The sequence below is a fragment of the Amblyomma mixtum genome, chromosome 4 (assembly GCF_055824585.1).
Source record: "Amblyomma mixtum isolate Tamu chromosome 4, ASM5582458v1, whole genome shotgun sequence".
Taxonomy (NCBI): domain Eukaryota; kingdom Metazoa; phylum Arthropoda; class Arachnida; order Ixodida; family Ixodidae; genus Amblyomma; species Amblyomma mixtum.
The window spans coordinates 120857426-121000987 of record NC_143015.1 but is presented as its reverse complement, the minus strand read 5'-3'; the positions used below and the strand labels follow the sequence as shown (position 1 = coordinate 121000987).

Genomic DNA, 143562 nt, shown 5'->3' with positions numbered 1-143562 from the left:
AGAAACTTCGATTTACTGCCCTGTGTGGCCAATTTCCCTAATTAAATCGAATTAACGTCCTGCTCCCGCCTTTTTTTTTTCGAATTCTCCCCCGTACGGTGGGCAGAGTCAACCAACGCGTGGAGTGCCTTTCAGCGAGCTCCGTAAAGGCTTTGCTTTCGCTTTTTGTTTTTCTAGGTTCCCATGAATAAATAGTTTCATTCGCAGATAACATAGCCGCAAAATAAGCCCGCAGAAATAAAAATATGCACGGACTATTTCCTTCTACGGACTACTACGTATTACTCCGCCGAAGGCAGAGCGGCAAGCCGCCACGGGACTGGGTGAAAGGCACTCCACGCGTTGGTCGACTCCGCCCACCGTACGGGGGAGAATTAAAAAAAAAAGGCGGGAGCCGGACGTTAATTCGATTTAATTACGGAAATCGGCCACACAGGGCAATAAATCGACATTTCTAAGAATGCTCGGAACGTGCAGATCGAGTTCCCGCGGCAAAAAGACGAGTTGAGATTCCTCTTCACTGCACCTTTAAGGCAGACGATTGCGTGTTTGCATCTTGCGCGGCTGAACCAGGCAAGTACTGTTCACAAACTTACCGAGACAAAAGTTACCGCAATATTCAAGTTCTGTGTGCCGTTTCAGCATAGACGAGCCAGCAGTTGAGAGAGAGAGAGATAAAGTGAGGGGGAAAGGCAGGGATGTTAACCAGAAAGGTTTCCGGTTGACTACCCTGCACTGGGGAAGGGAATGAGGGGATAAAAGGGAAGAGAGAAGGAACGAGAAGACAAAGTCACAATCTAGCAAGCAAGGCAGACTCTCGGAAAGACAAAACAGTGCCTTGTGAGCCTTGGAAGGTAGTTGGCTGTTGTGGCCACGGCCGAGGTTGGGCCACGGGCCCTCTGTGAAAGGGAGGGGATAATCGCTAAATGTTGAGCAGATTCGGTTCACAGATCACTAGAATGGGAAGCGGTTGTGTCTGAAATCCGGGACTGGAGCCCACGGGCATTCCACTGAAAAATAAAAACTTGCCTGACTTTCTTCCGAAAAAATAGTTCCGGGGGAGCCATGGTGTCTTCTATTGTAGAGCTGCAAGAACTGGCTGTAGCGCGTCCAGTACTTGCAAAGCGTTGTGTGCTACTGGTGTGCGTAAGCTGGACAGCAGAGCACGCATGACATTCATCAGTGACGTGAGGATTGGAATCACTTGCATAACTTGGCCATGGTCGGAATCATGCCTTTTGCCCAGATCAGTCGTAGGTGTCGCAGACATGGGGTGCGGCAAAGTACCTGACGCAGTGCGCGCTCTAGGCTTTGGTAGTGGTGGCCACGTGGTATCAGACGCAGCAGGTCGTGAGTCACCAGTCGCCGGGCTTTCCTGATCTGTTGTCGGTGAAGGCAGACAAACTGCAGTGCCGCTTGGGGTCTTGAGGCGAAAAAATTTTTAAAAGTCTTCACGATAAAGATGCACAATACTGTATATAACATTGGCGACATCAACAAGCAGCCAATACAATTCCTTGATACTTGTGGTAGCTTTCGTCTTACAGTTGAGGGTTTCCAAAATAAACTCGCCTTGACTTGTGATGAAGTATACAACAGCTATGTCTTGCCGGTACTCACCTATGGGGGAGAAACATAGGGGCTAATGAAAAGGGTTGAGCGGAAGTTAAGGACAACGCAGCGAGCTATGGAAAGAAGAATGATAGGTGTAACGTTAAGAGATCGGAAGCGGATGGAGTGGGTGATTAACCTAGTCGAAATCAAGAGTAAATAAGCTTGGGCAGGGCATGTAATGTGAAGGCAAGATAACCGCTGGGTTACAGAGTGGATTCCAAGAGAAGGAAAGATAGCAGGGGGCAGCAAAAAGTTAGGTGGGCAGATGAGGCTAAGTCTTAGTTTCTGAGGATAAGGTGGTTGCAGCTGGCTTTTTTCGACACAAACCCCCAAAGGCTGTGTGAAATACTTTCTCTGGGGAGCACGTAGTCTGCATGCAAGCTTCCGAAAACCAATCAGTAGTTTTACGAGCTCCTGGCTCGGGTAGAAGAGCACATCCCAATCTAGGCGGGTAATCAGTCCAAGGAAAGGTGCCTGCAGTAGTATTGAGACACCCTTCGAGCAGGCAATGTTTTCACTTGCAGTCCTCACAGTGAAACCTTCAACCATAGCGACGCTGGCTTCATCCGGAACTGTTGTGTGCGATGTCGTTGTTGCACAGTGATTCTTTAAGTCGTTTACTGCCTGGCCAGAAACTTGTTACCAGTGGCAGGCATGGCGGGGCTCTGTGGAGCTGGAAGTAGCTGCCTTGCGACGAATGATGTCGAGCTCTGAATGTTGCTCTGGTCGGAGGCAGCAACGATGCCAGTCTTTAGCTTCTTTTAGCATTTAGAAACTTCAACGCAAGATGCCAAACATCGGGTCACTAGACATTTTTCGTGTGAGCACGAATCGGAACTTCTTCACAGTTGGTAAGTGATGAATGCACCTCACATCTGGTTGGTTTGGTTTGGTTTATGGGGTTTAACGTCCCAAAGCGACTAAGGCTATGAGAGACGCCGTAGTGGAGGGCTCCGGAAATTTCGACCACCTGGGGTTCTTTAACGTGCACTGACATGGCACAGTACACGGGCCTCGAATTTCTCCTCCAAAGAAATTCAACCGCCGCGGCCGGGATCGAACCCGCGTCTTTCGGGACAGCAGCCGAGCACCATAGCCACTGAGCCACCACGGCGGCGCACCTCACATCTGACGTGGTCGCAAAGGCGTGGTAAGCTTCCTTGCTTAAAAATTTGCTTCCAGCCGGGCTTTCGTTCCTCAGGTATTCGATATGAGCAAGGGAAGAAACTTCAAGCCATTCTAATCTGGGGTTGTCTGCGTCCGTGAACTGACGGGCGTCAGCGTTATTGCAGTGGATGTGTTGTTGGCCATTGCTGACGTCCATTATTGTGAACCACTTCTATATCATTTTGAATCTAATTGTGGGCCCTGCTGAAGCGAAGTCCACATGTGTGGCTGGCCTGACCTTTGAGGTAGCTAAGCACGGCAGTTACAAGAACTAGAAACAACTGAACCGCTGACCTGACGTTCACTTTTCTATATGTTAGATGGATGCACGTGCTTTCGGGTCAAGAACCTTACTGGCTTCACTATCGAGTTTTTCTGCATTCTGTATAGACTTCTGACATCTCCTTATGGGATCTGCTTTACTTAGCCGAAGTCCTTAGCCAGGAACTGTGACCTCATATTTTTTATGATGTGACTTTGGTCGAAAGAAAGCTCCGTAGGGGGATTGGCATCGTGCGATGTCTGTATGTTCGCCTTGCCTCCGCACAGAATACCATTGCCGCGACATTCTTATGGTTGTCGGTCATCAGCCAGATGATGTCGAATCCTACTTCGGCCGTCATCTTGAGCACGTGGCATACAATTACAGCCAGTTGTTCTCCTGTACAGCCTCTGATAAAAAAAATACGCCTCGGGTATCTTAAACCTTTCGTGAAGATCACACAGCAAAAACAAAAAGCACAAAAGGTAGTTCGATAGGACCTCGCCTTCTGAACTGGGACCGATACCTTGAAAGTTCGGGGCTCACGTCAACGTCATCCACAAATGCATCTCTTTGCTTGTTGTAGATCAGCTTATCCCGAATCCTCATCTCGTCTCCTACAAGACCGCACACTTTCAACTAAGGCGTGTCCAGATTTTATAGTTCTGCTTCCAGGCGTCTACGGACTACACATTAACTCCAACTTCTCCGGCGACTGTTCCAGTATACTTCTGTAGAATGCTTTGACATGGTAGTCGGAGGAGTCCCTTGGACCTCGTATGTCCAGATTTTCTAGTTCTGCTTTCAGGTGGCTACGGACCTGGCCATTAAACCCAACTTCTCTGGCGACTGTTCCAGTATATTTCTGTAGAGTGCTTTGACATGGTAGTCGGAGGAGTCCCTCGGACCTCATACGCTCGTAGGTCTTTGCGGACAGGTGTCAAAAAATGATATAGTGTCTGATTTTTGTTTCAGACCACTGTGGTTTCTTTTCTTTATAATTCTTCACTTGGTCTCGAAGTAGCACTACTTTTGCACTTCCGTCTTCTGCATCGGCGCCAACTTCAAAAAATGCACTGACCAAGCAGCTTTCCTTCAGTTTCTGAAGCTCTTGCTTGTACGCCTCCACTGTTCTGTTCAGTCTGTCACTTTTCGCTCTCAGGGTGCGTTCTTTTTGTCGCCAACGTTTGTGCTGGACGTGAAAACTTAGAGAAGAGGGTGTTGGCACTGTTTGTGTTTGAAGCGACCCAAGCAACCACAGATATCCGTCGGACGTACGAGCTAGATCCGAACGTCCTTTGCCGAGATCGGACGTCCATAGGACGTACGAACACAATCCGATTTCGGATATCCGTATTCGTACATCCGCCGGACGTACGGACAGTGTCCACTTTTGTATATCCGCATGAGAGACGAGGTGGACGTCCGAAGGATGTAAGGTCGAGTATTTTCCCAGGCCATGAGTATGAACGTTTTTTATTTCACAGAAAATTCGAGTCTTCCGTGTATGTATACTGTTTTATTTGCATCAGTTGGAAGGTTTGACGCGAAGACGTTTGTAAATTGGTACAATTCCACACCATAATTCCACTCCTACCTGCAGTGCAAGAGCCGCCAACGAGCTAAATTTATCTAAGAGGAGAAGCAGGTGTTACAGAATTTTGCAAGAATTCAATGACTAGTTTTATATTTATAAAAGTTCTCCAAATTAGAGGAGTTGCGCGACATGTCCACTGTTTTGCTAGCTAAACTTGCCATTGAAGCCATTCGTAAGCATCAAAACTCCCGTGCATTCTGCTATCACCATCATCATAGATGTCAGTTCGCGGTCAGACCAATTCAATCCATCAGTACGGCTCCGTAGCGCTGTTGTTGATATGTCGCGTAGTGTTATAAAATGTGGCTTTGTTCGGTCTGTGGACGAAAGTTGTATGTAACTTAAGCAATTCGAAAGATACGGGAAGCGCCTGAAGCTCTTCTGGAACACCGGAATCCCGTACTGCGTCGACCTTGGTGTAAAGAAGGCTTAGTGCACATATGATTGCCTACGAAGGTATGTATCCAGTACACTTCTTGGAACTTCGCTTCTAGGACAATGCAGCATGCTCATATAACATTCGTTCACAGGACAATGGGAGCAGTAAGCGCGAGGAGATGGCTTCCCCAAGTGTGTGCTGTTCTCACAGTTTCGGGAGCCTACATCACACAGCTGCGGGAGCCCTCAACTCGCGCGACTAATTCCCACTCCTCTTCAAAGTTGCGGGACGGAGTGTTTTCGCATCTTGTTAATTTTTAAGGCATCGCTATGTTCACTGTGCCTATATAAAGAGTGACAACGCGCGAAAGGCAGACCATAGGAAGCACGTGTAGTTCGCAGTGGTTCGCAACGGAAGCTTTGCGGCTTTCTGTGCACAGTCGCGTACAGTGCTGCGCAGGTTAGTGCCCTAAGGCCCATGAAAATAAATAAAGAACAGATACATTGTCAAATATGGTGTGGAAAAGTGAGAGCTGTTATTGCCTTATACTCATTGAGGTGTTTGTTAAAGTGCATTGTCTGTTATACTTGCAGCATTAAACACTTCTATTAATTGGTTCCAATGTTTTTACTTGGGCTACTGCATTGTGCTATTTGTTTCACATGACTGATGTTTGCCGCGTTCTTTTTTATTTCAGAAATCCTGTGGGTGGGAAGATTACGGATGTGTGTCCCAAGCTTGCCACATTTCAAGAGTCACATTTAAGAAATTTTCCGAATGTAACCAATTGTTCTGCTGATGTATCATCAACCACAATAAAATATGCGTGCTATGCATCAAATTGTTTTTGGTTTTATTGCATTGCGCGGAGTGAAAAAAGCACGCATGCACCATATATGCGAATATTCGAGAAAGATCCGCCAATGGACGTACTCAACTGGACGTCCGTCGGCGGGCGAACCGTATACCTTTGGCCACCTTTCGGACGGCCGACGGACGTCTATCGGCTGTTTGCGGATGTTCAGCGGACGTACAGAACATCCGAAATAGACCTCTGTCGGCCGTCCGAAGGATATCGGTGGTTGCTTGGGGACCTTTTAGCATGGACTTTAGTTTTTCGTTTCTTGTGTCCCACAGCTGTGACCGGTTTTCCGCCATGTAGCACAGATTCATGCAATGCGCCACTCGGTGCAACTATGTCATGTTCAATGTGGAGTGTGCTGCTTCTACCATCTGTAAATTTCCAGTTGGTTGGCCCCGCAGCATTTGATGATGTTGGTAGTTCACCGGGCAGTCGAACTGAAGGGGCTGCCTTGGGTTCTGCAATCACATCATCATCTTGCTCATCTTCACACATGCCTAACACGTACGCAAGGCACACTTGGCGAAGGCTCGCGCTTGCGTTTTTCTGCTCCACCTGGTCTCGCCGGACTTCTCCGTGCGCGGCGTTCTGGCAATGAACACACTAGGCACTGCACCTGGCTTCAGTTGACAGACTGTTTGAAGTGCAGGCTGCACACAACAGTGTAATCGGATGTTCCCACCCAATCCTTCCGCGCTATTGCTCCTATCCACCGCTCATGCGTAGCGCTGTCGGATGGTAGCTCATGTAATGAGACCCTGGGCCCCTTTCTTCGTTTGCTTGAGGTGCAGTTTGGGACGCAACAATAGCGCATTGCAGTTTACAAAACCGAATTTTTCTCAATACGCACAATGAACAAGTAAAACTGCCGCTCAAGTGCCAAAAGACCAAAACAATTGCAAGCAGCGAAAGGTAGCAATCGGCAAACGTGATAAACAGTGCTGCTAATAGGTCTGCCGACATAGTTTCACAAAAGATTTGAACTTCATTTAAAGAGGGTTTAAGTAGCCTATGAGAGAGCAAGTTAAATTTATTTGCGACTTTTTACCTTCACCTCTGCGTGCTTGGAGTTTCGGCTACTTTAACAGTCGAAAACACGCGGAAGGCGTCGTCTGCCACGGCGTGCGCGCGCGCGCACCACGACCGCGCGCAGAGTGCGCATGTGTTGCAAGTGGCAGCCACGTGGATCGCTAGCTATCGCCTTAAGTGGAAAGGAGAACAAAGGGAAGAGCAGCAAGTTTTTGGCACACCGGCAGGCATCTTTGCATAGAGTTAATATCATCATCAGCCTGACTACGCCCATTGCAGGGCAAAGGCATGGGCAAAGACCTCTCCCATGTCTCTCCAATTAACCCTGTTCTTTGCCAGTTGTGGCCACCGTAACTGTAACCGTATACCCGCAAACTTCTTAAACTCAAACTCATCCGCCCACCTAACTTTCTGCCGCCCCCTGCTACGGGAAGCGGCAGAAGTCGTTATTATGGCTTTTTTTATAGCTGATGTTTAGATTATCATAAAAACAAAACAAACATATTAAATAGCATGGAGGAATAAAGAAAAAACACATTAAATAGCGTGCTCGAACTGGCAAACGATGATGATGACCATAGCAGACGAACAGAGCAAACGAGCGCCCTTAACGGCCAAAAAGCTAACGAACGTTGGGGCACGCTGCCACGCTGCTCCATAGGTTAATGTGCAGGTCTGTATTTCAGTAGGTCTCGGAGGCAAGAAACTCTATGCTCGGAGGTGTGTGTCGTCGGCTGCTACCCTTTTACATCGGATCTGATAAAAATTCATGAGGTAAGCTGCGCGCAGCTGCGCCTTTTCAACGAGTTTCAGCTGCGGAATATCTTCAGAGTGCGCCCATCTGCAAGGAAGGAGGGGCGATCAAGTCGGCGCGCTTGACTTGCGGCGTGTTGTTAATAGTGTTATTCCCTTTCTTGCACACGGTGAGTAAAATATTCAGTTTTGCAAACCTGAATTCTCTGATCGCCGAAAATTCGGGCATGTTAAGGTCAGATAGAGGCTTTTTGACTACTTCTCCAACTTGTGTCGACAGAAACTCCACCCTCGGGAAGTGATCGAGCATTTTTCGGAAATGTGTGGCGCAGTTTATGGTGACATGCATATTTAGCACAACGACCGACGACGTCGGACAGCTCATACAGCTTTGTCAAAGTTAGCGGTCTTCGGCTCAGTACCGGTTTAGCAGGCAGTGGTCTCGGCGGATAGCGTAGGTGTCACTTCTAAAACACTGTGGCGTCGACATTTCTGACGCAGGTACGAAAGAGCACAGCCCTACCGCGCTCGCCACCGGAGCGATGACAACGGAACGCAAGTCCGGCGAGCAGAACCATGCGCCCGTGAGCGGCGGCCCACCTCCAGACTCTGACGGCATCGTCTCGCGCGAAGTTCAAACTTTCTTCTCCGTCATGAAATCCAGCTTCGTCCAGCTGAAGGAGCCGTCCGAGTCCAACATCGAGACGGCCGCTTTCTTGGACTGCTGCCGTTCCGTGCTGCCCGTGTTCAACGTCCTCGGGGCCACTGTATTCGCTCCTATCAAGGCCGACATCCAGGGAAACATTGACAAGCTAAGTGAAAAGTACAGCACAGACTCAACTGGCTTCGCCAAGTTGCTGGCCATGCTGCAGCAGGAAGTTGAGGAGGGCAGGAACGCCACCACCGGCCGAGCCATCGAATCTCTGCTGTGGCTCAAGAGGGCACTTGAGTTCATACTGCAGTTCCTCTCAGAGATCCACAGTGGAAACGAGAACCTGGCTGACTGTGCGAGCAAGGCATATGGCAGGACGCTGAAGCAGTACCACAACTGGCTTGTCCAGAAGCTGTTTTCTGTCGCCGTCCGGGCGATGCCTTCCATGAGGACCTTCAGACATGACCTGGCACCCAGTCCGAACGACGCATCACACCCTGACTACTCGAAACAGCTTCATGCCGACTGTGGGGAGTACGTGATTGCCCTTCGTTCGGTCCTGGAGACAATCAACCAATTTTACAAGGAACGAAATCTGGAACCAGCTTCTTAATATCTGCCTTCAAGTGCCTGCGTACTGTGCCTTGAAACAAAATTCTGCAGCCCACAATTGCTTTTATAGTTTCGATGCATGAATCTATACTTATCTTAATTTACATTGAATGCGATACCCGTATTGTTGTTAGGCTGTGATTGTTCAGATGTCTTTCAAGAGCACTAAGGATATCCGGGCGATGCCTTCCATGAGGACCTTCAGACATGACCTGGCACCCAGTCCGAACGACGCATCACACCTTGACTACTCGAAACAGCTTCATGCCAACTGTGGGGAGTACGTGATTGCCCTTCATGCGGTCCTGGAGACAATCAACCAATTTTACAAGGAACGAAATTTGGAACCAACTTCTTAATATCTGCCTTCAAGTGCCTGCGTACTGTGCCTTGAAACAAAATTCTGCAGCCCACGATTGCTTTTATAGTTTCGATACATGAATCTATACTTATCTTAATTTACATCGAATGCGATACCCGTATTGTTGTTAGGCTGTGGTTGTTCAGGTGTCTTTCAAGAGCACTAAGGATATCCGGGCGATGCCTTCCATGAGGACCTTCAGACATGACTTGGCACCCAGTCCGAACGACGCATCACACCCTGACTACTCGAAACAGCTTCATGCCAACTGTGGGGAGTACGTGATTGCCCTTCGTTCGATCTTGGAGACAATCAACCAATTTTACAAGGAACGAAATCTGGAACCAACTTCTTAATATCTGCCCTCAAGTGCCTGCGTACGGTGCCTTGAAACAAAATTCTGCAGCCCATGATTGCTTTTATAGTTTCGATACATGAATCCGTACATATCTTAATTTATATCGAATGCGATACCCTTATTGTTGTTAGGCTGTGGTTGTTCAGGTGTCTTTCAAGAGCACTAAGGATATTTTTCGACGATTTTAATCCAATGCGTGGCATATACTTCAGACGGTGACCCTGTTTCAGATAGTTTCAGGGATCAGATCTATTATCTTATAGTGCTTTCAAGATCATTTTATTATTGTTTGATTGTGCATGCCTTCGCATTTTTCAGCACTTGACAACACGCGCTTTCAGGGTAGCTTTTTATGGGTTACAAATGAAGCGAGGCATTCTGCTGCATTGAAGTTCATGTACTGAAAGCTGACTCATTTGTTTAATTTTATATTTAAAGCATGGAGAAGCCTGCAGAGAGCTTTTATGGACCCGGTGTGCAATATGGCTTATTTTCTATGTTTGTTAGAGATCGGTGTTGCACATAGCTACATCCCTCAAGTGCTATCGCAGATTTTTAAGGTCAGTTACTTATGGAAATATTTTAAGACCAAATTGCTGTTTATGCTCTTTTTGTGCAATAAACATATTTTTACCACGTTGCTTGCTTTCTCTCCGTTAATACTTCCATGGCATATGAGAACTGAGAGAAGATCTGGTTTATTACCATGAGTTTAGTCTAACTGGCAAAGTGCACCATCAATTAAAAAGGCTCTGTGGTATGAGTGCATGGTGCCTGTATTGCTAAAAAATTCTGTAATTCCATGAAAGTTTTACATCATCAACAAGCATCATTAGTACCACCCTGGGAGCAGATACTGGTGTAAATTTTTGACAAGGCCTTATAACTAATTCCAGCTATGATGGAGCTCTCAGCTCGCGCGAGCAAAATACTGAGTTCCGCAGCTCGGAACATTACTTTGAACAAGCTTGTCATATTTTTGAGCGATAAGCGGATGTTACTGTAGCTCCAAGTCGCTCCTTCAGGCCATTGATAACAGCGCCGAGCGTCGAAACTTCTATCGTCTTTTCACCTTTGCTCAGGATATCAGTTCCCTTTATTCACGGCATCACACAGGGAACATATCCGAGTCATTTCTCAGGCCACTGAACCCTTGCACTGACCGGCGACTCCTCCACGTGCCTGAAGCGCCAACCTGTCCCTGGAGCAGGCCAAGCAGGCTTCGGAAGCGGCACTGCCAAGAACGTGCACTTACTCAATAAAAGCTTCTCTCTTCGGTTCTTTCCACGACGCATGACAGTCGCCTAAATTACGTTTTAACCATGGTATGAAATGGCACGAAACCCGTGGCATCAACAAAAATTACCGGGCAGCCAAAAACAAAGCAACGAAACCAAAACCAACGTTAAGAAAAACTTTCTAAATAACTGCATAATTGTGTGCAGTTTCTGTAAAAACAAAAAGTAACGAGCTGTAAAAAGCCTTAACAAATGTTCTTTTTTTATTTTTTGCAAACGTAATTTTCATTATCACCATTATCGTAATCTCAAGCCCGTCATGGCGACGTCAACAATTTTTTTTGTTCTCCTTTCAGCGATGCGGCAGCGTGGTCGCGGTCACCGGTAATTCATTCTTTTACTACCGTGTGAAATGTGCGATCCCGCGCGCATAAGTGTCAGGCAGTGCACATCGGTGCTTTGTTTCACGTTTGCACGTCTGTTTCACAGAGCCTTACCGTGACGCTGGATCGCCGCAATATTCGGCGCATCGGTGGTCTGCTGCACACAGATATGCTTGTGACAATTCATCGATTGCTCTTGAACCCGATATCAGTCGCATAGTTTTGTCAGGGCGTAACTGTTCGACGTGACACGACCGCTGTTGGTTCGTTCACTTTTGTTGTGTGTGTTCGGCGTATGCGCACCGATGCGCTAGTTCTGACCTTGCTAGCTGACCTTTGCCCGGTTTAAAGGGTCACCGTGTCAAAAAATCCCACTTTTACTAAGACGGACGCACCTTATGCCATCGTATTGCTCTGTTTACTAAGCATGCTTTCGCTTGTCGCAGCATACGCACTCGATTGCTGAATGGCTTACCATATATGACATCACTTCACGCGGTGACTACCGATCAGCCAGTGCCGGCTGGATTGTAGCCATTGCGAAATTTGCGGAAAACATTCATTGTGGACCCTGTCGGTACAATCATTCATTAAGCCCGCAACCGCTTGCAACAACCGTACTCCAAGAGTTGCCTGCGGGGGGAGGCGGGGGCGGTTATTCATAAACCAACAAGTCGGCTGGGACCAGCTGGAAGCAGTTTGAAAAAGTCCCGCTTATTCATATCTTGCCTTGCATGTACCGAGTCAACAAAAGCGCTTGTTCGAGTTTGTTAGCCTAGCCTTAATTCTATACTGATTGATTATAATTCTTGAATCTTGGAGCAGAACAAAGCATGTTTCCAACCGAGCTGCATTTTGCAAACTTTAATGGTTATGCGAGCAATTTTCTGGTAGATTTGCATTGCATGTACGGCTGAAACTTATCAACATTTACGTTGTATGCAATTTTCTCAAGAAAATATGCAGTCTCTTCAACTTAGTTCAGCTTTCTTCATGTGGGTCGATGAAAAAAAAAAAGAGCAGGATGCCGTAATGAAGGGCTCCGGAAATTTCAACCCCAGGTGGTCGAAATTTCCGGAGCCCTCCACTACGGCGTCCCTCATAGCCCGAGTTGCTTTGGGACGTTAAACCCCAATAAACTAAACTGTGTTTGTACATACATGGGCCCACCCATCTCTGGGGAGGTGTGCATATATGTGCATTGTGTACTCAGTTGAGGAGTCGAGTGTCCAATGAAAACTGCTTGCAGGTGACAGCTGGGCATGTTGTGCCTAGCCATGCTGGCCCTGCCTAGCCTGGCACGAACCCAGCTCAAGACCAGGGGCAGTGTGCGGTACCTGCGCAGTGTCTACCGGTCGCACCATGTAAGCTTAATAACAGCTACTTTCAAAGTTTTCAATATATGCTCTAATAAGCAGGTGCCAGAAATATATGCTGCCCAGTAGTAGTGGCGCCATCTAGCCATCAATAACTGCACTAAGAAGCTCTTGGTGCCATCTACAGCATTCTACCACAAAAGTCAAGTTGTTCCTGTGTATACACTGCTCAATTTTATTCGCTTGAACAGCACCACAGCACAAGCATAATCAATGACGCCGTATGTTCTGACCATCACGTGCACCCTCTATTAGCATTGTTCAATTGGCTGGCTGGCTTTTGACATGCATTGTGGGCTTTATTCTCGAATGATTGCCTCTGGACTGACTGTTTGTGACTGCAGAGCAAAAGTGGTCAGCGGGTGGGAACAGACTTTCTGCTGACGTCACAAGGTGCATGAATGACTGTGTTTTCCTTTGCATCCTTGCAATATTGCACTCAAATGTAGTGCAGTGTGTGTTTGAGGGCCCGTTTGCTCACAAGGAAATGCACATATACACGGCGTATTGCTTAAAGGTGCACTGAAGAGGATTCTGAACTTGTCTTTTTGCCGCGGGAACTCGATCTACACGTTCCTAGCATTCTTAGAAACTGCAACTTATTGCCCTGTATGGCCGATTTCCCTAATTAAATCGAATTAACGCCCGGCTCCCGCCCTTTTTTTTGAATTCTGCCTCGTACGATGGGCGGAGTCGACCAACGCGTGAAGTTCCTTTCAGCCAGCTCCGTGGAGGCTTTGCTTTCGCTTTATTTTGTTTTTTAGGTTTCCATGAATAAATAGTTTCATTCGCAGATAATATAGCCGCAAAATAAGCCCGCAGAAATAAAAATACGCGCGGACTATTTGCTACTACGGACTACTACGTATTACTCCGCCGATGGCAGAGCGGCAAGCCGCCACCGGACTGGGTGAAAGGCACTCCACGCGTTGGTCGACTCCGCCCACCGTACGAGGCAGAATTCAAAAAAAAGGGCGGGAGCCGGCCGTTAATTCGATTTAATTAGGGAAATCGGCCATACAGGGCAATAAGTCGCAGTTACTAAGAATGCTAGGAACGTGTAGATCGAGTTCCCGCGGCAAAAAGACAAGTTCAGATTCCTCTTCAGTGCACCTTTAAAGGATGATCCCTTAGCTGAACAGATTGGATTGCAAGAGAAGGCAAGTGTAGGAGGGCGCGAAGGAGGTTAAGAAGTTTGCAGGGTTAAGGTGACCACAGATATGGGAGGAGAAGCCTTTCATTTGGTGGGGATAAGGCTGGACTGATGATGATGACAGTCGTGGTGTTTGAGGGCAATGACTCGCACTGCTGTCTGATTGCAAACGGGCTTTGTTGGTGCAGGTTCGACAGGCGAGCACAACGGTGTCACCTAAGGTTGCCATGGAAGAGGTCAAGGCTGGGGAAGAGCTGACTCCCGTCGCTTGTGCTGAGCCCCCGGTGCTGTTTGTAGCCAGGGCAGGCCGGCTGATGAGCGTCCCAGAAGCTGCAATCAGCCATGGCACAGACATCATCCTGTCTCCTCCTCCGCCGCCTGTTCAGCCAGCCCCTGCTGCTGCAGAGCCCATGGAAGAATGGCACCGGCGGCAGCTAGACGTTGCTCGGCTACCCCACTACTACATGGCGCTGAGCAAGATCCGGCTCACAGGTAAGCGGAGGGCACAAAGGCTAACGAAAAGACCTGCCACGGAGTAAAGATTATAAGGAAGAATTAACCGTCTTTCTTGAAAGTTGTGACCCTACAACTGAACACTGTAAAATGCTATAGTGTGCAGTATAATGACAGCAAATTTTGCAGCTTGTTAAGTAGATTATTTTGCAGAAGCGAGTGCAGCCTAGAATCTCAGTGCTGCTGGGAGCTTGGTGCATATTTGTGTAAAAGTGTATGAGTGCTGTCAAAGCATGTTTGCAAATGAAAGGTTGTTAACCGTCGGTTGAAGCTGCTTCAAAAAAAGATAAGAAAAAAATTCCTTCTCGTCATATAGTTTATCATAATGATGGTACATCAGGCTAGTTGGTGCTCAAATATTATTTTGGGAATGCTTGTCCTTGTCTATCGCCCTGTGACATTGTTATATTTTACCATCCAGAAATGACATTCAGGTCACCATTTTGGTGGGTTGGCTGTTTTCAATTGTACAAAAACTATTGGGGCTGACAGCGGCACCGCAAGTGTAAGGTATTAGATGGTCAGATGGCCATAAAGTTTTCTGCATAGCTACAATGCGCGTCCTTTTGGTTTCACACAGTTTGATAATCCTGGAGGCTCTAGACTCAGCGGCCAAATGGCAGTGTTCACGTGGCTGCTGTGCAGGAATTATTGAGGCGGAAGCCTTTAATGCCTCATCGTTGTAAGCAGAAGTTGTCGACAGAAATGTCACGCTTTTCAGTTGGTCAAAATGGTCGTGACGTAACAGTGCGCGAATTTCAAACGGGCCAATTGTACTTTGGCTAGTAATCATGCAACCAATTAAAAGGATCGTATAGTGATGCTCCAACTAAGTGGAACTGAGTTTAGTTCATTGCTTAATTAACCAATTAGCCTAATTAAGCTTTCTAGACAGACCAGATAAATAAATAAAACCGAAAAGGAATTTGGTACAGTTCGGGAATCGAACCAGGGTCTCCGGAATGCGAAGCGAGCACCGTAACCACTCCGCCATGCCAGCTGGATGGTTTGGAATGAACAAAGGCGCCTCTAGTGAATACGCTGTCTTCATTCACTCCCATCTTCCTCCCTTCCCTTACTGCGAGGTTCAGGTGTCCACCAAGATATGCCAGACAGATACATTTCCTTTCCTCAAAAACTAATTTACTGACAAGCAAGACTTAGAGCCGAATGGGCGATGGTGTTCTGTGGACTCCCTGGCAGCGTTGCAAGATGCTATCATGTTCCACACTCAGAGGCGAACCTAACCTTAACATCGTAACCACACATCAGTGACACAAGCAGCAACACTGTGCTTGAGGCTCAAGCCTCTCCTCACTTTAGGTCAACAAAGCGCCCCCCTGAATTTTTACTCTCCTCTTGAAATTGGTTCCTGTTGAGCACATTCCTCGGATGCCTTCAGAGGTCCTCTGCTGCCCGTGTGCAGGCCTGGTGGTGACAACTACCCTGGCAGGCTATGCCATGGCTCCCAGTGCCTTTGATCCCTGGGTGGTACTATTCACCGTAGCGGGAACTGCGTTTACCTCGTGTGCTGCCAACGCCATCAACCAGGTATGTGTGTGTGTGAGCAACGCAGAGCTTTTGAGCAAAAACTCATTTTGGAGTTATCATACGTGTGTTTGAATAAAGGCTGAACTCCATGTACGCGAAGCGAAATGCCCGTGTCACTTGTCGTGTCGCTCGGATCTGCACTCACAGAAAATTTCGCTCGTCGCCCGGAAGTTGCTAATGCGATTAGCCAATAGCAGCTGATCCGGCAGCGTACGTCACTACCGAGCCTCTTGCTTCACCATCGATTCGTCGTTGTCGCTACGCTGTGCCCCACGTTCACGGCAAACTAAATGCGCACGAAGCTTTCGCTTTGTCTGAACTTGCCTCAACCACAAAATTTTAGTGATAAAACACCCCAGATTTTCAGATTGCTTGTGTTTACTGTGCTGCTAGGCTTTGCGAGTACCGTATTTACTCGCATATAGGTTGACCTTTTTTTTTCAGAAATGTTGCCCATATTTGGTTATCGACCTATATTCGTGACGCAGGTCTTCATTATCATCATGCGGGAGCATACAGTGAATCGGTGTGTGTACCCGCATTGCTCTTTCGCTCATTTCTGTGGTCTTATCGTGGTGGACAGCTTAGGAAGCAGTATATTTTGGCGTTCTGGGCAGGAGCGGTGATTGTAAAGCACGGGAAGTTTTGGAGGCGTACCACATAAGAAAAAGAGGAAAAAGTTGTGTCAGCGATACATCTGTGAACCTTTTTAAAGCTGAGATTTCATATCTTGAACGGTTCTCTTTATTGCACATCAGGTTTTTTTCTGCGCATGCCTAGGTTTCTGTATATTTGCTCGCTTTTCAGAGATTAGTCAGATGAAATGTGTGCTTGTCCTACGTCGTATATGCATGTTTTTCAAAAGGTATGGGTCGACTTATATTCGAATAATTTTTTTTTATTTCTCGGCGAGCCCAATGTATAGGGGTCAACCTATATTCGTGGTCGACCTATATGCGAGTAAATACGGTATGCGTCGTTTGACGTCAGAACGCGCGCGAGGTTCAAACAGGTGTGCGCTCCGCGTTCAGGCAACATGGCAGCACCCGTGACAATGACATGCAATGACAAAGCTGTGAACACATTTTATTTGGCATTTTTCTGCCCAAAATTTTAATCCTTGCAAATAATGTGACTCTTGCTATAGGCGCAAACAGCTTTGTGGTGTATTATGCCAGCAGCACTGATCGTCGTCTCCATTTCGTGTTCGCGTTGTCGCAACGCATGGAGCTTGGCCGGTGCACGACGGAGCGACAGCCAGCCGTCGTTGCTGTGTCGCCTTGTCGTGTCGCTTGCTTTTTCGCGTACATGGAGCTCAGTCTTAAATGAGTAAGCTTTGTTCACTTCTGTCAGAAATGACAGAGAGCCGTGTTTACAAGGGCTGAATTTTGAAAACATTAGAAAACCATGCTGAAGCCCCCCCCCCCCCCCCCCCTTTTTTTTTGACAAATAAAAGGGAGAAGAAATGCATGGTTTACATGGGACCGCCCTCCCCACCCCCAAGAGTGACCCATAAGTCTGCCCCTGCAAGTTTTGTGCTATTTTTCTGCCTCTGGCGCAGTTCCTAGAGGTGCCGTACGACTCCCAGATGAACCGGACTAAGAACCGAGTCCTGGTGCGGGGTTTCCTCAGGTGAGTGCTGCCCCACTTGCCTGTCGAGCTTGTGTGACGATGAGCGATCAGCCAGGAAGAAGAGGAGGAAAGCCGCAGGGTCTCTGAGAGAAAGGAGGAAAGGGCTCAAACTGTGCGATGAACTGCACGATAGCCTCGTACTTGTTTGCATGCTGCTGTGGAATTGTCACTGTTGGTCTGAATCCTTGCCTTCGCCTTCGGTGACGTTTGATCAACAAGAACAGAATTAGTGAGAAAAAATGACCTTAGGTGAGTTACATGCTCTGAATCTGCAGATAGTGGTGCCACCTGCATGTTGACATGCGTTCTCAAATCTGCACTGGCTAGCCCAACAGAGCAGTGTTGTCTTGTGTTCAAGCCCTGTTGGAGAAGTTGAGAGGGAGCGCATTGCCAGCATCATTTCCTGGCCAGTGCGAGGAGGATGATTCGACTTTAATGTTGCTCGGGCCCTGTGGCTAGGTCTGCAAGAGGTGTTGTCACAGGAACCTGTTGCAAAATCGTGGTTTGAGCTAGTTGGTACATCTTCACAACTTCACCAGCACTGCGACGAGGAACAAAGACAGAGAAGGAAGGACAGGGACAAGCGCTACTAAAAACTGAAAGTTTATTTGAAAAAACACAAATTATATGCTCACAACTGCTGCGCTACTAACAACTGAAAGTTTATTTGAAAAAACACAGGTTATATGCTCACAACTCAGTTGTAGCATATAATCTGTGTTTTTTCAAATAATCTTTCAGTTGTTAGTAGCGCTTGTCCCTGTCCTTCCTCCTCTGTCTTTGTTCCTCGTCGCAGCGCTGGTGAAGTTGTGAGGAACCTGTTGGAGTCCTTGAGTGGGATCGGGGACTGAAGCTGAAGCCTCCCACCACCAGGCCATCTGCTTCCAGAATGTGTGATCGTGCTGTAACGTTTCTCTTTTGAATGGCAGCAGCCTATGCAGGGTCCTGGGAAAAGCTGTGAACTGCCTGTCCCCATCTTTTTTTTTACCACAGCCCTCTGCACGCGGTGGGCTTTGCAGCTGGCACGGCTGGCCTGGGCCTCTGGCTCCTGGCAGCGGGGGCCAACGGGCTGACGGCGCTTCTAGGCGGTGCCAACCTGGCACTGTACACGTGCGCCTACACCCCACTCAAACGCTGCTCCATTGCCAACACCTGGCTGGGATCGGTGGTGGGCGCCATCCCGCCACTCATGGGATGGGCTGCCTGCACGGGCACCTTGGATGCTGGTACGGACATCGTGCTTATGTGCCCTCATTCAGTGTACTGCCCATAGAGTTTCTTACTATTACCTAGAGGGAAAGCTGGCAGCCCATCTATGGGAGTTTGCATGGAGACCCCTCGAGACCACTTCAGCCACCATGGGCGCTTAAAGCATCACGGGGCGGTGAGCTACTTGTTGCGGAACTGCAACTTTTGGCCAAAAAAAAATAGAAAAATAAAGCTTTGATAAATACAAACGTCCTAACATTCAATATCTTGTCTAATGATTGCAACAAACGAGCAGCAAAGCGTTTAAGTGCAAAGTCTGCCCAAAATAAGAGACGACCCGCTCTCCTATTGGCCTAGTAATGAAAACTATAAAAACTAATCTTTCGTAATTAACAGGTGCACTTTTAAAAGTAAATATGTTTTCAAAAAAAATGTTGTTGCTTAAACCCTATAAGAGGTTTTTAATGGCATTTCAGAAAAGTGAAACCTTTTATTGGCGTCGTGTGTTGTCGCGTTTTCACTGCTATGGGTTTTGCACACTGCGTTCGCGCGAAAGTCATCTGCGCACACACGAACAGAGTTTTCGGAATGAAACGTCTTAGTAGTGCCACTCCATGTTTCCGAAAAATTACGACTGTTCCGCAACAAGTAGCTCACCGCCCCATGATGCTTTGGGCGTCCATGGTGGCTGAAGTGCAGCGCCGCCAGCTTTCCCTCTAGGTAATAGTAAGAAACTCTATGGTACTGCCGATGACCCCAAGTCAAAAATGTTGTACTTATTTAATTTGGTAGCTACGGGGTACCTGATTATGTGGGCACCCTACCTACACACTTCAAGTAATGCAGAAAGTTGGGCGAGTTGTTAATACATGTTGAACTTAGCAAAGCGCAATTAAAAGACAGGCACAAGAAGAAGAAGCACACAGGACAAACGCTTGGTCACCAAGCGTTTGTCCTGTGTGCTTCTTCTTCTTCTTGTCCCTGTCCTTTAATTGCGCTTTGCGAAGTTCAACTACCTACGTACCCCATATGCACATTGTTGTAGGGGGACGGGAGCAAGTGGAAAGGGGTGATGATGATAGGTGACTCCTCGTTAAAGATAAAACAGTGCATTCGTGCAGGCAAAGTATAAATAAAGTTTTAATGACTATAAAGAAGTGTGAGAGAGCCCTCACTAGATGAAAAAATTATCACAGAATATGATTAAATTAAAATGTCATTGTTGATGCTACATCTTCTATAAATGAGTCCCATCATGTTTATACTTTGGAAAAAAAAAATAGTAGGGGTTTTAACGTAGTTAAACCGAGTAGACATGTGAAAGTATGCATTCATTCTTCAGTTGGAGGGGGCACACTTAAGCTCTGCTTTAATCCTTTGTGGGACAAAAGGTGGTGAGCAATGCACACTGCCTATTAAGGGTGGAATAGGCATGCCATTTAGGTAATTATGAAATGGAGAAAATTTGACATCTCTAGTACTAACGGTTCTCGGGGAAAAAGTGGGACATATGCGTCCCGTCACCCTGTAATTCTGAAATTGTGGGTCATATGTGTCCCCATGATTACTGAGAGACAGCCACTTCAGAAAAAAAAATTTATTTTTGTCATATGATGTGAACTTCGTGTAAGCTTACAAACAACAGATGAGAGAAAGTAAAAAAACCTTTCTTTGAAAAAAATAGTCAAGAAATGTTCATGCTACATCCACTCGCCGTTGACACTCGTACAACAGACATGGGCATGCCTGCAGCAGGCTACTTTCCGTTTTGAAAACGCAGGAAGCAAATTGGACAAAGAGGCTTCTACGGATTTTGCATGTGGATCGTGTTCCCACTTTTCTTGCTTTTGTCAAGCACAAAACATAAAAATAATATAAAACATGGACAAAATATATTGCTAAACAGTTGCGCATTACATGTTGCACAAATTTTTGACGAACAAGTAAGGGCAGGACCGAAAAACACAATGTATAAGACATTTAGAGACCCTTGTGTAAGAAATAAACTTTTGACACTTATTACTCCTCATTTACCAGCTAGAGAGCGCTCCAAAATCCTTTTTAAGACACATGCGCTGCTACGGTCCTACAGCACGTTGTTCTAACATCACCGTCCAGTGAAATCCTGCACTGCGCAAACTACAGCACCACGGCATTGCGTCGAGCAGCTGTTTCAGTTTCAGCTGCGGTCAGGTTGTGGTGACACCACAAGGTTACGTGGTGTGACGCCCTCCTCCCATTGGCTGCAGCTTACCGAGTTAATCCGAAAGCAGAAGACAAGATAAGTTTACAAGATTCTTGTTCGGGGTTGCACTAAAAAATGTTTCTGTACTCTGCTGCAACACCAGTGTTCTGCGACATTTAAGGAGTGGCCTAAGTGAGAGGATTCATTGTACAAAGCAGTTACACACTTAGCTCTTCTCAAGCCAGTCACAGCGGTGAAAGTATTACGAAAAAGCAGCAATCTTTAATTGGCTTCAGCCACAACCGTTTAGCACTGATCACTGTCTGAAAGCACTAACACGGAGCTGATAATGTCCGCAGGTGCCTGTGTCCTGGGAGCGATGCTCTACTCGTGGCAGTTCCCGCACTTCAACGCCCTCTCGTGGAACCTGCGACCTGACTACTCGCGCGCGGGCTACCGCATGATGTCCGTGACCCACCCCGAGTTGTGCCGGCGCACCGCGCTTCGGCACAGCGTGCTTCTCGCGCTGCTGTGTGGCGTGGCTGCGCCGCTTAGCGGACTGACTGCGTGGTCCTTCGCCGCCACCTCACTGCCTCTGAACGCGTACCTGCTTCACCGTGCGTGGCAGTTCTACAGTGAACCTGACAGTGCGACGTCGCGTGCCCTGTTTCGGCTGAGCCTGGTCTACCTGCCAGTCTTAATAGTGCTTATGCTAATCAGCAAACGGCGGGACGGTGGAAATGTGAAACCTGTAGCGAGCACTGGTGGGCCACGACTGCCAGCTGCCAGCAGTTCATGAGATCCGCAGTTTGATTTGTTAATTGACTTGGCTAAACTCGACTTCTGTGAGAAGACGTTGGACTCGCCTCAGGGCCCAACTGAAGCAGTGCAACTGCTGTAATGCATGGCGCCAAGAGTGGAAGAGAACAAGTTCGCTGGCCCCTAGGGCGATGCACCGCAGACGCTGGGCCTGCTAGCTGTTTGTCATCACAAGGAAGAAGAAGGCTGTCTCTAAGCAACGGACAAGTCGTAGAGCATTAAGTGCTCTGCGTGGCCTGCGTGGAGCTGACAAGGAGTCCGTACAGAGATTAGTGTCGCTCCAAGAGTGCCAGTAATGAAGCTGTGTGGCTCATGGTTCAGTGCAGGCCTGCAATACTGACTCTCTCTGCAGTGGCTTGGCCACTTTTGGAGCATTGACGAGTCAGGTACGGTTTCATGTTGTGTGTCCTGTGACACGAAATCACTGCTGTGTCTTCAGGGCCACAGTCTTGCCTCCGTTGACTTACAGATAGGAGTCACACCCGAACTGCATGTCTTGCTCACTAGTCTGGACGCACAAGTACTTAGCATTTCACAGGTGCAGTGATGGGTGTATTGACTGTCTGTTGGGCTTTTTGTTTACATGATCGATTGCTCTTTTGATCCGGTGAAAGCTTGCATGGTCGTGTCTGTGTAAGCGTGTAAGTAACTGTACATAGCGCCTAGGGCTGTACAGAAGAAAAAAAAACATTAATTTTAATGCTTTCTGCAAATCTGTCAGATTTCTTTCTGCTTCTTACACAGGGCGTCCGTCCATGCTGGAGGAAGTTGTTCTGCTCGCTGTAAGGCATAGCAGTGGTGTATGAATTGTGCTATCTTTTCCTGTGTGGAAAGTGCTTCTTGTTTTCATTTTCCTGTGATAGTTTGATAGGATCTTGCCCCAGAATCTTGTGTGCCATGCGTAGTTTAACGACGCCCGGCTTTTTCGTGGATTCTGTTGCGTTGTCATAGTGGCCTAAGGCCTTCTCTTTAACTAAACCGGAGTTTGCACTTTCGCAGGTAATCGAATATTGAGGTATTTATTGGGGAAATCTGGGGAAAGATGCAATGGAAAATAGGTTGGTCAGAAAAGCTATCTCAGTGGTCAAGCATTTCAGCTTGAAAACACTGCAGTTGCGTTTACTCTAACTGAAGAAACAAAAAAAGACACCGTGATGAAACTGGCACCGTGAGTCTTGATTCTGTGCAGCACAAGAAAATATGGTGCACTGCTTGCTTGCTAGCTGTTGGTGGCTTGCATTTGGGTGTTGTGTTCAAGAATTCAGTAAACAGTAATTGAACGAAAACCTGCTGGCTTAGCAAACTGGTGCACTTTCTGCTTTGCATTTGCAAGGCAGCAAGCACCTCTCTTGAACCTGGTCTGGATGTGTTATGTGAAGCAGTCAAAAGAGTGCAGAATAAAATTGAATGTTGCTCCTTACTTTGTGTGGTCTTGAAAAGTGTGTGACGCCTGACTAGCAAGCGTTGTATTTGTTTGTGTAAAGGTGGACGAACTGTCTCTCACTGGTGGTACTAGCTGGGAAGGGGAAACTGCCTCCACTGTCAGCTGACTCGTGAAAAGCATTCCTTGGGAGCTTTCTATAGATGGTGTCTCATCCGAATTGATGGCATTCGTTGTCATATGTTTTTGTGAGTACCTTTCCATCGCCTTTCCTTTTTCGGTACCACATGTACTTGTTGCCAAGCCTGCCTTTCTCTTGGCAACACACAAGTCCAAGATTCTTGGACATTAATTTTAATTGTGACCAAACTGTAGAATATTTTAAGCAACTGCTAGGGAAGTATTGAAGGTAATGGTTCATTTTTCTGATGCGTAGCAAAATCTTTCCTTTAAAGTTTGCCATTTACTCGTATTGAGTAACTAATATATAACCAGTGGGAAGCATTTTTTACGGTAGCAAAATTTTTATGGCAAAAAATTCAAGCCTGCCAAGGGGAGATCTGCAGATATATTGATTGTTATTGTGGAATCTTACGATATATTAAAAAAATTGCATTCATAAGCAATTTCTGTGAAAAATACGCCTGTCCAGGATTTCTAGGTATGGGACCAAGAGCCAAATGTGGACAGGCCGCGGTGCATACTTTGGGAAATGGATCTGTACTTGTGGCGAGCTAGTTGGACACACAGCTATGTCTGCTGTGTGCATAAATAGGAGCTTCCTGAGATGCCCTCGTACAATGCCCTCGACATGCCTATGTACCTACGGGCTGAATGCGGGAACAATTGGTATTGATAGGAATGGTCCTTTCTTCAAGGTTCACTTTAGTTCTAGTACCTAAAGATTAAAACTGCTTAAAGAGCGGTGAACATTATTCAGGCTGTGATCTGTGGTGAGTCTTGAAGCAGGCTGGCTTTAGTGTTGTAATGAATTAGAACGACCAAGTAGCAACAGGTGAGAGAAAAAAAAAAAATTCAGTTATCAGTTATTTAGAAGAAGAAGAAAACGCAAAGTGCTTGCATTTCCCGAAGCCAGTCTTGCAGTGTTCTATTATTGAGCTCGTGCTCCACCCTGCATATAGCAATGCGCATTATCAGGAATGATCTTTTCTGTTCTGACTTCTCTTACAACTCTTTCAGCCTGCTTAAAAACGAATACTTTTGTGCTCCATGTGAAGCGCTTGAAGCAAGTGTCTTCGTAACGGACGAATGGTACAATTACAGCTACGACTTGTTGCTTCGAGGCTTTTGCTATCAAGACTAAAAGGGCAAAATGGCTGCCCATCACAGCACACGAGAGCGAAACCTTGAAGGCTTAGCAATCATAAAACTGTGCGAAAAGACGGGACGAGATGACACGCAGACGCACACACAATGTGCAAAACCTCCCACTGGATTCATTTCCTGAGAGCAAGAAGCGTCTTCATAGCAAAACTAGGTACGAACGATAAAAGATCATGCACAAGGCGGAAACAGAAAATAACAAGGTCGTGTGTGCGTTAAGCCCTGTCGAGAGTCTGGATGTGTGCATCTAAAAATTCTCTTTCCTTGATAGTGATAAAGATGGTGAGCTGATGCGGTTGTCACCTCTTTTAGGGATGTAGAAATGCCTCGATAACTTCTCTTTCTGTTTTCTTTTTGCCTCTGACTGTTTTTTATAGGTAAGGTGAACAGCTTTTGCTGCCGCAGCTCTTCCAGTGTAGGGGGGGTTTGCTGTCCGTACCGGTGTTCACGGATCGCTTACGTTCCAGAGCGCTCATTAAAACTGCGGCCAGTTTGTCCTATGTAGGAAGTGCTTAAAGCCTGGCTCCATTGAAGGGGGTCTGTAGTGTTTCAAGCACATATGGAGAGGGAAATAAGAGGGAGAGAGCTAGACAAAGCAGCTGGTGGCCTGTTGTACATATCGTTTTATACAAAGGAGAGAAATCATTTTTAAAGCTGGTTCTTTGCTCAGTTTATGAAACACGTGATCTCCACACCCTACCAGTGTGCTCGACGGTGCCTGATGTGAAACAGCTTACAACGAAACGAAGCATTGCACCACTGACAAGAAGACTAAAAAATGGTTGCCTGCTTCAGATTCATGCAGCCTCTGCAATCTAGCGCGAGGGGTCTCAGATCCCTTGTCAATACTGACTTCAAACACGTAGGACAGGCCGCACTACAGACGTATCTCGTAGAACTTCGGAGGTGCATTTAGTGAATTTGCTGCGATCGTTTTTCTTGCTTGATCTGGATTGCTTTTTGCTTCATCATTAGTGGACACATTTTCTTCACTTTGCAGGGCGCTGAAAAATTGACTTGAATCTCATACCTTTTTTGCAACCTTCGTAATGTTCTGCGATAGACAATGCAAATATATGGCAAGTAGAGTTTTTTTATTTCTCTTTTCTTTCTGAAGTTTTCAGTTTTGCAAGTGCACTTTCACATGTGCTGCGAATTAAGTGATGTGGGTAGCCAGCTTACAGAAGATGCTTGATCTGACATTTAAAACAAGATGATACTGTGTGTGCACAGTATTTCTGTTAGGCAGAGAGGCAACTAGGCATGATAATGCCTTGTTTCATTAGTGCTGAATGTGTAATCTTGTATGGTAAAAGACGTTTGTTTGACCTCGGATTATACAACCAACAAACGTGGGCACCGGGGAACTCAGATTTCGGGTCTAAAAACTAGATGTGGTTGTCCCTTGTCATTTCATCTTCTGCCTGGCTGGGTCCTTAGAACGTGTTAGAGAGAGAGAGAAAAACTAATGCGTAGAATGGCTGCGTGGGCGCTCATTCTAGGAGCTCGTTGGCATTTGCCGCCGCTCTTGCCCAGTTCACCAGTGAAAGCTAGTCTTCCGAATATGAGCTGGACAGCACCACCTCCCAGTCCTCAGTTGTTGGGTTATTGAGTCCTGTTATAGCTGGGTTTTTCTGGCGTGCCCATACCTTATGGTGTAAGTCAGCCACTTTGTGCAATGCGGATCGTACGAATTTGGAAACATATAGCTGAATTTGACAAGATCTATATTAGTATTTGATTGCAGTTTCCTTAAAATGTCCCCTCGCTCCCTGTTTAGATTTCTGTGCGGTTCGGCGTATACTTTCCTCGTTAATCTCAAATGTTGGAGTAAATCCCTATAGCTTAATAGTGGTTCAGAATAATTATGTTCCTGCGAATGTTGGGGGACCCGGGGTAATAGCGCGCGGGCAGCTGCATGAGTGCCTTCATTTCCAGCATCCGCAGAGTGCCCTGGTGTCCATATGACTGGATTTAAAGTCTGTATCTTCTTTAGTTCTGAGTATTCTGTTTGCGTGTTTACCAATCCTTCCTCTTGTATAGTCACGACATGCAGTCTGGGAGTCCGAATTACACACGAGACCTTTCTGGAAACCATCGCCAAAGCTATCGCTGCTTCCTCAGCCTGGGTGATTACCTGGCATCGATTTGATGCCCCATTCTCTAATTTCCCTTGCGCATCCGTGCATACTATCGTTGATATCCCGTTGACCAATCCTGCCGTGTCCACGTAGATTGCCTCCTCCATTGCGCCCCATGTTGTTGTTGTTGTTGTCCTCAAGAAGATAATGGCGCATATCTACACGGGGATTGGCGCCCCATGTTCTCCTGATGGCATTCGCCCTAGCCTTTCTTCTTTTCTTATGATATTCGGGGTGCATATTTCTCGCAGTGGGCTGCACCTCGATCTTGCTTCTAAGCTGATCTCCCAAGTCCTCTGTGTCCTCCGTAGACCAAAGGCATGGGAGCCCTAGCCTATCGAGTATATCCCTTCTTGTCCTGCTTCCTGATTGCTGTATCCTCTGCGATATCGAATGGCCTTCAGTAAAATGGTAAAGCCATCATCATCCATCCACCCGCCACCATCATCATCGTCATCATAGCACGTGACCTTGTTATTTTCTTCGTCGCTGCCTTGTGCACGATTTCTTTGTATTCATACCTTGTTTTGTTATATTGAAGACCCTCATAAGTCCCCTGCTTTCATTAAATAAATCCAGTTGAAAGTTCTGCGCTTTGTGTGTGCATTTGTGTGCCTTTTCTCATCCTGTCTTCTTTGTGCAGTTTTATAATTGCTGAATCTATGAATCGACTATAGCCCATGATGTCTTACACCGAAGGCCCAAAGGAAACGGGCTGCAAAATCTTGTGGCCGAAGGATGAGAAAACATAACAGACAGTACAAGGTGCGTAGACAGAACAGGAGTAAACGCTGGCATTTTAAGTTACAACATCATGCGACATCATTCACCGCTGGGAAAGTAGCGAGCAAAACTTAATATTTTGTGAGTGTAGCTGAAACGAAACTCACAGTGGGAGAAATCGAAACTCTAGCAGCATCACCATAAATTTAAGCATTTTAAAAGGGAAAAGAGACAAAAATTTAACAGAAAGGGGGTGGGAGGGAAATCATAGGCTAGGTGGCGTAAGCTGCCGCCTGATAAAAAGCCTTTTATCACTCATCCACATGCCACTATCATCATCGTCATTACTGTCATTGGGACAAAAAGGCATGATAAAAACTGCAGTGTTGCGATCTGGTAAAATTCGACACCAGATTTCAAAAAGTTGATGAAATTTTAGACCTCCTGATGTACAAATAGGCGAACTACTACACAAAACAAAAACTGGTTATATATGGGGAAAACCACTCAATGTGCTGAAATCGCCAACTACCGGCACTGCTCGTCTGCGGAAAGCGCAGGCAGCGCAGGCTTCGCAAGCCAAAAAGGCGTGTGCACACTGCCGCCTGAGTATGGTAGCTGCAGTCTGCTATGCTTACAGCGAACTACCCTCGAGCTCCAGGAATTTGCTGACAGTTTCACTTACTTTCTCATTTTTTGTGTGATTCAATCAGTGTGGCTGGTGAGCTTCCATCGCCTGCCCATTTCCTTTGGGCTGGTACGGTTTTAAGGTGCAGCACTTGCCTCGCTCTTGAGACGGAACTGCGCGGACAGTGGAAAACAGCGAGAGGGCGACAGCGCGGGAGGGTGGTGGTGAAAAACATTTATCATCCATTAAATATCTACAGAGAGGTGATTGGGGTAGGGCCCTATTGGCCCCTTCCTCCTCTCAATACTAGATGGCGCCCCTGTTTGGCAAGCAATGCTGCCCACATCCCCTGAAACAAGGCCTTTTGGGTCTTGAGGTCTTGACAGCCGAGCAAGGCCATCTCCCAGTCCTCTAGCTCTGGTGGGTTTGGGGTTGGGGGGATAGATGGGTGTGATTAGCACGCTGAATGCTTAAGCACCGCCGGGCACAGTACAGTGTCAAGTGAGAATTTGGCACTCGTCAGCGCAATCGCGCAGCGTACAGGGAGATATATAGCCTGGGGAGAGGGTGCGTAGGCGGCCTGTTCGTTTCCCTGGAGTTCCTTGTGACCGGGGGCCCAAATCAGGTTATGTGGAGTGGGAGCTTCGTATCGGCAGCTAGTCTGCAGTATGCGCCGCGGACAGGCGAGGGAGCCCATTCCAACTCAGTTCCGACAGGGCCCCGCGAGTCGGTGATGATGTGTTTCGACTTGGGATTAGTGAGAGCCAAAGCTTAATGGCAATCTCCTCCGCGTGTGTTGCGCTGTAGGCTTTGAAAGTGAGCCCGTTAACTGTATTTGCGTTGTGTACGACTGCGGCCGTGTACCACCACCCGCGGTGTGCGCCGGCAACATCCACGTAATAAAGTTGTTGGTGACCATATAGTATCGCGCCAACGCTTCCGCGCGCGCCTAGCGACGACCGCTATTGTCTTCTCTGGACATGTTGCGGGGAAGGGGTCGGACCCGGAGGAGTAGGGTTCTGGCACTCTCCCCCTTTCCTCGTCGTGTTTGATGTGTAGCCGGTCCAAGAGGCGGCGACCGGACGTGGTCTAGTGCAAGTGGTCTTCTCGAAGCTCCCGGAAGGTGTTCACCTCGCCCAAGGCCAGAAGTCTCTGGTTGGACGTGGCGACCGCGAGGTTGAGAGCCCGCGCTTGATGACTTTCCGGTGGATGACCTCCAGTTGGTCATCATCCGCGAGTGAGGAGCACGTCTTTGACGGCAAACTCCTAGAGGATTCTGCTACATTTTCGGCTGGAATTTTCAAATATGAAAACGCCATGAATGAAAAATTCTACAAAGAACTGGCATTGCATGCACTGGTCTGTCTTTCCTGCCCAGTAAAAGCAGTGGTAGAGCGCCTTCAGTCGTCACGTGTGTGAAGACGAAGCACAGGAACAAGATGTCGCTGAAAACTTTGGTACAATGGCGTCAAAGTTGTTGTTGTTAGCCATCTTTTCAAAGGCTAACAACAACAACAACAACAATTGCTTTGATGCCATTGTACCACAGTGAAAGACAATAAGCTTCATTCTTCCACAGTGCATTGTACGTATTCGCACAACGTTGGCCTCCAAGGAGATGCGCTGCGTGAAATTTGTTATCCCGGCCATTTGTGTAGCTTCTATTCGCAAGGACTTTGACAAATGCAAAAAATGTGATGGCAAAGCCGATCTAAATCATATGATCTGGAACTGCCCGCAGTCCACACCTGCGAGTCACTTTGTTATAGCGGGACAATCTTTAGGGCCAAGCAACCCTGAGTTACCATGTGTCACGTGTTGGCGGCTTTCCCGCCAGTCTGTACCCTGCCACCAGCAATAAAGGATGTAACATAATTGGCGGCGAGGATTACCGACTCCTTGGAGGAAGGAACATTTTTTTCCTTCCTCCATGACCGACTCTGATCATTGGGAGCATGGAGGAAGGAAGGAATTTTCCTTCCTCCAAGATAGGGAGGCTCTACCACATCACGGACGATGTTCCGTTCAGACAGCTACCGACTGTTGCGCAAATCAGAGAAAATCGAAAAAAAATTCTCTCGGCTTAACCGCGAGTTTGTTCGGGCTCAAATTTCGCACAGAGGTTGCATTTGGTGGTCAGTTTTGTTTTATACTATATTTAGGTGGGGTACTTGCCGGATTCAGTCAGAATTATCAGGAAATCCCCATGGTATGCGGTGACGGCGAACCAAAACCGAAAGACTTCGCAGCAGTGGTACCCGTGGCGCCATCTCGCAACCATCGGAGAAACGAGCTCTCCACCGGGGAGGGCGGTGGGGAGGAGTTGGACTCATAGCCATGAGCATAGCCATGCGCATAGCCAAGTCACGGCCATGGCCTTCTCTTGATCGCTGTACGCTCGCATTTTTGGTGATGTCTCGCGCTGCTTCGCAGCAGAGAGCACCAAGCAAAGATAATTTGCTCACCAACTTAGCACAGCTGGGTTTCTCCGGTGGGTGCGAGATGGCGCCACGGGTACCATTGCTGCGATGTCTTTCAGTTTTGGATCGTCGTCGCCACATATGATGGGGATTTCCAAATAATTGTGACTGAATCAGGCAAGTACCCCACCTCAATGTAGTATAAAACAAAACTAACCACCAAATGCAACCTCTGTGCGAAATTTGAGCCCGAACAAACGCGCGGTTTAGCCGAGAGAATTTTTTTTCGATTTTCTCTGATTTACGCAACACGCGATATGATGCTCAGATCGATGATTAAAGGTTAAACGACATGATTTTATGCTATTAATACAATGAGTGTTCGACAAATGCTGAATCTTGGTTATTTTAGTGTAGTTTTAGTTTCTGGCGAACGTTACTAGTTTGTTCTATCAGGATACAACTTAAAAAAACAGCAGCTGCTAACACTGGGCCGCGGTTCTTGCGTTTTGTATTACTCCGCTGGCCTATCCAAACAGTAAGCGAAATGAGCTTTTTAATGTTTGACTATATCAAACAATCCAGGTGTCAAAATTATAGAGCTTATAATCTTTTTCTTGTGGTAAGCTTCTTATTTACGTGAAAAGAAACGTTTAACCAGTGGTCTACTTTTTCGTCGTGAAGGGATTCTGTGCGCGGAGGCTGAATGTGGGCGGAGCTTCACTGCAGACTTGTTGTATCCGACGGCGTCGCGGCCACTTTCCAATCTGGCAACACTGATAAAAAGGACTCGCGACCGCGAGCGGCGTCCGTTTCGAACGCGGGATCTCGTGCACTTGTCACTAACCTGTCGGTGTGCGTCGTCTCTGAACAGATATTCCTCTCCAGCGCCGACAGTCGCGCTGCTATGGCGTGGCACTTGACGCTGGCGTGCTTGTCGGTGTTGTCTTACCTGGCCACGGCCGCCGAGCTGCCCTTCGCGGTGCCTAACAACGCTCAGGGAGAACGCCAGTACAAAGCCGTGCTGGCCAAGATACCAGAGTACGGCGCCTGCTGGAGCGACGCGGTCGCGAGGCTCGAACGCGGCTGCGGCGACCTCAACGAGGAGCTGCAGGTGAGTGACCGCGTTTGCAACGCTTCGTGTTATCGTTTCACTTTGTCACGCGAGATGACACCACGTGTGGTACTCCCGACAGGGTCGCCTAGCGCTGGCATTTACCAGCTGTTTCCTGACGAAGATGGGACAAGAGCCCTTGCACTGCCCCGAGTCCGAGCCCCTGTCACGTTGCAAGGCCCTGGCGCAGTTCCTGAATCGGCCGCTCGCCACCTCCTACTCCCAATTCTTCACACATACGCAGGTACTGTACTAATGGTACTTAATGAGAAAGGAGAGAGTTGAGATGCCAACAGGACAGGTTTATTACAGGCAGGCGAATCCCGGCACGAGCACGAGACACGCGCAAGCCGCAGTGAGCCTCGCGCGAGCGCGCAGCAGCGCAGCCAAGCTAACTGGCCTAGCCACTGCATGTGGCTACTCCGTAAAACAGCGCGCTTACACGGGACGAAGAAAGAAGACACGCACACACACAGCGCTGAACTTACAACTGCATGGTTTCGCAATGCAATAAACCATGCAGTTGTAAGTTCAGCGCTGTGTGTGTGCGTGTCTTCTTTCTTCGTCCCGTGCGAGCAATGCAATAAACCATGCAGTTGTAAGTTCAGCGCTGTGTGTGTGCGTGTCTTCTTTCTTCGTCCCGTGTAAGCGCGCTGTTTTACGGAGTGATCATGTACCAACTGGCCCGGCAACTATCCTTAATGTGGCTACTGCCTACAACAGAGAGGCACTGCAATTGTCGCACTCTGGTTACACGAATGAAAATTGGTTTTGAGAAAAGGAGAGAGAGAGAGAGAGAAAAACATTATCAGTAAGAAGATGATCCTCGCGGGTTTCTTAGCCCGCTCCAGGTGGCCGGCAGTTGAAGTCTGTCAGCGACCTCTTGCGCCCTTGCCGAGGCCCGGGACTGGACGTCTGGGTACAGGCTGCCGAGAGCAGATGGGGTTCTTCAATGTGGTCTCGCATCGGACAGCACCCGAACTAATTTCCATTTAATCTCCATCGAAATGCTTGCCGAGGATGGTGTGCCACGCACAGGCTTTTTTATTTTTTCCCCACTCTGTCTTGCTACGTTTTTTGCTGCACATTTCACATGGATTCTAAACATAACTGTAGGTGACGATTTACAAAGTGCGCTGACAATTAATGTGGTTAATTTTCTCGGGCATTGTTGTCGCTCGTTGTCTATCCTTTGTCGTTTTTGTGCTGCTTTCTGTGACGCTGCTTCAGGCCGCCTAATTAAGTTTTCACCGTTTTGTGTTCTAGTTCTTTGCTGAGCGCCACATGTTGTACATCATTAATAACGAAATTGTCAATACCGAGGGAATTTAGAAGAGTTTTAGAATGGGGGGGGGGAATAGCGGGGTGCCAGTGGGCATGCGCAGGACAATAATCTCGGGGGTGTCAGCTCCTTAATCGATAAAGTCTCCCTTTTCTAAGGCCCTCTAGTAATGCTGCTCTGCATTGACACACTTGCTTCCCTATTCTAGCTTCGGTGTTCTATATGTAAAGACCACTGATGAGAGGTGGGCCTTGCCTTCCTAGCTCTCTTCCTAGCTTCCTTCCTAGCAGTCTTCTACTGCTGCACCTCTTTCTTCCTTCTTTCACCCTCTCTTTCATCTCTTCCCATGCACACGTCCTCTCCTGTTATTTAAATTACTTCCATGTCAATCTCAAGCACAGCCGCTGGCTCCCAATAGGTAGAGCTTTTCTATGGAGGCGAAATTGTAGAGCCCCGTGTGCTGTGCGATGTCAGTGCACGTTAACGAACCCCGGGTGGTCGAAATTTCCGGAGCCCTTCACTACGGCGTCTCTCATAGCCTGAGTCGCTTTGGGACGTTAAACCCCATAAAACCAAAACAAACTTTCCTCTGGCCTGGTGTCTTCGAAAATGGGTCTCTGACCCCACCTTGTGCCACTGAGAGTCATGAATATTTCTTTGTATCGCGATGTAGGTCATCCTTATTATTCAAGGTGTGCTTGTGTGTATCAAGTTTTACGCATTTTGATTGCTGTTGGGCCCATGTTGCTACCACTGTGAAATTGCACTGCCGTTTCCCTGTTTCATTATCTTTTTTTCTTGTGGTATTTTTATTGCAGGCTGCCACTGCAAGCCCATCTATCCCCTTACGCGGTGCCTATAGGTCCTTAAGGGGTGACCCAGGTGTTGAAATGATCAAAAAATGCGAAAATTTCAATTTTGCAAAAATAGCATGTTTGGGATCAATACACTCTAAAGTTTCTGCCTAAAAAGTTTTAAGGTCTGAATTCTACCTCCAACTAGTAAAATATCTGTATATTTTGTGGCGACGAAGCCGGGAAATGGCAGAGTGAAATGCGGCAGGAATTTGCGCCGTTGCTTCCCATGGCTGCGTCCGCGATGACTGCCATCTTGGTTTTGTACGAATGCTGGGCCCCTTCCCCTTTACCTTGTATTACTCACTACTGTGAAATATTTTTTGAACGTCTGCATTCCACTGTTTACTGAGGCTTCTGCAACGACCTCTGAATAACTGGCGTGCGGACTTCAAATTCGGTCTCTTCAGCTTCGTGTTTTTTGCCAACTTGACTATTTTTACGGAAGTTTCATTACGTTTTTATAGTGTGGTTTCAATTAATCTTGTATCGCTGAATCCAGAAAGAACTAAACTGTGGAGCTATATTGTTTTTGTTTGGCTGAGTCAAATATTTCAAATTTTGTGAGTCATAATGTCACCTACCTATACCTCACAATCATGGTGCTTGGACAAAATTTAACATTTTTATATGATGTACTTCAACAACAGTATAATTAGCATAGCTTCAGACGGCAGGTCTTGGCTACAGCCGTATCTCAACTGAAACCAGAAAATGTGGAAAGTGTCCTAATGACCCGCAAGAATTTAACTAGTTAGGCTTCAGTTATTCTCCTATAATATGGGAACTAGTTCAGTAATAAGGGAGTTATTACTCATGACATCCACCCGAGCGCAGCCATACGGCTACAAAGGAAAGCTATACAGCTTTCTCAGAAACTTCGTAGTTAACGAAAAATTCGTCCTGGTCCGGGGTTCGAAGCCGGGACCACCGCTTCACCGGAGCAGTCGCTCTACCAACTGAGCTAACCGGGACGGCAAGCTTATGGTAGGGCGAGAGCGAATTGATCAATAACTTGAAGTGGGAACTGTGTTGGTCAAATGTTTAGGGGAATCCCCCAAGGTGGAGTAGATTTGTAATAAGGGAGTAATTACTCATTGGCATCCACCCGGGTGGCTTTTCGTTCGCTACCCGGGTGGATGTCAGTGAGTAATCACTCCCTTATTACAAATCTACTCCACCTTGGGGGATTCCCCTAAACATTTGACCGGAAATAGTTCAGATATACTGAAACTAATTATATTTTTGAAAACAGGGAGAAGAAACGCGTATACAAATCTAATTTCATTGGGACATCTTTCATAATAAAAGTGTTAATTTCAAGACCCGCGTCTCCCCTTCAGGAAGCAGCAATTGGAGTGCAGCTAGGAAGATGCATGACCGTGATGTGGGGGGTGTGTGTGTGTGTGCGCAGGTGATCTGCGCGTTTCTCAGCAGCCGCCAGTGGCAGGCCCAGGCGGCGCGCACCATCGCCGAGCTGGGGACGTCCAGCATGCGGGCCACAGCAGAGCTGCAGCGAGCGGCCAAGGTGCAGGAGAAGCTGTCCCAGCAGCAGCTGCTCATGCAGGAGCGGGGCGAGCACCTGGAGGAGAAGCTCGCCAGCGCCTACTCCATGCTCCAGGAGCACCGTCACCTGCTCGACACGGGCCTGAGCCGCTTAACCAACGTGCAGGTGCGAGGGGGGTAGGGTTTGTGCTTGGGGAGTGCTCGGCTGATCATAGAGTTTCTTACTATTACCTAGAGGGAAAGCTGGCGGCCCCTCTATGGGAGTTTGCATGGCGACCCCTCGAGACCACTTCAGCCACCATGGGCACTCAAAGCATCATGGGGCGGTGAGCTACTTGTTGCGGAACTGCAACTTTTGGCCAAAAAATAATAGAAAAGTAAAGCTGTTCGATAGCTACGAATGTCCTAACATTCATTATCTTGTCTAATGATTGCAACAAACGAGCAGAAAAGCATTTAAGTGCAAAGTGTGCCCAAAATAAGAGATGACTAGCTTTCCTATTGGCCAAGTGATGAACACTACAAAAACTAATATTTAGTAAATAACAGGCGCACTTTCAAAAGTAAATAGTTTTCAAAAAAAAATGTTGTTGCTTAGATACTTTAAGAGGTTTTTGAATGGCATTTCGGAAGAGTAAAACCTTTTATTGGCGTCGTGTGTCGTCGCGTTTTCACTACTATGACTTTTGCACACTGCGTTCGCGCGAAAGTCGTCTGCGCACACACGAACAGTGTTTTCGGAATGAAACATCCTAGTAGTGCCACTCAGTGTTCCCGAAAAACTACGACTGTCTCGCAACAAGTAGCTCACCGCACCATGATGCTTTGAGCGTCCATGGTGGCTGAAGTGCAGCGCCGCCAGCTTTCCCTCTAGGTAATAGTAAGAAACTCTATGCTGCTGATTGTGAAATTTCGCTCTAGCAGTTTCTTATAGGAAACCTTCTTATACCAGCCGCTTCCAAAGGTGCCATTATTTATTACCAGTTTATTTACCAGGCCATCCTCATTATTACCTGTAGCCCTTTCTCAACTAATGCTTGTTCCTTATTGCATGAGCACAATATTTTATCAGCTTTTCCAGTATCACCTTGCAATCATGTTCTTTAGATTACTACATGGCAGCCTACATTTTCAGTTTGTAGACCCCATTCAGCTGATCAGTCACAACCCTACCAGATCTGCAGCAAGAGACAATTTTCTGCTCCCCAAAGTCCATACCAATTATGGCAAATCGACGTCGTCTTTTCAATCAATTTCATTTCGGAACACATTGCCACCCACTCTAAAAGCACCATTTCCTTGACTGAATTCAAAAATAAGCTCAAAGTATTTTTATTGGAATGCTGGTGTGTTATTCTCTTTTTGTGTATATTACCTGCGTTATTGCGGTTTTTTACTCTGTTTTTGTGGTGAAGTATTGATTTGATATTTTCTATATTTTATATTTATCCGCTAACTGTGCTGTAATCATTTCTTGTATTAGTGATTTATCGAGGGTCCCGGTGCAGTCTCTGACTTTGGGACCCTCGTCTGCACATTTATGATGTTTTGTATATTTTTTTGGGGATCAGTAAAACCTAACTTTCTAAAAAAAACGCATATAATATGAGGGGTAATTTGGGGATAGCAAAAACGGGAAAGAAAGTAGTTTTCGTCCGCGTATAATGCGAGTAAGGAAGGGCAGTCAGCTCGAGGGCGTACCGGAAGTCGCGGAAGCCAAACGCGCTCCGATTATTTGTGTATGCCGACATGCCAGACACGATGTACATAGCACGAGTGGCAGGTACACAGGCGCCTGAATCTCATGAAATTTTGCACACAGATGTGTTTTTCTCTTCTGATTCCAAATATGTAATCATAATTGAGCTGGGGGTCTTAGATCTTACAAAGTCTAGAATGTAATTAGTTATTTCTTACGCAGCTTTAATGAACTTTCTCGTTGCATTTTGTTGCATTTTTTTACATGAATTGATAGCCAGAGAGTTCCCATACCCGATGACATTCTTCATTTTTCTCTAAAGGCATGTCATCCTGACATTCCTATGTCGAGAGTAAGAGGTCGCAGTATTTTACACTGCAACTCGTTAAGCTAATTGTAAATTGCTATTTATATGTGTCCTAAACAAAAAAAAGTAAGAATGTCATCGGGTATGGGAATTTGCTGGCTATCAATTCATGTAATTAAAAGCAGCAAAATGCAATTAGAAAGTTTATTAAAGCTGCCTAAGAAATTACCTAATTACACTCTAGATTTTGAGAACTCCTGATCCAAGACTACCAGCTCAATTATGACTACATTTTTGAAATTTGAAGATAAAAACACATCTGTGTGCAAAATTTCATCAGATTCTAGTCACAAATAAAAGGTCAGTTTTAAGACCCTCGTCCCCCCTCAAGGGTTTATTTATTTATTTATTTACAATACCCCTAAGGGCCCTCTTGCGAGGGTATTACATAGGGGGGGGGGGGGGGGGGGGGGGGGCAATATTAACATAAAAATATGGCACAGGCACTTGAAACAAAATACACATAATAATGAATTAAAGCTAGTAATGTACACAAATAACTCAACAAACAACGCAGAATAAAATACTCAGTAAATGCACATAATACAACAAAAATACCAAATCTGTTAGTCCATGGTTTGCTTTAACGAATGCTGAAACGATTGTGGGTTAACCTCAGTAGCTATGTGTGATGGCAAGTTATTCCAATCTATTATAGTGCGAGGAATGAATGATTTCGCCTAGAGCAATGAACGGCATGTGATCCGTTTTATTTTGTTATCGTGATTGCGGCGAGGAAAGACTGCAGAGTGTGGCAAAAAGAAGTCATCGTGGAGGGTGGGATGGTTATACAGTTTGTGAAGTAAGGTTAGGCGAGCGAAATGGCGTCGACATGATAGCGGTTCCAACTCGGCACGTTGTTTTAATGCTGTGACACTGGTGAAGTGTGAATAATCTGAAAAGATGAAGCGACCAGCATGGTTTTGCAGGGATTCAGTGTTGTTTATGATGTAAGCTTGTTGAGGGTCCCATATGGCAGAAGCATACTGAACTTTTGGGCGGATTAGTGTGATGCAAGCAAGTTTTTTTAAGTGTGAAGGCGCGTGTTTGAGATTATGCCTAAGAAGGCTGAATGCGCGATTTGCTGATGCTAAGATTGTGTTAATATGGTAATGCCATATTAGAGTGGCTCCTTGGTTATCATACAGGTTTGCGACTGAAGGAAAAGAGGCCGTGAGAAGGGATTTTACCGGACTATTGATAGAGTGGCTACAGTGTTGTGTGTGTGTTGGAGCTTGGGACTTGGAGGAGTGTCTCAAGGAATCAGTGGTGGGCTTCCAGGCGTTCTTTGCAGACCAGTTTGCGACGCTCCACTCCGTGGCCTACTACACCATGGCTGTCATCCTGTCCCTGCTCATGACCGCTTCCAAGCGGACGGTGGCCGCCCGCCCCTGGCTGCTCCTGCTATTCCTGGCCAACCTGGGCGCCGAACGCCTGCTCGTCAAGTGGATCTCTGACGAGGCTTGGGACAGCGCCACGCCACTGGCAGAGGACGTGAGTCTGGCGCCGGGCACCCAGTCATGCGACAGCCCTGCACCTTATTTTCAGTCCAATCCTAATGAAACTGTACCACCTTGCTCAGTTCTTTTATACTGAATTCAAACAATGAAATTACCTTTCTGATAAATTAGTCGGTTCCCAAGGTAATTAATTTTAATTAGTCATTCATTAGTACCTCCGTGCAAAAAAAAACTGCTCAATAAAAAGTCATTTTTAATCCATGGCTGCATAGTATGGTGAGTAAAGAGTGCAATAATCAAAACCGTTTTTCCATTTTACCCTCATTAGTAATTTTACAGCACTTATAGTATCAATGTTCAAGGTGTCACTGTAAAGCATCGATAAACTTTGCAAAATTATAAATTTTTGAAGTGCGATTGAACAAATCTGCTTCGATTATTGCACACACTGTGCCTTCAGCTTCCCTTAGCAAAGAATGTGACATCTCTGTATGTCCTAGATGCTGAGATATCGACATACTAAGACAGCGAGAGGTCCAAAATTTTTGTGCCATTAAATTGTTTGCTCCTGCATAAATTCAGCCCACACGATGATCCGAGTTCAATATTATGGTCAAAATGATTATTTCGTGAAGGAAAAAAGTGGTACAGTTCAAAAATAATAGTTGTAGATTCCACAAATGTCATTTTTTGAAAATATACCGTATTTACTCGCATAATAGGCGCACTTTTTTTCCAGAAAATCCGGCTCAAAGTTCGGGGTGCGCCTATTACGCGGGGTAAAATTTCCGGAAATTTTTCGACTCTCAAAATCTAACACACCGCGTAAATGCACTCGTGTACGGGCCGCACCCCGTTTTCGCGAAGAAAATATGAAAAAAAAAAAGATCCATGTAAGGGCCGCACCGAAACTTTCCACGACCCACGCGGGAATAGCCTTTGGAATGCACGCGCCGAGGCCTCTGCGATCGGCTCCGGCTGCGCGCAACGGGCGCTTGATCGTGGAGGCCACACACGCGCACAGGAGCTTCCAGACGCCACCCACGGAGGGCGCCCGAGGTAGAGCTTATCATCATCATCAACGTTTTCCTCCGCCGCGAGCTTTCGCTATCCATATCGCCATCAGCATCTCCAGCTCGTTTTTTTTTGTTTTGTTTTTTTGTTGCTGTCAAGTGCCGGGATCTGCGGTAGCGCGATAGTTCATCGTGGTTTATGGCTTTGCCGCGGAGCGTTGCTGTTTTAGCTGGACGGCCAAGCACCTTAACAGCTACACGGCTGGGAGTTTGCTCTCGAACACGGCTAGCGTGCGGCAGGTCGGAAAATACGACGTGACCGAGAAGTGCGGCAGTTGCGACTGAGGCGTCCCTAAATTTTCGTACGCACTCCAAGCGCCGAGGTTTTCGCGGGCCTAAGTCAGGAACGTTTCCGGCTGGAGATGAAGCTTTCCAAACAGACGTTTGAAGTGAGCATCCCTGAAAACTGTGTGCGGCTGTTCTACGCGATGTCGTTGTACGTGCTGAGGGTCCGCAGCAGCACTAGTGAGGACTAGTGTCAGTTCAGCGAAAACTTTGTTAAAGTAAAGATTGGGGAGCGGGGGGGTGGCGAGGTGTCGGCTTGCAATCGTGTAAATACAGTATTGGTCACAGTGCCAAGTTCGGGGTGCGCCTTTTATGCGCGGAAATAAAAAAAATTTGATTTTTCGCGCCCAAACTAGGGGTGCGCCTATTATGCGAGTAAATACGGTAGATTTTTTGGTCGTTTTTTGGTCTCGAAGACCAGTGTCATGAGTCTGGCACCCAGTCAACCCTGCACCTTCACAACTTTGTGGAAACTGGCTTTGTAATTGCAAAAATATTTACTTATTTATTCAAAATACCTTACAGGGCCCCGAAGGGCATTGAGTAAGGGGGGCAAAAACAATAGATTAAGCACAATAGGAACAATAAGTTAAAAACAACGCGTGATACAAGGCAAAAAGTAAAAACAATTATAGATATACAGGGCAAAACGTAACTACAAGACGTACATCACCACGAGCAACAAAAATTAAAATAGTAGCAAGAATGCATTGCATGTGCCCAATACACATCTAAAGAAAAAGCGGTAGCCATAAAAAAAAACAAATGAATGGTTGAAATTGCACAAGAAACCAAAACTTAATGCAATACCAACGAGAAGAAAAGGGAACCAATGACACAGAACAACCTGTAACAAGACACAATGTCGTTAAAGAAAATGTTTGTGCAGCTGGTCTTGAAATGATTGGTGGTTGCCGATAGATGCGATACAGTTGGGAAGATGATTCCAAAGAATAATGGCACGTGGAAGTGCAGATGAATTGAAGGCTAGGGTTCTTCCGTAAATGCGTTTAATGCTATACTGATTATGCAGGCGGCGTGAAATGCGTGAAGGCTCTTCGAGGGGCAAGGGAGATGGCATGCCGAAGCGAACCCAAAATGAGAAATGAGTGACGTCGACTGCAAACATTTGGTTTGCAGTGGAAAACTGAGTGATTTCGCATTGCTGCTTTTGCACGAGTGGTCACAGAGGATGAGCTTTGCTTGCAAAAGCAGTTGTATCGGCATTTGTGGAATCTACAACTATAATTTTTGAACTGTACCACTTTTTTTTTCAAGAAATAATCATTTTGACCATAATATTAAACTCAGATCATCGTGTGGGCTGAATTTATGCAGGAGCAGACAGTTTAATGGGACAAAAATTTTGGACCTCTCGCTGTCTTAGTATGTCGATATCTCAGCATCTAGGACAGATAGAGATGTCATATTGTTTGCTAAGGGTCGCTGAGGGCACAGTGTGTGCAATAATTGAAGCAGATTTGTTCAATCGCACTTCAGAAATTTATAATTTTGCAAAGTTTATCGATGCATTACAATGACACCTTGAACATTGATATTATTATAAGTGCTGTAAAATTACTAATGAAGGTAAAATGGAAAAACAGTTTTGATTATTGCACTCTTTACTCACCATACTATGTAGCCATGGATTAAAAATGACTTTTTATTGAGCAGTTTTTTTGCACGGAGGTACTAATGAATGACTAATTAAAATTAATTATCTTGGGAACTGACTAATTTATCAGAAAGGTAATTTCATTGTTCGAATTCAGTATAAAAGAACTGAGCAAGGTGGTACAGTTTCATTAGGATTGGACTAAAAATAAGGAAAATAGGTCTAAGACCAGTGTCCCCCTTAAGGGGGGACACTGGTCCTGAAAAAAAAAATTTTATTAATGAAGTCACAGTTACGAAATCTTCAGGGAATATGTATTTTTTTTGTGCTGACTCTAAATATCTCATTTAATTTCATGTAAAACAATTCCTTGAGCACTTATGCACTTTTTATGTTAGTATTTTGCGGAGAGTTTTGAAGAAAATCTGCAGCGGGAAACTCGCTGAAATGTGTGCCATTGGGTTCTCTTGACACCAAGGAATACAATAAGGGTGAAATTGTCTTCCTGCTTATCATAGAACTTAAGTTATAGAGTTTTGAAGTTGCCGCTTCAGAAATGAGAAGGAAAGTGTGTATTCCTGTGTCTGAAGTGGCAGCTTCAGTACCCTATTACTCAAGTTCTATGAGAGCCAGGATGATAATTTTACCCTTATTGTATTCCTTGGTGTCAAGAGAACCCAATGGCATACATTTCAGTGAGTTTCCTGCAGCAAATTTTCTTCAAAACTCTCCGCAAAATACTTGCGTAAAAAGTGCATAAGTGCTCAAGGAATTGTTTTACATGAAATTAAATGACATATCTAGAATCAGCGCACAAAAATACATGTTCCCTGGAAATTTCATAACTATGACTAAATTAATAAAATTTTCTTTTCAAGACCAGTGTCCCCCCTTAACTGCCTCTCGAAGTCTTGCTCCTCCGCTTTGCGAGCCTAGCCTGTAGAAGAAAGTGGCTGTGCTGACGGCTGTTATGCTGCAATAGCTAGGGTTTCTTTCACCTCATGTGACGAACACAAACGGTGCATTTGTTCTCGAGGAGTGTCTAAAGTGTGTGGCGTCAGCAAAGTACTGCTGTACCAGCTGTTTCAGCAAAGGCTTTCCTAAGGATAGGAGAAAAACAGTCTTTTCTGGAACATGCTCCCGATTGCAGCAGACATAATTTACCATACAAATGATTAGATATGTGCCAAATTAACATTTGAATTAACGCAGTTGAGTAGTGTGTGCCAGGAGCCATGGACAGAACGATGCTGTATTAGTTTTCGAAACGAAGAAAACGTCCTTCTCGAAAGCTCTGCAGCGTGAGTGAGTTCGGTGCTGTTTGCGCACAAGACAAGGTATACTCAAAAAAACTGCACAGGCTGGAATTGCGTGCAGTCAGCTCATCGCTTGCGCATAGCAAGAAGCACATCATAAGAGTTGTTTAGGTGCCCCATAATTTTTTTTTGTGTTGAGAGTGCGGAGGTTGGGGCGCTTCGCATATCAAGCATTGCCATTACTAGCAGACATTGCTCTCCAGCGCTGTCTCATGTCTTCGTAAGGCTGTCTGTCGCTTCATCGATTTGCAGCAAAATCGGAAATCTAACGTCCTCAAACACGATCTCAGATCTTCGATTAACCGGGCTGGTGCACGCCGCTGCTTCAAATAATCCGGTCAAATTTAGATTAGAATTCAGTGGACCACAGAAATTTTTCGAATTATCAAGGTTTTACTGCACAGTAATCATGGTGTAATGTATATACTTTTATGGTGCACTAATGGACAGTGTTGTCGGTTTACTTTGTAAAAAGTCGTTGGTGTAGCTGAACCCGGATATATCCAACTCAAAGGGGATCTCGAAATAGTTTGATATTATATCTGAAATTTGATATACCGTATATACTTGCGTATAAGCTGCCCTCGTGTGTAGCCTGCACCCCCCCCCCCCCCCCCCACCACCTTTGGCCACAAAAATGAAAAAAAAATTAAAATGTGCCTGAAATGCGTCTAGTCCCACAAAGTGCTACAAGATGGCGCCAGTTTTCTCACACTGCATCCGCTATCATCATCATCGTTGCACAACACAATGTTTTTGTGGTTTTCTGTTTCCGGTTTTCACGGTGCCTTGCCCAGTGCCGTTAGGTCTTTGTTATCCGGTGCTTTGAAGTTCGAAGTTTTCCGGAGCCCTCCACTACGGCGTCTCTCATAGCCTTAGTCGCTTTGGGACGTTAAACCCCATAAACCAAACCAAACCAAACCTTTGTTCGGAAGTGTATGGACTCCGCAGTCGAACGACGTTGTGCCAGAAGCTGCTAGGTGAATACGAGGACCAAGTAATGAAATTTCATCACTTTGCCAATGCACTTTGGAGGGAGCATGAGTACGACCTCTCACAGATAGGCAATGCTGATCAGACCCCCTTCGATGCCCCTGAACATTGCACGGTGGAAGCCAAAGGGGCAAAAAGTGTCTCCGTGCGCACTACTGGCGCCGGACGGCAAAGGTGCCCAGTGATGGGAGGAAGCTTCCACCCTACGTCCGTGTGGACAAATGGGCTTAATAGTTAGTTTTCCAGTGAGTTAACCAGACATACAGTGCCAGAAAACACATGACACACATGATACTAACTATTAAGCCCATTTGTCCACACGGACAAAAAACTGAAAACTGCTTCCAGCGTTGCATTCCTCACACATTGTAGTATCTACCCACATATTAAAACTAAATTTCTGGTGGCCCATTTTTTTTTCTGTTGTTTGAGCAGACAATGGCATGATATATATTAATATCTCAGGAACTAATTGGCCTAGAAATAAACATATTGCATATTTGAAATCAGCAGAAAAAACTGAATAAGTCTGTGCAGTTTCACTGCATTTGGTCTGTGAATAAAAAAAATGCTCTAGGACCCATGTCCCCCCTTAAGAGAAGGACTGTGCACAGAGAGATGTTCCCTCAGGGTATCGTAGTCTGGGTGCCAGAAAAACGGTGAATATCCAATGAATTGGCCATAGACTGTCTGAAAACATTGTGGAAGAACCGACCAGGAGGCTTACTACGCTGCAAAGCCCTTCTTGTGGTTGACAGCTTTAGAGGGCACCTACCAGACTGAGTGAAGACTCTGCTGGTAGACTGCCGAAAGGGCTTAGCTGTAATTCCTGGTGGCCTGACAAGCGTGCTGTAGCTGCTCGATGTTTGCGTTAAGGGGGGACGAGGGTCTTAAAACTAACTTTTTTATTTATGGCTAGAATCTCATGAAATTTTGCACACAGATGCATTTTTTTCTCTTCTGATTCCAAATATGTAATCATAATTGAGCTGGTGGTCTTAGATCTTACAGAGTCTAGAATGTAATTAGGTAATTTCTTACGCAGCTTTAATGAACTTTCCGTTGCATTTTGTTGCTTTTAATTACATGAATTGATAGCCAGAGAGTTCCCATACCCGATGACATTCTTCGTTTTTCTCTAAGGGCATGTCATCGTGATACTGTGTCGAGAGTAAAAGGTTGCAGTATTTGACACTGCAACTCGTTAAGCTAATTGTCAATTGCTATTTATATGTGGCCTAAACAAAAAAAGTAAGAATGTCATCGGGTATGGGAACTTGATGGCTATCAATTCATGTAATTAAAAGCAGCAAAATGCAGTGAGAAAGTTCATTAAAGCTGCAGAAGAAATAACCCAATTGCACTCTGGAATTCAAGATAACTCTTGATCTATGACCACCACTCAATTATGACTGCATTTTTGAAATCAGAAGAGAAAAACGCATCTGTGTGCAAAATTTCATGAGGTTCTAGCCACAATTAATAAGGTCAGTTTTAAGACCCTCGTCCCCTCTTAAGGGGGCACTCTGGTCTTTGAAAAAAACTTTTATTAATGAAGTCACAGTTATGAAATTTCCAGGCCACATGTGGTTTTGTGCGCTGATTCTGGATATGTCATTTAATTTCGTGTAAAACAATTCCTTGAGCACTTGTGCAATTTTTATGCAAGTATTTTGGGAAAAGTTTTACAGAAAATTTGCTGCAGGAAACTCGCTGAAATGCATGCCATTGGGTTCTCTTGACACCAATGAATGCAGTAAGGGTAAAATTATCATCCTGGCTATCATAGAACCTGAGTTATAGAGTTTTGAAGTTGCCGCTTCAGAAATGAGAAGAAAAGTGTGTATTCCTGTTTGTGAAGTAGCAGCTTCAGTACCCTGTAACTCAAGTTCTATGATAGCCAGGATGATAATTTTACCCTTATTGCATTCCTTGGTGTCAAGAGAGCCCAATGGCATGCATTTCAGCGAGTTTCCTGCATCAAATTTTCTTGATATGCTCTCTCCAAAAGACTTGCATAAAAATTGCACAAGTGCTCAAGGAATTGTTTTACACAAAATTAAATGACATATCTTGAATCAGCGCACAAAAATAGATGTGGCATGAAAATTTCATTACTATATCTAGATTAATAAAATTTTTCTTTCAAGACCAGGGTCCCCCCTTAACTGGCCATTCAAGAGGGGATTTCAGCAGTGCTACACCGAGTGGATGGCCGCAGGCAACCATGGAACAACTCCGACAGGGCAGCTGAAGTGTGCGTCCCTCCAGCAAGTGCGCGCTTGGATTCTGCACGCGTGGCTTTCGTTGTCAGCGGATGCCATCTCAGAGTTTTAGGGTCGTGGGGCTGTCAAACGCCCTGGATAGCACAGATGACCAGCTTTGGGAGCACGCCTATGAGGCGAGCTTCTCTGACGGCAATTGGCGCGAAAGCAGCGGTGATGAATGGTGAAATAAAATGTTCGTATCTGTCGACAGCTTTTTAATGATCTGACACAGTAGTCGCTGTGGCATCGCAGTGTGTTAATGTGTAGCTATAGGCCTGATTCGTGTAAACCTGCACCTGAGAAAATTTGATGGAAAAAGTTTGTTGGTTGGTTTATGGGGTTTAACGTCCCGAAGCGACTCAGGCTATGAGAGACGCCGTAGTGAAGGGCTCCGGAAATTTCAACCACCTGGGGTTCTTTAACGTGCACTGACATCGCACAGTACACGGGCCTCTAGAATTTCGCCTCCAAAGAAGTTCAACCGCCGCGGCTGGGATCGAACCCGCGTCTTTCGGGTCAGCAGCCGAGCACCATAACCGCTGAGCCACCGCGGTGATGGAAAAAGTGTTGCTTATACACAAGTATATATGGTATAAAAAAATGGCAACAGAGATGGTGTTCTCCAACCTGGAAGCAAAAATGTATTGCACCGCACGCTAGTGATGCACTTCGTGCAGCGACCATGCTGGCAGCACACCACTTGCTAGGCGTTGCTGCAGCTGACCTGCTTGGCATCAGAGCTGCAGGGATGCGAAGTAGTGATGTGCACCGACATTGCTCAGCACACTGGTATTTTCTGCATCAAAAATGCCAGTGTGCCGTGCAATGTGAGTGGGTGTTTAAGGGGGGAGCCTGGTCTTGAAAAAAAAATATTATTAATCTAGTGATAGACATGAAATTTTCAGGGCACATGGATTTTTTGTGCGCTGATTCAAGATATGTCATTTAATTTGATGTAAAACAATTGCTGCAGCACTTGTGCAATTTTTATGCAAGTATTTTGCGGAGAGCTTAGAAGAAAATTTGCTGCAGGAAACTCGCTGATATGCATGCCATTGGGTTCTCTTGACACCAAGGAATGCAATAAGGGTAAAATTATCATCCTGGCTATCATAGAACTTGAGTTATAGGGCAATGAAGCTGCCACTTCAGAAACAGAAATACACACTTTCCTTCTAATTTCTGAAGCGACAACTTCAAAACCCTATAACTTAAGTTCTGTGGTAGGCAGGAAGACAGTTTTACCCTTATTGCATTCCTTGGTGTCAAGAGAACCCAATGGCATGCATTTCAGCGAGTTTCCTGCAGCAAATTTTCCGCGAAACTTTCTGCAAAATACAGTGAACTCTCACTTGAGTGAACTTCAAGGGACCGAAGGAAATAGTTCACTTAACTGAAAGTTCACTAAACTGAATATTCACTAGACTAACATAAGACATGGCATACAGAGTCAAAAGTTTGAAGTGCAATTCAAGGAGCATAAGACATGGCATCCATAGTGTCAAAAGTGTGAAATTTATACATATCACCTTATACAAGGTGCATAGCAGTTAAAACGCTGCCTTTCTCACTTAAAAAATTCAGTAATTTTCTTCTGCACTTGTACATTTAAAGCACAGGAAGTAACAAAACTGTCTCCAAGATCACTTGCACGTTGATCTCGGAGGCCATGCCTCCTTGCCATTTTTCTTCCACACCACTGCTTTGCCCCATGGGCGCTGTAGCACGAGCGACGTTACACTCCCACAAAAGCGGCGGTTCGATGAGGGCGGGCATCGGTTGCGCCTGCAGTGGAGGGCTCAAAACTTCGTTGAACTGATCGGAAAAATAAGCCTGGGTCCTCTGAGCGAGTTCGTTAAACTGAAATATTCACTATTCCGAAATTCGTTTAAGTGAAACATTTGTGCATAGAATCTATAAGAAAACTGCCGGGGATTTTTAAAAAGTTCGTTATTCTGAAATATTCGATAAACCGGCGTTCGTACAACTGAGAGTTTACTGTACTTGCATAAAAGTTGCACAAGTGCTCAAGGAATTGTTTTACACGAAATTAAATGACATAGCGTATAAAAATACATGTGGCCTGAAGATTTCGTAACTGTGACTTCATTAATAAAAATCACAGTTACGACATCTTAAGGCCACATGTATTTTTGTGCGCTATGTCATTTAATTTCGTGTAAAACAATTCCTTGAGCACTTGTGCAATTTTTATGCAAGTATTTTGCGGAAAGTTTTGCGGAAAATTTGCTGCAGGAAACTCATGACTTCATTAATACTGTGACTTCATTAATAATAATAACTGTGACTTCATTCATAATAAAAATAAAGCAGCCGCGGTGGCTCAGTGGTTATGGTGCTCGGCTGCTGACCCGAAAGACGCGTGTTCGATCCCGGCCGCGGCGGCTGGAATTTCTTTGGAGGAGAAATTCTAGAGGCCCGTGTACTGTGCGATGTCGGTGCACGTCAAAGAACCCCAGGTGGTCGAAATTTCCGGAGCCCTCCACTACGGCGTCTCTCATAGCCTTAGTCGCTTTGGGACGTTAAGTCCCATAAACCAACCAACCAACCATTAATAAAAAATTTTTTTTTTCAAGACCAGGGTTCCCCCTTAAGAATCCCAGGTGGTCTGAATTAAACCCTCCTCTATGTTGTCCCCTATGGGTCCAGCACTCCCACAGCTGTGTGTCGTTGTTGTTTCAGAGCCCGCTGGGTGTGCGCATTGCCCTGTGCCGCCGGGCCACCTGCCTGGTGGCCCTGGTTGTCTACCTCTACAAGCTGTACACCTTCCGCGACCTGGCCGCAATGAACAACGAGCTGCTTGTCAGCCTCCAGATGGAACTGCGCACTTTGCACAACCTGCACTCCGGGCTGCACTCGGGGCTGTCGTCGTCTGGGGGCCCAAGCCGTGAGTCCTTTTCATTGCAAGCGGAGGCCGCTGCGTTTGTCTGCCGCTCCTTCAACAGTCTGCCAGTTTGCGCTGCATCGTACAGGGGACCTCATTCGATTCTCGTTCTCAGTAAAACTTCTTTCTGTGGCTCTGTTGTTTTAAGGCGGAAGCCTTTAAAGCCTTATCGTTGTAAGCAGGAGTTGTCGACAGACATGTCACGCTTTTCAATTGGTCCAAACGGTCCGGACGTCACAGTGCGCGAATTTCAAACGGGGCCAATTGTACTGTGGCTAGTAACCATGCAACCAATTAAAGGGATGGTATATTGATGCTCAAACTAAGTGGGACTGAGTTTAGTTAATTAGTTAATTAACAAATTAGCTTAATTAACATTTCTAGTCTGACCAGATAAATAAATAAAACCGAGTAGGAAATTGGTTGAGTTGGGGAATCGAAGCAGGGTCTCCGGAGTGCGAGACGAGCACGCTAACCACTCTGCCATGCCAGCGCAATGGTTTGGAATGAACAAAGGCGCGTGTAGTGAATATGGGGTCTTCCTTCTCTTCCATCTTCCTCCCTTCCCTTACAACGAGGTTCAGGTGTCCACCGAGATATGAGAGACAGATACATTTCCTTTCCTCAAAAACCAATTTACCGACGATGGCGTTCTGTGGACTCCCTGGCAGCGTTGCAGGACGCTGCCGCATTCCACTCTTAGAGGTGAACCTTAACATCTTAACCACACACCAGTGGCACAGGCAGCAACACTACATTTAAGGCTTTCGCCTCAAGGTCAACAAATTGCCCCCCTGAATTTTTTGTTGCTGTTGTAGTAAAGCTCATATTTCTAGCTGAGGGCGGGACAATGCCATTCTGTTTTCACTCTCTCTTGACGTTCGTTTCGCAGCAAGATAAGGATTTTTTATTTATTTGATTGTACAATACTGCAGGCCTTGGTGTGGCCCAAGCAGGAGGGGCATACAAATATTTATACAGCATAATTAGTGTAGCCTGCATAAAAGAGATTAATTGCGAGAACAAAGCAAGGAAAAGAAACATTCTCTGGCAATGAAGTAAGGCCCAAAACAATGAAAACAAAGAAAGTGAGTATATACAGGGTGTTTCACCTAAGACTTTCTGCAATTTTTAAAAATAAGCTATTTGAATTAGATGCGCGCTTTTTCTGGCACAGCATTGTCAGTGGAGTAGTACATCATAATTCAACTAAGACGTGCTAACTAGCAGGCTTGTTAACCAATATTTAATAGTTAACTTTTAAAGTATTACCGTTGGGCTCCTTAATTATTGAGAGGCATGTAGCCCACCGTAAGTAATGTCCATATCCGTTTTTATAATTTCGAGAACGCGATTATCCTCTGCGCTGTGGCCCAACAAATTTCGCCTACATCGCGCCAAGATACTTGCGGTTTGAGAAGCTTGCAGGCAAAGCAACCTCTCCAGTGAACCTAACTCGTCGAGATAGCCAAAATTTGTTGGGCCACAGCGCCGAGGATAATCGCGTTCTTGAAATTCTAAAAACGGATATGGACATTACTTACGGTGTGCTACATGCCTCTCAATAATTAAAGAGCCTAACGGTAATAGTTTAAAAGTTAACTATTAAATATTGGTTAACAAGCCTGCTAGTTAGCACGTCTTAGCTGCATTATGATGTACTACACCGCTGACAATGCTATGCCAGAAAAAGCGCGCATCTAATTCAAATAGCTTATATTTTAAAAATTGCAGAAAGTCTTAGGTGAAACACCCTGTATATAGCACTGAACCGTGGATACAGTTTGGGCAGAGTAAAGGAGCAGTAATGCTAAGCTCAACTTGGGTAATGGTTATTTTAGAAGTAAACAGTAATTTAAACGTGAGGTAAATTGTTCCTGTTTGTTATTACAAATTCAGCGGCATGGGAAAAAAGAATATTTAAAAACGTTGTATCTGGCATTATAGGGAGTTACGAGAGTCAGTGTGACAATGTCGTGTTTGGATTGCTGCCAGTGGCATTACATAAAGCTCAGGAGCGCTGGAAAGTAGGTTATTTTTCAGAAAAAAGAAATTTTAGCCGATGGATTTTTCTTCTCATTTGTAGTGTCTGGCTATCATGCTGTTTTATTAGCAATGTCCGGGAATCAGTGATGCCGTACTTTGAGAAAGTAAACCTGACAGCTTTACGCTGAGTTCGTTCTAGTGCGTCGTTGTTAGTTTTAGTGTAAAGGTCCCGTACTATGCATGCGTATTCCATTGCCAGCCCCCGCGATGGCTCAGTGGTTGTGGCGCCCGGCTGCTGACCCGAAAGACCTGGGTTCTATTCCGGCTGTGGCGGTCGAATTTCAATGGAGGCGAAATTCTAGAGGCCCGCATACGGTGCGATGTCAGGGCACGTTATAAAGATCCCCAGGTGGTTGAAATTTCTGTAGCCCTTCACTACGTCGTCCCTCGTAGCTTTAGTCGCTTTGGGATGCTAAACCCCCATAAACCCCAAAATAGGAAGCAAAGCATTGTGGAGCATTTCAGTGTATACTTCCACGGTCTTTTCAAGCGCAAATTACTTTCGCCTCCTATTTAGGCATTTTTCGGTACAAATTTCGAGCTTATATCTGTAGCGGGTGTAGTTCTTATGCTTCTTAATCTAAAAACCAAATCTACTCCTGGTCCCAAGAATATACAAAATGTTCTTCTGTGTCGATACGCTGAAATGCTGTCCAAATTTTTTGTAACCATTTTTTGTGCATCGTTACCTACTGCACCTCTTCCTTCTCACTGGCGAACTGCGCGTGCCATCTAGTGCTGAAGAAGGGTGACCCAACACTTATGAGTAACTACCGCCCAATATCGTAAACATCATCCTGCTCTGAGATGCTGGAGCCTCATCATAGCTGACTTCATTACCAAAGTGCCCTCTCAGCTGTGCAGCATGGTTTTCAGAAAGGTTTTTCCACTGTCACCCAATTAACATCAGTAATTGATTACTCTGTGAATATCCTAGAAAAATCCAGCCAGGTAGTCGTAATACTTTCAGATTTCACAAGAGCATTTGACTTCGTTTCACACTTTAAAGCTGACTGAAAATTTTTAATCGATCTTCCTTGTTTCATCGTTAACTGGAAATTTGTTAGTATCAATACTTTCCATTCCCATGATCTCCCCTTTTACCTCAGGTGTCCCTCAGGGTAGTGTTTCAGGGCCTGTGTTGTTTTTAATATATAACAAGTGAAGGCGGGCTAGTTGGGGGTTGACAATGGAGTGCACATTGCAACCGCGCAAAACGACGCAGGACGAAGAGAGGAAAGCACAGGACAAGACGCGGAACTTCAACTAAAGTTTACTACAGGAAAACCACATTTATACAGGAATCGTAATCACACTTGATAAACAGCAGACACCATCAAATAACACAGGCACGTGGGCACGCATGGCACAAGTTAGCATCTAACTCTAAGTTAGCATCTAACTCTAAGTTAGCATCTAACTCTAAGTTAGCATCTAACTCTAAGTTAGCATCTAACTCTAAGTTAGCATCTAACTCTAAGTTAGCATCTAACTCTAAGTTAGCATCAAGTTAGATGCTAACTTGTGCCATGCGCGCCCACGTGCCTGTGTTATTTGGTGGTGTCTGCTGTTTATCAGGTGTGATTACGATTCCTGTATAAATGTGGTTTTCCCGTAGTAAACTTAGTAGAAGTTCCGTGTCTTGTCCTGTGCTTTCCTCTCTTCGTCCTGCGTCGTTTTGCGCGGTTGCAATATGCACTCCATTGTTTTTAATATACGTAGAACCCCGCTGTTGCATTTCTTCGGTGCAGTGTTTTCCCGGCTGCTGTGTTCTTGTGAGCCAGTCCTGTCCATGTTGCCACTGACACCTACACCATACCGACTCTGCTGTTATATGTCGCAACTGTGGCAGTGTTCCTGCATATCTCGCAATGAGAGGTGGAGTGATCATCTGTCTTTGCCCTCTCCTGTGCAGCGACCACTTGGAGGCCCCAGCACGAGAGCCCCGGCTACTGGTATACGGTGCGCGGACGTGCTTCCTTGTTTGGACGTGACTCAGGTGTGTGTGTGTGCTTGTTTTTTTCTTGATTTTCTTTAAGGGGGCACACTGGTCTTTGAGACCAATAAATGACCAAAAAATCGATTTTCAAAAAATGACACTTGTAGAATCTACAGCTATTATTTTCCAACCGTACCAATTTTTTCCTTCAGGAAATAACCATTTTGACCACAATATTAAATTCATATCATCCTGTGGGCTGAATTTATGCAGGAGCAGACAATTTAATGGCATGAAAATTTTGGACAGCTGGCCATCTTAGTATGGCGATATCTCAGCATCTAGGACATACAGAGATGTCACATTCTTTGCTAAGGGAAGCTGAAGGCACAGTGTGTGCAATAATTGAAGCAGATTTGTTCAATCACACTTCAAAAATTTAGAATCTCGCATGCATTACATTCACACCTTGAACATTGATATTCGAAGTGCTGTAAAATTACTAATGAGGGTTAAATGGAAAAATGGTTTTGATTATTGCACTCTTTACTCACCATATTATGTAGCCATGGATTAAACTTTTTATTGAGCAGTTTTTTTTGCACTGAAGTACTCACGAATGACTAACTAAAACTAATTACCTTGGGAACCGACTATTTTATGGGGAAGGTAATTTCATTGTCGAAATCAGTATAAAAAACTGAGCAAGATGGTACAGTTTCATTAGGATTAGACTAAAAATAAGGAAAATAGGTCTAAGAACGGTGTCCCCCCTTAAAGGCAGGATGCAGGACATGCCCAGCTGGGAACACTGTTCATTCCAACTAGTCCTTTTGCATGCATCTGTTCCTTGTACTAGCACCTGTGGGGATACAGCAGGCTAAAGGATAAAAGACAAACATTGTGTAGACTTGTTGCATAAATCCTGGAATTCAGCAAGAGCTACTGTCAGTCTTTTTTTTTTTTAATCTCTGCCTCTTTCCCCCGCTCCTTAGAGGAGCACTAAAGAGGAATCTGTAGTCTTCTTTTTACTGCAGGAACTTGATCAACACATTCCGAGCATTCTTAGAAACTTCGAATTATTGTCCTATGCGGCTGATTTTCCTAATTTAAATCAGATTTAAAGGTGCACTGAAGAGGAATCTGAACTCGTCTTTTTGCCACGGGAACTCAATCCACACGTTCCGAGCATTCTTAGAAACCTCGAATTATTGCCCTGTGTGGCCGATTTCCCTAATTAAATCGAATTAACGTCCTGCTCCCGCCTTTATTTTTTTAATTCTCCCCGTACGGTGGGCGGAGTAGACCAATGCGTGGAGTGCCTTTCAGCCAGCTCCGTGAAGGCTTTGCTTTCGCTTTATTTTGTTTTTCTAGGTTTCCATGAATAAATAGTTTCATTTGCAGATAATATAGCCGCAAAATAAGCCCGCAGAAATAAAAATACGCACGGACTATTTGCTTCTACGGATTACTACGTATTACGCCGCCGATGGCAGAGCGGCAAGCCGCCACGGGACTGGGTGAAAGGCACTCCATGCGTTGGTCGACTCCGCCCACCGTACGAGGAGAATTAAAAAAAAGAAAAGGGTGGAGCCGGATGTTAATTCGATTTAATTATGGAGATCGGCCATACAGGGCAATAAATTCAGGTTTCTAAAAATGCTTGGAACGTGTAGATTGAGTTCCCGCGGCAAAAAGACAAGTTCAGAGTCCGCTTCAGTGCACCTTTAATGTCCCGGCTCCTGCCTTTTTTTTTTTTTGTAGGAGGAGTCAACTATTGCGTGGAGTGCCTTTCAGGCAGTCACCTGGTGGCTTCGCTTTCACTTTTAATTTTTTAGGTTGCCATGAATAAATATATCCAGTCAGAGACAACATAGCTGCAAACTAGGGAAACGGAAATAAAAATACACGTGGTCTCTTAGCTTTCACCGTTCGCTACCTATCACTCCGCCGATGGCAGAGCGGCAAGCCAACACGGGACTGGCTTTCGGCCAGTCCACGCGTTGGTTTACTCCTCCTACCTTCAGCGGTCAGTTAAAAAAAAAAAGGCGGGAGCCGGGACATTTAATTAAGGGGAGACGAGCGTCGTAAAACTAACATTTTTATTTATGGCTAGAACCTCATGAAATTTTGCATACAGATGCATTTTTCTCTTCTGATTCCAAATATGTAATCATAATTCAGCTGGTGGTCTTAGATCTTACCAAGTCTAGAATGTAATTAGTTAATGTCTTACGCAGCTGTAATGAACTTTCTCGTTGAATTTTGTTGCTTTTAATTACATGAATTGATAGCCAGAGAGTTCCCATACCCGATGACATTCTTTGTTTTTCTCTAAAGGCTTGTCATCCTGACATACTATGTCGAGAGCAAAAGGTTGCTGTATTTTACACTGCAACTCGTTAAGCTAATTGTAAATTGCTATTTATATGTGGCCTAAACAAAGAAAGTAAGAATGTCATCGGGTATGGGAATTTGCTGGCTGTCAATTCATGTAATTAAAAGCAGCAAAATGCAATGAGAAAGTTTATTAAAGCTGTGTAAGAAATTACCTAATTACACTCTAGATTTTGAGAACTTTTGAACTAAGACCACCAGCTTAATTATGACTACGTTTTTGAAATCAGAAGACAAAAACACACCTGTGTGCAAAATTTCATCAGATTCTAGCCGCAAATAAAAAGGTCAGTTTTAAGACCCTCGTCCCCCCTTAATCCGATCTAAATTAGGGAAATAGGCCCTACAGGACAATAATTCGAAGTTCCTAGTATGCACGGAATGTGTAGATAAGAGTTCCCGCGGTAAATAAAAAGACAAGTGCAGATTCCTCTTTAGTGCACTTTTAATCCCTTCCTTCACAATGCGGTCCAGGTGTCCCACTGTAAGGCTGCTGCCGCGCATTTCTTTATAACATATATACTCGTGTAAGGGACTCAGTTCTGACGGGGTGCAGAACTCGCATGGCACAAGCACTTTTCCACACATTTTTAATGCAATAGCGTTAAAGGCCCCATTCACCAGAAAATCTGGTGTTGGTGTTGTCGGCGTCCGCATTGCAAGCGAAAAATCACGAGCATGGCTCAGGCAAGTGGTCTTCAGAGAGCAACCTGCGCCTGTTCATATGCAGCAGGCGATCCACTTCTTAGTGCCTCAATGTTGTGCCTGAATAAAGTCTTCTACTACTACTACTACTACTACTACTACTACTACTACTACTACTACTACTACTACTACTACTACTACTACTATGGAGGCGAAATTCTAGAGGCCCGTGTACTGTGCAATGTCAGTGCACGTTAAAGAACCCCAGGGGGTCGAAATTTCCGGAGCCCTTCACTACGGCGTCTCTCATAGCCTGAGTCGCTTTGGGACATTAAACCCCATAAACCAAACCAAACCAAACTACTACTACTGCTACTACTGCTGCTACTACTACTACTACTACTACTACTACTAGGCTTTGAAAGAAAAATAGCAATAATTAAACAGAACACTAGTAGCTCACGAAAAGGACAGAACTTCTAATTTATTTTTCTTTGATAGATGCTTTCTTATGGGAGCAGTGGCACATAATGGTTTCGTTTCTTTAGTTTAATGCCCCAAGCGGCTCGGGCTATGAGGGATTCCATATCTCCAGATGATTTTGACCACCTGGGGTTCTTTAACATGCACTGACATCGCACAGTGCGTGGGCCTCCAACATTTCGCCTCCATCGAAATGCGACCACTGTGGCTGGGATGGAACCCCTGTGTCTTTGGGTCAGCAGCCGAACGCCATAACCACTTTAGTCACTGCTGCCGCACAGTGGCACATAAATAACCGATGACATTGCTCATTTCACCAGTAATGTTGGAATGATTCCAATTTTAAATTAATTCCGTATTGGTTCTTCCCCAGTGACGTCCTCTTTGAGGAATTCTCCCTTCTTCAGTGAAAGTGTCCTCAGCATGTGGTGTCGCTGTTGTGCACTGGTGTGCTAGTGGGCGACTGTAATGGAAGGAAGATTGTCTGGTCTTCAGGCGCTTCTTCTCCTGCACTTTTGGTGCACATGGTTAAAGAATGCAGCTCGAAAAGACAAGGACAAACGAAGAAGTGGACAGGACTGGCGCTGACTACCAACACATATATTCAGAGAAACGAGCGGCTTTTTTAGTGCCATCCGAGACCCACGTGACCAGATAAAGCAGCAGGTGTGGGAAATCCATCTAACACTGATGCACATCATTGCACACAACATGGAAGAAACAGCACATAGAGGCGACGCAACGTCACCCCGGTACCTAAAAACCGCATGACTGAATGACCAGGAAGAGCCAAAAACAAAAACAACGTTGCCTCAACGTGCTGTTTCTTCCATGTTGCGTGCAATGATGTGCATCAGTGTTAGATAGATTTCCCACGCCTGCTGCTTTATCTGGTCACGTGGGTCTTGGATGGCATTATAAAAGCTGCTCGTTTCTCGGAATAAATGTGTTGGTAGTCAGCGCCAGTCCTGTCCACTTCTTCGTTTGTCCTTGTCTTTTCGCGCTGCATTCTTTAACCATGATCACTGACCAACAAGCCCAAACAGCCACTACAGTTCTTTAGGTGCAGACAGACGGATGCAGCGTACCAACATTCAGTCTCTCCCTGCAGACAGCGACTCATCGGCGTCATCAACAACAGACGACCTGTGGTTTGCTCCGGACTACTATCTCGATCGAGACAGCGGAGAAGAAAGCGACAGCGGTGTAGATGAAACCGCGCCGTCCTGCCCCAGTACGGAGGCAGAGGGCACCGCCAAGCCAAGCGGCAGGGTCGATGAAGAGACAAGCGGCGCCACCTGTGGATCCCTGCACTCTACGCCACCCGGCCCTGGCATCCAGGCGGCGGTGCCTGCACTTTCTTCGCCAGTCTCCCCACCACCTGTGGTGAGTGGTGTCGTTTGGCTGCGTGCCACCAAGAGGGTGGCATCGGATGTGGTGCACCTGGTGAAAATTTAGGTGCATGAAAATTTCTGAAAGTGGTGCAGGCTCTTTGCAATGAGAACAAACAAGCCTAGACCGACTCTGCACCATAACAAAAGAAAAAAAAATTCAGGGGCACTTTGACTCTCTAAAGTGCTGCAAAGCGAAAGCGTTTCCTGGCGCACTGTTTGTTTTTATTTACTTTATTTTTCATATTTTGATTTTTTTTTTGCTTCTATTCTTTTTTATTGTTTTTATTTTTATTTTCATATTTTATTTTGTTTTTTATTTTCTTATTTTTATTTTTTATTTTTCCTTTCCTTGACTTTATTCCTTTTATTTTATTTATGAAACCCGTGCATTCACTAGATGCGCCTTTATTCATGCTCGAACCTTGAGCCTTCGTGGCGGAGTGGTAGCGTCTCCGCTTCAAATGCCAAAGGCCCTGGTTCGATTCCCACCCTCGGCGCAGTTTTTTTTTAAGCAGTGATGTCGAAAGGCCGACAAATCTGCAGACACGGCTGCCGACACGTCTGCTAACGACAGTATGAGACATTAAAGGCTTTCGCCTTAAAAATCACGAACACGGAAATGTATACTGCTTGATTAGGCAGCATAACAGTATGCAGCCTATACTGTGTTCATGCAAAACGAGTGAAAAGGTTAACTACGGGAATGACACATGACTGGCAACTAAAAACAACACGAGCGTTACTAGTAAGACCTAGTTAGTTCTGACTTTGAGGGAGGGGAAAAAGCATCCGAGTTATCCGAACGTCGAATTATCGAATGGCCCCCAGAACTGCCGAAAACCGTTCGCATGAAAGTGTAATTTGTTTAGTGGGAACCTGGGCAGTCATAAGATGAAAACTGCGTGACAACAGCGATTTCTCGCAGTTCCTTCTGGTGTTTTAATTCATGCACGCTATCGGGAGTGGCGAAGGCAGAACTGCCCCACATTGGTAAGGGTCTCGCGCGCGGCTACTTTCAGTGTCTGAAACGGCAGCGCTGGAGCTTCTACGCATGCTGCATCGTATGTGAGGAGGCATCGTAGGGGGGTCATGGAAATTTTGGGTGCAGCCCTTACACAGATATTTTTTTTTTTAAAGGGACACTGAGGAGAAATTGAAGTTGGCTTGTATCGGCAGAATAACAGCTCCTGATTACAGAAACGCCACTCATACTGACAACAAAGCTCTTGTAACATAGAAAAGAGCAAGAACCGAAATACAGGTATCGCCGCCACAGGCCAAACTCGCAAGTACAAGCGTGGTGAAGTCATAGGACAAAGCAGTGTTGCTAGAACCAATGGTTCTAGCAACTCTAGGACCCGAGAAGCCACAAATCGCTGAGGCGCAGCCAATTCATGCACAAATCTCCTTGACGTCGCCAGATGGCGCCATGTGCCCGGCAGCTACGCGCGCGCCTGAAGCATTGGGACCAATCAGCGCCTGCTCATGCGTTAGGGGGGCTCCCGGTATTCCGCTAGCGGTAACAAGGTACACGGTATGCTAAAGGTGTCTATTTGCGAGCACTTCGTTGACGACTTCGAGAGCGGGATCCATCGTAACGCTGGCAAAACACCAGTGCAAACGTAAGCGAAGCGACTGTAGCGACGGCTGCAATAGCCGATAGGTGCCTTCAACGTGCGGCCGGCGGTAGCTTTCTTTTCGGCTGCTGCTGGGCCGCACTGCTGGCCGCCAGAAATCACGGAGTCTGCGCTACGTCATGCGTACGTCATGTTTCACGTCACTTAGTCCTGTGTCGTCATAGGAGAATCCCAAGTTTGAATCAGAGCGGCGGGAAAAACTTTTTCAACTTCGAATCCAAATTTCTTAGAAACAAATGCATCTTTCGCTGCCGCCCAAGTGGTAACAAAGCCATGAAATGCCGAACTATTGGATTTTGCTATAAAAAAAATATTAATAGTGCTCTCCTCAGTGTCCCTTTAAACATTTTCTTGGGGAAAAAGCTGGAGTAGCCCATACACGTGTTTGTGCAGTAGCCACGGAGACCCTAATCAATGTGAAGCAGTTCTGCCGCCATTTCCGATAGCGTGTGTGAGTTAAAACGTGACGGAACTTCGAGAAATTGCTGTTGTTGCGCAGTTTTCATCCTGAAAGGAGATAACAGTTACCCAGGTTTCCACCATATAAATTTCGGTTTCGTGCGAACAGCTTTTGGCAGGTTTGAGGGGCCATTCGATAATTGCACATTCGGTTAATTCAGACGTTTTTCCCACTCTCTTGGAAGTCAGAATGAACGAGGTTTTACTGTACACCGCATTATGCAAGGATGAAACAAACAAACAAAAGACTTGTTTTCTAGCTGCGATTGCTGCAAGCAGGTGGCTCTCATGACACGTGTTGTGTGGGAAAGCTCATTTGCGGAACTTCGCACGAGGTCGAAGCCTGGCAGCATCTGAAAGGGGCCGGGAAGAAAGCAAAAAGGACGCCTTTGTACTGTTTATCCTGGCGCTTCTGAAACTTCATCTTCGGATAATTTGCACAGATGTTAGGATTTTGCCATGTCAGATTTATGAAAGTCAGTTTGGTATGGTTGGTTGCTGCCAAGTATGCGGAAATTTTCAAATATATAAATTCTCAAATATCAATTTCTTAAATCTAATACGAATTGAATAACAAACATACATTTTCGATTCATATTCGAAATTTCCAATATCTACACACCCCTGCCAAAAAACGGCAAATTTGAGGAGAATATTGGCCAGAAATACTCAGTCATTCCTCTTACATACTGTTTTGTTTATTTTCACTGTTAAAGGATTGCAGGTGCAATATTTTTTTGTTGTGTGTTCGTTAGTAGCAAGGTTAAATCACTACGTGCCATACATGGAGTGATTTTTGTTCTGTCCTGTTCTGCTTTCGGCCTCTGTAGAACTTGAGTTCATCAAGCGAGGCGTGGACCAGATGTGATGTGAAAGCTGCTGTTTTTTCATTCTTTGCCATTCTAAACTCTCGGGCCAATGGTTGGTGCAAGAGTTGCAGCAATGCATTAGGGTGGCACTGTATTAGAAAAGTATACAACAGCTGTATCTTACCAGTACTCACCTATGGGGCAGAAACGTGGAGGCTAACAAAGAGGGTTCAGCTTAAGTTAAGGACAACTCAGCGAGCTGTGGAAAGGAAAATGATAGGTGTAACGCTAAGAGATCGGAAGAGGGCGGAGTGGGTGAGGGAACAAACGTGGGTTAATGACATCCTAGTTGAAATCAAGAGGAACAAGTGGGCTTGGGCAAGGCATGTAATGCAAAGGCAAGATAACCGCTGGTCGTTAAGGGTAACTGAGTGGATTCCAAGAGAAAGCAAACGTAGCAGGGGACGGCGGAAAATTAGGTGGGTGGATGAGATTAAGAAGTTTGCGGGGATACAGTGGCGGCAACTGACAAAGGACAGGGTTAATTGGAGAGACATGGGAGAGGCCTTTGCCCTGCAGTGGGTGTAGTCGGGCTGATGATGGTGATGATGATGATGATGTATTAGGGTGGAAGCATATATGGTTGGTGTAGGTGAACTCCACAGGGCTCCACAGGGTGGACCATGTGTACTAGGGGTGTCGCACTGAGTGCCTATTCTGGAAAATTTCTGATGTCCGGCCTAATGGAAAAGTATAATTGATATTCAAGATTTAAAATACCAAATATTCGGATCGAAGTGTTCGTCTTGAGCGAATTAACGTTTCTGGAACGCTTACTTGGTGTGCTTGTGGTTCAGCGTGCCCCCCTTCCGGACTGTGTGCTGTGGCATATGCCTAGCCAAATACAGACTCCTGGACTGCCAGGAGTACTACTAGCCGCGTGTATGCCAGAGCTGGAATGTGCATGCGCAGTACCCACATCTGCTGCAGCTGCCAGGTGATTCATGGTAAAACAAACCACCATGAGAGGAACATTGCAACGTGCAAACGAAGTTGACTCAGCGTGCCGTGCTCCAGCGCAATCGGTGCAAAGCTGTGGCGACCGTAGCAGCCTACGGAGAGCTTTCATTTTTGCAGCACCGCACCTAGTAGTGCTAAAGCAGTGTGCATTCGTGAGCAGCGCAGAATAGCCGGATCAAAGAAGGCACGGTACAAGGAGCAGGTGCGCAGGTGGGAATGGGGACGCCAGAGATGGCTTGCGACGCAAAGGGGGTCCATTTTCCACAGCCAGGCCGACTGGAAAGCCCCATAGAGGGGGCATGCAGGTAGAGGGGTGGGTGTATCAGACTCCCCTGTCTCCTCAACACACTCTTCGCGTTTTTCAGCTTTGAGTAACAGGGGTTTACTATCAGCGTCCGCTAGGCGATTTCTTCATGCTTTTATTATTTTTCGTTCTAGTTTCCATTCTGCGTTGTCCTTTCCAGTCTTCACTCTCAAACTGCACTTAAGATGAGGGTCTTGAAAACTTTTTTTTTATTTGTTAACATATCTTTCTGAAACTTGGCACCTGGGTGTATCATTGAATGCTGATTTCGAATATGCATTTAGATTTCAAATATCTCAGCTGGAAGGAAATATATGGCAGAATAAAATATCCTAAATAGGTCGTTTCTTATGGGCCTTTTTAGTAATTTATCAGTTAAATAAACATTTTTAAAGAATAAGCAGACATTTGCAAAGGCCCAAAGCACATCCTAAAGCTAACAGAATGTCTACAAACTAATTTTGTTGATCATAAATAAACAACAAACTTGGAAAGAAAAAATGACGTGGCAGTAATTAGCCCACACTTGGCCTAATTGCTCATATATCATGTTTAAAGGAAAAAAGAAAGCTTTAGCATGTGCTTTGGGCCTTTGCAAATGTCTGCTTACTCTTAAAAAATCATTCTTTAACTGATAATTTACTATAAAGGCCCATAAGAAATTAATTACCTAATTTGAATGTTATTTTGCGATAAATTTTCTTCCAGGTGAGATATTTAAAATCTAAATGCATATTTGAAATCAGCATTCTATGGTACACCTGCGTGCTAAGTTTCAACAAGTTATGTCGAAAAATAAAAAAACAAGTTTTCAAGACCCTCATCCCCCCCTTAACAGAAACCTGCCTTTCAGTTTCATGTGTATATATATATCTTGTCTCTCCGCTTGGTCTTGCAGCATTCATGGGCCAAGTCACCTGTCACACCAAGCAGCTGCTACAACTTGCGGCCGCGGCGATCACTCAATTCGTCTGGCGACATTGCTTCTCCTAACGGGTCTTTGGGGCAACGACGCAAGCTCTCTGTGCCTAAAGCAGTCATCGAACGAGGCACAGTCCTTTCATCAGATGAAGACTGAGCACAGTTGAGCCGTTGGACGTGACTGCCATGACGTGATAGTTCGATGTCACTGCCAACATAGTTTTGTTTTTCCTTTTTAGGTATGCTTGTGACTTTTTTTTTTTATAGTATGACTGTGGCAAGGAATTGCTGATGTGAACAACGTGGCATTTCTGCGTATGACTGTGACAATGAATGGCTTGTGTGAACAAGCTGGTATTTCTTTATAACTTGTAGGATAAGGGCCGTAGCTCTTGAAGCTACGCCTACTGACCTCATCGATCATTTTTGTGTTGAGTGTTCAGTGTATGTTGAACCCTTTTAGTTATTTCTTTTTGTCAGCCACAATTTCTAGTTTACATCTGGCTCTGTGAGGCCAGAAAGGATGTTCTTGTAGATCTGTGTCATGTTGTCATGGTCATGCCCAGACAAGCCACATAATTTTTAAAATGTTCCTGTTTTTACCTTTGGCTATCTTTTTTGCTTTTCATGTACATGACTGCATTTATTTTTTACGTTTCATCCTTGTGAGAAGATGGAGAAACAAACTAAAAGTGATCAACTTTTTATTCTCTGAAATGTTCTGTCTGGTCAACTTGCCAGTCTCTTGTGATTGTGAAAGTCCTTAATTTTCTTACATTCCCGTACATGAGTGTGAGAGACTTTGCGCTGCTTCAGCCTAGCAGTGCATTCTGGTTTTATGTTGTGTTCAATAAATTTATGTTGTGTTCAATAAAGTAATTTTTGGAATTATTCTGTCCATTCTAGGGTCTCTTTGATGCCATAATTTTTAATGAAAAGCTTCCCATTGAGTGACTGGAAGCGTTTGTTCTTGATTTTTGTCAGAGTGACTGATTGGGTCCTTAGTTCAGAAATCCTTTGGCTTCAGCTGCCTTCCTGGAATGCTTAAGTTTTCGTGATTAACTAAAACATGCCCGTGTACTAAGAGGCCCGTGTACTGTGCGATGTCAATGCACGTTAAAAAAATCCAGGTGGTCGCAATTTCTGGAGCCCTTCACTACGGCGTCGCTTATAGCTAGAGTTTCTTTGGGACGAATTAAACCCCCCATAAACCAAAACATGTTTCTGCTGCGTATGTTGATACCTGTCGAGACGCCAGCTAAAACAAAAGCAATCTGCGGCATGAAATAGGTCAAGTGCTAAGGATAAATGTAGGTATTGAAAAGTAGTGGACGATTGGGCACTATGGCGGTTGACCCAGGCTTGCTTTCATTGGCGGCCCGCGTACTTTTGACACAGTAATGAGTAGCAGCTGCCCCAAATGAGACAGCGATGATTGGTGGTGGTGGTAGTGGTATCACAGAGATGAACATATTCGGTTTTTAGCGTGAACGGAAAAGAAACCCAAGGCCACAGCAGTGGCGGAAACGAAACTTGCTTGCGCGAGAGCAGTCGACGGCCGAAGCCAGTATTTGGGAACGTGACGCCGAGGAGCCGATCCAATCCAGCGCAATCCAATCCGGCTGTCTCAAGATGGACGACGACAGTTCGCTTGACACTCTGTTGGGTGAGTTCTATCGCCGAAGCTGGCATATCTGCACTGAAAGCGTGTCGAAATCTCTTTCCGAATGGCGAACAAACTCTAGCGGAGGTCGGGCGCGGTGTCGGCGCACCTGTCCACATTGAACTGACAGGACAGTCACCCCCTGGCGTGAGCGCTGGAAAACGGCCGTGTTTTCGAAAACAGCTCAGCTGTGAATTCGGAACGATTAAAGCGTCCGCGCTGCGTTGTCTTGATAATTGTTTTTTAGGCAGGCCTGTGCTAGTGCAAGGCCTGGGACGCGCACTGTAGAACGTTCTAGACGCTTGCGTGGCCGTGTCTGGCTTGTGGCGGCACTGGAACCTCTGGAACAGTGCTCTTGCGCTTTGTGAGGCGGGGACCCAGGCTCTTGGTTTCGGTCCGCCGGCAGACTCGACACGCTGACTGTCGAATCGAGATCATTTCTCGCATCGCCCACTTGCCAGTAAAACCGCATGCAGCTAACGGTGCGCCTTGGAATTTTCGCTTCATCTGAGCTGTAGCCCCACCGGTGACAAATTTCGGCGCTTCTGTCGAAGAATGCTTCCTGTATACCGCTACGAGAACAGCTCTTGGTATGGGTTCGGTGCTTCAGAAGTGTGCAAGCACTGTAGAGGGCCTTCGCTCTGACGATATTCGAAGAAACGCCGATAACTTTGCGTCTATGCGGTGATCATTTTAGTTACGTGACGCGTATGACTGGTTTCGTGAGAGATTACATTAGCGGCCGTGTTGCCTTACAAAAGCAGTGAGGACATCGTGGGCACACAAATTAATTAAACGCATCTGCTAGCCGTGCTTGCCTCTCTTGGGCTGTCCTTTACGACGAGGCGTGCAAGGCATAAGTGAAACGTCAGAAAGAAACGATTGTTCTGTTTTACTCGTGTGCGAAAACTTCCAAGCCTGGCTTGTCGGCTATTTCCTGTGTGCTTGCGGCAGTCACCTGTCACAAGTGCATGAGTGACAGGCGCCTCTCTGGAGGACGCTGGCACGCTGCTGCGGGCAAGCAGCAAGAATTTTTGCAAGAATTCAAGAATGTGCAAGAATAGCAGTGCAAAAATTTTTCTTGGCTGTTTTTTTTTTTTCGAGGGTTTAAGGAGGGGCATACATATGTGACACTATAAGTTAAAGTAAGCATCGTCAGCTACACTGACCCATAGGACGGTAGCTTTTTGTGGTTGTTCTTGACGTCCTTGCTTTTTAATTTTTTTTTTTGAACAGTGCACTCGACTAAGAAGTCCTCTTCGTACTGGTGACACCTGGGGGCCAGTGACTCCTCTCATAATATTTGTTAAATATTTCTGTGCTCGATAGTTGCTTCCGTCCTTGCTGTGTGGCACGTTGTCTTAGCCATGAAGGACAGCCAGTGAATTTGCATCTGAAAGATATAATTGAGGAAACACAGCTATTGTAACTGTGGTCATTTAGAACATCAGCACTGATCACCATGATGACCTACCAAAGAACTATCCCTCCATTCTCCCATACTTCACAAAGTGCTTCACTGGCAAGTGCTGCACGGATTATTCTTGCACGAGTTTCATTTACTAGGCGCTTGTAATGTGTTTTGGCGATGCTGTCAGGTAGTGCACTTCTCTTTTAGAACACTTGAGGGCAAAAGAACAGCTAGCTTGTAAAGAGTCAATGCCCCAATTTGGTTGCATAAAATCACTTTATAATGCAGCGGCTGACTTCCACAGCCATCTAGAAATGAGGTAGTTTTACGGTGGTAATTTTGGATGCTCAGTGCTACGCGGTACGTGCTGGCAGCCACACAATTTATAAACATTTGTCCAGATTTTTTAGATTTTATTGCAAAGGCATTAAGGTCTGGAGATAGCAATTTTATTATCTGGTCTTCATTGCAATGTGAAAATCTTTATTGGATTTCTGTACTGTGGCTAGTGACCTTGAACTAACTGACCCTGTGCAAAGTTTGCTGCTAACTGGTGGTTGCCACAAATGCATGCTCTAATTTGGTTGGGTGACATGTAGCTGGCTGCAACGGCAGGTTATTGTGTGTAGCACTGATGTTCTGATCATGGACTATGGGGGCCTCTGTCTACCATAATGCTCTGTGGGTGTTGCAGAGGGATCGGAGATGTTCAGTGCAAGAAAGGCATAATCGTAATTAATAATAGTAATAGGCGGGGTGTTCACCATAGGTGGCAGATTTCAAGTTGTTGCACACTTAAGGCACCATTGCTTAACATCTTTTCACGCTGTATAAAACGTTTTGTTATAAGGGAGTAATTACTCATTGACATCCACCAAAGCGCAGTCATACGGCTACAAAGGAAAGCTATACAGCTTTCTCAGAGACTTCGCAGTTAAAGAAAAATTCATCCTGGTCCGGGGTTCGAACCCGAGACCACCGCTTCACCGGAGCAGTCGCTCTACCAATTGAGCTAACCGGGATGGCAAGCTTATGGTAGGGCGAGAGCGAATTGATCGACAACATGAAGTGGGAACAGAGATGGTCAAATGTTTAGGAGAATCCCCCAATTTGGAGTAGATTTGTAATAAGGGAGTAATTACTCACTGACATCCACCTGAGTGCAGCCATACAGATACAAAGGAAAGCTTTGTTTTGAATGCATTACCTTACAAATATTTTCCTTGCCATCCTCTTTGCTGGACACTAGCTTTGCTTTGTGTCTCAGGGGGGGGGGCTGAAGCAAAGAACATCTCTTCACAGACTTGCTGAACTGATTTCTGCCACCATTCTGGTTTTAATTGCAGTCGTTTCCTGAACCTAAGTGTGCATGCATGCATTTGAGAAAGGAAAAAAAATGATGGTGATATCTTGTTAACAGTCGTATTGCTGAACTGTGCTTCCAGAAAGAGTGCTTTCTTGATGACACAAACTTACAGGTCATGTACGGAAAGCTGTATCTGGTTAGCACTGTGGCTGATCAGAAGGCACAGGGGCATCTTGTCCCATGATTGGGGTGTAAGAACACTTGACATTCTCTGCACTGCTTCCCTGGCGAGCAAAGGTTGCTTTTGCGCCTTTCCCGACTCTGTGTGGCCAGGAAGTAAAGCGTCTACAGCGAGTTTGTGTTTGCAGAACTGTCCCACAGCTTCTTCACCTTGCGTTTCAAGCATTGCTGCAGCTGGTGAGATAAGAGCTAGTTAGGCATAAATAACACAATGGCTCCATGCGGATAGTCATTACAAAATGGTTTTACAGCATTGCAGTCAATGCCCGCATTATCTTCTATGTGCCCCACAACATTACAGAACGCGCTGTCATGTGTTCTTGCTTCTGTGCTGTGACTGTCTGCCAGAGTGCTCCCGAAACGTAGATGACAAACTTGGATTCCCACTGGCGGCATGTGGTTGTTTTTGGCTGCTACTTTCTATCCAGTTTTCTTTCAGGCATAAAATGTTACGTCAAAAAAAAAAAATCAATGAACAAAATTAGAACACACAATAAACAAACAGTTTTCCTATGTTTTGTTGGTTTCTGGTGGGGCTGTTGGCTTCCTTCGTATGTATATCCTTAACACCTTAAAGGTTTGTGACGACCTTAGCTCGTCACAAGTAATTGCCACTTTTTTGCTTATTACGAGCTCATCTTGTCGTTGGTATTTCGCTACTTTCTGAATGGCTTTTAACAAATAGTGATTGCCAAATGGTATGGTCAGATGTTTAGGGGAATCCCCCAAGGTGGAGTAGATTTGTAATAAGGGAGTAATTACTCATTGGCATCCATGAGTAATTACTCATGTAATGAGTAATTACTCCCTTATTACAAATCTATTCCACCTTGGGGGATTCCCCTAAACATCTGACCAACACAGTTCCCACTTCGAGTTATTGATCAATTTGCTCTCGTCCTACCATAAGCTTGCCGTCCTGGTTAGCTCAATTGGTAGAGCGACTGCTCCGGTGTAGCGGTGGTCCTGGGTTCGAACCCCGGACCAGGACGAATTTTTCTTTAACTACGAAGTTTCTGAGAAAGCTGTATAGCTTTCCTTTGTAGCCGTATGGCTGCGCTCGGGTGGATGCCAATGAGTAATTACTCCCTTATGCCAAATGGTATGTTTCCTTTGACGGCACAGACGGCAGTGGCAGTTATTTTACGGTACCCAGATTGAGAACATTTTTTTTAATTGAGCCCTTAAGAGGGCATTTAATTTTTTTGTTCTTCGATTCTGCGGCCCTTACTGGGATTTTTTTTGGCAGCAGACGGTGCATGTGAGGGTCTTCCGTGGACTCAGTTGACCCTTGCGGCGACTTCACTGAAGTGATCAAGTGGTTGGCAGCGCAGTATAGCCTTTGGGATGCGCACCCAGAAAACAGTGTTGGCACACCGCAGTTTATTTCCGAAATCGGCAGGCGATGGTGACATTTGTATTCAATTTTTTTGTAGCGCCTTAGTCACTGGACTGTTGTAATCTATCGATGCTGCCCAACTTGAATTTCTCTTCAGTTTAACCCTTTGACACGCTATGTGCGCAGTTGTGTACAAAGTCAGCTCGCAACTTTTTCTGACAGTGGGCTGTGCCTAGTGGTGATTTCTTTGTTTTGGTTGAACTCGCAACCTTCACCTCACGAATAAGCTGATTTTTGATGCCACACAGTGGACGCAGTAATTCACTATTTTGTGAAACACGATCGGGGTAGGACGCATATTTTGCCTCCAGTAGTTTTTTTTGCAATATCCTTTAATATACACCTTCAGGATCCAAATTATTTCCATGATCATTCGGTTGTTTACAACCCCAGGTGGTCGAAATTTCCGGAGCCCTCCACTACGGCGTCTCTCATAGCCTTAGTCGCTTTGGGACGTTAAACCCCATAAACCACATCAAAAGTCACAGGATTTCGATGTTGCTATTTTCGTCAATTACGTCACGTCGTATGAAATTTTGTTAATCCCTGCAAAAAATTAACTGCTACTATTTTGCTCTGGAAAACTAACAGATTGTCTTTCTTAAGCCCAGAATCTGCTATGTAGGCAGAAAAATATTTCATCCCTATGGAAACAAAAATGTCGTGTCAAATGGTGGACGCCTTTCTTGACGACTTAAACCAGGGCACAGAAATTTGATTCCCTGTGGCAGGGCAGGTTTAATATTAACAGCAAGGAGAGCGTGTGTGCATTATTATAATAAGGAAAAGAAAAAGCTTGTAGTTATTTCAGAATGACATATTGCTTGGTGTATTTGTTTGGCTGGATAGATGTAAAGAGCCTCATGATGTTATAACATGAGCCTACACTCATTGTCACAAAGTCATCCTTGCTGCTGAAAGACTTCGTAAAGAATTTTGTTTAGTTGAGGTTTCTTTGAGGTTTATTTTTTCCAGCTCTTCAGGTGACTTGAAACGCTTGTCATGTATTTGTCTTGTCACTGCACTTCTGTGCAAAATCCTGTAACAAGTTGCTAGTTGGGCTTGCAATGAAGTGTGTGCTATGTACACTTCGTACTGCCATGACAGGTGGTGGTTTGACCATTGTGAGCTCGTAGTTGCTCATAGCGACCAGACTTCATTCGACATTTGTGCACGAAAGGACAGGCACAAGTGATAAACTCCTCTCGGCTGATGTCTCTTTCTTCTGCTTGTGAGAAGAGTTTCAGGTACATGCATACAATATGCTCGTTAATTGTGTGTGGAAAATTACTTTGCTAATCACAAACAAAAAGTATCTGTTGCTCAGTTGAACTGAAAATAGGGTTTGGTTTGGTTTATGGGCTTTAACGTCCCAAAGCGACTTTCTTTCTTTGGAGGAGAAATTCTCAGAGGCCCGTGTACTGTGCGATGTCAGTGCACGTTAAAGAACCCCAGGTGAAAATAGGGAAGGTGAAAAAAAAATGACTAACTCTGTTAAATCGAGGGTCATTTATCAGGGTACCATATTTTCCAGTGTATAAGACGCACCCTTGTATAAGACGCACCTGCCATATATGCAAGCTGTCACTGAAAAAGTTCGTATATAAGACACACCCGTGTATAAGACGCACCCCAGTTTACCCAGTTAGGCTAGTGAGGCTTAATTAAACACGCTTGCGTGACTATCGCGAAATGCACCGTACCTGTGAGCAATTCTTAAGCAACGCTAAGTGATCGGAAAAGGCAACACTCACGCCATACCCGTCCAAGTTTTAGCAAAAAAGAAAAAAAATGATACAGCTCCCCGTATGTCCATAACAACATTTTATTTCTACTTGAAACCTTCGAAGTCTTCATCTTCAGATGCGCTATCAAAAGGTTCACCGATTTCTGGAAGCAACTAGGCTGAAACATGCACTACGTACACGGAGCAAAAAAAGTTGCAAAGGGTGACTAAAAAAGAACGCCGGCTTGTCTTGACAATGGTTGGTTTGGTTTGGTTTATGGGGTTTAACGTCCCAAAGCAACTAAGGCTATGAGAGGCGCCGTAGTAGAGGGCTCCGGAAATTTCGACCACCTGGGGTTCTTTAACGTGCACTGACATCGCACAGTACACGGGCCTCTAGTGAGAAGCGCGATTGTCACCATCTTTTGGCGCTTCTCATTACTTTTGCTTGGGGCCTCCGAAACAGCCGCGCGTTTGTGATCCCGGAAGTCGTCATCCCCGCCGTTTCATGATAAAGATCACCTAGAATGTCACGCATGGCGGTCCCGGTATTGAAGTATTAACCGTATTACAACCGCGTTATTGGTAGTGATATATTTTAGGTGAAAAAAGCTTGAGCATGAACCGGAGTAATCGATGAACTCGCAAAAAAAAAAGGTGAAAAATTCGCATATAAGACGCACCCTTGTATAAGACGCACCAGCAAGATTTTCGAAAAAAAGCCGCGTCTTATACAATGGAAAATACGGTAAGCTCATTGTAAGAGTAACATTTCGTTGTGTCTGAGTAAGGCAGTACTTTTGCTATAACCATTGTCGAGGCCATTGAAAAAGAAAATGACAGGTGCATGTAATGCAAAGGCAGGATAAGAAGTGCTCATTAAGGGTAACAGGCTGGATTCCGAGAGGAGGAAAGCACAGCAGGGGGCAGCAGAAAGGCAGGTGGGTGCATGAGATGAGGAAGTTTTGGGGGGGGCCTCAGCTGGCACAGGACAGGGTTGACAGTAGAGAGAGGCCTTTGTCCCGCAGTGAGCGTAGTGGGGCTGATGATGATGATGGTTGCTACGCATTGACGTGCAGCGCGGGCCACCAATCCTCTCTGCCGGGAGCTGGACATGGAGGCCGTGCAGCAGCTGTGTGAACGCATCCTGCTGGAACGGGACGGCTCCCACCAGGCACTTCGTTTCCTGGCCCACAAGATCCAATCGCCACAGGAGCGCGAGGCCATGCAGGCCCTTCTGGTATGCCCCCCCCCCCCCCCCCTCTACTTCTTGGTCCCCTGATGGCCGTGATCTGTGCGTCATTGATTGTGCCCTCACACGGAGGAGCTGCCTGACGACTTGGGCTCTTCTCTGCTTCACTGGCAACGTTTCAGAGTCGACACTAGACACCTTTAGCATACCATGTTCCCGTTACCGGTACCGGAGTACCGGGAGCCCGCGTGCAGCCAATGTGCATGCACACATTGCCTTGACGGCGACAGATGGCGCCACGTACCCGGCGGCTACACGCGCACCTGCAGCATGAGGACCAATCGGAGTGTGCTCACCGGCGGTGGGCGGGCTCCCGGTATTCCGGTAACGGTAACACGGTACGCGGTATGCTAAAAGTGTCTACTATCTGCGAGTGCTGCTAAGCGGTGTTTGTAAATGCAATTCAGGCTCATTTTCACACTTGCGTTCCTCCTCTGACTCAGCCGCAGTGACATCAACTGTGGCCCAGATACCCACATATCTTCTTCATCACCGTTAGTAGAGTGCAGGGAGACTTCATACACTTTGTATATCGTGATTAAACATGATTAAACATTAAACATAGATACTTCGTTATATATATCTGTAGATGAATCCAGACCATCCCGCTACTAGCACCCATTAACCCTTAGAGAGTACACATTCCGAACAGACTGTTTCAGATATTCATTTTTCCCGCTTGCCATAAAAGAATGGAGTAGTTTGAACCCCTCTGTCACTCCTAATACATCTTTGCAGAAATTTGTAACTCTGGTAGAAGAACAGTTGAGCGATAATTAAAACATAATTAGAGAAGTAACAACAGACCACTCGTATCACTGCATATAACAGCATCTGTATGAACACATTACTTACAATGTATAAAATTGCATCCTTTTCTGTGAAAAATGCTCTTTCGTTATGTGTTTTATTTTCTGTTATCTGTATTTTTTTTCCCACACTCATGTAATTATTTGCAACCAACAGTGTTTTTAATGTATTTCATTCCATTTGTATTCGATTTGTACCTTACTATGTGCCCATCCTGTAAAAATCCCAATGGGATTGACAGTATCGGAAATAAATAAATAAATTATTCAGTGTCTCCAAGAAATGCTCAAGGGAAGGGGGAGGGGGGAGACGAGACAATTGCGTTTTTCTATGTTATGTGTACCCAGCAACGAATATCAGTCAATTGTCCGGCTGCCCTAAGGAAACCCAATTGCAGTAGCAGACTACAATAAAAGGTGCAGTGCAATTTATGATGTGCATTTCTAAAAAAAAAGTGAAATTATTAGGAAGTTTTCTTTAATCATTGCTGTGGAGAGCTGTTACATGACGTAGTTCTCAGTCTCACCCTGTGCTTGTTTTTACATGTTTAAGTGCTTGCTAGGAGCACTTTAGAAACTTCTTTGTGCATATCCAAGGCTGGCTTTTATGCTCAGTCATGCCGGCTGTGTGAAGTACGCTGTGCAGTTTGTCCAGTCTTATTGTCCAGATTACAAACTGTCATTTGCTGGCTTCTGCGTTATAGAAGTGGCCCTGTGTTTCCATTTAATAATAGTTGAAAAAATGAATACCATATACCGTATTTACTCGCATAATAGGCGCACTCGCATAATAGGCGCACCCCTAGTTTGGTCGCGAAAAATCAGATTTTTTTATTTCCGCGCATAATAGGCGCACCCCGAACTTGGCACTGTGATCAATACTGTATTTACACGATTGCAAGCCGACGCCTCGCCGCCCCCCAATCTTTATTTTAACAAAGTTTTTGCTGAACTGACTACTGGTCCACACTAGTGCTGCTGCCGTCGCAGCTGCTGTGGACCCACAGCACGTACAACGACATCGTGTAGAACAGCCGCACTCAGTTTTCAGGGATGCTCACTTTAAACGTCTGTTTGGAAAGTTTCATCTCCAGCCCGAAACGTTCCCGACTTAGGCCCGTGAAAACCTCGGCGCCTGGAGTCACGTACGAAAATTTAGGCACGCCACAGACGCAACTGCTGCACTTCTCGGCCACGTCGAGTTTCCGACCTGCCGCACGCTTGCCGTGTTCGAGAGCAAACTCCCAGCCGTGTAGCTATTAAGGTGCTTGCCCGTCGAGCTAAAACAGCAACGCTCGGCGGCAAAGCCACAAACCACGATGAACTACGCGCTACCGCAGATCCCGGCACTTGATAGCAACAAAAAAAACAAAAAAAACCTGGAGCTGGTGATACTGATGGCGATTAGATAGTGAACGCTCGCGGCGGAAGAAAACATCGATGATGATGATAAGCTTGGCCTTGGGCGCCCTTCGTGGGCGGCGTCTGGAAGCTCCTTTGCGCGTGTGTGGCCTCCGCGATCAAGCGCCCGTTGCGCGCAGCCGGAGCTGATCGTGGAGGCCTCGACGCGTGCATTTCAAAGGCTATTCCCGCGTGGGTCGTGGAAAGTTTCGGTGCGGCCCTTACACGTTTTTTTTTAAAATATTTTCTTCGGGAAAATGAGGGTGCGGCCCGTACACGAGTGCGTTTATGCGGTATATTCAATTATGCGAGTCGAAAAATTTCCGGAAATTTTACCCCGCGTAATAGGCGCGCCCCGAACTTTGAGCCGGATTTTCTGGAAAAAAAGTGCGCCTATTATGCGAGTAAATACGGTATACTCATGTAAGGGCCGCACCCCCAACTTGGCAGCTGTTATTTTGGGAAAAAAAAGTCAGCCAAAATAATTGCATCGTGGGCATAATTTTGCCCACGTGGTTCGTTACGCTGGGAGCTGATGGATGATTATTGCTTGCGACACGGCACGACCATGCATGAGTCGTCTTGTGTGCCGGACTCTGCCTGGAATCGTGAACATGCAGTGCCACAGCACTGCTAACTTGTCTTGTCCACTGGGCGTTCGCACCAGGTGGGGCAAAACATTATGCTGTGAAAAAAAAACTAGAATGCTAGCGGTGCGCTTCTCTGCGATGACGCGCTGTCCTCCAGACTTGGGCACCATATTGGTGCGCTGTTCACCTGGCGTCATTAGGCCTAGCGGGCTTTGCACCGAAGCTGCACTGAAAGCGCTTTGAATCTAGTTATGGCTTACTATAAGGGTCTAATCGCGTCACCAGTTCCCCATGACACAATGACCTCACATTAAAATGAACGCATAATTGATCTCTGCAAGGCCTTTGACAGTGAAGCATGTGGGAAAGCAGTGCAGGCGAATGCCACCTCACACTGACGGCCGTGGGTTTCATGCATAGCACGCAGCTCCGAATCATCAGTGAGTCGAGTGTCAGATCTGCAGAGGATCATAAATTATAATCACATGGCGTCCAGTAGACTGATCTAGCAACCTGTTTTACTTTATGCGGTTAATTCGTGCCAGTCGTCAGGCACGCGTCCTCAAAACCATGGGAAAAAAGTGCGGCCCTTCACGAGTACTATATGCGGTAGGTCGGCTGCAAATGCCAGCTTTAAGAAAATCCTGTGCTTGTGACATTTACCATTCCAGACAGCTACATCTATTGAGGCCTGTCAATAACACAATTGCCAGCGTTAAGTTTTTTAATTTTTTTGAATTAACTAACTAGAGAGGTATTGCTTTCATACTCATGTCACTTGGGCAGTCTCATTGCCCACTCAGTCGACGGCCATTCAGAGTGAGCATCTGATTAATAAGCTGACTAGTATAGTTTTGTTCACTAAACACATTTTGAATGAAGCAGTTACTAAACCAAAAGTAACTTATTGAAATAAGCGCCGTTTTTAATTGACAGTGTACATATTCAGTGTTCAGATGTTAGTTTTGCACAGTCGGCAGGAACAAGCTGTGGAGTTATTTTGAATGCTCATTGAAATTTAGTTTGTGAAATAATTGGTGTAGTCATGAATTTGTATATTTATATATTTCACCCCTCTTTTTTTGGTGCATTGTGAGTGTGAGGCCGCATTCCTTGAGTTTCAGTGACCGTTCGCAAACCACCATTAAATCGGCCCCTGTCAGGTTTAGTGATTGAAAACCACGGGCATTCTCTGGTGCCTATTGAGTTCTGTGGCTGTTGGCTCACTGGGTACTGAAGTTGCCTGTGTGATGGGCGAGTGTCAGATGTAATGGTGGCAATGAATGCAGTGGTGAAAGAAGCATTCCCACCGCTAAACCTTGCAGGGGAAAACGCTGAGTACACTGCTGGAATTCTTTTTGCAATAACGGTCCATTGTTAGAAGCAAGGAATGTACCGATAGAAAAGTGCTTTGTAGTGAAGATTGTGAGAGTTGCATCTTTTTTGTTTTTTGAGCTCTGACTCATGGAGAACAAAGCTACTAGGGCCTTTTGTTTTGATTCTGTTTGGTCTGAAGTGCCGCTTTTAAGGGGGGACGAGGGTCTTAATACTGACCTTTTTATTTGTGGCTAGAATCTGATGAAATTTTGCACACAGATGTGTTTTTCTCTTCTGATTTCAAAAATGTAGCCATAATTGAGCTGGTGGTCTTAGATCAAAAGTTATCTTGAATTCTAGAGTGTAAATGGGTAATTTCTTACGCAGCTTTAATGAACTTTCTCATTGCATTTTGTTGCTTTTAACTACATGAATTGATAGCCAGCAAATTCCCATACCCGATGACATTCTTACTTTTTTTGTTTAGGCCACGTATAAATAGCAATGTACAATTAGCTTAACGAGTTGCAGTGTCAAATACTGCAACCTTTTGCTCTCAACATAGTACATCAGGATGACATGCCTTTAGAGAAAAACGAATGTCATCGGGTATGGGAACTCTCTGGCTATCAATTCATGTAAATAAGAGCAGCAAAATGCAATGAGAAAGTTCATTAAAGCTGCGTAAGAAATTACCTAATCACATTCTAGACTTTGTAAGATCTAAGACCACCAGCTCAATTATTATTACATATTTTGAAACCGGAAGAGAAAAACACATCTGTGTGCGAAATTTCATGAGATTCTAGCCACAAATAAAAAGGTCTGTTTTAAGACTCTCGTCCCCCTTAAACACTGGTTCAGTGCTTTTCTGAATGGTTTCGACAAGCAAGTAGTCGGGGCCAAGGCCATGTCGTACCTAAAGGCGAAGCAGTAACTGCCCTTCTTCGCTGGTTGTGCAGGTGTTGGAAGAGTGTGCCAACCGATGTGGGGCCAAGTTCCAGGACGAACTGGGCAAGTTTCGCTTCCTCAACGAGCTCATCAAGGTGGTCTCGCCCAAGGCAAGTGCCCCCCCCAACCACCAGGCTTCTCTGTGTTGCCTGGTTAACACTTGTTCATAACCTAAGCGAGCAATTTCTAAGGAAAGATACTGACAATTGGAGTGGATGGCAGAATGCCACTTCGAGCAGGTTGTGCGTGGTTTGCGGTGTGCCCTCTTCACCTTTTGCATTGCTTTGCATTGCTTTGCATTGCGTTGCATATTTTGCATTTTGTGGAGTGCGTAGACTGCCATCTGTCATGACGCACCTGCCTTCTTGTAAGGGCATAGTTGTATGTTCCAGCAGTAACCATGCCTTCAAGTGCAGGTGGTAAAAGAACTTGCAAAGTGCTGGAACAATGAATTTTAAAACTGGTTGATTGTTACTATATCTTTGCATTTTTTTTTCTGTAGATGCTTCTTTTACAAATGATGTGCCACCGTGCACCATCTTCTCCTGTGCCCAGTAACTGTGCTTGAAAACAGAAATCGATACGTAAAAGGGAAAAAAATCTAGTTATTTTTAAAATGTTACCTTATGAGTGGAATTGCATAATGTTGCCATAATCGGACTCAACACCCCCGCATCCTTGCGGCTTTGCGTGCGTTGTTCTTGCTCAACATGACGCCACCTTCAATGTGGAGGAGCTACAATGCAAATTTCAAGTTGCTTGGTTTTTGGTTTTGGTTTATTGGAGTTTAACGTCCCAAAGCAACTCAGGCTATGAGGGACACCGTAGTGAAGGGCTCCGGAAATTTCGACCACCTGGGGTTCTTTAACGTGCACTGACATCGCACAGCACACGGGCCTCTAGAATTTCGCCTCCAAAGAAATTCAGCCGCCGTGGCCGGGATCGAACCCGCGTCTTTCGGGTCAGTAGCCGAGCGCCGTAACCACTGAGCCACCGCGGCGGGGCAATTTTTTTTTTTTTTTTGCGTGCCGATGAACATGAGCTAGGGAACGGGAACCAGACAGCAGGGAGACAGCTTGACGTGATTGAAAAAATTATCTGGGATTGGCGCTAGGCCGCAGGAGTGCTCCAGTCGGGGAAGGCAACAAAAAAGGCAGACCACGTGAAGCGGGCACATTGGCAGAGCTCAAGAATTCTGAGCACTGGGGGCTGCCAGAAGCATGTATTTTTTTTTCACTCTGTGGTGAAGAGACCCTCGGCATGTTTTTGTAGCGCTTACTGAATGAACATGTGCGTCTTGTACACTGGTGCAACATATGTGGGATTTTTTTTTTTTTTTTTTCGGAAAAGCAGCCTCTTGCGATGGGTGCAACCTATACACAGGTGCTGCATGTGGAGGTGAAAATAGACTGTGCAGATTTTGATTACCCGCTGAACTATTGCTATTGACTGTCAACGAATCGTACTGCCCAATTTCTGACACCATGCTGTTTATGTGAAGGGCATAATGTTAGGCAAAAACAATGTGCGACATTTGCGATGGCAAAAATGTCGCACGTTGGTAGAATGTCAAAAAAAAAAAAAGGCATGGCATATGGAAGTAACAAAGATGGAACGATCAGCAAGATCGAAACTTGCGAGAACATGGCTGGTCTTGATGTGGTGGCAGTGCAGAGAGCGCAACTCCACCACATGTAGTTCGGCTGTGGCGAGATTATGTGATTCTACTCGTAATGAAATATATAAACGTGTTTGAAGGCCACGCTTTTTTTCCCGGATTTGAGGGCTAATTATCGGGGTGCAGCCTATACGTATGTGATTTGCAAAAAATTTAAATTTTTTTTGAAGTAAAAACACACGTAGTCAGGGAATTGGTGGCATTTATTTCACTTTCAACACATCATTGGGCATTTGCAGCCAGTCTTGGTGCCAGGAAATGCGAGGCAGGACACTACAATGTTTTTAATTTTCTGGTTGCGACTGCTTGTCTCATCGCTGAAGGAATGCGACCTACTTTTAGCTGTTGGCACTCAGAAAAGAATGTTCTGATCCCACTGGCAGTGTATTGGTGGCGGCAGGTAGTACTTGTGGATGCCAGCCTGTGCTGTGGTACGGTGTCTGCGCTCGTTTGGGCTCCCCAAGTTTAGGGACCTCTTCCCTCACGGTTGAGGCATCCAGTGCATTAAAACTTCCTGTTGGGCGAGTTGGTAGTTCATCTTGAAGTAGAAATTTTATAGCGCAAACAAAGACACGGACAAGAGAGGTTCTTGGTAAAAGTAAAGACAGGACAGCACGGATAATCCTAGAAGCCTACCTCATACAGAAACTTGGCAGCGAGTGCATCAGCGAACCTTCTTTATCTCTGTTTGAGGCTGAGATTGAATATTTTAATGCAGCTACCTGTTGATTAGATGGAAGATAAACGGAAGTGTGATACCCTTGTCTACCCGCGCATGCGCTCACGATTTGATGGCTCTGACACAACCCTTGTTTTTGTTTTTTGTCATTTTCTCTCGCGATCCTTCGGCCTATAAAAGGTGTGGCTTTCGACGAATAAATTCATTTGACAGTAATAGCGCCTGTGTGTGTGTTTCGTCTCTCTTGTCTGTGTCTTTGTTTGCGCTATAACATTTCTACTTCAAGGCGTCCACTGCGGGGTGAGACAGTTGCTGCGTCCCACGTGACCCCTTCCTATACCATTGTTGTGCACGGCAGCAGGCGGGAAGCCTCGAATAACGCTCCTTATGCATGGGTGTCTGCAGTACCTGGGCAACCGTGCCTCGCAGCGGGTCAAGCAGAAGATCATCGAGGTGCTCTACCGCTGGAGCATCGAGATGAAGCACCACGCCAAGATCCACGAGGCCTACCAGATGCTTAAGCGCCAGGGTGTCATTGCGGTGGATCCTGTCTACGTCATCGAGGTGGGCCCTTGATCTATGTCCACACACCCGGGGCAGTTGCTATTTTTGAAGCAACTGTTAGCAATGCAAGAGCGGGGGCTAGTTGGTGCTTCATACTGATCAATTCGCGCTAAAAGGCACAGACACACGAAAACACAAATGGACGAAGCGCTTACGTTCAACTAGTTTACTTCACAAAACTCACGAAAACACAAACGGACGAAGCGCTTACGTTCAACTAGTTTACTTCACAAAACTCACGAAAACACAAATGGACGAAGCGCTTACGTTCAACTAGTTTACTTCACAAAACTCACGAAAACACAAATGGACGAAGCGCGTACGTTCAACTAGTTTACTTCACAAAACTCACGAAAACACAAACGGACGAAGCGCGTACGTTCAACTAGTTTACTTCACAAAACTCACGAAAACACAAACGGACGAAGCGCTTACGTTCAACTAGTTTACTTCACAAAACTCACGAAAACACAAACGGACGAAGCGCGTACGTTCAACTAGTTTACTTCACAAAACTCACGAAAACACAAACGGACGAAGCGCGTACGTTCAACTAGTTTACTTCACAAAACTCACGAAAACACAAACGGACGAAGTGCGTACTTTCAACTAGTTTACTTCACAAAACTCACGAAAACACAAACGGACGAAGCGCGTACTTTCAACTAGTTTACTTCACAAAACTCACGAAAACACAAACGGACGAAGCGCGTACGTTCAACTAGTTTACTTCACAAAACTCACGAAAACACAAACGGACGAAGCGCGCACTTTCAACTAGTTTACTTCACAAAACTCACGAAAACACAAACGGACGAACCGCGCACTTTCAACTAGTTTACTTCACAAAACTCACGAAAACGCAAACGGACGAAGCGCGTACTTTCAACTAGTTTACTTCACAAAACGTGTCGCTTTTATAACAGAGCGGGATGGCGAAAATTATCTACAACCAGATAATCAATTTGCCTCTGAAAAGCTGCCTTCACCTTCCTGTCTATAATCTGGCCAGTGACCTCAACCAGTCTAATTCTTTATCTTCGAGAGCTATTGACGGTGTGCTGACGCAGTTTTCTGTTCCACAAGTCCTGATCTTGAAGGCTTCAATGATTTCACGTTCAGTCTTTGTTTTCCCGTGACCTAGTATGGTGGTGTCATCCAGGCGAGGCTTGCATCCTTCTTCAACCATTTGTGTTTTCGTGAGTCTGTGCCTTTTAGCACGAATTGATCAGTATTTTGAAGCCTTGACTCGAATCACTGGCTGTAGCAGCGGACTCGGTAAAAATGGGCGAATGGCGGCATGAGCTGTGTGGCCTTCTGGCGAATGGTCTCTGCAGACATGGTCAGCATGGCTTGGGGTTTACAGAAGGCCGTCAAGGATGCCGTTCTGTTTCTAGTGCTCTGTGTCGTTGAGGGGTTAGTAGTAATGCTTGGGGTCCTTACGCTTCCCAGGATTACGAGCCAAGCCCTACGCCTGCACCGAGGTCCCAGAGTGCCGTCTTTGAGGACGAAGAAAAATCGCAGGTGAGCACTGTGGGTGCCATCTGGACTGATGGTATGGCAGGGCCTTGTTTAAGGGGGGAGCCTGGTCTTGAAAAGACAATGTTATTAATCTACTCGTAGTTATGAGAGAAGCCAACAGCCACAGAAACCAAAGAGCACAGGGGATTTTTTTATTTATTTATTTTTTTTTGTGGTGTTGATCAAGTAAGAATATTACTGTCGCTTAAAGCTAATTGATTAGAAAAGCAAAAGAAAAAACAACCACATGCCGCCGGTGAGACCCACGACCTCCTAATTACGCGTCCGGTGCTCTACCTCTGAGCTACGGCGACGGCTGTCAAACCTTCTGCTTTCGGGGGTATTTATGTTTACAAATAACCTAACCTTGGGAGTGTTCATCAGCGCCACCCACGTTCGTAAGCGGCGGACGTGGAACGTCCTGTGTTACCGCTGCTGTGACGTAGAACGCCATCGAACGGCGAGGGTGGTAGCTGTGTGAGGACCCTCTTATGCTTCCTATGGCGTCAAGGCTGCCAGAACCGAGGCCCTCGCTAAGCAATTAAGCAAACAAGGGAAGGGGAATGAGGGGCTCGTTATAAATATGAGAGAAGCCAACAGCCACAGAAACCAAGGGGCACAGGGGATTATGAAATTTTCAGGGCACATGTATATTCGTGCGCTGATTCTAGATATGTCATTTAATTTTGTGTAAAGCAATTCCTTGAGCACTTATGTAATCTTTATGCAAGTATTTTGGGAAGAGTTTTGAAGAAAATTTGCTGCGGGAAACTAGCTGAAATGTATGCCATTGGGTTCTCTTGACACCAAGGAATACATTAAGAGCAAAATTATCATCCTGCTTATCATAGGACTTGAGTTATAGGGTACTGAAGCTGCCACTTCAGAAACAAGTAAAAACACCTTTCTTCTTATTTCTGAAGTGACAATTTCAAAACTCTGTAACTTAAGTTCTATGATAGGCAGGAAAACAATTTTACCCTTATTGCATTCCTTGGTGTCTAGAGAACCCAATGGCATACATTTCAGCAAGTTTGCCGCAGCAAATTTTCTTCGTAATTCTTTCCAAAATACTTGCATAAAGATTACATAAGTGCTCAAGGAATTGTCTTACATGAAATTCAATGACATATTTAGAATCGGCACACAAAAATACATATTCCTTGAAGATTTCTCAGCTGTGGCATCATTAATAAAAATTTATTTTTCGAGACCAGGCTCCCCTCTTAAGGTTGACGCGGCGAATATGAATATAAAGGCGAAATTTGAGAGTGGCTACTCACTAGCGTACACCCAAGCTTGGGTCAAATTGATTGAACTATTTGACTCTACAATTTGAGGGCTTTCTGTCTTTCATCCTTGACAGCTTTAGCTGAATTGTTTGCATTCAAAATGCAAACGGTCGCTTTCATCTCACTTTGAAGCTTTGCTGTCTTTCAGCCCTTTGCTGCTTGTGGACAAATGACACCAAGATATTCCAGTTTCTTGCTAACGGGTTCCTTCGTTCTTAAAAGTTCAGTAAAGTTGCCCATTCTGGTTATGTTGCTCTGATTTTTGTGGACTTTATTTTTGTGTTGTTGCAGAAATGTATAGCACTTCAACACCTGGAGGGAAATTTCATTCTGCTTTGATGGGCGTTGAAGGTGTGAGAGTATGTTTGCATAAAGAAGGCACCTTCAGGCACACTGACTAAAAAAAAACCGGCGAGAACTTGCACGTATTAATTTACCTTATAAGCCATTTCGGGCATCACATCAATGTTTTTCTGAGGGCACTGGTGGTATGTAACCGGATACTACTATATACGAGAGATTATCTTTTAATTTGTTACCTTTTTTGAGTACCATCATTATCTGTGTGCGCCATGGTTTATTAAATTTCTCATGCAAATAGCAAAATACTACCGTTTATTTTCGCCTGTCTTTGTGAAATGGCCTAATGATCTACCATATTTACTCGCATAATGATCGCACTTTTTTTTCCAAAAAATTGATGCAAGTTTAGGGGTGCGATCATTACGCGGGGTAAATTTTTTACAAAAAATCTTTAAGCACCGAAAACGCAAACAAGTCGCAGGCAGACAACCCTTATCACACGGGCGCGCTACCCGCGGTTAAGCCGCTAAACGCGGTTATCGCGAACCGATCTCGGCTTACGTCGTTAACCGCGAGAAGGTAGAGTGCGAAAAGCACAAGAGCCAGCCCACTTCAAGAACGTACTTTCTTCGCACTAAATCACGTTCCAAGAGCAACGCATCAAAATAGGCAGTGTGTATAGTGCTGCGCGACGGCGCTTTTATGCGGCCTTCGATCTCGTCCGATAGCGCGGCAACAGCGTACGACAGCAACGTCCTGCGGCGCTCAAGCTACACATTTTACCGCCGTTACGCCGAAAAATGTCCGGTCCCTGCCGCATCGTTGATGTACTTCAGTGACACGTTCGCAACGCTCGGAACACTGGATTCCGCGTGCTTACCGCAATGGTGCCGCCCGCGAGTGCGGCGGACGACGGTGCTCTGTACACCCTCGTCGCTAGGCCTAACTTGTTTCGTATCGAAGCCACAGTGGACGGCGCTTTTGAATTGACCAACGCTATAATGAATGTTCTACTTATGGCGCTGCCTTACTCACAACCTCATTGTTTCATATTAAAAGAAATATATACGATCGATTTCAGCGACGCCTTTGCAGTGGAGCTGGCCAAACAGATCGGGTCACTCGCTTCAATGGCGGCAGCTGCTACGCGGCTGCAAATGTAAAACTAGCTTGTATCGCAGTTATTACTCCTACCAGCAACTCGGTACAGGCCCGCGATTCTCAAGGAGGATTCATTTTTGACGTTCCCGTATCCCAGGGATTATTATTTACAAGAACAATAAAGTTTAGCCGGATCACCGCGTCTCAGAACGGTGGCAAGACTTGCGACAACGGCGAGCCGTGATTCGAGATAACCGCAGTTAAGTTTGGTATCCGCGTTAAGCATAACCGCATTTAGACTGCCCGTGAGACCTCAGGTCAACTAACAGGCGGCTGCCGCTGCAATGCTGACAGAGCAAGATGGTAATCTGCACGTGCCATCTGTCAGACAGATAAGCAAGTACGATCATCGTCGGCTAGACTTGACGTCGTCGACAAATTGCCGCGGCAAGTTCGGGGTGCGATCATTACGCAAGGATTTAAAAAAACTGAATTTTGCCAACAAAATTCGGGGGTGCGATCATTACGCGAGTGCGATCATTATGTGAGTAAATACTATTTCTAACCTTGTAATATAGAATATTCGTATTGCTGATTTGTTCTGCTAGTATAATTTTTGCTGTTTAGCGGTTGGTATGGTTAGTGCTGCTTATGTTATTGTAAGGATATAGGCTGTGCCCGAGTTTTACTGCTCCACCATTGCCTAGTTGCAGCAGCTATGCTTCTAGCATCAGAATTTGTGGACATTTAGGCTTATGTGAATGTACTTTTCAGTATACAGTCGAGCCCACTTATAACGGCCGCAGTTATAATGAATGAGTGAGTGGGCGGGCGGGCAAACACCAGAACTGATGTGAAAACTGGTGTGCTAGCACATCTAATTCATATTTGGCCTTTTTATTTAAAATTTTTTTTCTCTCTTCCTTTCTCGTAAGCACTCAGCTCTTAACATCAAGAAAACTGTACTGCTACGTGTAACAAAAAAAAAAAACATATTAGCACTTTCACTTATTGTCTTCAAGGCTCCAACATTCAAGAAGCCGCCAGCCATAGGTATTTAGGACTAATACTTACCAATCAATTAAACTGGTCAGCGCACATATCCCAAATTTGCTCTTCAGCATTCTCAACATTGTGTTTCCTAAAACGAAAACTCAGTTCCACTTCATCTAATATTAGGCTTTTGGCATATAACACTTTTCTTCGGATGAAGCTCGAATACGCATCTATTATTTCAAATCATTCAATTATTTCAATCATTCAAAGGAAAGCAGTCAGGTTTATTTTCCACAAATACAGCAGATTTGATTCTCCCACAAAACTAATGGCAGAAAATAATATCCCACTTTTTTCAGACCGCCGAAAAATAAACCGAATTTTGTTCCTCCGTAAGATTCTTTCACGCGAGGTAAACATTCCAATACCTAACTATGTTCAGCCTTCTACCACCAGACGTACACGACACACTAAGGAACACACTGCAGCCTATCTTCGCACGAACAAATTCATTTAAGTATAGCTTCTTCCCCCGAACCATCTCCGATTGGAACATGCTTTCAGAATCCCTTTTTCAAAATAGCAATTTTAGCAACGCATTGGAAGGACATTTCCTTGGTTAAGTTGTCTCATTTTGTACTTTTTAATGCTGTTGTTTTTATCTTCCCTTTGTTATCGCCGAATGATGCTGTGTGTTGTTTTTTCGTTTCTTTTGTGTGTTGTTAGGTTGTTTGCCCCTCCTGCCTGGGCCACATAGGCCTGCAGTATTTTGAAATAAATAAATAAATAAATAAATAAATAAATAAATAAATAAATAAAACATGTACTAGGTTCGCCTTTGTTCACCAAAAATCAATGCGGTTTTGTGGCCTGTGCGTTGCATGTTCACCTCGCAATCTGAAAGTCTTGGGTGCGATTCCCTTCCCCTTCGGATTCTTTCCTTGACACCATGGTGACATCAGCTGGGATTTTTGGGATCACGGCCGCTGGTCAGTGCTGACCGAGGGTTTCAATGGTGACGAGTCATATTATTCTTCTGCATTAATGCAGTCGCCAACTCATTTTTCAGACCCTCATGGGATCGTGAGGAATCAAATCTCACAGAAAAAAAACAATTACTGTCACTTCTGATAGCCACTGTGCTGGAAAAGGGGTTTTGTGCAAATTGTGAAGCTTCGCGACTCGCTATGCGTTGTGGCCGCGGACGACAGGCATTGACTGCCTTTGTGAGCACGTGTCACAGACGAAGTTCAAAGGAAACCTGCTGCTTCAGGAATTGCACTGTTCGGAGAATGGCAAAGATGGTGATAAAGATAAAGAACCGTCGAAGTTCAGTGCCCAGTCGGGGTTCGCTTTTGTAATTAAACCTGACAGCCAGAGTTGAGAACTAGCTTCGGACCTGGTGACACCTTATCGTATGCACTCTGCGTTGGCTAACGCATAATGTGAGGTGCTTTGATGAAAGCACTACTTGTTGATGGGATTGCGATGGAAAAGTTGGGGCTGCGGTGTACGAGCTGCTTGTACCGAAAATCACCACCATTTTCTTCCGCTTGCCTACTGTGGGTAGCCGTCCGCCTCCCATGTACTTTGCAGCTGCCTCCGTAGTGTACTTGGGATGAAAGGACTCTACAAAGATGAGTTACGCGAACTGTGACTGGTACAGTCGAAGCCGGATATATCGAACTCGAAGGAGATTGTGAAATAGTTTTATATATCAATAGTTAGATATATAAAAATGGCAGCAGATATGCTCATACACAACCTAGAAGCAGGAGCACATTGTTCACTCGCTCCTTTGCATCGAAGCCACAGCTGACAGTGCTTGGGAACTGGCCACTGCCTCTCATAGGGTGCCTAATCTTGTTGCCAGTACACTATGAATAGAGTGACCTGTCATCAAAATTAAGGTACAGTTGGTTTGGTTTCTGCAAAGCCTTTGCAGCGAAGCACGCCATGCGGGGACCATGGCTAGGCTGTAGGTAGGTTGGCTTCGCTGCATGACTTAGGCCACCAGCAACCCCCCCCCCCCCCCCCCCCCCCCCCCCCCACGTGAACCCCGGCATGCATTTCAAAGCGTTAATGCTGCAAGCATGTGCCCAAGGCCACGCAGATGACCCATCTCTGCACGTGAAAAGTGATCGAAGAGCGCCGTTAAAAAAAGCGCCACTTGTAGGGGCGTGGCATGTCGTTCAATATGTCGAATTACCGGCGAAATTGGAGTTTGGTGTACTGAGAGACTTTCCTGTACCTTTATGTGGGATTCTCAAGGGAACGGTCTGTGTGTCCGATATATTCAATGAATCCAAATATCCGGGCTCGACTGTGTTTTAAGTTTGTACAGCAGGCGACATTGAGAACGGTATGAGCCGACAACAATGCTGTGTGTGCGTTGTGCCAACCTGCAAAGAGGCTCCTTATTAGCTTGCATTTTACATCAAAGTTTTCAATCACCCTTGCAGTTTGAAGTAACGAGCTCCGAGCAGTCAAGCATTCAGTTGCAATGCGTCCACTTCTCTGCAGGGCATGCTGCGATGCAGTGAAAAAGTCCAGATAATCAAGCATGTCTGGAAAATCAGGCGTTTGGTTTTTCAGTTAACCGCTGTATTTGATTTTGGTATTCACGCAGCTCAAATAAGCGTACAGAGACTAATGGGACATAACCCACAGTTCTCTCGTGTGTGGCCCGTCTGTGCAGATGCTGCAGAAGCTGCTACAGAGCAAGAACCCCGAAGACCTGCAGGCTGCAAATCGGCTCATCCGCAACATGGTCAAAGAGGTGAGGGGTCTCCTTATTCTCATCCAGCATAATACTAGTGCCGTAATAATAATTGTGCACTGTTTTTGTTTTCAACATTACCCGTCATAACATGTCCATTCCTATGTGATCGACATTTTAAGGCGGAAGCCTTTAATGCCTCATCGTTGTAAGCAGGAGTTGTCGACAGAATTGTCACGCTTTTCAATTGGTCGGAATTGTCGTGACATCACAGTGCGCGAATTTCAAACAGGACCAATTGTACTGTGGCTAGTAACCACGCAACCAATTAAAGGGGTGGTATAGTGATGCTTCAAGTAAGTGGGACTGAGTTTAGTTAATCAGTTAATTCACCAATTAGCCTAATTAACCCTTCTAGTCACACCAGATAAATAAATAAAATTAAGTAGGAAATTCGTCGAGTTGGGGAATTGAACCAGGATCTCCGGAGTGCGAGACGAGCACGCTAACCACTCCGCCATGCTAGCTAGATGGTGTGGAATAATTTTGAGGCATGTCTAATGAATTCGGAGTCTTCATTCTCTCCCATCTTCCTCCCTTCCCTTAGGGTGAGGTTCAGGTGTCCACCGAGACATGCGAGACAGATACATTTCCTTTCCTCAAGAACTAATTTAAGACGAGCAAGGTGTACAGCCGAACGGGCGATGGCGTTCTGTGGACTCCCTGGCAGCGTTGCAAGACGCTGTCGCGTTCCACTCATAGAGGCGAAGCTTAACATCTTAACCACACATCAGTGACACAAGCAGCAACACCGCGCTTAAGGGTTCCGCCTCACCGCACTTTAGGTCAACAAAGTGCCCCCTTGAATTTTTCTTTTGTTATTTTTATGATCAACACTGTTTTTCTCTTGTCGTCGTGCAGCTGATTGGCGTGTTGATTTCGAAGGATATCGTTCCTTCAACTTATCTTGAAGTGAACACGATGCATGTAGCTAATCACAGGCTTTCAACCTCTGTAACGCATGTGCTTCTGGGAGTTGCGCCGTGCAGGAACGTGCACGCAGCGTGTGTCGACGGAGCACTTACTTCATTCAGTGGCTCCTGTGGTGGAAATGATAATAATGATAATGATAATAGAGGTGTTGAAGGTGCACTGAAGAGGATTCTGAACTTGTCTTTTTGCCGCGGGAACTCGATCTATATGTTCCTAGCATTCTTAGAAACTGCAACTTATTGCCCTGTATGGCCGATTTCCCTAATTAAATTGAATTAATGTCCGGCTCCCGCCCTTTTTTTTTAATTCTCCCTTGTACGATGGGCGGAGTCGACCAACGCGTGAAGTGCCTTTCAGCCAGCTCCGTGGAGGCTTTGCTTTCGCTGTATTTTGTTTTTTAGGTTTCCATGAATAAATAGTTTCATTCGCAGATAATATAGCCGCAAAATAAGCCCGGAGAAATAAAAATACGCGCAGACTATTTGCTACTACGGACTACTACGTATTACTCCGCCGATGGCAGAGCGGCAAGCCGCCACGGGACTGGGTGAAAGGCACTCCACGCGTTGGTCGACTCCGCCCACCGTACGAGGGAGAATGAAAAAAAAACGGGCGGGAGTTAATTCGATTTAATTTCGGAAATCGGCCACACAGGGCAATAAGTCGCAGTTTCTAAGAATGCTAGGAATGTGTAGATGGAGTTCCCGCGGCAAAAAGACAAGTTGAGATTCCTCTTCAGTGCACCTTTAATATAGAGAAATGCGCAGGTCCCAGTCATGGTAGTCATTGGCTTCCAAATGGAAAATTTTCAGTTGTGTATTTGTAACCAAATCGCAGCACCGTGTTAGGCCTTCCATTTTGCTCACTTGCACTTTTAGTTTGCAATTTTTTTGCAGATGCATGACTGTGAATTTTATATTTAGAAAGTCTAATGGCTTTCTTTTACTGGGACGCCACTTGGAGTCTCGGGAACCAGTTGGAATGTTCAGTTGGAATATTTAGGACCTGGCGTATTTATCCTAGCTGGTTTTGCAAATACCAAATTGTCCCTAACATTCCAATCGGCGCCATCTCTCCCAATTGGATCATCCATCCGTTGGACATGACACAGATTGCAGTCTTAGAACCAGTTGGAATAGTCAGTTGGAATTTGCAAGACCAATTGGCTTGTGGTGTTCAACGTCCCAAAGCAACTCAGGCTATGAGGGACGCCGTAGTGGTGGGCTCCGGATAATTTCGACCGCCTGGGGTACTTTAATGTGCACTGACATTGCACAGTACACGGGCCTCTAGCCTTTTGCCTCCATCGAAATGCAACCTCCAATGGCCGGAATCAAACCTGCGTCTTTTGAGTCAGCAGCCGAGTGCCATAACCACGGAGCCACACGGCGGGGTGCAAGACCTGTTGGATAGTCCATTATTTGCTGTGTCCAGTCGGTTTCATTCACGTCCAGCTGGAATCAGTTTTTGGTCACAGTGTTTTTCCTGGGGCAATGCCTCTGAAATGAAAAGCATTGCCCACACTGTGCCCTTCTAGTGGACTAATGCATTTAAGGCATCTTTGCTTTTGGGCCCTGCGGCTGATAATCTTGCACACAACACTGCGAGAGTGGAATTGAATAGAATGTGGCACAGCTGTTTTGATTGTATTATAGAGATACTGTATATACTCGTGTAAGGGCCGCACTTTTTTTCTGCGGTTCTCACGGGGTGCGGCCCTTACATGCAGCCGGCGTTTTTCGGCTAAAAATTTCTGCTACAGCGCAGCCCCGATTACGCGTCCGTTTTTTATGCGGCGATAACCATTTTTATGACAAATTAGCGCAGGCGCGATGAATCCTTCGGATATACAATGCATTAGAAGTGTGGATTGTGCCCGTGCGATCTGCGCGATTACCACCCGCAGTAAGACACGTTGCCAGCGGTTGCTGGATCACTGTATTACTTAACTGGCAAATTTCGCATGATCCTAAGCTAAGATCCACCTAAGGTCCGGCTCTTGTGATGGCTTGGAGCAGTGTGTCACTGCCCAAAAACGCGCCACTCACGTTTTCTTGCACGGTGAGGCACACCCAACATGCCTGCACCCCATCCTGGTTTTTGCACAGCATAACGTTTTGTCAATCCTTTCTGGTGTGAACGCCGAGCGAGCTAGCGTTGATGACGGACCGCGTGTGCGGAGTTCCAGGCCGAGCACGGCGCGTGGGACGACGCGTTCGTGGTTGTAGCGATTTTTGCGCAGCGAAAATTAGGCGGGCATGTAACAGTTTTTGGCTCTTTTTTTTTTTTCGAATTGCCGCCGACCAAGTTGGGGGTGCGGCCTTTACGCAGGGGCAGCCCTTACATGGGGGCGGCCCTTACACGAGTATATACGGTAGTTGTCTTGCTTTTATTTTTGTTCAGCCATACATGGAGGTGAGGCACTGTTGGGTGTTGTTTTCCTATGACGTCTACGGTTAGTGTACTTTTAACAGTGAGCTAGCTGACAGATATGCAGGTGTTAGAACTGTGCCGTATTGCCCGTATTTTCTGGTGTATAAGATGTGACTTTTTTTCAAAAATCTTGCTGGTGTGTCCTATACAAAGGTGCGTCTTATACGCGAATTTTTCGTTTTTTTTTTTTGGCGAGTTCAAAAATTACTCAGGTTCATGTTCAAGCTTTTTTCATCGAAAAAATATCACTACCAATAACGCGGTTGCAACACGGTTACTACTTCAATATCGGGACCGCCGTGTGCAACTTTTCTAGGTGAACTTTATCATGAAACAGCGGGGATGACAACTTCCGGTATCAGAAACGCATGGTCGTTTCGGAGGCCCCAGCTAAAGTAATGTGAAATGCCAAAAGATGGCGACAATCACGCTTCTCGCCATTGGAATAGAAAGCCAAGACAAGCCGGCGTTCTTTTTTTTTAGTCACCCTTTGCAACTTTGCTCCGTGTACGTAGTGCGAAGAGAATGTTTCAGCTGCATTGCCTCCAGAAATGGGCGAACTTCTTGATAGCGCATCCGAAGATGAAGACTACGAAGGTTATAAGTAGAAATAAAATGTTGTTATGGACATAAGGAGAGTTCTTTCGTTTTTCTTTCTTTTTTTGGTAAAATGGGGGCGGCTACGGCGTGAGTGTTGCCCTTTTCGATCACTTAGCGTTGCTTAAGAACTTCTCACAGGTACGGTGCATTTCGCGATGGTCGCGCAAGCGTGTTTAATTAAGCCTCACTAGCCTAACTGGGCAAATTGGGATGCGTCTCATACACGGGTGCGTCTTACATGCCAACTTTTTCAATGATAGTCTGCATATATGGCGGGTGCGTCTTATACAAGGGTGTGTCTTATCCCTTTCAGGCGCCATTTTTTGTTTTCACTGAAATAAATTATTTTTTCACCTAAGTAGTATATTCCGGCCTCAAGAAAGGAAATTTGTTAGTGAATGTGAAAGGGAATGTGAAAGACTAGCAGGTCAGTTCTTACAACGATGTGGAGAATTCCGTACAAAGTGTCAGTTTTGTTAGAAATAATAACATCGAAATGTTCTCGTGTGTCAGGTAAACACCTTAGGGATCGTGGAATCGCTTTGTGTTTGGAAGATTCACATTACGCTTGAAATTGAGCAAAAAAAATCGATGTTTTCACTCGCGGCAAAATCTGTCTGCACAAAAACGGTGCACAAAGTGCTACCTAGCTCACTCTTATGGGAAATATTATTTACTGCATTCGCTACATGGTACAAAAAAGCAACTTATTTGCAACAAGAAGGGTACTCAATTTGACTGAAATAATGAAATCACTGTTAAGTGCTCCAGTTTCTCAGAAAAAGCTGTAAGTTTGCCGCTTACACAATTGTGTACAAAGCGCCTGAAAGGGTTATACACCGGAAAATACGGTTCTAAGCTGGGCTCTTTATTGACCTAGCAGGCACAGCCCCGGCTTGTTGGTGGCCCCTGTTTGCACTGGCATAAAATATCGCTCCCACGCAGGCGGACCGGCGCATGGAGATGTTGGCCCGCCGCACCACGGAGATCGAGACGGTGCACAACAATGCCAAGGTGCTGAAGGACATGCTGGCCAACTACCGGCCGGGAGAGACCTCCGCAGAGGAGAAGGATCTCATGAAGGTGGTGACACTGCTGCTGCTGCTGCTGCTGCATGGTGGACTTCTCTTGCACCTTTGCACACACGCTATGAGCAACTTGATTGACCTGAAGCTTGGTGGTGGGCTTTTCGGTGGAAACCTGTCTGGTGCGCCAAAAATGAAAGCTGGGATGTTCATGCTTCAGATGTGGCACCATACAGGGTCTGTCCTGAAAGTAATGAGACAAGTTGCAGCGTGACGCGTGCATGCACTAGATTGGGAAAGCGCTTTTGGGGGAAGGAAGGGGAGCCTTCAGCTTCACAGTGCGCCAGCTTAGTTGGTTGCGAGCAGGCGAAGCGAGTGGACGTCTTCGAGCGTGTACCCGTGTTTCGTCGCTGCGTCAAGGAAACCATGGAGCGAATGCTGGAACAGCGCTACGCGGTGAACCTTTGCAATGAACTGAGTAAATCACCTACCGAATTAATGGACGTGATCAAGACAGCATGTGGGAACGATGCGATTTCCAGGTCGCGTGTTCTAATGGCACAAAGCATTTACAAACGGCCGTGAAGACGTTCACGACGAGCAACGGTTCGGGCACCTGTCGATGACGGTTACGGACGGTAATGTTGACTGTGTGGTCCTGAACGCCTTCGCGGCCATTTTTAAATGCTCTGTGCCATAGGAACCCTTGCGATCTGGACGTTGCATCATTACCGCATGCTGTGAAATGTCTCGGTGGGTGATTTACTCAGTTTATTGCAAAGCTTCACGTCGTAGTGCCGTTCTAACGTTCGCTCCATGGTTTCCTCGACCCAGCGACGAAACAGGGGTACATGCTCGAAGACGTCCACTTGCTTCGCCTGCTCGAAGTCAACTGAGGTGTTTGCATTGTGAAGCGGAAGGTTCCCCCCTCCTTCCCCCAAAAGCGGTTTCCCGATCTAGCGCATGCGCGCGCCCCGCCGCGACTTGTCTCATTACTTTCAGGACAGACCCTGTACTGTGTTGGCAGCTACTGCTTTTTTCTGGCGCACCCTAACAAATGTGGCATGCACGTGCAGCATCGGGTGTGTGGTGCTGCTCAATATGCGGAGCCTTTGCACTTGCCTGTAGTTAGATATACAACTCGAGAATGAAACAGTTAAGTTTCCAGGTTTCCATTCTATATTTGTTGCACAGTATGGAATCCCCTTAAGTGCGGAAAGTATAAAACTCAAATGTGGAATCCGCTCGCCTTCCAAATTTTGTACGCTGCTACTTTTAAGGGGGACGAGGGTCTTAAAGCTAACTTTTTTATTTATGGCTAGAATCTCATGAAATTTTGCACACAGATGCATTTTTCTCTTCCGATTCCAAATATGTAATCATGCTTGAGCTGGTGGTCTTAAATCTTACAAAATCTAGAATGTAGTTAGGTAATTTCTTACGCAGCTTTAATGAACTTTCTCATTGCATTTTGTTGCTTTTATTTGCATGAATCGATAGCCAGGGAGTTCCCATACCCGATGACATTTTTCGTTTTTCTCTAAAAGCATGTCCTCCTGATATACTATGTTGAGAGTAAAAGGTCGCAGTATTTTACACTGCAGCTTGTTAAGCTAATTGTAAACTGCTATTTAGACGTGGCCAAACCAAAAAGATAATAATGTCATCGGGTGTGGGAATTCGCTGGCTATCAATTCATGTAAGGCCGCCGCGGTGGCTCAGTATAGTTACGGCGCTCGGCTGCTGACCCAAAAGACGCGAGTTCGATCCCGGCCGCGGCGGCGGAATTTCTTTGGCGGAGAAATTCTAGAGGCCCGTGTACTGTGCGATGTCAGTGGACGTTAAAGAACCCCAGGTGGTCGAAATTTCCGGAGCCCTTCACTATGGCGTCTCTCATAGCCTTAGTCGCTTTGGGACGTTAAACCCCATAAACCAACCATCAATTCATGTAAATAAAAGGGACAAAATGCAATGAAATTACCTAATTACACTATAGAATTTAAGGTAACTTTTGATCTAAGACCACCAGCTCAATTATGACTACATTTCTGAAATCAGAAAAGAAAAATGCGTCTGTGTGCAAATTTTTCGTGAGATTGTAGCCACAAATAAAAATGGCAGTTTTAAGACCCTCGTCCCCCTTTAACTAGACTGGGGCAAAACAAACACGACCTGCCTGTGAGCCGCGCTGGGGAGCCGTAAGGTGACTCCCTTTCTCCCGTGGTGTGCAGGAGCTGTTTGAAAGCTGTGAGCGCCTGCGGCCCAAGCTGTTCCGGCTGGCCGGAGAGATGGAGGAGAAGGATGAGGGGCTCAGTGAGTGGCTGCCTGCTTGCTTGCTTGCTTACCTGCGCTTGATCACCTAAAGGGAACGGCTGTCCTTTGTGTGCCTTCCCAAGGGGTGGCCGAAAAACTCGGCTCGCGTCAAAATAACTCCGTTCAGTGATGTCAGTTCATTTTAATTTAGTTCAACTTCGACGCCAGAACTGTAGCATGTTCGGCTACTACAGCGTCTCAGCCTGCTCTGGAAATATCGCGTGTTGTGGAAATAAACGCACGCCGTAAAATACTTCTCTCAGCTAAACGGGCGCATTGTTCAAGCTCAAATTTCGTAGAGAAATGGCATTTGGTCGGCAGAATTGTTTTATACCACGTTTGCTTGGGGTACTTATCTGTATCGAACAGAATAAATCGGATATTCACAACGTCTGCGGCAACGACGAAGGAAATTAAGCCACTCTGTCAGCGATCGCACCGGTGGCGCCACCTTGTTTGTTGGTAGTGAAGATTTAGCAAAGGAGGGATTCGGGAGGTTTGAAGACACTCTTTCAACTGGTTTGTTAATGGTCACAGAAAACTTGGCTTGGCCAAACTAAGTTTTCAGCAAACTGAGTTTTCTGTGACCATTAAAAAAACCAGTTTAAAGAGCATCTTCAAACCTCCCGAACCGCTCTCCTTTGCTGAATCTTCACAGCCAACAAACGAGATGGCGCCACCGGTGCAATTGCTGACAGAACGGCGTGATTTCCTTCACTGTCGGCGCAGATGATGTGAATATGCGACTTTTTTGATCAACTTAGGCAAGTAACCCAAACAAATGTAGGATGAAACAATTCTGTCGACAAAATGCCACTTCTGTGCGAAATTTCAGCTCAAACAATGCGCCCGTTTAGCTGGGAGAAGCATTCTATCGCGTGCGTTTATTTGCGCAACACGCTATATATTCTGGTGCAAGATGTTAAGTCCTGTATATTTGTGTGCATAAGTTGACTCCGGATATTTTGACTTTAAATATAAGCCGATGCATATGCCCCCAACTCGGGAGGATGGCATTGCTGCAAGGCCAGCCCTGTTTCATCTTACCTTCCACTGTGCTGGCTGAATAGCGGCAGATCGAACCATCCAACTGCCAGTGGTCCTATGGTTTCGGATTGCGGCGTGACGCGCGCTCCAGAGGTTGATGGAAGCTTTCTCTTGCACTGTGTACCGCTTGTGAGGGATAGCGACTGCCAATGTGAGCGAGTTGGGTAAATGGCGTGCAGTTTGAATTTTTGTTGTAGAGCTGAGCAGCACACCAGTGAAACGATGTTTAATGCTTTGGCATTGGAAGCCTCACTACAAAGAAAAGGTGGTGTCTGGCGTGGCAGAGGTTGGATGGTGGCGGGAAGAACCCAGAGCACACCCTGATGTGGGTGGAGGGTTATTGCTACAGGAACAGCCGGGCGGGTGGCTACCGACGAAGGTGGAATCAGTTTTCGCTGAACAAGGCACTAAGCGGGCAACCTCGGCTCTTCAGGCAAAGAGAAGACCCGATGCTAAGGCGTTGCCATCACATAATGATAATTAAGCCCCCCCCTCCCCCCCTTAAGGCGGGACGAGGGTCTTAAAACTGACCTGCTTATTTATGGCTCGAATCTCATGGAATTTTGCACACAGATGCGTTTTTCTCTGCTGAGTCCAAATATGTATTCATAATTGAGCTGGTGGTCTTAGATCAAAAGTTATCTTAAATTCTACAGTGTAATTAGGTAATTTCTTACACAGCTTTAATGAACTTTCTCATTACATTTTGTTGCTGTCAATTACATGGATTGATAGTCAGCAAATTCCCATACCCGATGACATTCGTACTTTTTTTTGTTTAGGCCATGTATGAATAGCAATTTACAATTAGCTTAACGAGCTGCAGTGTCAAATACTGCGACCTTTTACTCTTGACGTAGTATATCAGGAGGACATGCCTTTAGAGAAAAACGAAGAATGTCATCGGGTATGGGAACTCTCTGGCTATCAATTCATGTAAATAAAAGCAACAAAATGCAATGAGAAAGTTCATTAAAGCTGTGTAAGAAATTACGTAATTACATTCTGGACTTTGTAAGATTTAAGACCACCAGCTCAGTTATGATTACATATATGGAATCAGAAGAGAAAAACACATCTGTGTGCAGAATTACATGACATTCTAGCCATAGACAGAAAAGTTAGTTTTAAGACCCTCGTCCCCCCTTAATTGTTCTTAACACATGGAGCTCTATGCATTATGCAAGGAATGGGCACCAACGTGGGGCGTTTACTACTTGCAGCTTGGCCCCCCCACAAATAGGCTGACTCTGGCTATAGGTTGAATGCTTGCCTCATGTCAGTAGGTTTGCCTCTTTTCTTTGCCCTCTTTGAAAAGATTCATAGGATGTGAGCTGCTGCAGCGGCAGAACTTGGGATGCGAAATGAACATCTGCTGCGAGATATTTTTCTGTTCTTGGTGGCTTTGGTGGAAGGACTGTTCACTTTCAGTTAATAGACACTTTTAGTTGCTGCGTACGTAGCGACATTGTGTACGCAACGCTCACTACGTTCCGTACACTGTAAAGGACACCCCCGTCACACTTATAGTTGGCCGTACCGCCGCAGAGCAGCCGCGTAGCGCGTTGTGTTGTGTCGCCATCTAGTGACAAACACTGAAAGCGCTGTAGCGCTCGGCTGAACATTTTTCAGTTTCTGACAATATGAATAGTATATTACTGTTTTTAATAGAGGAAAAAATGTATAATGTTTAATGAAGTGCAAAAGTAGGCACATGACTAAAAAAATTATTCGACAAGTGCGGTTGCTATGACGATAAACGTACACAACGTTAGTTAGGCTTTAAAGGTCAAAAATCGCCTTATTATCTGAAAAACAAGGGGCATTTGTCCCTAATATTTTGGCGTGTGGGTGAGAGTAGACAAAATAAAAGCTAACAGCACAGTTTAGAGCGAGCCATCGCGTTGAAGAAAGCAGCGGCGAAGTGAAATCGGTCCGAAGCGGGCGAGATGGTCGCCGCCATGTTCTCTACGCAGCACATAGCGTCCCGCGTTGCGTACGCTACGCTGTGCTTTACAGCGGGCGGGCGTCCGCAACGTGCGGCTAGATATGTTGCGTTCTGCGCATGCGCATTCGCTACCCGTGGTGTCGTTGCATACGCAAGCTCACTGCATACGTCCAACTAAAAGTGTCTATTGTGGCCAGGTCTTGTTGCCACATTCTCCTAGACTGGGGTGTGGAACCATTTTTGCCACCATTTGTTTTTAGTCGAATGTGTGTGCGTTCCTAATAGGCATGCGTTCTCTTTCTCCAGACGAGATCTTGACTGCCAACGATGAGCTGACCAATGTGATCAACATCTACAAGAAGACCATGGGGCTTGAGCCTGCCGTCAATGGTGGTGGGGGTGCTGTGGCCACCGCCAGTGATGCCCATGGTACGTTTCTCGTGGTGCGAGTGCTACAACACCCTAGTCTCAGGTTTCGCAGATGGGTGTCTGTGCGAAGCCTCCCTCCGTGAGCTTCAGGTTGCTCGGGAAGAGCAACCTGGGTCTCGCACCTGCCATCGCTGGGCAGTGGCGCATCCCTTAACCGCTGCACCAGGAGTGGCATGAAGACTACCAGCAATCATTGAATGTGGAGCATAGAATAACCAGTTCCGCATATATGGGCATTAACCCAGTAACACTATCGCGTCATACATAAAGGGACACTGAGGAGAAATTGAAGTTGGCTTGTATCAACAGAATACCAGCTCTTGATTACAAAAACGCCACTCATACTGACAACAAAGCTCTTGTAACCTAGAAAAGAGCAGGAACCAAAATACAGGTATCGCCGCCACAGGCCAAACTCGCAAGTACAAGCGTGGGGACGTCATAGGACAAAACAGTGTTGCTAGAACCAACACTAGGACACGAGAAGACACGAATCACTGAGGCGCAGCCAATGCATGCGCAAATCTCCTTGACGTCGCCAGATGGCGCCACGTGCCCGGCAGCTACGCGCGCTCCTGAAGCATCGGGACCAATCAGCGCCTGTTTTCCAGCGGTAGGCGGGCTCCCGGTATTCCGCTAGTGGTAACAAGGTGCACGGTATGCTACAGGTGTCTATTTGCGAGAACTTCGTTGACGACTTCGAGAACGAGATCCATCGTAACACTGGCAAAACGCCAGTGCAAACGTAATCAAAGCGACTGTAGCGACGGCCGCAATAGCCGATAGATGCCTTCAACGTGCGGCCGGCGGTAGCTTTCTTTTCGGCTGCTGCTAGGCCGCACTGCTGGCCGCCAGAAATCACGGAGTCTGCGGTACGACATGCGCACGTCATGTTTCACGTCACTTAGTCCTGTGTCGTCATAGCAGAATCCCAAGTTTGAATCAGAGCGGCGGGAAAAACTTTTTCAACTTCGAATCCAGATTTCTTAGAAATAAATGCATCTTTCGCTGCCGGCCAAGTGGCAACAAAGCCATGACATTGTGAACTACCGGATTTTGCTTTAAAAAAAATATTAATAGTGCTCTCCTCAGTGTCCCTTTAAGGGGGGACGAGGGTCTCAAAGCTAACTTTTCTATTTATGGCTAGAATCTCGTGAAATTCTGCACACAGATGTGTTTTCCTCTTCTGATTCCAAATATGTAATCGTAATTGAGCTGGTGGTCTTAGATCTTACAAAGTCTAGAATGTGATAAGGTAATTTCTTACGCAGCTTTAATGAACTTTCTCATTGCATTTTGTTGCTCTTATTTACATGAATTGATAGCCAGGGAGTTCCCATACCCGGTGACATTCGTTTTTCTCTAAAGGCATGTCATCCTGATGTACTGTGTCGAGAGCAAAAGGTTGCAGTATTTTACACTGCAACTCGTTAAGCTAACTGTAAATTGCTATTTATACGTTGCCTAAACAAAAAAAGTAAGAATGTCATTGGGTATGGGAATTTGCTGGCTATCAATTCATGCAATTAAAAGCAACAAAATGCAATGGGAAAGTTCATTAAAGCTGCATAAGAAATTACCCAATTACACTTTAGAATTCAAGATAACTTTTGATCTAAGACCACCAGCTCAATTATGGCTACATTTTTGGAATCAGAAGAGAAAAACACATCTGTGTGGAAAATTTCATAAGATTCTAGCCAGAAATAAAAAGGTCTGCTTTAAGCCTGGTCTTGAAAAAAAAAAAAATTATTAATGAAGTTGCAGTTAAGAAATCTTCAGGGAATATGTATTTTTGTGTGCCAATTCTAAACATGTCATTTAATTTCATGTACAACAATTCCTTGAGCACTTATGTAATTTTTGTGCATGTATTTTGTGAAGAGCGCTGAAAAATATCTCTTGTGGGAAACTTGCTGTAATGCATGCCATTGGGTTCTCTTGACACCAAGGAATGCAATAAGGGTAAAATTGTCTTCCTGCCTATCATAGAACTTAACTTATAGGGTTTCGAAGTTGTCGCTTCAGAAATGAGAAGGAAAGTGTGTATTCTTGTTTCTGAAGTGGCAGCTTCAGTACCCTATTACTCAAGTTCTATGAGAGCCAGGATGATAATTTTACCCTTATTGCATTCCTTGGTGTCAAGAGAACCCAATGGCATACATTTCAGCGAGTTTCCTGCAGCAAATTTTCTTCAAAGCTCTTCGCAAAATACTTGCATAAAAAGTGCATAAGTGCTCAAGGAATTGTTTTACATGAAATTAAATGACATATCTAGAATGAGCGCACAAAAATACATGTGCCCTGTAGATTTCATAACTATGACTGGATCAATAAAGTTTTCTTTTCATGACCAGCCTTCCCCCTTAACTCTTTCGCTACCGCGCCATAGGCGATCGTTCGCATATGATCGATTCAAATCGCCCGCGCAAAAAAGCTAATTTTGGAGCGTTGTGGACGTGCTCCGCCATCTAGTTTGCGAGCTCAACAACTGCTCTTTCGATTGCAGCCTTGGTTTCAGTGTTTTGACATGAGGGGGCGCCGCGAAAAATAAAACTTTGAACGGCCGCAGCACCGTCAGCCGGAGAAAATGGCGTCCGCGTCGCCGCGCGCTCCTCGGAAACGAAAGCTGACACCGAGCACGTCGGCCGGTTCCGGTTTCGTTTTTCGCGACGAAAGCAGCGGTTATTAGTCGGGCAACAATGTACAAACGTTGGATTTCGGTTTCGGCAGCGAGACTTCGCCTCGGGAGCCTGGAACGTCAACGCGTACTTGCATGTAAGTTCTGTTTTCGTTCGCTGTGTGTTTTCTGCGGTGCATACGGTTTGTAATTGATGACAGTGGTTTATTTTTGTGCTTCAGGGTCTTGAAAACGTATGGCGAAGACAGTTTGCCAAATGCTCAAGGTCGCGTCGCGTTTTTCAACCAAGACGACAGCTAGGTGTCCATATCGGCACATCGCTGCGGAGCGCCGCTCGGAGATTCGCTCGAGTTCTAGACTTTTTTTTGATGCTCTTCACGGCGGAAATGATGAAGATCGTGTGCGGAAACACTAATAAGTATGCATGGATGAAGATTTTCAGCAAATTCGGCGTGACGGCTCATGGGAAGACGTGAATCTGTTGGAGATTCTGATGTTCATTGGAATCATCATATACATTGGAATTGTTGACCTGCCACGACTGTATCTCTACTGAAATACCAGAATAATCTATTCTGGCCCTCTGCCATCAAAAATAATTTCTCAAAATTGGTTTTTCGCTTTTTTTCTTTTTGTTTTTTTGCACGTAACGGACCCGGATGATTCAGTGGCGGCAGCTTCTATTGGCAACACTTGAAAAGTGTCCTGGCTTTTGAAGCACATCGATAAAACTTATTTCATCGATCCTGATGTTTTAGAGCTTGCCTAAAATGCCAAATTTTATCAGCTGGCTTTCAGGGAGCAGCTCATTCAAGAAATCTTCGGGTATGATGAGGGAAAAGAAGTCCACGCCCCCAATCCTCTCATAGAATCTATTCAACACCAACCGAAAAGAATGAAAAAAAGAAGAAACTACAAGCTCGGCTATCAGAGAACAAGGGAGGAACAAAGATAAAACCTTATGTGAAGCACTTGTCAGTCTACCTCTACTTCACATCTTCACCTCTGACTGCTCTTCACAGTGGCACCACAGTCATGACCCCTGACTTGACAAGCCATGGAAAGTGCAGTAAATTTTTCTCATAGCTGAAACTGTGAATAATGACAGCTATAAACATGTGCAACAGTTTGTATATTCCAGTTTTCCTCTAATCAAGTTCGGGCTTAGTGCAGCCGGTAATTTGTGTTTTTGCTATTTACTTTTTTTGTGTTTTTAGCAAATTTCACAAATAAATGTTCATTTACTTTTGCACACACAACTCTGGTGTTTGTTTCATTCAGAAGTGTAACTAATAAGCTACAATTTCATGCATTGCAATATGTGCTGGGTGTATAAGTTCTTGAGAAAAAAAATTTTCTTTCAGTACGCTCCAAATCGTGCATTTTTCCGCGGTAGCGAAAGAGTTAAGTCCGACTTCGCTGATCTCTGTCTGAAGCCTGTTGTGTGGTTGGACGTGCAGCTGTGCCTACTACTGCGGGGGTGCCGGCAGCAGCTGCAGGCTCTCTGCTGGACCTGGGCTCACCCGGTCCAGACGTGCGTGGGGAGCCCAGCAAGAAGGGCCTCACTGACCTCAGCCTGCTGGATGACCAGCTGCTAGCCCTGGGTGAGTGGTGCACTCCCGATCATCTGCCGCACCCTGTCCACGAAGGGGAACTGCGGGTGGTCTCTGAAGTTTGCATGGATTTAAGTGTATGTCGAAGGGAAATATCAAACTCCTTGAGAGCACTGTGCAGAAAAGGTGGCTGCGTTGTTGAGAAGACCAGAAACGGAAGCCATACTGCTGTGGCACCACAAGGACAGGGACAGAGTGACAACAGCACAAGTGCTCACTAACAACTGACAAAGTTTATTAACCCTTTGAGGGTCGAATTATTTTGAAGAAAACTTTCCCAGGTGGTCAAATTACTTTATTGCGGATCTTGAATCTACAAAATGTATATAATCGAAAATAAATAGTAAAAAAAAATTAGGAACAGTACTTTGGTGACAGCATCACTCACAACTGGAAAATGTTCAATAGAATAGAATAGCAACGGTGATAAGCAAGCTAAGAGCAGCACCAATAAAGATAGAAATCAACTTTCGCCACCTCTGCAAAACAGTGCCCACAAAGAGAAAACACGTTTCGCGTGACTCCGTTGCGATCCCGCGGCGGAATCGAAACCGCGTAGGCGCGTTGCCACAGAGGGCGAGAATACCTCGCGAGCAACGGTGATAAGCAAGCTAAGAGCAGCGCCAATAAAGATAGAGATCAACTTCGGCAGCCCCTGCAAGATAGTGCTGACAAAAAGAAAACTCAAATTTCGCGCGACTCCGTTGAGATCACGCGGCGAAACCAAAACTACAAAAGGGGTGTTGCCGCAGTCTGTGCCGCCGCGCTAAAGCTAGACATAAGTTCTGCTTATCTCCGTAAGAAGGCAGCACAAAATTCAAACACTTCTTGTAAGTCCTAAGAGGTGGCAGCACCCCCCAGTGAGCACACATTGTTCTTTTGGCGCAAAATTTCAAACGGAAGATCGAAACCGTACCCGTACGGCAAAGACCTTGCGGGACAGAAAACCGCCGCCGTACATATACGGCACAAACCTTCAAAGGGTTAAAAGCACGAAATATATGGATAAAACCAATGGTTACATGCACAGTCATAACACGGTTACAAAGGTTACAGGCAAGAGCACACGTGAAATCACGACGAATCTACCTGTTATCATAGTTTAGTGTTCTTTGAAGATAATCAACCTCGGCGTCAAGCAGTAGCAAGGAACATCTTCAAAGAACACTAAACTATGATAACAGGTAGATTCGTCGTGATTTAACGTGTGCTATTGCCTGTAACCTTTGTAACCGTGTTATGACTGTGCATGTAACCATTGCTTTTGTCTACATATTTTGTGCTTTTAATAAATTTTGTCAGTTGTTAGTGAGCACTTGTGTTGTTGTCACTCTGTCTCTGTCCCTGTCCTTGTGGTGCCACAGCAGTATGAATTCGTACCAACTCGCCCAATTCTCAACCCTTTCAAAAATGGAAGTCCTGAAACCTTCGCATATTCAGATCGCCTACGAGAAATAACTGTTGCGACGTCATTTCTGCGATGCTAATTGTCAGAGGTGGCACTGCCAAAGACCGGAAATTTGGCTGGAAATCGAAAACCGAGTGACAGCGGCGAGGTGCAGGCCACCTCCCACTATTTTGATGGGGACTCTCTGCTGCATCGTGTGTGTCTCGTTGAGGCTTCGTGGGTGCGAAGGGAACTACGTGAAGTTACTGAGGTCAGCCGCAGACCGCAGAGCAAACTGCTGATCATGCCCACGCATGTTTACATCTGCGGCGATAATGCGATCGTGTGGCCCTCGGTGCATTGTGTGCGAGCAGCGGTCGCTCTCTAACATATTCATTGTGAAATGAAATTCACTCAGATGTGATATTTGATATATTTTTGAAATGAGATTGTGATATTTTGATATGAAATTTTTCACTCAGATGTGATATTCATTGAATATCACATCTGAGTGAAAAATTTCATGCGCATTACTCATCAAACGGCGCATTGTGCTGCTGATTATCGCGTGTTTGTTGACTAACTGTGCAGTAACTGTGATTGCAGACAACCGTTGTGATGAACTCTGCCGTGGTTGTTGCAATTTATACATTCATGAAGGCTTGCTGCGGGTTGTAAGCAGAAATGCATTAGGATACATTCCACCCTACTGTGGTCTGCTTGCCTGCCAGCAGGGGATGTACCGTATTTTCCGGTGTATAAGATGCACCCTTTTATAAGACGCATCCCCCATATATGCAGGCTGTCATTGAAAAAGTTATTATATAAGACGCACCCGTGTATAAGACGCATCCCAATTTACCCAGTTAGGCTAGTGAGGCTTAATTAAACATGCTTGTGCGACCATTGCAAAATGCACCTTACCTGTGAGAAGTTCTTAAGCACCGCTAAGTGATCGAAAAAGGCAACACTCACGCCATACCCACCCACGTTTTAGCAAAAAAAGAAAAAAAGAACGAAGGAACTCTCCTTATGTCCATAAGAACATTTTATATTAACTTAAAACCTTCGAAGCCTTGATCTTAAGATGTGCTATCAAAAAGCACGCCCATTTCTGGAGGCGACCCAGCTGAAACATTTTCTTAGCACTACGTACGTACTATGTACACGGAGCAAACAAAGTTTCAAAGGGTGACTGAAAGAAACGCCGGCTTGTCTTGACAATGGCGAGAAACGCGATTGTCACCATCTTTTGGCATTTCACATTACTTTTGCTTGGGGCCTGCGCAACGGTCACGGGTTTATGATTCCAGAAGTTGTCATCCCCACCGTTTAATAATAAAGTTGCTCTCGGTGGTCCCCGTATTGAAGTATTAACCGTGTTAAAACCGCGTTATTGGTTGTGATGTTTTTCCGGTGAAAAAAGCTTGAACATGGACCTGAGTATTTTCTGAACTCGCAAAAAAAGAACAGAAAAAGTCGCATATAAGACGCACCCTTGTATAGGACGCACCAGCAAGATTTTTGAAAAAAAAGCCGCGTCTTATATACCGGAAAATACGGTACGCGTAATGTTGATGAACATGCATCAGCTCGTTGAACTTTTTTTTTTTTTTTTCCGGAAAACCCTGCCTTGTGTGTGCCGGCACCTCACGTACTGCGTGCATGATGACCTGGGCTCGGAGATTTTTTTTAAGCGAAAGCTTCACTGCGAGACCTCGGACTTCGATCGCGGACCATGTAAATTTGACCTTCAGCTGAGTTAGAGGTCAAACCATGAAAAAGAGAGAAAGAAATTGAATCAATTTTTAAGTCTGGGAGTCGAACCCGTGGCTACGCGAACAGATTTCCTTCATGGGCCGCTCAGCGAGACCACTAGGCTGTCGCCGCAGCCAACACGCCTCATGTTAAACTGCACCACACTTTCGCGCTGTGCATTGGAGAGCGTCGTCTGCATCAACTTCCATCTGCTCCATCCCGCGGCCCTGCCTGCTCACTGTCGTCTTCTACGCAGCACAAATCCATGCTTTCGCTCCGATTGGAATGCAGTAAACATTCTGTCTAGGTTTTTTCTTCAACGAGAGGCGATGTTGCTTGTACAGTCGTGGGTAAAAAAGATTAGCACACATGATGAAACACCAGAGCGCCGGAATGACAACGCGTGGCGCTGTGGGTGGCGAAGAGGCTGATAACGAGAGTGCCGGGCTGTTCCCATTCTACAGTATTAGGGGGGTTCAGCGGACTGCCACGGACCAGCAAAATTACTGGCTAAAGGCAGTGCTATCATCTATTGTTCCCGCGAGTTCCTTTTGACAAACCATCGCGGACATAAAAAAAACAGCAATAAAAAGAGGTCATTTTTGCTCATGATAACTGAGCCAAAATAAATGCCGCAGGCACAGTCACATAGGGTCGGCACTTCAACGCTCGGGCGGTGCACGCTTGATAAAGCTTACTTCCTGCCGTCCCCCCCCTACGCAGCAAACATGGAAACGGCCCGTTAGGCAGGTCTGCGCACCGCAGCGCTGCGTGGTGAGATATACGAATTCTAATCGCCAGTGATCTGTGCTAATATTTTTTGCTCGCAACTGTACGTGGTACTTCGCAGATATTTTTCAGCACATGTAAAAGCATACCCATCTTTCCGCTGTGCAGAACATGGAAGAACATCTGCTCGCATAGCACTTCATACGTTGATGATGTGCATGCATGTGCTTGTCTGCATGAGTGCTTACTAAAAATAAACAAACAAACACTTAAAAGTGTCATAGCCCCCGCAGCCTGGACAAAAGTAGCCGATTTGACGACTGAAGTGAGAACGAAATTGCTTTGCCGGCTGCATAGCAAGCGTATGCAGCGTGAATGCCGTTGAGAGCTTGCAGTTCTGAACTTGCCACATACAATGGCTACACGCAGCCCAAGTGCACAGAATGTGAGGTGAAAGATTCAGCACTCGTGTTTGTGACTAACCTTTCTCTCTGTTTTCTGTTTTGTGCTGTTTTAATTATGAGACCCTTTGCACTGTCGGCTATGCTCACTGTGCTGCTTTCCTCGTTTACATTCAAGGGTTATATTCCCATTGAGACGGCATTCATGAATACGTTGGCACTGCACAAATCTTCCAGTGGTGGCGCCACGGGCACCTCGCTTTTACGCAATTTTCTGACTTGTAAAAGCATTCATCATCATCATCAGTCATCATCAGCCTGACTACGCCCACTGCAGGGCAAAGGCCTCTCCCATGTCTCTCCAATTAACCCCGTCCTTTGCCTGTACCGAATTTCTTACTGTCACGAGCGCTGGAAAATAATGTTAAAATGCTATATTTTATGAAGTCAACATTGTAGGCATCATGGAGTCATTTTGTGTTTTGAGAGATGCATGAAAACCAGAAAAAAACATAGACGTTAGTATTGCTTACAAAATCTTGGCAAGAAAATGGCAGAAGACACACTACCATGCCCACTGGTTTATGAACTGTTTTGTGCTACGTCTGCTGGTTGATATGAAAAGGTGCCCCATTCGGAAAGGGAAGTGTTCTAAATTCAGAAAGAAATTGCAGCTAGCTACAGCACACGCTGAGAAAAAATTCAGGGGGCACTTTGGCTCTCTAAAGTGCTGCAAGGTGAAAGTGTTTCCTGGCGCACTATTTGTTTCTATTTACTTTTTTATTTTTCATATTTTTTATTTTTGCTCCTTTTCTTGTCTTTATTGTTGTTTATTTTTATTTTCAAATCTTATTTTTTCGGTTTTTATTCTTGTTTGTTTTCTTATTTTTAGTTTTCCTTTTCTTGACTTTATTCCTTTTATTTTAGTATTTATGAAACCCATGCATTCACAAGATGCGCCTTCATTCATGCTCGACCCTTGAGCCTTCGTGGCGGAGTGGTAGCGTCTCCGCTTCAAGTGCCAAAGGCCCTGGTTCGATCCCCACCCTCGGCGCAGTTTCTTTTTAAGCAGTGACACAGAAAGGCGGACAACTCTGTCGACACGTCTGCTAACGGCAGTATGAGGCATTAAAGGCTTTCGCGTTAATACTGTGAGTTTGAAGTGTACACAGCTGTGCACAAAGTGCCTTAGAGGGTTACTGTTATATTCCTCGGTAGTTGGAAGTCGTCAGCACTATGGGTTATGCTTTGTGCTGGTGTCTTTGGTCCACATCTTATCATCATCATCATCATCATACATCAAAAACATACAGAAATACACACCACAGTAAAACTTATGACTCTTCTGTCGCAGGCATAGGTGATCCGGGCCCTCCGACGGCAGCCAGCAGCATGGCGGATCTGGGTTCCCTCTTCTCCCAGGGTGGGGGAGGGGCTGCCCCATTCACAGCCTTTGGGAGCAGCGCTCCACCCCGGCAGCATCCGGGCTACTCTCCTTCCCACCAGGTGGCACCACAGCTGTTGGCCCCCAGCACGGCCAGCGGCCTGCTCTCATCGCCCCTGCGCCCAACGCCCTCTTACATCCAGCATGGCAGTCATCTTGGCAACAGCACCACCACTGCCACAGGTAGGGGCTTGCCAAGGATTGCCACCCTGCTTCAGCTCAGAGCAGAGCGGTGAAGAGAAACGTGGCTGCTCTTTCGTTACCGGTGGGGACTCTCGGGAACTGTCACAGCCAACACCTGATTGCTGCAAACTCATGGAAGGAATGCCTGTGTAGAGTCCCTTAATGCCTTGAGATGCGTTTTTTTTAGCACCGCATTTGTTTCCTAATCTCATCCTCACAGATGCTTCAGGAATGCATTTTGTTCACCGACTAGCCCTGTTGGATGCATTAACGGTTTTGCATGCCTCTCATCTGGCTGTTGGGGCAAAAGTTGTTCAGTAAACAAGTTTTTATGCTAGTTTAGGGTATGTTTCATGTCCTTTCACACATTTAGGGTATGTTTCATATCCATTTCGACATTTGTGTGGGAGTACAGTAAAAACCTCATGGATATGTTCCCGGTTCGTACGGTTTCCCTGTTTATACACTCAAAATTGTGGCCATTAAGATGTCCCTTAGAGTTACACTATTTGTCTCCCTGCTACCGTATTCACACGATTGTAAGTTTACTCGAATGTAAGCCGATTCCCCCATATTACATGTCAAGAAGAAAAAATAAAGCTTGGAGGTCGCTTAAGCCTCATTGTGTAATAGTGGAACGTGATAGCACTATCCGGCCGCCGTCACTTATCGCCAGCCGCCATCAGCTGCCGCACGCGGGCATGCCCTTAGGCACATTCCAAAATGAAAATGCATTAATCACTAAATTTCTTGTCCACACTTGCACCAGCATCCTTACTAGCGCTGCCATCGTGATTGCTGCAGAGGTCCCTCAGCGCATTGTTCTAACGCTGTTGTCTAGTGAAATCCCGCACTTCACAAACACCACGAAATTGCATGGAACAGCTCAAAATTTTTCCCCACCGCAACCCCCACACCTGTATCAACCACTCCGAGGCGTCGAACTTGCAGCCCAGCACACAGTTCGTTTAGCGGCGTGAAGAATCCATCTTGAGTGTAGCCGAGAAGGAGTGCCGGATGCTTACCAGACCCGTAGCACAGATGACAATTAACTAAGCACTACATTAAAAACTGGTAGAACATGACGGGCAGTCGTCAAAGCGAAAGCGAAATTTTGTGTGAGCAGCGTCGGCTCTTCCGTCAGGTACCGACACTCCCCGGCACCGCTGCTGTTCCGAGTGGTGGTGCTGCCTCAGTTGGAACAGCGGCCCTTCCATCAAATATCAACACTCCCTTGAGCGCCGAGTGCACAGTTGACAGTAAAAAAAAAAAAGCTTTGCCTTTAAAAGGACAATGAGGAGAGCTCTATTAATATTTCTTTTACAGCAAAATCCGATAGTTTGGGATTTCATGGCTTTATTGCCACTTGGCCGCCGGCAGCGAAAGATGCATTTATTTCTAAGAAATTTGGATTCGAAGTTGAAAAAGTTTTTCCCGCTGCTCTGATTCAAACTTGACGTGAAAGTGACGTGAAACATGACGTGCACATGACGTAACGCAGACTCCGTGATTTCTGGTGGCCAACAGTGCGGCCTGGCAGCAGCCGAAAAGAAAGCTACCGCTGGCCGCACGTTGAAGGCATCTATCGGCTATTGCGTCTGTTGCTACCGTCGCTTCGTTTACGTTTGCACCGGCGTTTTGCCAGCGTTACGATGGATCCTGTTCTCGAAGTCGTCAACTAGGCTCTAGCAAATAGACACCTTTAGCATACCGTGTACCTTGTTACCGTTAGCGGAATACCGGGAGCCCGCCTGCCGCCGGAAAACAGGCGCTGATTGGTCGCGATGCTTCAGGAGCGCGCGTAGCTGCCGGGCACGTGGCGCCATCTGGCGATGTCAAGGACATTTGCGCATGCATTGGCTGCGCCTCAGGGATTTGTGGCTTCTCGGGTCCTAGAGTTCCTAGAACCTTTGGTTCTAGCAGCGCTGTTTTGTCCTATGATGTCATCACGCTTGTACTTGCGAGTTTGGCCTGTGGCGGCGATACCTGTATTTCGGTTCTTGCTCTTTTCTGCGTTACAAGAGCTTTGTTGTCAGTATGAGTGGCGTTTTTGTAATCAGGAGCTGGTATTCTGTCGATACAAGCCAACTTCAATTTCTCCTCAGCGTCCCTTTAAGAGTAGAATGCGGTAGTGTTATCGGGCCGCCACTGCTTATCAGCAGCCGCAATCTGCAGCCACGTGTGAGGAGTATGCCTGGGGGGTTTGCTGCTTATTGACAGCCGCGTGCGGGGAGGGGGTGCTGCTTCTGTGCGTTGACTGAACAACTGCTCAAGGCCAGCACCAAGAGTGATGGGATGGAGCCGCGCAGCAAGAATACAATCAAGCTGTAGCATCCCTGATATCTCGTTTGTCTCGCCTTTATTTGTGGTGCCATGCTTTGGCTTCGATTGTAAGTCGACCCCCCCCCCCCCCCACTTCGAATTTTGAAATTAAAGATAATATAGGTCGACCTATGATCATGTAAATACATTCCTGGACAACACGGATTTCGTGGCTACTATGCTTACAATTTCGACAAATTCGGTTGCTATAATAATACGCTAGGTATAATATTTGCAAACATACTAGTAGGCAGAAAATGGGGGCACGCAACGGGCAGAGCTAGAAGGTAGGTAGGTGACAACTTTATTGAGGAAGGGGTGAAGATCAGATGGCCCCCGCAGCCCAGGTGACCAAACTCTCTTGAGCGGCGGCTTCCAGTCTGGGGAGCTGTGCCTTCCACTGTTTGGTTGAGGCGATTGTTGAATGTGTGAAGGGTAGGTTCTCAAAGGGAGCATCTGGCCGCACACTTCAATCTGTACGAAGCTAAAATAGGAGACTGAAAATGTAGCCCCACCTCTACTAGTAGTATTAGTCCGCTCTGGTTAATTTTCGTTGCGCCGCGATTGCAGCAGATAAAAGCAGTCGTTTGCTGCCATTTATTTCCAGCTGCTCAGCAAGATGCCAAAGATTTAAAACATTTGCGGATCTTAAGGCTGCTGCAGTATAGTATACAAAGCTTTGACTATTACATAGCGCGCATTATCGCGGCAGTGTTCTTACTTGTAGGTTTCAACCTGAGCATGCAAGCAGAAGACTTTTCTTCTGCGGGATAAAAGCAGCTGACAGGCTTCTCAGCAGTCTTTTATTTAGTGAGAAACGTTTCTGCAATCAGCATTATGCGCATGCAGTGCAAATTGAAGTCCACTTCACCGCAATACAGAGCACACTCTAGCAGATGACACACGAAGCCCCACCGACAGCTCTCAATGCTCCTGCGCAGTAGTTTCTGCGGCACCTGCCAGCCTGAGAAGCACCTGAAAAGCATTTAGCGAAGCACCTGTTAAATACACCTGAGATTCACCTAGTGAAACACCCGAGAAATACAACAGTGCACTTACGTACGAGCGGGCCAGGCCTGGCAAACGCAGCATGAGAAGTAAGAACGTTGGTATGGTCGGCTGCCGCGGCTGCTTCACTGCAGTGCATACGTGCAAGGAGGCAAAGCGGTTGAAAATCACGAGTTGGAGACTTTGGCTACTATTGCCATTGCCATTGGCGGACTGCATGTGCTGGGGAGTTCTGTCAGTGCTTAAGACAGAGCAGATGCAGAGTGAATTCTGTGTGCACTAGAAAAGGCCTTGGGGCAAGAAATGTTAACATACATTTTTGTGAAGTGAAATTGTGTATTAATGTCCCTGTAACTCATTCAACAGTTCATTTCTCAAAATTAGGCGGTTGTGGACCATACATTTTCCCAATTAATACTTTTCTCCCACATTTAAAAAAAAAAAAAACCTATTGGCAAGGTTTTACGGCATTGCTTCAGGGGGGACGAGGGTCTTAAAACTAACTTTTTTATTTATGGATAGAATCTCATGAAATTTTGCACACAGATGTATTTTTCTTTTCTGATTCCAAATATGTAATCGTAATTGAGCTGGTGGTCTAAGATCTTACAAAGTCTAGAATGTAATTAAGTAATTTCTTACGCAGCTTTAATGAACTTTCTCATTGCATTTTGTTGTTTTTATTTACATGAATTGATAGCCAGAGAGTTCCCATACCCGATGACATTCTTCGTTTTTCTCTAAAGGCATGTCATCCTGATATGCTATATCGAGAGTAAAAGGTTGCAGTATTTTACGCTGCAACTCGTTAAGCTAATTGTAAATTGTTATTTATACGTGGCCTAAACAAAAAAGTAAAAATGTTATCAGGTATGGGGATTCTCTGGCTATCAATTCATGTAATTAAAAGGAACAAAATGCAATGAGAAAGTTCATTAAAGCTGCGTAAGAAATTACCTAATTACACTTTAGAATTTAAGATAACTTTTGATCTAAGACCACCAGCTCAATTGTGACTACATTTTTGAAATCAGAAGAGAAATATGGATCTGTGTGCAAAATTTCATGAGACTCTAGCCACAAATAAAAAGGTCAGTTTTAAGACCCTCGTCCCCCCTTCAGCAGCTGCAAAAGCCGTTTGCGGCGTTTGCAAGCTGTGCTGCTGTGACACTTGTGCACATGTGTGCAGGTCCCCTGGTGGGCAAGTCACGTGGCCTCGAGGAGCTGGACGCCCTGGGTCAGTCCCTGATTAAGCAAGCCCTGCCACAGAACCCGGGTTCCCAGGGTGACTTCCCCACGTGAGTAGCCCCTTGGCAGCTGTGCACAGGGCTGCAGTTTCGGGAGCCCATGGGTTGAATTACTCTCTGTGCGGTGCCTTCAAATTGGAAAGTGCATGGCATCTATACCGACCTTCAAGGCAGGGTTTTCTGAACCTGATCGAGTCCTATCGTGTTGCTCAATTTGACAGGCCATGTACAGGGTCAATTGCACTTAGAGGGAACACGGATCTGCGTGGCCACATGCCTGTGGAGTGCCTTTGACCCGTTGCACGAATCACTGCAGAGTGGCGCATGGGAAGAGGGACCTCGATGTGGTGCTTCGTGTCATCTGTCCCTTTGCGCGGGTTTCCCACCGGCTTGGTCGCAATGGAGCTTTGTGTGTGCGTAGTCATGTGGAACCGTGTTCCCTCTAAGTGTGATTGACCCTGTACAAGCGTTGTGAACGTTCGCGCATGAATTGACCATGTCGAAGTGGGCCCCGTTTTGAAACATCGAAAAGAACTGTGGTTGGCCTTATTCAAAATTCTTGCCAATCATTGAAGAACTGTTTGGAAATTTCCGCACACATTAATTTGTTTTTAATTTGAACATGTGCCATTTGATTCATTCAGAAAATCAAATAGGAGGATATTGTTTTCACTGTTCGAAACTTTCGAATATCGTGCTCCCCTACTGCTGAGTAGTGTTTGAGCATCAGCCTCGGCTTGTTCTTGCTTGCGCTTATTACGTGCCTGCTTGAGGGAGCACATTGTTCAGCCATGAGGCACTTAACTTCGTACTGCCAAAGCAAGACAAACCTCTTTGTGGAAAATGTGGAGACGAGCTTACAGTAGGTCACATTTTGTACTCATGCACAGAACTCTAAAGTGAAAGGGAAAGGTTACTATTCAGTTCTACAACGACCATATTCGTTTTTGCGAGGAGTTCGAATATTTGAAATTTTGAATACGTCTCTCAGTAGGATTGCAGCTCATAATAGGATTCGTAATATACCGTGCTCGATCATGTGCTGCCGTGTCTAAGCTGAAAAGTGGTTTTGCTTTCGTCACCTAAGTGCACTTTTAAATAGTAGTGCACTCTGCATGAATATCATGTAATGTACAAACGCACTTAATTGCAGTTGACGAATTCAACGAAATTCACGGGACCCGCAAAAAATTTTGTTGTGGCAGAAGCTTTGTTATTGTGTTTGTTGGACTGGATAGCTCATAAACGTCTAATTTCCAAAAATCTGCCAGCTTCGGTCTTCAGCCATTTCGAAATTGGCCACGATAACTTCACATTGAAATGAGCGCTTTCGTTATGCCTCCTTCAGCGAAGGGAGCGAAAAAGCTGCCTTGCACCAAAGATCGCGATTCCCAAGCACGGAGTCTGAGCTGTCACCAAAACTTTCGCAAGCAGTCCTGCACAGCTTCGCATCTTTTCTCGCACATCATCATCATCATCAGCCTGACTACGCCCACTGCAGGACAAAGGCCTCTCCCATGTCTCTCCAACTAACCCTGTCCTTTTTCAGTTGCCGCCACTGTATCCCCGCAGACTTCTTAATCTCATCCGCCCACCTAACTTTCTGCCGTCCCCTGCTACGTTTGCCTTCTCTTAGAATCCACTCCGTTACCTTTAAGGACCAGCGGTTATCTTGCCTTCGCATTGCATGCCCTGCCCAAGCCCACTTCTTCCTCTTGATTTCAACTAGAATATCATTAACGTGCATTTGTTCTCTCACCCACTCCGCCCGCTTCCGATCTCTTAACGTTACACCTATCATTTTTCTTTCCATAGCTCGCTGCGTTGTCCTTAACTTAAGCTGAACCCTCTTTGTTAGCCTCCACATTTCTCCCCATAGGTGAGTACCGTAAGATACAGCTGTTGTATACTTTTGTCTTCAGGGATATTGGTAAGCTAGTACCATTCATGATCTGAGATAACCTGGCATATGCGCTCCACCCCATTCTTATTCTTCTAGTTATTTCCCTCTCATGATCTGGATCAGCTGTCACTACCTGCCCTAAATAGACATATTCTCTCACTACTTCCAGCACCTGGCCACCAATTGTGAACTGCTGTTCCCTTGCTAGGCTGTTGAATATTACTTTGGTTTTCTGCATGTTCATTTTTAGCCCCACCGTTCTGCTCTGCCTGTCTAATTCATTGATCATGCTTTGCACATTAATTCCGATCCCACAAGGAATGTCAGCTGCAGTACCTAAAATGCAAACTGTCTTTGGCAGCTGTTTTTGGTGAAATGTAGCTAGATATACGGGCATATGTGAATGTGGCAAAGAAAAAAAAATTCGACCGCCTACTTGGACAGATTTCGTTGAAGCGGAAGCTCGCTCGGAAAATTGTTCGTTGTGGGGGCAGATAATTACATTTGCTTGTATAGTTTGCTGACAGGGAATCGGAAATACTTGTTATGGCGGAAATTTTGCTGCCACGGCGTTCGTTGTAGCAGGGTTTGACTTGCGTGCAGCTGGTTCTGCTGATGGGCATCGCATTGGTTGTTTGGCGCTGCACTTATCCTGGACGGTATACGTTCTATCATTGATATCATGTGTTTGTCAGGGAGGGCATTGTAGATATGTTCCTTGTTTGAGAGAAAAATTGGCCAGCTAAGCACAGAGGTCATGCGTACTCTGCTGTCATCGCTCACAAGTGCCCATGTGAGCTTCATAGCGTTCTGCAGTCACTTCTGTGAAGGGCCTTCAGAATGCAGTAACTGGGGCCCTTCCACTGCGCGGTCGTATACCGTATTTACTCGCATAATAGGCGCACCCCTAGTTTGGTCGCGAAAAATTAGAGATTTTTTTATTTCCGCGCATAATAGGCGCACCCCGAACTTGGCACTGTGACCAGTACTGTATTTACACGATTGCAAGCCGACGCCTCGCCGCCCCCCCGCCCCCCAGTCTTTATTTTAAGTTTTTGCTGAACTGACTACTAGTCCTCACTAGTGCTGCTGCTGTCGGAGCTGCTGCGGACCCACAGCACGTACAGCGACATAGCGTAGAACAGCCGCACACAGTTTTCAGGGATGCTTACTTTAAACGTCTGTTTGGAAAGCTTTATCTCCAGCCGGAAACGTTCCCGATCTAGGCCCGCGAAAACCTCGGCGCCTGGAGTCGCGTACGAAAATTTAGGCACGCCAGTTGCAACTGCCGCACTTCTCGGCCACGTCGAATTTCCGACCTGCCGCACGCTTGCCGTGTTCGAGAGCAAACTCCCAGCCGTGTAGCTATTAAGGTGTTTGCCCGTTGAGCTAAAACAGCAACGCTCGGCGGCAAAGCCACAAACCACGATGAACTAACGCGCTACCGCAGATCCCGGCACTTGCCAACATCTTCCTCCGTGCTGGACAACAACAAAAGAAAGTGGAGCTGGTGATGCTGATGGTGATATAGATAGTGAAAGCTCGCGGCGGAGGAAAACGTTGATGATGTTGATAAGCTTGGCCTCGGGCGCCCTCCGTGGGCGGTGTCTGGAAGCTCCTGTGCGCGTGTGTGGCCTCCGCGATCAAGCGCCCGTTGCGCGCAGCCGGAGCTGATTGCGGAGGTCCTGGCGCGTGCATTTCGAAGGCTATTCCTGCGTGGGTCGTGGAAAGTGTCGGTGCGGCCCCTACACGAATTTTTTAAAAATATTTTCTTCGGGAAAACGGGGTGCGGCCCGTACACTAGTGTGTTTATGCAGTATGTTCAATTTTGCGAGTAAAAAAATTCCCGGAAATTTTACCTCGCGTAATAGGCGCACCCCGAACTTTGAGCCGGATTTTCTGGAAAAAAAGTGCGCCTATTATGCGAGTAAATGCGGTACTTTTCAAGCAGTTGGTAGGATTTCAGTGCCTGTGAAATTATCTCTGAGGTGCACGGTTTTTCCAGTTGCCAATCGGTAATGGGTGTGGGGTCTGGAGTGCCATGCACTTGGGCCTCATCCAATTATAGTTTTTCAGCAGCTCTGCACAGTGGGTAGACCGGGCCGGAAAGACCACTTTAGCCAATGAAGCCTGCTTTCTTTCAGGGTGACTCGTTGGCCATGTGCTCCATTGATATCGCATTGTTTGCAAACAGGGAGAGGTCTATTGACTGCAAGGGAAGCGTGACTTCAAAAGCTGAGCACGCAAGCAGCTGATTGTTTGACGGAACATTTTTAGTTCAGCCCACTGAAATGCAAATAAACATACATGAACATATAAACACGTACAAAAACAAGTAAAATGCAGCTGTCAGTAGTGGCCCAACTCGAATACAAACTGGGCTTTTATAGTAGTCATGCTCCAGTTTTCCATTGGGTGCAGGCTTTTTCCCTTGGCCTGGCTGTCTCCACTGCAAATTGTGGCAATGTTTAGCCAAGTTGCTGTTGTGCCACTAAAAACAAAATTATCATTGTAATAAGATAGTTTAGTTTAGTTTATGGGGTTTAACGTCCCAAAGCGACTAAGGCTATGAGGGACGCCGTAGTGGAGGGCTCCGGAAATTTCGACCACCTGGGGTTTTTTAACATGCACTGACATCACACAGTACACGGGCCTCTAGAATTTCTCCTACAATGAAATTCAACCGCCGCGGCCGGGATCGAACCCGCGTCTTTCGGGTCAGCAGCCGAGCGCCATAACCACTGAGCCACCGCGGCGGCCATTGTAATAAGAGTAGGTGTTCATGCTACAAGTAGCTCACTGTTGAACAGTGATGTTTACGCTTCTGAGCTTTTGTGCTTGGCACAGCAGGTTGTGGTCGTTGCACACGCTGCAGTGCCTCTCTCGTTGGCCGCATTGCAGCACGCCGCAGAAAATCCCGCTGAACCAGATGTCGCGACCGCTGCTGGCAGCGGCAAGCGCCTGCAGCGTGCCTTCGTCAACAGGGGTTCATGGCCCGAAGATGCTGCCCCTGGGGCCCTCCATGCTGGCCCCCACAGAGGGCCACCTTCCAGGCTCCCCAGCCAAGGCTGGTGACGACCTCCTCAACGGCCTTTTCGTGTCACTGGACCAGATACAGCCGGGTGAGGGATTTAGAGGGACATCGTGGGGAGCAAAACCGCCCTGTGTTGTCGCCTGCCTCTGTCCCGTCCTGTTTTGCGGTCTTCCTCCTCACGGGGTGAGGGATGTCGTGTTGAGGGGCCGCGGAGGAGAACCCCTGCTGACTTTGCAGGTGCATGCTACGCCCTGTAGATTAGAAATGGGAATCATCATCATCATCATCATTTATTGAACCCTTAAAGATCCCGTCTGGGACATTACATAAGGGGGGGGGGGGGAGACAGTGGTGTGAAACGGTCATACAAAGGCATGTAAACATAAAAAAGCGTAACAAAAGATAACAAGAATAACAAGTTTGACGTGAAATTAACGTCAGGTAATTCAAATAGTACAGGCAAAGTAAGGCAAATAGTAAGGCAAAGCAGTAGTATATAAAATTAAACATTACAATGTCCCGAAAATGATCCTAGTATCAACTTCAGATCTGTGCGGTGAAAGAGAGGCCACTGAAGTCATTTCTGCACATGCCAAAGGGACCTTTGCTGTGTAGTCGCAATAAGTGATTGTGCCAAGATGTGCGTTGTAAGCATTTGCAAGTTGGTAACCTTGTGTTGTCCATTCCAGTCTATCTGCATGTTTCGTAATTCCAAGTAATTAGCCAACTGGCACCAGCTTTAGCCTAATAAACAGAGGAAGCAGGTCCTCCCTGAGCAGCTTTAATGAAGTGAATGGGCCGCGTGCTCTTTGCCATCTTGTTCTGCTCTGGTTACCAGCCATTGATGCTTGCTGCAGCTAGCTACCCCTTGTTCTCCCTGGTGGAGGTGGTGGAATGTGTGTGGGTATTGGGAGACAGCATGGTGTTGTGGTCTCTCTCTCCAGAGAAAAATGAGTGACTAGTAAGGATAGATATAAAACCCCAGTCACAAGGTATTTTCGATGGCCCTCAAACCAATAGCCTGTCGACTCAAAGCTGTGTGAGAACCGTAGGTCGGCGGACTCAGTCATGAGTCTACTCACTCACTTATGACTCATGAGTTCTCTAATTTTTGATCATGATCCAAGTCATAAGTGAGCTCGGACTCATATACAGATACTGATCTCAGCTTTGAATGAGCCCGGACTCGCATTCAGGTCATGATCTGAGTCGTGAGTTCAGACTCTCGTTCAGATCATGATTCGAGTCCTCAGAGTCTGGGCTCACATTCAGATCATTCTCTGAGTTGTGAGTATGGGCTCACATTCGGTTCGTGATCTGAGTCGTGGTGAGAGGGGTTACATTGAGATCGTGATACGAGTCCTGGTCAGTCCGGTAGAGTGTGGCCCTATTAAAACCAAATAAGTTCATGATGTGAGGTTGAACAATCCCATGATTCCGATTAGGTACGAGTTTGTTACGTTAATACTGCGAATTTCCTCTGCACTCGTAGTACTGAATATGCTTTTGGTCAAAGTGGTGATGAGCAATTTCGTTGTTTTGTGGTATGTAATTTTTTGTGGCTGCTGCACTTTAATAAAGGGTGAGAAAAGTGGCTTAGTCGCTGCGCTTGCTCTCTTTGGATATTAACTGTGGCTTGCTGTATCGCAGTTGCTCTAGTTCTTTGCTGTTCTTTAATTGCCTGTAGAACACATGCAGCGGCCTTACATTTTACGTCCTGCGAGCGGCAGCTACAGGCCTTTCCGCCAGGCATGTCTACAGGCTAGCTGCAGTTAAGAGCTCATCACATAACCATGTTTTTAACATCTTTCTTTTGGGGAATTTAAGCGCGTAACTAGGGCCGTTTGGTGTAAAAGCAATTCAGCTCTCCGATTTGTCAGCATATAAAAGCTTGAGTCAAGGTGAGCCCGGGTGAGTCATCATGAGTTGAAATGTGCTAGTGAGCCCAAATGAGTGAGCACAGATGAGTTGTGAGTCAAAATGAGTGAGTCCAGATGAGTGAGTTGTGAGTCGATATGAGTCAACCCAGATGAGTTGAGAGTCAAAATGAGTTAGTCCAGCCAAGTCATGGGTCGAAATGAGTGAGCCCAGATGAGTCGTGAGTTGAAATGAGCGAGTGAGCCTAGATGAGTCGTGAGTCTGAGTGAGACGTGAGTCACTATTGTTGGTTGACCCCTGATCACTGGTGAGTCTGAGTGAGGCCAAGCGAGTTGTGAGCCTAAATGAGTCTTAGTTCATGTGTTTGAGTGAGCCCGGGCCTCTGTGAGTGTGAGTTTGAGTGAGCCCCATAGGTTGACCAAACTTTTGTGAGTGAGTCTGAGTGAGCACTCGGGATTTTGCTGAGATGTGGTGAGAGCCCTCGTATGCTACCTGTGGCATCAAGACTGCCAGAACCGAGGCCCTCATTAAGCTATTGAGCTTATTGAGGTGCTTTCTAATCAATTATCCTTAAGCGATAAAGTAATTGCATGGTATTCTCCCATTGATAAACACTGCAGATTAAAAAAAAACATATTTCCCTATGCTCCTTGGTTTTGGTCACTGCTTCCTTCATGTACAATATAACTGTTTATCATTGCTGGAGGCTGGATGAATCAGCAAGGGAAAACGGATATCATGCCACTGAGTGCTTCATGTAAAAAGAAAATACAAAGAAACGAAGGTTGGCAAATGAAAATTAATAGACAACCCGAGTGAAGGTAAACAGTGAGGAAATAAAATGTGCTGTGACATCAGATGACAGCAGAATGGAAAACAGCAGTCAACAAAAGTAAAGGTGGAGGTCCGGGAGTAAAATGTGGTATGATTACATAGATGGTGGAATGGAAAGACAACAGTCAGCCGGAGTAAAGGCAGTGGTGAAGGATTAAAACGTGACATGACGTGAAAATGGAAACAAGCATGATGGAAGGGTAACGACAAAAAGCACTTGTATCGGCATATATGGAAAGCAAAGTACCAAAAGAAAATGGTTACAGGCAAGCATGGTAACAACAGTGCGGTAAAAGTGGAGAAGTTCGCAAGTCGCTTTCCAGAAAAATGATTTCGTTTGGTAAAAGCAAAATACGCAGCGTGCAGGTGGAATTGTTTTAATAATTAAGTGCTTGGTCTTGTGCTTTGATCTGGGCAAAAAGGTCTTGTTTTCAAGGATGAATTTACAGGGAACCTTTCTCTTGCCTTGCCAGTTACGTCTCTTACAATGATGTGCTAAGTGCCCTCCTGAGTTATCCTTTATTGCCAACTTTTGTTAGCATGCCCATTCATTAAAACATCTACTACCAGTTTGTCCAGTGTAGAAACTGCTGCAGGTTAGAGGAATTTTGTGAACAACTCTGGAAATGCACTCAGTGAGCTTCTTGGTACATGCTGTTCTTTCACACACAGCGGTGATTAAATTGGCAGGGTATCTGGCGAAATGGAAGCGATGCACTTGCTGATTGAAGATAAGTATTTTGCAGGGTGGATTGGCCGGCTGGATTATGTTAACGCATTTATAAATTAGTTGAAATGGGCTTCCAATTGGCAGTGCGTTCTTCATCTTAGTCCTCGGGTTGTACGACCCAGCAAGTGTGGCTACGAATTTCGATCTTCTATCGCGTTGCCAGGTCTTTGCAGTTTCTGTGCCTAGTGGTTCACTTAGTGGGCTTTGATTTTGCTTCTTTCTGCATTGAAAAACACTTGGCAACTCTCTCCCCCCTCGCATGAGTTCCGTTTTGCTGCTGCTATGAAACCTACACGCCCATTTATTTTTCAGAATTAAATCAGAGCCCACCAAGTGAGCCACTAGGCGTTGAAACTGGGAAGACCTGGCAGGATGGCAGTGACCCAGGCAATTGGGAAGCCCGGAACACTGTAAACAAACACTGCCTTTGCTAGGCAGCGATTTATACATAAGAAGCAGCTGGCTCGTGCTACAAAGCACAGTATAGTCTATACACAGCAGTGTCTCGATGATGTGATCACGGCTGATACGAATTTCGGGACGATATAAATTTATGAACCATATGTATCAGCAGCGCGAACACAACATAGGAAGAAGAAGGAGAAGAAGGTAAAGAGCGCTAAACTTCCAACTTTTATTTGAGCAAAACTGAGCCCGCATTTATATACACATACCAGGTGAAATCCCACCTGGGGGGTAATCAAGGCGCGCGATCGAATTGGGACCAACACGATGTCCAGGGCATCAAAAAGATAACTAGAACTAGAAAACTAGAAAAGAAAACTAGAACTAGAAAAGATAGAATAGATAGAAAAAATATAACTAGAAAAGATAACTAGAAATTTGTGAAATTTCTTGGCCGGAGTGCGTCGTGTGCTCTCTGCAGAATGTCTGGTGTTCCCTAATGCTCCCCCTCCGTGGCTTCCGTGTGTGCAGGCTCGCAGCCACCGCTGAGCCTGCATGACGAGAACGGGGTGCGTGCGGTGGTGCACATAGCACGCAACCGCCCCCAGGAGCACGTGTCGGTGCTGGTGGCGTCCATCACGAGCCAGAGCAGCCTGCCCGTGCGCCACATTGCCTTCCAGGCTGCTGTGCCCAAGGTGGGTCTTCTTCCCCTTCACCAGGGCTGCTGGGGGGGGGGGGGGGAACAGTCTGGGCTCAAACGAGGAGGACACGGCCAGGACATGTTACATGTCCTGCCCCGTTACCAACCTAAAATCGTCTCTCGGCCTTGAACCATTAGCACTCCGCAGAAAAGTATCAATTCTTTGTCTTTTACACAAACTATACTTTAACTTCCCTGCACTACGCCAAACTTTGTTATCTGCTCCCTTACGCTCATCTCGCCGATTATTCAACTCCCTCAGCATTCAGCGGTTGCACGGTTCATCCAACGCTTTCAACAAATCTTTCCTTCCCATCGCCATAGAAGAATGGAACAATCTTCCTGAAACCGTTGTCATCGAAACTAATCCCACCAGATTTAGGCAGCTAATAACAGACCACTTGAACCAACTATAGCTACTTCCCTCGCGATGCTCTGCCTGCAATTTGAACTGCTTGTGTCATTGTGACCCCCTCCCCCCCCCCTAAAAGTGTTTTCCCACTTATTTAATTTCCGTACATTTTAATGTTTAATTTTATATACTACTGCTTTGCCTTATATATTCTGTACTATTTGAATTACCTGACGTTAATTTCACGTCAAATTTGTTATCCTTGTTATTTTTTGTTATGCTTTTTGATGTTTACATGCCTTTGTATGACCGTTTCACACCAGTTCCCCCCCCCCCCCCCCCCCCCCGCCCTTATGTAATGTCCCAGATGGGATCTTTAAGGGTTCAATAAATGATGATGTTGACTGAGCAGACAACCTGTGCTTCCGCCTCAGGGCAGCTAGGGGGGTGGCAGTGATTACAGCAAGTGGCCACAGGACAGGGCTGATTGGGGATTACTGGGAGGGTTCTTTGTTCTGCACCCAGTGGACACTAGAACTCCCTTAGACGTCCTGTGGACATCCATGGGACGTCCAAGAAAGTTCCAGTGTCCATTGGGCATTGGAACAGGGTCCATGCGGCCCTTGAAGACCTTCCAATATGAAAAAGCTGCTTTCAAGGGCCTTCCTGGATTTCTGTGGGCTCTTGAAAACCCTTGAATTGTGCTGTAATAAAGGGTGTATAATTTTTTTTGTGAATGACAGGTGTAACATTAATAGGCAGGAAGTGCGCAGAGTGGGTCGGGGAACAAATGTGAGCTCGTGATATTGGGGCTGAATTCGAGGAGCAGACATCAACATGGACAGAGAAAATAGAACAAGTTTAGCAGGGTTAATTGGAGAGATGTGGGGTGAGGGGGCTTTGTCGTGCATTCAACATACTAGTTTTCTTGTGGAAGTCATCCACAAGTCCACGTGGGTCGTTACAGATCGGTGGTGATGAAAAAAAGCAGCCTCAAACGAACACTGCCGCCATTTTTTCTTTTGTGTCTGTGTGTAAAAATACATATGTTGTGGAGAACTGCATTGCTGGATCCAAGCAAAGTGTCTGGTCTGTGCCACTGTGACTGAATCCACCACTGAGTGACTCATATGTATTCACGCTTTTTTTTTCGCGCATATTTATGTGCTTCATCATCGATGTAACTAGTGACTTTGAGCCGTTTTCTTTAATGAACGTCTCATAGGGTGGTTTGGTTTTGCCATCGTTTCTGTTGCTGCCCTCTGAGCTACTTCAGCTGCTTGATCCCATGACACACTATGTAAAAAAAACCCCGCAGGGTTATCCAACACTTGGCCAGTGCGGAAGTGGTGGTATCACATCCCCAGAGGTTCCGGCAAAATCCGCCTCCGCTCAGCTTTTGACCATTAACTCCTGAAGCTAAGTTCTTCTTGAAGAGAACTGTGGAGAGTTGAACTGCTGTTCATTCTGAGCCAAGGGCATGGGAGCATGTTGCAGGGATCCAGCTTGAACAAGCAATTTGTCATTGAAAATTTGAGAGAAATTTCTTGCATATCATCAGAGTGGTGCTGTCACCGGTGCAGATGTCATCCTTTCTGCAGTTCACAAAAGAATTTTGACTGACCATGGCTTCTGCAAGGCACCATTACTCCGCTTTTTTGGAAGCTCGAAATAAGCAGGGAGTCAAAAGTGCAAAGATTAGTTGGTTTACAGGGTTTGGCATGCCAAAGCGACTGAGGCTATGAGAGACGCTGTAGTGGAGGGCTCCGGAAATTTCGACCACCTGGGGTTCTTTAACGTGCACTGACATCGCACAGTATGCGGGCCTCTAGAAAATCGCCTCCAACGAAATTCGACCGCCGTGGCCGGGATCGAACCCGCGTCTTTCGGGTCAGCAGCCGAGCGCCACAACCACTGAGCCACCCTGGCTGCCAAAAGTGCAGAGAAGCAGATGAATACAAAGCATTGCCTAGGTTTACAAGTTGATTTGACGAGCGCAAAAAATGTTGTAAGCAGATTTCCTGAGTTGGCTGGTTTAGCGGCTTCTGTTGCAGAATAGAAGCTACAGTAAAACCTTGTTAAGGGGGGAAGAGGGTCTTAGAAATAAATTTTCATTAATAAAGTCAGAACCGTGAAATCTTCAGGGAACCTGTATTTTTACATGCTGATTCCAAATACGTAATTTAATTTTATGTACAACAAGTCCTTGTGCACTTATGCAATATGTTCCGAGAGTTTGAAAGAAATTACACTGCATTATACTGCAGGGAACTTGTTAGATCGCATGTCAATGGTTTCTCTTGACTTCAAGCTATGCAATAAGGGTAAAATTATCATCCTGCCTGTTATAGAAGTTGAGTTATAGGATTTTGAAAATTATCAGTTTCTTCCCGTCTGTGAAGTGGCAAATTCAAAACCCTGTAACTCAACTTCTATGATAGGCAGGATAATAATTTTGCCCTTATCGCATAGTTTGATGTCAAAACAAGCCAATGGCATGCGTCCTAGCAAGTTTCCTTCTGCAAAATTTATTGAAAGGTCTCAGCAAAAAGTTAAATAACATAATATATAAGTGCACAAGGAGTTGTTTTACATAGAATTAAATTACATAATTGGAATCAGCACGCAAAAATACCTGTTTCTTGAAGATTCCATTATTGTGACCTCATTAACAAAAATTTTTTTTTTCTAAGACCAGCTTCCCCCCTTAAAGGGACTGGGAAAAATGTCTTGAGTTATCATCTGAAGGTCTGAATTAATGAATCCACCCCCCCAGCCCCCCCCCCCCCCCCCCAGAAAAAAAAGAAATTCCAGAAGCCATGCATGTCATAGTAAATTTGTTTTTGAAAACCATGGCGATGATTGTCCGCTTTTGAGATGAGAACTGCAGGGCAAGGACATTTTTTATGACTAACATAAGGTAGATGTATGCTGCGTGTGCACTTTTGGGATTGTTAACAGAGGAGTGCTCCAGAATGGTAAAAAGGCCTCCACAGCCTCCGTCACGGTGTTTTGCGTAAGCCTCCTATCAACAGACACCTTCACAGTTGATGAGGCGCCACTGCAAAAACTACGAACAGCGAGTGAAAAGTGTGCGTTTTTGCCCTAATGACAGAACTGAAGATTCACCGGACTTGCACCAAGGGAATTGTGTTAGAATGACAGTATGCCTTGTGGTCAGAAAATGAAAGACCAGTGACGCTCCAATCAGCATGTGAAGCTGTGCAAAACTATACTTGGCTGGTAGGCCAATGTGCTGCCTTGCTGCCATCGCCGTCGTGAAGTTGATTTATTTACTCAACAATGAGAGGGAACGTCGAGAGAAAAAATGTCCAATGAGCTTGACAGGCTCGAGCCCCCCCCCCCCTCTTAAAAAAAAAAAAAACTGCAGCGGAACTGCAGCGTTGTCTGCAGCGAAACTCAGAAAAATGAAACTGAAACTATGTTGCGGAGCAATTTTTTAGGCCCGGGGCCGTCCGAATGTTGTCACACCTTCCTAGGCGCTGACATAAGAGGTGTGCATGGTATTTGCCATGATATTTGACACGACGCAGGATACCAACACAATAGCTTGCTATGTCGTGTGTACAGTCACATGGCTTCCAGTCAGGGGTGCATCTGAATTAATCGGTATGGGCCTGACAGCGTCCAAAGTAACGAGTATCCGACATCATAGATTTGCATGGGTGTTGGACGGGACCACGTTGGCAGTCCGAATTTCCATATTTCCTAACAGGGGTCGAATCAACGAGGCTTCACTGTACTAATGACCTAATTTGGCTGATAAAGGCCAGTGGTTTGATGAACGTTGTGAAAGAGAAAGCATAGAACATTCTCAGCGTCAGTGTTGAGGTGGAAAAAAGAGGAAGCTGAGCTTTCGTGAAAGCTGCAACTGAAGAGCAACTTGGCTTGTGTGGTTTCGTTGGTAGAAGGGAACACCCGTGATATGCAGAGAAAACATTGGTTTGATAAGCTGCTGTGTTTATTCATCCTTGAAAAAATATTGGCTAATCTTTGAAAGCCCTTGAACTTCGCAGCGCAGAACTGACGTGCAGCCTGTGAGAATAGTCGAGCGCCACACAAGCCCAGTAATGGCCACATTGGACAGTTGCAGCATGTCCGAACTCGTAGTTGCCGTAGCAGTGGCTGCCTACATTCGATTTGTGTGCGCACAGGTGTTGACTCTTTCCGTGGTGTGCATGTCATCCTCTGCAGCAGACCATGCGGATCAAGCTGCAGCCACCGTCGGGCAGCGAGCTTCCACCTCACAACCCCATCCTGCCGGCCGCTGCCATTACGCAAGTCATGCTGGTTGCCAACCCTGCCAAGGTGGGTGAATCGAATATATGTCACTCAGCCAGGCTAATTAAATCAATGGCATTCACGTATTCTGACACAAACTTTAGTATCGTCTGCCAAGGGGGTTTTGATATTTCATAGGTCACATGAGCCAGTTTTGAACGGTAATCAGTAACACAGTCTATTTAAGGGGGGAGCCTGGTCTTGAAAAGGAAATTTTATTAATCTAGTCATAGTTACGAAATTTTCATGGCACATGTATTTTTGTGCGCTGATTCTAGATCTGGCATTTAATCTCATGTAAAACAATTCCTTGAACACTTATGCAATTTTTATGCAAGTATTTTGCGAAGAGTTTTGAAGAAAATTTACTGCAGGAAACTCGATGAAAGGTACGGCATTGGGTTCTCTTGACACCAATGAATGCAATAAGGTAAAATTATCATCCTGGCTATCATAGAACTTGAGTAATAGGGTACTGAAGCTGCCACTTCAGAAACAGGAATACACTTTTTTCTTCTCATTTCGGAAGTAACGACTTCAAAACCCTATAACTCAAGTTCTATGATAGGCAGGAAGAGAATTTTATCCTTACTGCATTCCTTGGTGTCAAGAGAACCCAATGGCATACATTTCATCGAGTTTCCCGCAGTAAATTTTCTTCAAAACTCTTCGCAAAATACTTGCATAAAAATTGCATAAGTGCTCAAGGAACTGTTCTACATGAAATTAAATGCCATATTTAGAATCAGCGCACAAAAATACATGTGCCGTGAAGATTTCTTAACTATGACTAGATTAATAAAATTTGTTTTTTTCAAGACCAGGCTCCCCCAAGTTAACTAACAAATCAGTCTTGCTGATGGTATTTGGTGTGAGGTCACGATTATGTAGCGCCACTGCTTTATTGACTTCACTAGTGCTAGCACTGTTTTCTGCACTTGGCATCAGTACTAGCTATTTGCAGCTTTGTGCGGAAAATAGCCTGGGATGCTTTGGTTTGTCAGCAGTAACCGGTGGGGCTGAACTGACTGTGAGGAGGACATTGATAGCCAGGCAGTCTGGTCGTGTGCTGCTAGCAAGGAAGCAGTGCGTAGCAAAACCCGCTTGCTTTTTACCCTGGTGCAGTGCCATTACTGCTGCCAGATGTTTGTAGTCTGGAAGGCTGGAGGCAACGGCACTACACCAGCATTAGCCTTCATCAAATGTAGCCATGTTTTGATCTTTTCATTGCGAAAGCAATACTGCCGCGGCGGTGACCACCATTGACCTTCATTTGACCTTGATTGCATTAGATTGCATTGGATTGGATTAGATTACATTGGATTGGATATGATTGGATTGGAGTGAATTGGATTTGATTGGTTTGGATTGGATTGGATTACATTAGATTACATTAGATTAGAGTGGATTGGAATGGATTGCATGGGATTGGATTGGTTTGCATTGGATTGGATTGGATTGTATAACCGATGCATCACCACAAGTCTAGCCACAAGCACCACCACCAGCTACACTACCAGCTGTACCATGGCGTAGGTACGGATATTGCTTTCGCAATTACCGGGCTTAACCAAGCTAAGCCACAGCCAATTTTTTTCTCCCCATGTTGTCCCTGGTCAGAAAAGTTGCTGTACACACCGCATTGTAGCTAATTGCAAATTTGAGCATAAGTTTGAAACTTGATCCGAATTAAATAACTGGTTGGCGTTCTGTTTAAATCCAAATGATGGATAATCTCACGTCCGCAAACCCTAATAGTATACTTGTAGGGGAACAGCGCAGCAGCAGCGGGACGTAGACAAGACAAGTGCTGAAAGTTTCTACGCGTATTAGAGCCCAGTGTGCTAGAAATCACGCTGAATAATGCTGCAATGTGGGCAAGTTGGTATGTAGTGATTGTAGGGGAACTGCACAACAGCATCTGGACATAGACAGGGCAAGCGCTTGATAACATTGATGGGCGTATGTCTTTGTGTACATGTAAAATTCAGGGGGGCACTTTGTTGACCTAAAGTGCGTTGAGGCGAAAGCCTTAAGTGCGATGTTGCTGCTTGTGTCACTGTTGTGTGGTTAAGATGATAAGCTTTGCCTCTAAGAGTGGAACGCGACAGTGTCTTGCAATGCTGCCAGGGGGTCCATAGAACTCCATTGCCATTGTTTTTCGTAGGAAAATCTGTTTTTGAGGAAAGGAAATGTATCTGTCTTAAATACCTCGGTGGGCACCTGAACCTCCCAGTAAGGGAAAAGACTAGGATGGGAGTAAACAAAGACACCATATTCACTAGACTTCACTAGACGCGCCTTTGTTCATTCCAAACCATCGAGATGGCATGGCGGAGTGGTTAGCATGCTCATCTCACACTCCGGAGACCGGGGTTCGATTCCCGAACTCGACCAATTTCCTGCTCGGTTTTATTTATTTATCTGGCCTGATTAGAAAGGGATCATTAGGCTATTTGGGTAATTAAGCAATTAACTAAACTCATTCCCACTTACTTGGAGCATCACTATACGATCCCTTTAATTGGTTGCATGGTTACTGGCCAAAGTACAATTGGCTCCATTTGAAACTTGTGCACTGTGATGTCACGACTGTTTCGACCAATTGAAAAGCGTGACATTTCTGTCGACAACCCCTGCTTACTACGATGAGGCGTTAAAGGTTTCCGCCTTAATATGTGTAGAAACTTTACACCGTTCTTGTCCATGTTCTGCCACTGTTGCACTGTTCTCCTACAGTGATTGCATACCAACTCGCCCATTTACCTATTAATAGCGCATGTGCCCAGTGTTTGGTGTCGCTTATGCTGCCCTCGTCTCATCACTCGTCCAGGAGAAGGTCCGCCTGAAGTACAAGCTGAGCTACACGATCGAAGAGGAGAGCCACGTGGAATCGGGAGAAGTGGACTGCCCCATCGAGACTTCAGCCACCTCATGATGACCATGCCTGGCAGACTCAACGACACCTTTACAGACACCACCACAGGCACACACACTGGATAACAACACACTCCACGTTATGCGACCTATGCCAGTGCTGTCCTCCCAGCCCCCCCCCCCCCCCCCTCCTGTCTTGCAGTGCCTCTACCGTCATCCCCGTCTGCTGCTTGAAAGGCTTAAGTTGTTGCTAGTCTTGTATCTTTTTGATGCTTTCTATCATGTGCTGCCACACGTTGCGATGAGCCCCTCATCTCAGCTGTGGAGTGGCAGGAGATATCAAAATTGGGATGCTTGAACACTGCTGCCCGTCTCACCCCGACTCGAGTCGGCACAAAAGGTTGACCAAGGCAAGCCGGAGTAGCAAAACTGAATCGGACTAGACGTGCAGTCTTCGTGCAAGCAAGCTTTGAGTCCAGACGATCGGACATAGATGGCGTTGGGTGCACTGCATGTCGAGGGGCCATCGGAGCACTCTTGCAAGGGCTCCCTCAGCAGCTGCAGTGCTTATTACTTTCCATTTGGACTGGACGGATGGGACTCTCGTTGTTTAGCGCTGCCAGTGTTCTTTCTTTTTTTGTGTGTGGGTAATTCTGGTGCATGGATGTCTAGCAAATGATGTAATGCACATGCAGCATACTTAAAAAGGGTGAAATCATGTGTCTTGATTCTTGAGATGGTGTTGGCTACAGTCAAAGAGCGCTGCGATCTCAGAGGCCTGGGAAATCTTTGCGCAGGCTGGTTAACCGAGCAAGCTTATACTAACACCCATAGATCATTGCACACCAGACACGAGGAGTGGAAACATTCAGCCAACTTGTGCTGTTCATGTAGTGTTTCCATGTCTGACATGTTTTGAGAAGCCGTGTTGTAAGGCACGCCCTGTACACTCTGTTTTGGTGCAGTCGACTTTGTTCACTCAACTTCAGAACCTTGACTTCGGCTGGCTTTCGTGCTGACACGTTGCGACTTCAAGGAATCCGACTTGTCATTTCATTACTGTTGTCAGCAGCCTAGCAAGCATGATCAGTCATTTTGGTGCCTTCGATCAGGTTTTGCATCTACTCAAGGAGTGTTTTAACCGAGGCATCTAACGTCCATTTGCTAGAGCAGCTGTGCTCATAGAAGAGGAACAGTTAGGCTTGTCATTGTGGGCAGGGATGCTTAGGAGCTCACACCCTGCTCGTGCTCCCTTGTTTGAGCAAAGAACTTCAAGAGCGTAACTGTATGTGTGTGAGGTAAGCCTTTCCTTTTCACGTTCATTAGAGAGCTGGACATATGTATTGAACGTGTATGTTGAAGGTTCATTGACAGATTTTGCAACCTGGCTCTGAGCTTGTGTTCAGAGCATTCAGGTTGACTATTTTGACGTTGTCATGCAGCTTTGAGGCACATGCGTCCAGCATGTGTGAAACTGTCTGTAGCAGTTTTCAAATCTTTTCTCAATTTCAAATGAAATCTGTTGGCACAACTATGCCATGGTTTCTGCTGCGCGAGAGTCTTTGCAGCTACAGCTGTGTAGTGTTGCCGTCTTCGATTTCTTGCAAAGATCGCATATCTGAGTGTGGTGATAACCAAGTGCAGAAAGGGAATGCATTCCAGGTAATACGCCTGTCACTGTGTCACATATCTTGTGGGAACTGGGGTTGTAATGGCAGCAGGTATAGCTGAACAAGCTGCTAGTGTGTGTGTATCTATGAGTCTTTGCTCTGGGGCCTTTCCACACAATACAGATACATGCGGAGAAAGATTTGGCGCTTGCCTGGTACTGATTGGAAGGAACGATCGGCAACGCACCTGCAGTTTTATTACAGGCAAGGTTTCAAAACTGTGCTTTGCACAAAGCTTCGCAAAGACAGGTTCCGATGTTGCAAAAATTTGCCAAATCATCACTACTGCTGTTATTCGTGTCAGTTTTCTTAGGGAATGGGTTCCACGAAACATTCCTGAATAGAGGCGAGACTTGATAGGTGGCTGTCATGTTGTGTCAGCAGAGGTCTAGCTGTCCATGTGAAATTCTGCCATTGCCGCAAGTGTAGTGGGATTTTCAAACCTTGGTTAAGTTTTGTAGCGCTTAGCATGTATGCGAGTCAGTAACATTGTACTCCGAGTTGTGAAAGTAATGATCTAGCTTATCGGGCAGTAAGGAATTGTTTTTGGATGGTTACAGTTGCGCATTTGATTAACAGTGGTCACGATGAAGTTAGCCATGGGCAACACTTTTTGGGCCTTGTTTGAGTCAGTCTGCCAGCAGCCATCAGAAAAGTTCCTCCGGGCAAGTTTTTGGTTTATGTGAAAAATAAGGCGATGAGCTTGTCCAAAGGCCATTTTATGCATTGCCAGATATACAAATTATATAAGAAGCTGACGTAATTGCCGGAGACGGTCATCTCGCATATCGAATTGATTTGTAGCATTGGAGTACTGGTGTCATGAAAGTGTTGTCGGTCATGGCTGGTCCACTGCAGGGGTCAAAACACAAACCACACATGCCTTGGCTACATTTCTTGGCAGCACGTAAGGAATGTGAGCTGGTAAATGAAAGATAAGATTGGGCTTTTTTTCACATGCAGTTTGCTGCGTGTGGTTGCTCGGTGTATTGTCTGCAGCTGTTACGGTTTTCCTACCCTGCTCCAAGTGAAAAGTCACGGTGTGTGTGTGTGTGTGTGTGTGGTTTCATCTGTTCAGTGTTCAGACTTTCTCAGGGTGCTTTGGACTCGCATGTGGATACAGCTAAGTGGTTGCATGAGCTGGTGTATCTGTTGCAGCTGCATTTGTACGTGTTTGCTCCTTACAGTAGCCTCGCAAGTGAACTTGTCTGCACCATCCTGGCTATATTGCCTTTTGATGTTGTGTCTATCACAAAATGGCATTTGAAGCCGTTGTGTCAGCTTTCCTGAGCCAGGAGACACTGCTATGCACTCATTGAAAACCCTGGACACTAAGGTATTTGTTGCAGGAAACTAAAATTGGTATCAAATGTAAAGAACCATATTGCGCATGCAAAACTCCGTATGCTTCCCCAAAGTTCCCCAATTTTGGTACGGCATGGAAATGGTGAACCACGTGGCGCATGCAACACTCCGTATGCTTCCCCAAAGCTCCCCAATTTCGGTACGGCATGGAAATGGTGAACCACGTGGCGCATGCAACACTGTATGCTTCCCCTAAGTTCCCCCATTTTGGTACGGCATGGAAATGGTGAACCATGTGGCGCATGCAACACTCCGTATGCTTCCCTTAAGTTCCCCAATTTTGGTACGGCATGGAAATAGGGAACCACGTGGCGTATGCAACACTCCATATGCTTCCCCAAAGTTCCCAAATTTTGGTACGGCATGGAAATAGTGAACCACGTGGCGCATGCAACACCCCGTATGCTTCCCCAAAGTTCCCCAATTTTGGTACGGCATGGAAATGGTGAACCATGTGGTGCATGCAACACTCCGTATGCTTCCCTTAAGTTCCCCAGTTTTGGTACGGCATGGAAATGGTGAACCACGTGGCGCATGCAACACTCCGTATGCTTCCCCAATTTTGGTACAGCATGGAAATGGTGAACGTTGTGGACAGGGAAAGCTGCATGATTATCTGTGATTTGTTGCAACATTGCGGCAAGAAAGCAACGCAGTGGGGAGAAACCGTGAGAAAGAGCTTGGGATAAGTGCTTTTTGCGCTTTTTTTCTTGTAGCTCTGGATGCTTATCAAAGCGACCATATTTTCTGTAACATTAGTCTGCACTAACTTGCATCGGCTGGCACACTGAGCTTTCTGACCACCGCAGTTTTCCTGGGGCTTCCCTAAAAGGCCTGGTGCACTCGTCTGCAGAAGTTTAGCAAACGCCAGGGGCACGGGAAAACAGTTTTGCTCTCGCCTGAGCACATTCGTCTTGGCTTCTGAATGCGTGTTGTGGCTGTGAAAAAGTCTCTTCATGGCACTGGCAGACTGTGCTGTGGATGCTCATAGCCTGAGTCGCTTTGGGACGTTTAACCCCATAAACCAACCAACCAAATCCTGATGGAGCTCAGAGTACAGTAGCATTTTACGAGACCAACTAGCCAAACCACTGTGCTACTGCAAGAGCTAAGGCATGTGCAAGTCGCAGCTTATTGATGATGTTCCAGGATTCCTCCCTGTGCGGCAACAGTGTTGTGCTCGAGCTTTTATTTTGGTCAGGCCAGTATTGATTGTTTTGGGGAGATGAAGTTACTTTGTGGTTGGTGTATCTTACAGGTACTCACCTATGGGGCAGAAACATGGAGGCTAACAAAGAGGGTTCAGCTTAAGGGCAACGCAGCGAGCTATGGAAAGGAAAATGATAGGTGTAACGTTAAGAGATCGGAAGAGGGCGAAGTGGGTGAGGGAACAAACGCGGGTTAATGACATCCTAGTTGAAATCAAGAGGAAGAAGTGTGCTTGGGCAGGGCATGTAATGCGAAGGCAAGATAACCGCTGGTCCTCAAGGGTAGCGGAGTGGATTCCAAGAGAAGGCAAGCGTAGCAGGGGGCGGCAGAAAGTTAGGTGGGCGGATGAGATTAAGAAATTTGCGCAGATACGGTGGCCGCAGCTGGCAAAGGACAGGGTTAAGCGGAGAGACATGGGAGAGGCCTTTGCCCTGCAGTGGATTTAGTCAGGCTGATGATGATGATGATGATGATGATGCTGGCATTAATAGGGCCATTTCTTTAACCTACACCAGCTACACCAGTGTAGCAAATGTCCAATACCTCCAATGAAGCTTCGCTACACTGGTGTAGCTGGTGTAGATTAAAGAAATGAACCTAGTAATATGAGGCCTCACCTACTTTGGACTGGATGATGGATGACTGAGCTCTTTGGCACCTTGGAAAAAGAAGCTGAGCAGCATGTCATAGAGGGTGCGTCTAGCTAACTTCCCTGGGGCCCAGTTAACCCCATATTTATTTTCATTTATTTATGCAGACACCTGCAGTGCCACAAGCTCATTGGGGCATTTCTGAGAACACAGCCGCAAAACGAGCAAATACCGAAATGTGCATAAAAGCTCTGGTGTTAAAAAAAAATGCACTGACAAAAAATGGGGGAAAAAAATGGGCATTTCAAAAATTCATAGAAAGAAAGCTCATTTTCGCAACAACCAAAATGTAGACCATGGCACTGGTGAAAGAAATGGTAACTGATACCCAGCTATGGAAAATTTATCGATAAGAAAGATTTAAACTTGGAAGAGGTTTTACATTGATTAATGATCATGGGAAGCCCATTGCAGAGTGCAGAAGTGTGCTTGGTTGCAGAAAACATCAGTGCGACAGTGCATTTCAGGAACTTAAAAATCACGCTTAAAGATGAAGTGGGGAGGCGAAATGTATACATCCTTATCTATTCTGATGAAAGCAGAGTATATCTGGAAAAACAGTTGCAGTTTTAAAGTTATTCGACGGTGCACTAATGCTACCCAAGATTTTCTTTAGCCATTGTAACACTGCTGTGAAAATCATAATTGCCAGAAACAAACCTGGCAGCGCAGTTTTGAATGCATTCCAGGTTTTCTACAAGACACGAGGTTTGAGGGGTCCCATGCTGTACAAGCATATTCAAGTATTGGACGTACATTTGTAATATAAAGTTGTTCTTTTACTTCGATTTGCATTACTCCAAGTGCCTAAATACGGAATGTGTTAGCAGGAATTTGTTGCATGTGCCCACAGTTTAGTGCATTCGTTATTTTAAGCCACATTCCATTGTATATCAGTTTTATAGGAAAAGGTGTTTTATGTAACACACTATTTGTTGTTCCTTAGTTTTGCGTCATGCGTTTGTTTAAAGCAACATGAAAGCAGCAAAAGGCTCTTCTAGGTTGTTGTGCCTGTAGCAGTTTTATTTTTACAGTGTTGAGGCTGGCGCAGTGCACTGGCCTGGACACCAGGAGTGCATTGCCTGGTGGTATGCAGTGCAGCACGGTTTAAAGCTTGAAGTGGGGGGTCAGTTGAGTAGTGAGGGTTGGCACACTTAAAGGGCCCCAGGAAGACGAAATTTCAGTTTGCTCTTTTGAGGCAATCAGGAATATTGAAAGCAGAGGTGTACCTAAACCTTGTTCCGGAAAGTTGTCTGTTATCACTAGGTGCATTTTTCACTTGCTTTCCCTTTTGGTACCTCCGTTTGGGTGACGCAGGCAAGAATCGAATGAATGCTTGAACTGTTCATATAATGGCTTGGCAAATGCATCTACAGTCCTGCCCAATATAAAAGGGAACACTTAGCTTACGTTCGTTTTAAAATGCTATATTCTTGATTCCCTTTTCATTTACCTTTGGAAGTATTTTGTTCTTGAGCAAGAACTCAGTCTAGAAAATGCTTGATGTGATGGTTAGCACTTGTACTTGAGGAGCAGCATTTCATTGCTTTTTATTGCAGTGTTTTCTTTCCACATTGGACTGGACTGGTTGCCTGACGAAACATGGTGCACATTTTTCAAGTGTATGGCCATGCTCAAGCCCACAGGAACACAGCCGCGGAAGAGCGGTATTGCATTTTTAATGCTTTGCGCATGAGTTTGTAGGGGTACGAGCATAGCATTTGGAACAAATGCTGCTGCATGATGCTAACTGCTTGATAGTTTTCGAGTCTCGGACCGTAGGAGGTGGATATGCAGTGAGCTTTCTCACAGTTTTGAGATAGTTGCCGTTTTGTTACTGCAGCAGTGGGAGGCATTCTGCAGCTCCTGAAGAGTGAACACACATCTAACATACACACATTTTCTGCTAGTCATGTCTCTGCTGAGGAAAGACAAATTTAGGATATTGCAATTGAAGGGAGTCATCTCTCGGTCTGAGCGTGTGCGTGCCGGCTTCACTTTTTTCTTTTCGCCGCCTTCCCCATCACACGCACCACTCTCATATATATATATATATATATATATCTTTTTTCTCCTTCCTTGTAAGATACATCCCTGCTCTGTTTGTTGAGGAGAAGAATAAACGGTTTATATGCATGTCGGCCCTTTTGCGTGTTCACTGGGAATTGACCCGCCTGTCTTCAAGACTTTTCTATTTGCATACGGTGAATGACCATTGGGACGATCAGTGTAGCATCACCAGTTACCAAAACGGCAAACTACCCACTGGCCAATGCGGTTCATGTTTTCAAGTTGTTGTGGTTGTCCTCGAGAAAATAATGGCGCATACCCACTGCGGAAAATTGGCCAAGACACAGGCAGCACCTGACAGATGCTCAAAATGCTAAAAAATAAGATGAAATAAAAAATTATAAAGGTAATAATAACAACAATAATTAAATAAATAAGGAATTCAGATTTGTCGAAGATGGGTGACTGAAAGTGGGAATGGGGCTAAATGTGCCATGTTTAGGAAGCTTTGGTTACAGATGAATTTTGAACATGAGAAAGAGTTTAGGATGCCAGCCGCTTTTTGTCTGAAAGGCAAGTCTGAATGGCAAAGAGCACATTCCAGTTACTGTGCCCAAGGGAGGCAGCACCAAGAGACAAAACAACCCCAGCAGACAGACTTAGACCGAGCTGTCGTAACAGGTGCTCTAACAGGCGCCTCCGTAAAGAGGAGAAACGGCAGCTGGTCAGCAAGAAGTGATATATCGTTTCGGATTCAGCGCAATGCGGACACAATGGGGAGACTGCCAGATCAGATCTATGTAGGCAGAAGTTTAATTGAGGCACGTGACACCGTAGACGCGTGAAAGAAACCTCAAGCTTATGTGTTCGCCATCCTTTACCACGGATAGAGAAGATGTTGCAATTTGGGAGAAGAGGTCAGTGCTCAAGGGCGTCCGAGAATTTTTTGCAGGGGGGGCTCCATTGGTTCTTGGCGCCAGAGGGGGGGGGGGGGGGTATGTTCGTAGCAAAAAGGCACTATTTGCGGAGTAAATTCATTTATTTATATATAAATAAAAAAGAAGGGAAATACACACATGAAAGAAAAAATACAAACAGCAAATTAAAGCGTGGCTAGGAGAGAGATATTGGAGTTTATCAACGAAGAAACAAAGTTACTAAAAAATGCAAAAAGATACTGTCACTTCGTGGAGAAGAGTGCTCAGTCTTGCTGCATACGGGTTCTCGACTCACCCGGATTGATGACCAGCACACAGCACAATATGTTCACAAACACGCCACTACAGTCACTCGTCAGTCTTCCTTGAACAGCAACTGTAGGCGCCTCGGATTTTTCTGGGCGAATTGCGTAATTACACGGGTGATAAATTCATTTCCGTGCTTCATTACACGCTCTCGGTGCACACTCATCATACACATTGATTGGAAAAACGGTTGAACGCGTACGTTGAAAACAAAAGACGACTATATATACAACGAAATATTTAAAAGATAAATGCACGCTCGTATACACCTCGCTCCATCTTGCTCGCGCATCCGCACAGTCGAGCAACCGCACACACACTGCTCGCCTCTCGTCGTTTTCTCGTCCGCTGTCGTGGTTGTTCTCACAAGCTTCGTTGACAACCGGCCACTAAAGGCACCGAAGCACAAACACAGAGGCGCGCACACGTGCAAGGGAATATCCCCGAATGCGCACTTTGGGGGTGAAAGGAACGCTGCGCGACTTCCGAGGGGAAGGGACACTCGCCACTCCGGTCGGAAATTTTTTTTTGTGTGTTTTTATGGGGTTCAGAGCCCCAAAACGACTCAGGCTATGAGGAACGGAGTAGTACAGAGTTCCGGATAATGTCCACCACCTGGATCTCTTTACAATGCACTGACATCGCACAGTACATGAGCGCTGTTGGGATTTGAGGCCCAGCCAGAGGTGACAGGCGAGCCAGGCAGGCGTCATCGGGCTGCGTTCACCAAAGGCGCTGGTTTTCGGAGAAAACGCAAGGAACGCTGGTGTGGGGGCGCCTCTGGAGACTGCGTCGCCGTGAACAAAAGCAGCTAATCCCATTTGCCGAAGATTCTGAAAGCGGCGCTTCTACCGAAATGCGCTCTCCCGTGTATCGGAGGAGACAGTGAGCGGCGGCGGCGCCAACTCATCGCCCGCTTGCCCCTGAGCAGCCCCACAAAGCGGGGGTGGACACGGCTGATTTGTCCTTCCCTCCTGAAGAATTCATCGGTGGCCGGCGTACGAACGTATCCGAAGGCGAAAACAACATGCCCTGTGCACTGTTCGTCTCCGTGTCGCTATCTCTCTAGAGATGAAAGAAACAGACACCCATCTCAAGACGGCTCGAAATACATGCTCGCCGGTGCCGCTGCATGTCTGCAACAGGTCGCCCTTTTGTAGAGCTAACGATGGCGTGGTTTGAAAACGGCGGGACGGCGCGCGCCCGGACGCGGCATTTCGCAGATGTGCCCCAAAGCGTGGAAGCGGGGCTGCTTTTACCCTTTTGGCTGAGCGCACCACCGCCCCTGGCGTGCGGCCATCACTCACGGTTCGAGTGAGTGATTTTCCAGGGGGGTGCAGCCGCCCCCCCTTGCCCCCCCCTCCGGACGCCCATGTCAGTGCTGATGCTGCAAATTCTTTCAAGAACAGATACCTGCGAAACCTGGCCGCAGTAATATATGCGCAGGGCAGAAGGAGAGAAATGACTGGGCCTTGAAGAGATGCCTTCGCCAGGGTATCAGCAACCTCACCGACCGTAATGAACGCACGTGGGGTGGTATCAAGTGTTTGAGTAAGTGGAGTGCCTGAGATCCCGTAGACGCGGTGAGACAGCAACACGGGGATAATGAATCCGTCATAATTATGACGGCAGACAAAGAGCTGTTTAACTTGCGCTTTGCCAGCAGTGCTGCTAAAAATTCGGCGAAATAAATGGGGGTGTAATCGAGAAGGCGGAGTGGGAATGACCAGTCAAGGGGGAGAGAGAAAATACCAACATCGTCCTTTTCTCCACACTGTGAAGCGTCTGTTGGAATGAACAAATAAAAGTTAAAGCGCATCAAGTAATCCTGCAATAAACTGCTGAGCAAACAGAAAGACATTACGTTTGCATCTTTTGGAAATATGTCATCAAAGACATTCTGAATAGATGTAGAATTGGGCACACCGGAAGGATGTCCGAAATACGGACGTTTAAGCGGTCAGGGAGAGATTACACAAAACAAATCTGTGGAGTATGGAAACGAGACCAGCTTTCTTGGATAAATGACCTAGGCTGACGAAGGAAGGTCCAGTTTGAGGCATGAAGCGACGAATCGCACATTTCTACAAACGTTTGGACTGTTAGGAGCCGAAATCTTGAAGGCAATGATGGAATACGTGCTTCCAGGTACGAAACAGAATTAGCCACAAAATTTGGAAGGCCCATCATGGCAAGCATGCCAATGCATGCTGCGCTAGCAGTCGCAAACAGCAGTTGTTGAAAATGTTGCGCCTGGCAGAGATATTTCCTGCGGACGTTACATGTGCCAGTTCGCATCGTGGCAGTGTCAATCACTGGAATTTTTTTAATTGTACTCGATTGTAATACGCACCCGTTTTTCAAAGGCAGAAAAAAAGGGTAATCACTTCGATTGCAACGCGCACCAGATTTTCATGCTTCGATAAAGAAATTCGCTCGTGTGGCCGCCTCCGTACTACGATCACCTAGCTGATTTTAAAGCTTTTCTGAGCTTAGCGTGCCTCGATGCGCGCGCCCCCGCTCAGAGTGAAGACAGCTGCGTCGTCTGCTACGGCGACCGCCATTCTCGCGCCCGCGGCATGCAGGTTTCGTTCTCGTGGGGGGAGGGCTGCTCGCTTGACACGAGCGCTTAAAATAAGAAAAATAAGGAGTCTGGCGGTGCGCTTTCATTTTACATGAGAATAGAATACTACATTTTGTTGGAGCGCCTAATATAGTCATAATTAATTAATGATTAACTAGTCATGACTAATTACCTGATGACTAAGTAGTCATGACTAATTAGTAGATGACTAAGTAGTCATGACCGGTTAATGACTACTTAGTCATCTACTAATTAGTCATGACTGGCTAATGGCTAGATAGTCATGAATAATTAGTTGAGGACTAGTTAGTACTGACTAATTAGTTGGCGACTGGTTAATTACTATTTAGTCATGACCTGGGACTTAATGACTAGTTATGACTTTCACTTCAGATGTAACGGACGGACGGAGTCATGGCCGCGAGTATGAGCCATTAAAGGCTTTAGCCTCAACGCTGTGTACGTGCGCGCATGTTTTGGCGCGAAGAACGAATAGACACGGCGCGCGCCTATATATGAAGGATGTTGACCGCTGTCTGTCAGCCCATGCCGCCGTTTAAGCTTCGGAGAAGCGCTCCCGCACGACTACCGGGTCACACCACTCGCCCAGCCAAGGACCAGCGAGGCAGCGCGCGCCAGCCTTCGGGACGGCCTCGTCGTGGTTCTCCGGTCGTTGGACTGTCTGTCTGTTTGCCTGTCTCTCTCGAGTGTTACTTTGCATTCGGGGGCATTCGGTGATCTCAGTCACGAAGCAATCGTTACAGGCCTAGACGACTTGGACTGCGGACGCAGAACCAACGGCTACGTCCAAGCCTTCCTGTCCGATAGAACTGCCACCATCGGCATGGGAGACCTTCGATCAGACAAAATTCACTCGCCAAACAAGGGAACACCCCAAGGGTCAGTTATTTCACTCATACTCTTCAACATATATCTGTGATAGGCCTCGCTCGAAAACTAGAAAAGATCGAAGGCATCAGGCACGCCATGTATGCCGACGCCATAACAGCCTGGACAAACACGGGCTCCCTCGGGAAGAAGGAAGCGGCTTCCTGTGTAGAGCAATAGCTCGGAGAAAGGACTTGCATGCTGGACCGAGAAATCAGAACTGCTGCGAATCTGCAGAGGCAAGCAAAACCGGACCGTCCCAACCAGCGAGGACCTGAAACTCAAGGTCTACCTGGAAGGAACGCCCATACCGGAAAAGACAACAATAAGAATCTTAGGCATGTGGGCTCAATCCAACCAGCGCAGTACTCGCACCTCTTCCCTGATCAAGCAACAACGCTACAAGTCGCACGCGAGGTCACCCGCATCACCAAGAGGCGACGTGGCACGCGTGAAGAGGACACACTAAATCTAGTCAGAAACCTGGTTGTTAGCCGAATCACGCACAGCTTACCCTACCAGTGCCTTAACAAGTGCGAATTATAAACAAGCGGATGCCCTGCTACGCAAAGCGTATAAGATAACGCTCCGACTATCGCGCAACACGTATACAGAAAAACTCATGGCCCTGGGATCGGAAAACACCTTCGAGGAGCTATGAGAGGCGCTGCTTGAATCGCAGAAACTCAGGCTGTTGCAGACAACGACTGGAAGAGCGCTCCTACAGAGACTCGGACACCGCAAGGAGATGAGAGAAATGAAGAAGACGGAAATGATCCCCGACGAGCTTCGCAAGTCCCTCAGGGTAGCGCCAATAAGGAACATGGACCCGAACCTCCGCCGAGGCCGAAGAGGAGCGACGGCCGAATTCATCGAGAAAACATACGCTCCTCAAGCCACGACCGTGTATACAGACGCATCTTGGAGAGGAGGAGATACCAAAATCGCATTGGCCGCGGTGGTCGATTCGTCTCTACGCGAAATGACCAGCGCGTCTATGCGCGACTGCACGGCACCAGAGGACGAGGAAGTAGCCGTTGCTCTAGCGGTGGCGGAGGGCTGTAGAACCGGGCGGTCGCTAACAATACTCACGGACTCTCAAACAGTCTGCCGAAATTACATGAATGGCAGGATAGGTCGTCACGCGCTCCGTATACCCCTCGAGGCGAGCGACAGAATTAAAATCCACGAAGAAGCAAACGACAAGACCACACATGAAATTGTGTGGGTTCTGGGACTCAAGGGGGTGGTAGGGAGCCGAGAGGCCGACAGGATAGCTCGAGGATACATTACTTTCCGAGCATCCGATGAGACCGCGGAACACGCGCCAGCACCCAAGGAAGACTCAGCCAT

General features: G+C 45.9%; 4 protein-coding genes across 6 annotated transcripts; all 4 read left to right on the top strand.

Moving 5' to 3' along the window:
• Nucleotides 1-7624: 7624 nt before the first annotated feature.
• On the top strand, nucleotides 7625-10286 carry LOC149348100 (pleckstrin homology domain-containing family A member 8-like). 2 transcript variants are annotated; one of them, XM_089587922.1, is made up of 2 exons: nucleotides 7625-7684; nucleotides 8165-10286. In XM_089587922.1, the coding sequence occupies exon 2, from the start codon at nucleotides 8206-8208 to the stop codon at nucleotides 8926-8928; it is 723 nt and encodes a 240-aa protein (XP_089444048.1). In that variant the 5' UTR covers nucleotides 7625-7684; nucleotides 8165-8205; the 3' UTR covers nucleotides 8929-10286. The 2 variants fall into 2 exon arrangements, with proteins under 2 accessions (XP_089444048.1, XP_089444049.1); XM_089587923.1 differs by lacking the exon at nucleotides 7625-7684 and adding an exon at nucleotides 7703-7833.
• A 907-nt stretch (nucleotides 10287-11193) lies between these two features.
• Nucleotides 11194-21735, top strand: Cox10 (Cytochrome c oxidase assembly factor 10). Of its 2 annotated transcripts, none has more exons than XM_089587919.1 (7): nucleotides 11194-11268; nucleotides 12517-12631; nucleotides 13985-14288; nucleotides 15736-15860; nucleotides 17422-17492; nucleotides 18486-18718; nucleotides 21246-21735. In XM_089587919.1, exons 2-7 carry the CDS (start codon nucleotides 12530-12532, stop codon nucleotides 21683-21685), a joined length of 1275 nt encoding a protein of 424 aa, XP_089444045.1. In that variant the 5' UTR covers nucleotides 11194-11268; nucleotides 12517-12529; the 3' UTR covers nucleotides 21686-21735. The 2 variants fall into 2 exon arrangements, with proteins under 2 accessions (XP_089444045.1, XP_089444047.1); XM_089587921.1 differs by lacking the exon at nucleotides 11194-11268 and adding an exon at nucleotides 11384-11530.
• Nucleotides 21736-31124: 9389 nt separating this feature from the next.
• LOC149348098 (uncharacterized) lies at nucleotides 31125-64001 on the top strand. Its single transcript, XM_089587918.1, has 8 exons — nucleotides 31125-31456; nucleotides 31539-31700; nucleotides 35007-35264; nucleotides 38446-38658; nucleotides 48880-49084; nucleotides 53043-53126; nucleotides 57703-57977; nucleotides 63113-64001. Exons 1-8 carry the CDS (start codon nucleotides 31250-31252, stop codon nucleotides 63290-63292), a joined length of 1584 nt encoding a protein of 527 aa, XP_089444044.1. The 5' UTR covers nucleotides 31125-31249; the 3' UTR covers nucleotides 63293-64001.
• Nucleotides 64002-64725: 724 nt separating this feature from the next.
• Nucleotides 64726-131309, top strand: Gga (ADP-ribosylation factor-binding protein Gga). Its single transcript, XM_089587917.1, has 16 exons — nucleotides 64726-64801; nucleotides 71960-72120; nucleotides 77212-77310; nucleotides 79963-80121; nucleotides 81574-81645; nucleotides 88033-88113; nucleotides 93025-93162; nucleotides 95336-95417; nucleotides 98719-98841; nucleotides 102943-103086; nucleotides 108725-108997; nucleotides 113517-113625; nucleotides 118379-118599; nucleotides 122890-123053; nucleotides 127626-127739; nucleotides 130546-131309. The coding sequence occupies exons 1-16, from the start codon at nucleotides 64768-64770 to the stop codon at nucleotides 130648-130650; spliced, it is 2079 nt and encodes a 692-aa protein (XP_089444043.1). The 5' UTR covers nucleotides 64726-64767; the 3' UTR covers nucleotides 130651-131309.
• Nucleotides 131310-143562: the final 12253 nt, after the last annotated feature.

Excerpts from the sequence above, each read along its gene's own strand:
- LOC149348100 (XM_089587922.1), top strand. The coding sequence starts at position 8,206 with ATGACAACGGAACGCAAGTCCGGCGAGCAGAACCATGCGCCCGTGAGC.
- Cox10 (XM_089587919.1), top strand. The coding sequence starts at position 12,530 with ATGTTGTGCCTAGCCATGCTGGCCCTGCCTAGCCTGGCACGAACCCAG. Across the intron at positions 14,289-15,735 it reads GAGCAAGATCCGGCTCACAG|GCCTGGTGGTGACAACTACC; the intron begins GTAAGCGGAGGG and ends GCCCGTGTGCAG. Across the intron at positions 17,493-18,485 it reads CTGGTGCGGGGTTTCCTCAG|CCCTCTGCACGCGGTGGGCT; the intron begins GTGAGTGCTGCC and ends TTTTTACCACAG.
- LOC149348098 (XM_089587918.1), top strand. The coding sequence starts at position 31,250 with ATGGCGTGGCACTTGACGCTGGCGTGCTTGTCGGTGTTGTCTTACCTG. Across the intron at positions 38,659-48,879 it reads CCACGCCACTGGCAGAGGAC|AGCCCGCTGGGTGTGCGCAT; the intron begins GTGAGTCTGGCG and ends TTGTTGTTTCAG. Across the intron at positions 57,978-63,112 it reads CAGTCTCCCCACCACCTGTG|CATTCATGGGCCAAGTCACC; the intron begins GTGAGTGGTGTC and ends TTGGTCTTGCAG.
- Gga (XM_089587917.1), top strand. The coding sequence starts at position 64,768 with ATGGACGACGACAGTTCGCTTGACACTCTGTTGG. Across the intron at positions 80,122-81,573 it reads ATCCTGTCTACGTCATCGAG|GATTACGAGCCAAGCCCTAC; the intron begins GTGGGCCCTTGA and ends TACGCTTCCCAG. Across the intron at positions 108,998-113,516 it reads CAGCACCACCACTGCCACAG|GTCCCCTGGTGGGCAAGTCA; the intron begins GTAGGGGCTTGC and ends ACATGTGTGCAG.